At 51.1% G+C, this 114,289-nt stretch overlaps 1 protein-coding gene across 7 annotated transcripts; it reads right to left on the bottom strand.

Moving 5' to 3' along the window:
* Positions 1-5,704: 5,704 nt before the first annotated feature.
* Positions 5,705-101,082, bottom strand: LOC114022142. 7 transcript variants are annotated; one of them, XM_043529902.1, is made up of 9 exons: positions 75,127-75,331; positions 64,252-64,450; positions 55,721-55,814; positions 47,548-47,738; positions 46,653-46,850; positions 38,460-38,624; positions 27,873-28,007; positions 25,049-25,141; positions 5,705-6,342 (listed from the first exon to the last, which is right to left on the bottom strand). In XM_043529902.1, the coding sequence occupies exons 1-9, from the start codon at positions 75,141-75,143 to the stop codon at positions 6,331-6,333; spliced, it is 1,104 nt and encodes a 367-aa protein (XP_043385837.1). In that variant the 5' UTR covers positions 75,144-75,331; the 3' UTR covers positions 5,705-6,330. The 7 variants fall into 7 exon arrangements, with proteins under 7 accessions (XP_043385837.1, XP_043385831.1, XP_037735009.1 ...); XM_043529896.1 differs by lacking the exon at positions 5,705-6,342 and adding an exon at positions 21,736-22,464 and having other exon boundaries at positions 75,127-75,320; XM_037879081.2 differs by lacking the exons at positions 5,705-6,342; positions 55,721-55,814; positions 75,127-75,331 and adding exons at positions 21,736-22,464; positions 100,958-101,082.
* Positions 101,083-114,289: the final 13,207 nt, after the last annotated feature.

The following is a 114,289-nucleotide window of genomic DNA, read 5'->3' as shown; positions in this document are numbered from 1 at the left end:
GAGGGGAACGATCACGTCCCTCGATCTGCTGGCAATGCCCCTACTTATACATCCCAAAATGCCATTGGCCTTCTTGGCAACAAGGGCACACTGTTGACTCCTATCCAGCTTCTCGTCCACTGTCACCCCTAGGTCCTTTTCTGCAGAACTGCTGCCGAGCCATTCGGTCCCTAGTCTGTAGCGGTGCATGGGATTCTTCCGTCCTAAGTGCAGGATTCTGCACTTGTCCTTGTTGAACCTCATCAGATTTCTTTTGATCCAATCCTCCAATTTGTCTAGGTCCCCCTGTATCCTATCCCTACCCTCCAGCGTATCTACCACTCCTCCCAGTTTAGTGTCATCTGCAAACTTGCTGAGGGTGCAATCCACACCATCCTCCAGATCATTTATGAAGATATTGAACAAAACCGGCCCCAGGACCGACCCTTGGGGCACTCCGCTTGATACCGGCTGCCAACTAGACATGGAGCCATTGATCACTACCCGTTGAGCCCAACAATCTAGCCAACTTTCTATTCACCTTATAGTCTATTCATCCAATCCATACTTCTTTAACTTGCTGGCAAGAGTACTGTGGGAGACAGTATCAAAACCTTTGGTAAAGTCAAGATATATCATATCCACAGAGCCAGTTATCTCATCATAGAAAGCAATCAGGGTGGTTAGGCATGACTTGCCCTTGGTGAATCCATGTTGACTGTTCTTGATCACCAGGAGAAGTGGAGGACGGAGGGAATCCAGTGGAGGGGCATGGGGATTTGGGGAGGGAGAGCTAGTTCACCTGAAATTGTTTACTGGCATCACAAACTATCCAAACATGCCAGCAGCTTGGGAAGGTGTTAAAAGAGCAGAAATCTCTGCTCTCGGTCCCAGCATCAGCCCAGGACAGGGTTTGCCTGTGTATCTGGAGATTAACTCCGATGTTCCCAAACTCCTGGGTTCGGTTGTTATTGTCCATTCCTGATCAGTGGCAGCTTGCTCCCTAGCAAGATGCTATCGCTGCCATCACTTTCCTTTCTTCTAGGATTTTCCCCGATAGAAAGTCTTCTCATGAGTGAAAATATGAGGAAGTAGCTTTCTGACACTCTCTTCTACATGGGTAGTCTAGCTCGAGTATCACCATGGTATTGATACTCCTACACTTCATTTTTTCCTCCTTCATGCTGGCTGCACTCTCTCTCACCTTTCTGTTGCACTGTGCTTTGTGTTACTCCTGAGGGCATTCTACGCCAAAAAATTAAAAAATCTTACCACAATATTTTAAGGTTTCAGAGTAACAGCCGTGTTAGTCTGTATTCGCAAAAAGAAAAGGAGGACTTGTGGCACCTTAGAGACTAACCAATTTATTTGAGCATGAGCTTTCGTGAGCTACAGCTGTAGCTCACGAAAGCTCATGCTCAGATAAATTGGTTAGTCTCTAAGGTGCCACAAGTACTCCTTTTCTTTTTACAATATTTTAAAATTCTGCAAGCTTCATTTGTCAGTAAATAAATGCAGAGCCCCAGCATGGCAGTGGGGAGCACAGGCCACTGGTTGTTTGAAGGTGGGAGATCATCCTGCAGCCTCCCCACCCCGAGAATACGGATTCAGTAATGAGGCTGCACCTGACCCTGACACAGCACAAGGCCTGGGCCTGCCCCTGTGCACCAGGTGTGGGGCAGGCAGGCTGAACCAGGCAGGATACAAGTGTGGAGGGGCTCAGAGTGGGAGGATCCAGATGTGGGGTGAGAGGATTCTGTGTGGAACAATCTGGGTGCAGGCAGCTCAGTGAGGGGTCTAGGTGTGGGGGGATCTGGATGCAAGAGGCTCGTTGCGGTGGGGCTGGGGGAGGGTTCCAGGTGCCGGGGCAATGGGTCTCTGCAGGGGCTTCCAGGTGAAAGTGGTTGCGGCTCAGTGGAAGAGTCTGGGTGTGGGGTCTCAGCAGTGGAGTCTGGGTGCTGGGGGAGTGGGGCAGCTAGTTGGTCAGTGCCGTGGGGGTGTGGGTGTGGGGGCTCAGGTTGTGCATGGGGGTGGGGCTTGTCAGGGTGGGGGTTTGAGTTCAGGGAGCTAAGTGGAGGGTGGTCTGGGTGCAGGGAGACTCCAGATGCAAGGGTTCAGGTTCAGTGGGGTGGGGTTTGGGTATGGAGGGCTAGGGAGGTACTGGGTATATGTGATGAGGCTTGGTGGGGATGTCTGGGTATGGGAGGTCCAGATGCATGGGAGTTGGGTGGATGGGGGAGCAGCTCCCCATACAGTGACCCCTTCCCCCGCAGCTGAGGAGTGATGTGGGGAGGATGCTGAGCTTTCTGCAGCTGGGGGAGGTTTCTGGGGGTGGCTTTGACACAGCCCCAGGCGCTTCTTGCAGGGGACGAGGAAGTTCTGTCCTCTCCTGCCTCCAGCCCAGCCGGGACTAGCAACTGATCCCAGTTCAGGGTAGGAGCTTGTCAGGGTTCCTTCCCCACTCTGAACTCTGGGGTACAGATGTGGGGACCCACATGAAAGACCCCCTAAGCTTATTCTTACCAGCTTAGGTTAAAAACTTTCCTAAGGCACAAATTCTGCCTTGTACTTGAACAGTATGCTGCCGCCACCAAGTGATTTAGACAAAGAACCAGGGAAAGGACCACTTGGGAGTCCTATTCCCCCAAAATATTCTCCCAAACCCTACACCCTGGGGAAGGCTTGAGAATAATATCCTCACCAATTGGTACAGGTGAACACAGACCCAAACCCTTGGATCTTAAGAACAATGAAAAATCAATCAGGTTCTTAAAAGAAGAATTTTATTTAAAGAAAAGGTAAAAGAATCACCTCTGTAAAATCAGGATGGTAAATACTTTACAGGGAAATCAGATTCAAAACACAGAGGATTCCCCTCTAGGCAAAACTTTAACGTTACAAAAAACTGGGATAAACCAGGGAAAGGACCACTTGGGAGTCCTATTCCCCCAAAATATTCTTCCAAACCCTTTCCTGGGGAAGGCTTGAGAATAATATCCTCACCAATTGGTACAGGTGAACACAGACCCAAACCCTTGGATCTTAAGAACAATGAAAAATCAATCAGGTTCTTAAAAGAAGAATTTTATTTAAAGAAAAGGTAAAAGAATCACCTCTGTAAAATCAGGATGGTAAATACTTTACAGGGTAATCAGATTCAAAACACAGAGGATTCCCCTCTAGGCAAAACTTTAAAGTTACAAAAAACTGGGATAAACCTCCCTCTAGCAAAGGGAAAATTCACAAGTTGAAAACAAAAGGTAATCTAATGTGCCTTGCCTTATTTACTTACTCTTTTTATAATATCAGAGACTTGTACAGGATGGTTTGTTTATAGGAGAAGGAGTTTTTGACCTGATGCTTTTCTGCTTTCCCCAGAGAACACACCAACAAAGCCTTCCCCCACCCCCGCCCCAAGATTTGAAAGTATCTTCTTTCCCCATTGGTCCTTTTGGTCAGGTGCCAACCAGATTATTTGAGCTTCTTAACCCCTTACAGGTAAGGAGGAATTCTAGGCTACCCTTAGCTGTATGAAGAAAAGGAGTACTTGTGGCTAGGGTGTCCCCAGCCCTACAGTGATTTGCCAGATGCTCTGGGTGCCTGAAGTGATGTACCTGCTCTGCTCGGGAGTGGTGCATAACTGCTCTTGCAGCTTCCCTTTGCTTCCCTGTCAGGAAGTCATTTTTCTGCAGGGAATCAAATCTGTGGGGGACCTGAATTTTGTGCACGCGCAGTGGCACAGAATTCCCCCAAGAGTATTCTGTGACGGGCTGGTCAACACTAACGAGGTAAGTTGATCTAAGTTAGGCCAGTTCAGTTACCTAACGAGTTAGCATGTCTACACCAGACCCGCTAAATTGACACCACTGCATTGATCACAGTGGTGCCGATTTAGTCCATAGTGTAGACATGGCCAATTTCTAAATCTAGTTTATGGTCACTAAGGGCATGGTTCCACTTGCAGGTGTAGAGCGCTTTGAGTTAAACCATCCCTCTGAGACTGCAGCAGGGAAAGCGCTGCCGTGTGTTGGCAATGTCAGCTGCCAGTGCAGTGGCGTGGCCACATTTGCGGCACTTGCAGTGACATTGGGAGCAGTGCATTATGGGCAGCTATCCCACAGAGCACCTCTTCCCATTCTGGTGCTGTTGCTTGTGGGAAAGGGGTGGGAGGGTCCAGGGCATTCTGGGTCCTGTCCCAATGCCCCGTGATGCATTGCTTCGCATCCCAGCAATCCCTGTGCTTCCATCCACATTTGGCGCCATCTTCCAACGTTTTTTGTACTGTGTGCTCTGTCTTCCCTTTCAGTCTGCGGGAATGGAGCCCGAACTGCTGAGGAGTATGCTGATGGGTCTCACCAACACGTCACGAATGGCAGTCGAGTTACTCCTTAAGCTACAAACTGACAGTGAGGAGTCCGATGATGATGTCGACTCGCATAACGCAAACGACACGAGATTGCTTGTGGCATTCATGGACATGCTCACCACAGTGGAACGCCACTTTTGGGCTCAGGAAACAAGCACTGAGTGGTGGGATCACATCGTTATGCAAGTCTGGGATGATGAGCAGTGGCTGCAGGACTTTCGCATGAGGAAAGCCACTTTCATGGGGCGGTGTGCTGAGCTCGCCCCCACCCTGTGGCACAAGAACATGAGATTGAGAGCTGCCCTGCCGGTGGAGAAGCAGGTGGCTACTGCAATCTGGAAGCTGGCAACTCCAGACAGCTACCGATTGGTCACTAACCAGTTTGGAGTGGGAAAGTCAACCGTTGGAATCGTGTTGATGCAAGTTTGCAGGGCCATTAATCGCATCCTGCTCAGAAGAACCGTGACTCCAGGCAACGTGCGTGACATTGTGTCTGGCTTTGCACAAATGGGTTTCCCTAACTGTGGAGGGGCGAGAGATGGGATGCATATTCCAATTCTGGCACCAGACCACCTAGCCTCTGAGTACATAAATCGGAAGGGGTATTTCTCTATGGTTCTCCAAGCACTTGTGGATCACCATGGGCATTTCATGAACATTAACGCAGGCTGGTCTGGAAATGTGCATGATGCATGCATCTTTCGGAACACAGGCCTGTTCAGGAAGCTGCAAGCCGGGACTTTCTTCCCAGGCCAGAAGATCACCATAGGGGAAGTCGAAATGCCCATTGTGATCCTTGGAGACCCTGCTTACCCTTTAATGCTGTGGATCATGGAACCCTACACAGGGAGCCTTGACAGCAACAAGGAGCAGTTCAACAACAGGTTGAGTCGGTGCAGAATGACTGTGGAGTGTGCTTTTGTCCGTTTAAAGGGCCGCTGGCGCTGTCTGTATGGGAAGCTGGACCTGGCCGATAACAACATCCCCACAGTTATAGCCGCGTGCTGTACCCTCCATAATATTTGTGAAGGGAAGGGTGAAAGCTTCACTCAGGCATGGACCACAGAGGTTCAACACCGGTATGGACCACAGAGGTTCAACACCCAGAGGTTGAATTTGAACAGCCAGAGAGCAGGGCTATTAGAGGGGCCCAGCGCGGGGCTGCAAGGATTAGGGATGCCTTGAGGGAGCAATTTGAGGTTGAAAGCCACCAGTAATGTTTGGTGCCCTGCACGGGAGTGAAGTGCAGTGGTTCCAATGCTAGTAGACATCTGTGTTTGCTACGTATGATGCACTGACTTGCAGTGCCTGTTGCTTTCCTGGGTTATGGTATCTTTTACTTAATGCAATAAAAAATGTTTTTAAAGCTAAAAATTCATTTACTGAAAAGAAACACAACTGCTGGGGAAACAGAAAGGGCATGACACATCTGTACTGTGTGGGAGGAGGGAAGGGGGAAGGGTGGGGAACGGGACAATCATAGATTTGCCTATGTCCTGTTATCGTATTCAGCCTTCCTGTCTGAAGTGCCGCACAATGAGTGCTGCACTTCAGGCTGGCTAAAAGGCATGGTGATGGGGGTTGAGTGCAGTGGGTCAGGATCATAGTTTGCAGGGCTGGGTGGTGAAGCTACAGGTGTTGGAGGCAGCTGGTGGTGATAGGAAACTCGATGTTGGGGGAAGTGGATTGGCGGTGACATGGGGACACAAGGGAAAGAGTTTTGGGACAAGGGCTGCATGGGGGAGCGGGGGTGGATCCGCTCTGTCTGCAGTGCTATGAGCGCCTGTATCAAGTCCGCTTGGTGCTCCATGATGCTTAGCAGCTGCTCCGTGCTTTGGTGCCGGCGATCCGCATTCTGCTGGTGGAGCTTCCTTTCCCTCTCCCGGCAGTCCTGTACTTTTTGATTTTCAGTTCTTTGGTTATTCACGGCCGCTTCCTGATTCTTTGCAGTCTTTCGGCTGTTGATAAAAAGGACAGCTGGGATCTCAAAGTTGCATCTGTAAAGCCAAAGTGCAACACTTAACAGAGGCAGCATTGTTCACACCAGACAGAGCAATGATTCGGCCGTACTTAAAGACAAGTACAGTGCCCATCCCAAAGTGAGCGCACATAACCCACAGGAGCCTCAGAATGGTGAGTAAGCACAGGGGCAAGGGGGACTGATTGTTTCAGGGCCGTACTGTCCTCTGGGGTTCTGTGCCTTGGGGAGAGCCAACAGCTGCTGGGGGCCCGTATACTGAACACTGTCCCCCCATTTTCCAAAGGATGAGTTCGTCCTGGAAGATATCTCGCTGCTTAGGGTGACCTGTGAAGCAAGGGAGGGTCTTCTACTACAATGCAGCTTCCACCCTAGCCCATACGCAGCTTGGCTGTGTGCAGCAATTGTTCCCCCGCCCCTCACGGCACAGCGGCGCGGACATGTTAGCCTTACTGGGACACGGAGCACAGTAGCTCTGCCAAGGAACCTGCGCAAGCGGATTGCCCAGCTTCTGCATGAGACCTTTGAAGAGATCACTGAGGCCAATTACCATGATGTGAGAGAGCACATCAATGCCCTATTCCGCGTCTAGGCATGCACACAGTCCTAACCCTTCTTTCTGCAACCCTCCTCGCCCCAGGAGCCTGCACTGAACAATTACCTTCCCAAAATTAAAGCTACTTACTGGGCACCTCCTCTGGTGCTTGTTCTTCCCCAAGCATCATCCACTGCAACTGGCTACCTTCCTCCTGGCTTGAAAACAGCTCCTGGCTGCATGCATCTAGGGATGCCTGGCTGTCCTCTGGCTCTGGGCCCTCCTCCTCCTCAGCACCCTCGCTCCCGCTTTCCTCCTCCTGTCCTGTTGAACTCTGTGCTGCTACGGCCTCTGAAGTGTCCGTGGTGGTCTTCGGAGTGGAGGTGAGGTCGCCCCCAAGTATTGCATCCAGCTCTTTGTAGAAACGGCAGGTCATGGGGGCAGCACCGGAGTGGCTGTTTGCCTCGCGGGCTTTGCGGTAGGCATCCCGCAGCTCCTTCACTTTAACCCTGCACTGCACTGTGTCCTGGTCATGGCTCCTTTATATCATGTCCCTTGATATCTGCCCATAGGTATCATAATTCCTACAGCTAGAGCGCAGCTGGGACTGGACAGCTTCCTCCACCCAGACACTGATGAGGCCAGCACGTTTGCTCCATACTGGGGATCGCCTAGCACATGGAGGCATGGTCACCTGGACAGATTCGCTGAGAGCACTCCACGCCTGGCTGAGCAAACAGGAAGGGGAATTTCAAAATTCCCAGAGAATTTAAAGGGTGGGTCTGATGGGTGGTCACCTGGGGGCAGGGCAGTAGAGCTCAAAGTGATGACCAGAATGGCTAGAACAGGCATTGTGGGACACTTCTGGAGGCCGATCAGAGCGCATTAATAGACCAGGGTGTCCACACTGGCGCCACGGAGCTCCAGCCGGGGAGCTCCAAGCGTTATGCTTCTCATCGAGGTGGATCACCAGGAGCGCTCCAGCTGTGGAGTGCAAGCGCTCTGCGTACCTTGCCAGTGTGGACACCTCAGGAGTTAGGGCACCCGGGACTGCTTTAATGTGCTCTAACTTGCAAGTGTAGCCAAGGCCTTAGTCTGTATTTGGTCAGAGACTGCATATTACAGGGTGCGAGGGTCTGTTAAGGCAAAGGGTTTGGTGGGAGTCTGTTGGTGTGAAGTTCATGGGGGTCTTTGGTCTGAAGTTATATAGGAGTGGGCTCTGCTTCTGCCTGGATTTAGTTTTTGATCCTCTGACATACTGCAGTGGGGGGATTGTTGGCTGCTTTGGTTGGAGTTGCACCAGGTTTGATATTCTTTTCTAGTTTCTGCAGGTGGTGGGGGAATATCCCAGTTCTGCTTTGCAGCCATTGGTGGAGAAACTCCTGGGTCCACATAGTATTTCTTTGCAGAACTATAGGTTGAGGGTTTCTTTTGTGGTTTCATCTCAAACAGTGTGGATAGCAGCTAAGCTACAGATTTGCTTGGAAGAGGCCCAGGTATGTACAATATAGTATGTGTTCAGTTTCTCTGCTTCTTAAATGAATGTTAATTTCTTTCAGACCTTGTCTTAGACATCCATGATTGTGATCTTCTCCAGTTTGACCTATTGAGACCATATCTAGTGTGTTTCTAGTGGGTGAAAATTCCTTTGGAGATACTCTTGTGTGGGTCCCAGTCTGACCAGGTAATATAGTCATAGAGTTTAAGGTCAGAAGGGATCACCAGATCATCCAGTCTGACCAGTCTATCACAAGCCAACATCACCACCCAGCACCCACACACCAAACCCAGCAACCAAATTATCTCAGAGTATTACAGCCCACAGGAGACTAGACTAGTATGTGCCACAGGGAGACAATAGGAGAGACCGAGGTGCATGAGTGCCCGAGGATCCTGCAGTGGCAGAGAAATGATGAAGTGAGATACACCCAGATAATCCTGGCAAGTGACCCCACACTGCAGCGGAATGCAAACATTTCCTGACTCCACATACGGTCAGTTAGACCTTGAACGTGTGGGCAAGAACCAGCCCACCAAGCACCTGAAAGAGAGAATGCTCAGTGCCACCTCACAGCCCTCCCCCACCCTATGCCGTGTCCTATCTCCAGCTGTGCCTGGCCCTGATACTTCAGAGGACGGAGACCAAAAAAACCCTCAAAAACCAAACTGCCTGTGGGGGGGAAACGCTGAAGAATGAGCTTTTAGGAACATGAGACATAAACCAGAAGTGAGCTCCAAGACTACTGGGTCCTGCTCCCCCACCATCACAAGCAACCCTGCCACTCAACCCTACTCACAAATGTGTCCGTCTCTCTCTCGAAACTGATTGTTTGCTCCCACAATTCCTATTGGTCGGCTGTTCCAGACCTTCCTCTGATGGTTAGAAACCTTCTCACTTTCAGCCTCAATTTATTCAAGGCCAGTTTATCCCTGTTTGTTCTTATGCCAACATTGTGCTTTAGCTCCAGGAGCTCTTTCCCCTCCTGGTGTTTACCCCCCAGTGTATTAATAGAGAGCAATCAGACCCCCTCACAGCCTTCATTTTGCTAAACAAACCAAGATCTTCCTGTCTCCTCTCATAAAATAGGCCCTCCATACCCCTGCTCACCTAGTAGTTCTTCTGTGGCCCTGTTCCCGTTTGAATTCATCTTTCTTGAACATGGGTGATGGCACGGAGTAGGTTCAGATATCCTGGTGATGGATGCTGTATAAGGGCTTGTCTACGCTGGCACTTTACAACACTGCAACTTTCTCGCTCAGGGGTGGGAATAAACACCCCCCTGAGAGCAGCAAGTTTCAGTGCTGTAAAGCACCGGTGTAGACAGCTGCGCTCCCAGCGCTGTAGCTATGCCCTTCATGGAGGTGGCTTTTTGGAGAGCTCTCTCCCAGCTCTCTGCCGCGACTACACAAGCCACTGCCGCAGCAGTGCTTTAATGTTGCCAGTGAAGACTAGCCCTAAGAATCTAAACAGATTGATCTCTGAGCTGACTCCAGGGGGAGTGGGAGGAGCAGGAGAGAGGGGTGAGGACTATCAGTAGGAGAAAAGGTATGGAACACGAGGGCATTCAGACACTGAGAGGAGCAGGTGGGTGCTGGCTCATGGGTGGAGGTGGGCATAGAGGCATGCAGACACATGGCATATGCCACAGTGTAAAAATATTACTTTTTGAGCCAGATTTGCCTTCTAATGTATTACGATTGTGACGCTGGCAGACCAGGTGTCTCCCATGTCTCAGCTGAACACTGACAGATACATAGCTGAAATCAGCCTGGCTCACCTGTGTGTTAGTATTGTTAAAATAGGTATTAGGATGATAAAAACGTGCTTAGTGTTTAGAATCATAGAATATCAGGGTTGGAAGGGACCTCAGGAGGTCATCTAGTCCAACCCCCTGCTCAAAGCAGGACCAATCCCAACTAAATCATCCCAGCCAGGGCTTTGTCAAGCCGGGCCTTAAAAACCTCTCAGGATGGAGATTCCACCACCTCCCTAGGTAACCCATTCCAGTGCTTCACCACCCTCCTGATATCCAACCTAGACCTCCCCCTCTGCAACTTGAGACCATTGCTTCTTGGTCTGTCATCTGCCACCACTGAGAATAGCCGAGCTCCATCCTCTTTGGAACCCCCCTTCTGGTAGTTGAAGGCTGCTATCAAATCTCCCCTCACTCTTCTCTTCTGTAGACTAAATCATCCCAGTTCCCTCAGCCTCTCCTCATAAGTCATGTGCCCCAGCCCCCTAATCATTTTTGTTTACTCTCCACTGGACTCTCTCCAATTTGTCCCCATCCCTTCTGTAGACTTTGTTGAATGTTTGTAAACTGCTGCATGCATTAATCTCCCTTTTAACATCTGTAACCCATATTGTAAGGTAATATTTAAACATTTGTATTGCAGTATAAGCCTCCATGACTGTGTAAATCACCAGGCAGGAGAGAGACATTAACCAGTGTGAAATGCTGGTCTCCAACAGAATGTGTTACACTCTGGCCAACAAGAAAGGCCCATTGACACCAGGTGAACTACTGTGGAACATTAAAGAAGACAAAGGACTTTGATTGCTCTCCCCCATCTCCTCCCCATGAAGATGAGTCATGCAAGTGAATTCCTTCCATCAGCTGAGTTTGCAGCTCAGAGTGCAAGGGTGGGGAAGGGAATAAAACCCCCCTAACAAGAAGGAACTGTATCTCTATGCTGCTTGGAATCTGAAGGGCAAGGTTTTCTAGCAATGAGCAAGATGTTCCCAGCTGCTTAGCTTGGATTAGCCCTTAATGACATATAAAGCTTGCTTATTATCGAAGCTTCTGTTACCTTTTGAACCTTAAGATTGTAACTCATTTGTAAGTGTGTGTGTATGTATATCTAATCTAATCAATCTATCTATCTATCTATCCCTGCTTTAACCTTGTAAATAACTCACTTATTTCCTTTTTCCTATTAATAAATCTTTCAATAGTTTATTACAGGATTGGCTACAAGCATGGTCTTTGATGTGAGATCTAAGGTGCAATTGACCTGGGGTAAGGGACTGGTCCTTTGGACTGGAAGTAACTTGAATATTACTGTGATTCCTGCTGTGAGGGACCATCTCTCACAATGGTTGGCTTGCCTAGGTGACAAGATAGATAGCGGGACTGTCTGTGACTCCATGGCCCTGTCTACACTGGCAGGTTTCTGAGCAGTAAAGCAGCGTTCTGCGCTGTAACTCCCCAGGGGTCACGCAGCCAAGCCACTGAGTGCGCAGAAACTGCACAGTTGTAGCGCTGTAAAAACACCACCCTGACGAGAGACGTGCAGCCTTCTGTGCCGGGGGTACAGACACCCTGGTTGATCACAGCCCTGCGATTGGCCTCCGGGAGGTGCCCCACAATGCCTGTTCTTGCCTCTCTGGTCATCGGTTTGAACTCCACTGCCGTGCCCTCAGGTGACCAACCATGAGCCCCACCCAGTAAATTCCTTTTGAAATTTGAAAGTCCCCGTCCCGTTGGCTCGGTGGTGCGTGCAGTGGTCGCAAGGATCTTTCCAGGTGGCCAGGCCCGCTACACCCACCAGGCGATCCCCCACTTGCAGCACTGGATCTGGACCTAGTTGCAGTTGCAGCTAGCAAGAGATGTTCAAAGTAACAAGAAGGGTTTCTTCAGGTATGTTAGCAACAAGAAGAAAGTCAAGGAAAGTGTGGGCCCCTTACTGAATGAGGGAGGCAACCTAGTGACAGAGGATGTGGAAAAAACTAATGTACTCAATGCTTTTTTTGCCTCTGTCTTCACGAACAAGGTCAGCTCCCACACTACTGCACTGGGCATCACAGCATGGGGAGGAGGTGACCAGCCCTCTGTGGAGAAAGAAGTGGTTCGGGACTATTTAGAAAAGCTGGACGAGCACAAGTCCATGGGGCTGGAAGCGCTGCATCCGAGAGTGCTAAAGGAGTTGGCGGATGTGATTGCAGAGCCATTGGACATTATCTTTGAAAACTCATGGCGATCGGGGGAAGTCCCAGACGACTGGAAAAAGGCTAATGTAGTGCCCATCTTTAAAAAAGGGAAGAAGGAGGATCCTGGGAACTACAAGCCAGTCAGCCTCACCTCTGTCCCTGGAAAAATCATGGAGCAGGTCCTCAAGGAATCAATTCTGAAGCACTTAGAGGAGAGGAAAGTGATCAGGAACAGTCAGCATGGATTCAACAAGGGCAAGTCATGCCTGACTAATCTAATTGCCTTCTATGACGAGATAACTGGCTCTGTGGATGAGGGGAAAGCAGTGGACGTGTTATTCCTTGACTTTAGCAAAGCTTTTGACATGGTCTCCCACAGTATTCTTGCCAGCAAGTTAAAGAAGTATGGGCTGGATGAATGGACTATAAGGTGGATAGAAAGTTGGCTAGATTGTTGGGCTCAACGGGTAGTGATCAATGGCTCCATGTCTAGTTGGCAGCCGGTATCAGGCGGAGTGCCCCAAGGGTCGGTCCTGGGGCCGGTTTTGTTCAATATCTTCATAAATGATCTGGAGGATGGTGTGGATTGCACCCTCAGCAAGTTTGCAGATGACACTAAACTGGGAGGAGAGGTAGATACGCTGGAGGGTAGGGATAGGATACAGAGGGCCCTAGACAAATTGGAGGAAAAATTGGGCCAAAAGAAATCTGATGAGGTTCAACAAGGACAAGTGCAGAGTCCTGCACTTAGGACGGAAGAATCCCATGCACCGCTACAGACTAGGGACCGAGTGGCACGGCAGCAGTTCTGCAGAAAAGGACCTAGGGGTTACATTGGACGAGAAGCTGGAGATGAGTCAACAGTGTGCCCTTGTTGCCAAGAAGGCCAATGGCATTTTGGGATGTATAAGTAAGGGCATTGCCAGCAGATTGAGGGACATGATCGTTCCCCTCTATTCGACATTGGTGAGGCCTTCTCTGGAGTACTGTGTCCAGTTTTGGGCCCCACACTACAAGAAGGATGTGGAAAAATTGGAAAACATCCAATGGAGGGCAACAAAAATGATTAGGAGACTGGAAAACATGACTTATGAGGAGAGGCTGAGGGAAGTGGGATTGTTTAGTCTGCGGAAGAGAAAAATGGTCTCAAGTTGCAGTGGGGGAGGTTTAGGTTGGATATTAGGAAAAACTTTTTCACTAGGAGGATGGTGAAACACTGGGATGCATTACCTAGGGAGGTGGTGGAATCTCCTTCCTTGGAAGTTTTTAAGGTCAGGCTTGACAAAGCCCTGTCTGGGATGATTTAGTTGGGGATTGGTCCTGCTTTGAGCAGGGGGTTGGACTAGATGACCTCCTGAGGTTCCTTCCAACCCTGATATTCTATGATTCTATGACCTCATTGGTATTTGGGGAGAGGAGCTGTCCAGTCCCAGCTGCGCTCCAGCCGTAGGAATTATGACACCTACGGACAGATTTCATGATTCATGACAGAAAGGGGCCATAAGTGGGACACACTGCAGTGCAGGGTCAAAGTGAAGGAGCTGTGGAACACCTACCACAAGGCGCAGGAGGCAAACTGCCAGTCCACTGCTGCACCCACGATCTGCCGGTTCTACAAAGAGCTGGACGTGATACTCGGTGGCGACCCGACCTCCACTGCGAAGGCCCCTGTGGATACTTTGTTGGCTCACGTGCCAGTTGAGAGTGGACCAAGCCAAGAGCAGGAAATCTTGGACAAGGATGTGGAGGGGGACCCAGAGGCAGAGGATGACTGGGAAGCCAGAGATGCATGCAGCCAGGAGCTCTTCTCTACCCTGGAGGAAGCTAGCCAGTCACAGCAGTTGGATCTTGGCAAAGCGCAAACAGGAGAGGAGCCCCCTAGTAAGTGGATTTGATTTTGGGAATCGCTGAAGCGAGTTGTTGGGGGTAGGAGGGCAGAAGGGTTGCAGAAAGCAGGTTTGTCTCCCACCGCATGCCTAGTCTGAGAGGTAGAATAGGCTGTTGATTGACTCCCTCACTTCACGGGAATCTCCCTCAGAGATCTCCAGGAAACGCTCGTGCAGATACTGGGCAATCCAGGTTCTTCGGCGGAGCTGCTTTGTTTCTTTCCCCATTAATGGTAACTTTCCCATGCCACTGTGCCGTCACGGGGTGGGACCATTGCTGCACACAGGCAAGTCGCATAGGGGCCAGGGTGGAAGCCGCAGGCTTGGAGAAGACCCTCCCTTGATTCCCTGCTCACCCTCAGCAGCGAAATATCTTCCATAATGATCACCTCCTGTGGAAAGTGTGGGGACAAGAATGATTTTCAGGCCCCCCTCCTGTGCCGGCTCTCCCCAAGAGCCACATGCCCAGTGTACAGCAGGGTCCGGGAAGAGTGATTTACCCTGCCCTGTGGCTACTCACCATTTTGGGGGTCTTGTGGCTCATGTGTGCTTGCCTGGGGTCAGCCAGTTAGTGTCAGGTTTGTGAGTACTAGCTGTATTTTCATAGAATCATAGAATAGCAAGGTTGGAAGGGACCTCAGGAGGTCATCTAGTCCAACCCCTGCTCAAAGCAGGACCAATCCCCAATTTTTGCCCCAGATCCCTAAATGGCCCCCTCAAGGATTCTTGAACTCACAACCCTGGATTTAGCAGGCCAATGCTCAAACCACTGAGCTATCCCACCCCGCAAAGCACTGAATCAGTGTTTTCTGTGTTGCAAACAATGCTGCTTCTGTAAAATGTTGCATTTAAACTTCACAGATATGACCTTGGGAGCCCAGCCTCCCTCTTTGTTATTGGCGGCTGAACGCCTGCGCAGACTTAGAAAGTGACCAAGAAGACCTAAGGAGGACTTTCTGCATAATGTCATAATGCACTCTGCCACCGAGAAACAGGAATTGAAGGAGTGGTGGGACAGCGAGAAGAGGGACCGAAAGGAGAACGTGGCACACCAGAACGAAGCCACGGACTGTCTCTTAAAGGTTATGGAGCGCCAAGCAGACATGCTCCAGGTGATATTAGCTCTTCAAACTGAGCAGCTCTGCACCCACCCTCCCCTGCAGCCGCTGCCACAAAACTCTTTCCCATGTGCCCCCCAGACACCACCAACACACTCTTATCAACCTCCTGGCTCCAGTCTGTACCCGCAGCATTCCACTCCTGCCCCATCACAGTCCAGCCCTGCGGACTCCCACTACCCACTGCACTCAACACCCGTCCCTCTGCAGTTTAGCCCTGCTGAAGTACAGTATCCACTGCACTGTACTCCAAAGGAGAAGGTTGGATATGATCCCTGGATATACACAAATCTGTAGCTGTCCTGGGACTCCTCCTCCCCCTGGGACCTTCCCTTCCCATCCCCCTCCCTCCTGATTTTTTTTTTGTTTGACTCTCTCCTCTGGTTGTTGTCTTTTAATAAAATAATGGTGTTGCTTTGAAAGCAATCTTTATTCCATTAATTGAAAGCAAAAAGAGCACTGCAAGGCAACACACAATTATATTAAACCCCCTTATTGCATCATGTGCACCAATCACCTCCTAGCATTACAAACACTGCAATCCTGAGCATAGCAGCAAATATTAGTGGCTTTCAGCTTCAAATTGCTGCCTCAAGGCATCCCTGATCCTTATGGCCCTGCGCTAATAGCCCTGGTCTCTGGCTGTTCAAACTTATCCTCCAGGTGCTGAGCGTCTGTGGTCCAGCCCTGAGGGAAGTGTACAGCATGCGGCTATAACCATAAGAATATTGTCATTGGCCAGATCCAGCTTCCCATATAGGCATCGCCAGCGGGCCTTTAAATGGCCAAAAGCACACTCAATAGTCATCCTGCACTTGCTCAGCCTGTTGTTGAATTAGTCCTTGCAGCTGTCAAGTTGCCCCGTCTATGGCTTCATAAGCCACGGCATTAAGGGGTAGGTGGGGTCTCCCAGGATCACAGTGGGCATTCGACTTCCCCTTTGGTGATCTTCTGGTCTGGGAAGAAAGTCCCGTCTTGCAGCTTCCTGAACAGGCTAGTGTTCTGAAAGATGCGTACATCATGCACCTTTCCGGGCCAGCCTGCGTTAATGTCAGTGAAACGGCCACAGTGATCCACAAGGGCCTGGAGAACCATTGAGAAATACGCCTTGTGATTAATGTACTCGGTGGCTAGGTGGTCTGGTGCCAGAATTGGAATATGCGTCCCATCTATCACCCCTCTGCAGTTAGGGAAGCCCATTTGTGCCTAGCCATCCATAATGCCATGCACGTTGCCAAGAGTCACGGTTTTTCGGAACAGGATGCGATTAATGGCCCAGAACACTTCCATCAACACGAGTCCAATGGTCGACTTTCCCACTCCGAACTGGTTAGTGACAGATTGGTAGCATTCTGAAATAGCCAGCTTGCACAGTGCAATCGCCACGCGCTTCTCCAGTGACAGGGCAGCTCTCATTCTCATGTTCTTGCACTGCAGGGATGGGGCAAGCACATCACCCACAGTCCCATGAATGTGGCTTTCCTCATGCGAAAGTTCTGCAGCCACTGCTCGTCATCCCAGACGTGCATCACAATGTGATCCCACCACTCCGTGCTTGTTTCCCAAGCCCAAAAGCAGCGTTCCACTGTGGTCAGCATCTCAGTGAATGCCACAAGCAATCTCCTGTCGTAGCTACTACGTGTGGCGAGATCAATGTCACACCCCTCTTGCCTTTGTAGTTTCAGGAGTAACTCCACTGCCACTCGTGACGTGTTAGTCAGAGTGAATAGCATATTGGTCAACAGTGCGGGATCCATTCCTGCAGACTGCAGAGGCAGAGTGTGCAGTACACAAACCATTGAAAGATGGCACCGAATGCAGATGGAAGCACAGGGATTGCTGGATGCATTGGGACAGGACCCAGGATGCCCCATGACCCCTTCTGTCTTCCACAACTCTTAGCGGCAGAAGAGGAAGAGATGCTCTGTGGGATAGCTGACCAGAGTTCACCACTCCAAATACTGCTGCAAGTGACGCAAGTGTGAACACGCTATTGCACAGGCAGCTGACAGCGTGAACACACAACAGCGGTGTCCCTTCAGCGCGCTCTGAGCGGCGCTGGAACTGCCAGCGCTGGAACTCTGACCGTGTAGACATGCCCCATGTTTAGGCTGTTTTGGTGCCTGAGGTGTTTACACTCGGTAACTGGTAGGTGAAATCTAAGTACAGAACTCCGGCCAATGTGGGGTCTGTGCCCTGGTTCTTAGCAGTCTGCCCTGGGGCTAGTTCTCACACTCTGGGGTAACTGCAGGATAACTTGATACTGATATTTTACAGTCCCAAATGGCACCAGGGTTGTGGCTATTACAGCAGAACACTAACATTTCTTTAAGGGAGGCAAAAGGAGGCCTTTCATTTGGGTGACTGGACCTTTTATTAACTAATCCACTGCTAGGTAACAATCCCCACCTCTTTCAGCTGTGATCATAGGGGGGGCGGCATAGTCCTCTTGGGAGAGGACGGGGATTGCAATGGGCAGAATAGCCAGCTTGTGTATCCATTTCCAGCTGGGCCTGAAGCTCTTGCTGCTCCTACAGTTGCTGCAGAATGAGACTGGCAGATTTGATACAGTGTGATGGAAGGAAGCGTTGCTGATGCAGCTTCAAGTGTAATTTTGTTAGTGTGTCTCCCCCCCTTTAAATGTTTTGCTGACCTTGTTGCCCTCCGATAAGGCTGCCAAGGGCCTCAGAAAGACAGTTGTGACTGTCAGAAGGTCTTTCAGAGCCTGTTGTTTTCCTCCATTTTTACAGTGCTAGCCAGAGAGCCAGGACTCTTAAAACAACACACTGACAAATACGAGGGAGGCTTGGGAGCAGGCATTAGGGGATTGCAGATCTTGAGGATACATAGGAAAAGTCAGCCTAGATAGGCAACAGTAGGTTGTCTCCTTATCATCCTGACTGTTTTATGATTGATAATAGTTACAACAGCAATGGGTCCACGCTGCAAAATTCACATCCAGGGGCAGATTTCAACCACCTCAAAATTGAGAGATGTTCAGAGCTAGCCAGTTAGAGAAGAGCTGTTGTTGGATTCCAATGCCAACACCTTCCTGCTCCCTTAAAACTCAGGAGTGTTTTGATCCAGGCTTTAGGTTTGGGTTTCCCTCTAAATAGATTATGCTTCTACCCTAAAGGAGCCCCAGGCACTTTGTTATAGACTGAGCTGGTAGCACTACCGACAGGTAAGGGTTCCCAATGCTTTCCAGGATAAGATCCTCTTTTCAGTCGTTTTCAACTTGACCAAACTTCAACCATTCAGGCTGAAGTTTCCATGCTGGGTGTCTACCTGGAGCTAATTTTTTTCCTCGTTTTTATTTAACGTTTCAGCTAAAACAGTTCAGCCATTTCTGAGAAGAAGGCTAAGCCCATGTTAAAAAAAAATTCTTACATATGTGTTGTTGAGAGGCTGTCACGCCTCCAAGCTGCTTCCCTTGGAATTCCAGCTGTCATCTGGTGTGGAGCATGCATCTCTAACTCGAGTGGTGCTCAAGGATATAGCAGAGACTAAAATCATGTTGCAATGTAAGTGAGAAACTAAAGCATTATCGTCATTAGAATAACATGACTGAGGCCAGGTCTGCACTACAGCCCTACATTGGTACAACTACATCGCTCAAGGGTGTAAAAAACACCCCTGAGTGACATAGTTACATTGACCTAATCACCCCCGCCCCGTTGTGAAGACAGTGCTATGTCAATGGGAGAACTTCTCCCATCCACAGCTCCCGCCTCTCAGGGAGGTGGATTAACTATGCTGCCAGGAAAAGCTCTCCCATCGGCATAGTAGTGTCTTCACCTGAGTGCTCCTGGGGTGCGGTACGTGAAGACAAGCCCTTGTGGGCAGTCCCAGCAGAGAGCTCAAGGCCAGTGTGGCCTTTCGCTGCTAAAGGTTGATCTCTCAAGCTCAGGGCTGAGACTCATTGGCAGGGCAGTGTCTGGGAAGTTTCCCTCCTGCTGACAGTGAAGTATCCGACCTATGGATAAACAGGAGAACTTAAATTTCCAGAATTGTCTCTCCAGCCCTTCACCAGCAGGAAGTGCACAGGAAATCAGAAGAATATTTGACAGCACTTGCCATCCAGAATCACACCTCAACTTGGCCTAACCACACAGCTCTTTCTAGGACCAAGTGTATGCCTGGTGTAAATCTATTAACTCCAATGAACTTTACCCCAGGGAGGAATCAGTCCCATGTGCATCATTCCTACTGCATCCCCAGGTAGCCTGTGGACTTCCTGAAATATATTGCAAAACAGCAAACCTGGGGGGTAGAATTGACAGAGGCAACTGCCATGTATTCAGATGTACCCTGACTGCCACCTCCATCCCTGCAGGGATCAGTTATGGAGATATGGGCCCTTGCTCAGGGTATCAAGACCCATCAAATGCTGTAGCACTTTGTGACTCCAGACCTCAGTGTTGAGCTATCATAGATACTCGTGTCATTCTGACTGGGCAGATCAGCAAAGCAGGCACCTCCAGTGATGGTGTATCTCAAGGATCTGTGCTGGCTCCTCTGCTAGTTAACATCTACATTAGCAATTTACGTGACACAATTTTGTAGAAATTCATTTATGCTGACAACATCAATCTTGCAGTACAGGGCAAAGATCTTACCAAAAGTGATGACACCCTGGCCATCGACCTCAACATAATACTTTTAATACTGGAAGCTCCACCTCAACACTTCCAAAATCTCGGTATTAGCTTTTCAAGTAAACAACAAAACCACAAAGGAACCACTCAGTGTCATGTTTTGAGGTCAATGGGTCAGAAATGAGCCCTGTCCAAAGTACTTGGGTGTAACCTTGACCAGAAGCTTGGCTCCTAAAGCTTGTTTGGAAACAATATGTGAAAAGGTGAACAGCAAGGACTAGCCTCCTCCAAAAACTTGCAGGCACAACATGCAGCGTTGGTGCCCACACGCTTCGAACAGGCCTCTGGCACTGGGTATACTCAACCGCAGAATACTGTGCATGGGCAACTCACATACCAAGTCTTTGGACGTGCAGCTTAATGCTGCAATAGAAATTATAACTGGAACATTAAAATCAATGGTTGCTCACCCTAACACATATACCCACACCCAAAATCCAGAGTACAATTGTGAATACAATCAAACCATGGCCAACTTGAACTTACCAATACATGAGGAGCTCCCGAACCTTCCGATGATACACCTGAACTTTTGCAAGCCTTTTGGCAGTCAGGGTAAACTCTTTCGGCATCCCCATTCAATCCTAGGGCCACTGGAAAGCGTTTTCAGAGAATGCTGATGCCCCAAACACACACCTGCTGGCCGATCCCACAAAAAAACGTTCAGGCTTCAACCTACCCCAGAAACAATGGTCCACATTGAATTATTTCAGAAAATTGCATGGCAGATGCTGTCATCTCTTACACCTCTAGAAGATGAGAGATGATGCACAATGTGACTGTGGATGCCAGTCACAAACTATGAACCATTTTGTAAATCAGTGCCCGTTTCAATCATTTGCTGGCCAATCTCAGATTTACACCAAGCCACTTCTGAAGCTGTTTACTAATCTGGATTTGGTTCTTTGAACACTGCTAATCACCTCCTTTACCATACGAAAGAAGAAGGGCTCAGTTCCAATCCTATGGTTGCTGGAAGCTCAGAGATAAATGGAGATGCTCAGAAAGATTCATCAATCCACTCTTCTCCCCACCAAGGCACCTCTGTGCTGAACTGTCTTTCACATACCTCCTCTACGAGCAGATATTGAGATGTCAGTTGCTCTGCTGGGCTGTTCAGGGGGCAGTGGTGGGAAGAGCCAGGTCCTAGGTGCAACTGCTCTGAGATATTTCTACCTGGCTAAGCAGCCACCACCACGGCTCCCCTGGGCAGGTTCTCGGATCCTCAGCACTATTTCTTGTAACTCCTCAGGTCTAGCTTAGCATTTGAAACAAGCACATGGGGACACTCGGGTAGGGACTCCCATGACAGAGTCTTGCTCCTCAGATTGCTGGAGCAGTGAGAAGGCAGGGGACTGGCAGCATGTGTGTTAACAGTGTTGCTATAAACATGTGACACTGAGGGGACAGATTTCTGTACTGCCTCTGAACACACCTGCCATTTTCTGGCCCAAATATGGGAATGGTGCAGAACATTTGGAACATAAGAACGGCAATACTGAGTCAGACCAAAGGTCCATCCAGCCCAGTCTCCTGTATGTCACAGTGGCCAGTGCCCAGTGCTTCAGAGCGAATGAAGAGAACACGGAATCATCAAGTGATCCATCCCCTGTCGCCCATTCCATGGAATGACATGATCAATTTATTTTGTGTAATTAACAGGCAATTCAGGGGTTAAATCTATTCTGTTGGAGAAAAGTCAACTGGGCCCAGTAGTGTGTGTAACTCTTTTCTGCCCAGTACGTACCAGACATACACCAAGGAAAGAATTTCATACTTAAATATATGGATAAATGTATAACTTAAGGGCAGTTTAATAACTGACAGCACCATGTATAACTATCAATTTAAAGCACTGGGTACAAAACAGGGAACTGGCAAGTTTGTTTGGCTACTGGCTTAGGAAAAGAGAGGTTTGTCAGGGCTTGTGTGTGTAAGTTCCCCACGTGGGATCAGACTGTCCGCTGCTGTTTGGCTTTGGTTTCTCTTGCCAGCGCACGCTGTGCCAGCCGCTTCTCTCCACCCAGTGAAGGCAGCAGTCCCATGGATTCGTTCATTTCACCAATGGGGAGGAGCTGGATGTGAGCTGGTGGGGAGCCAGCTTCCTGGTTCGCTATGGTCGGTTTCGTGTCCAGGTGCAACTCCACGATCTCCAGCTTTTCCAGGCTGTTGCTCCCAGTGCCAGATAAGCTTTCTGGCGGGTCAATGAAGGAGATGACATCGCCAGTGCTAATGTCTAATGGCCTGGGTGTCGCAGTGTTCTGGGGGCCCACCAGACTGTTGGGCAGGGTGAACCGGGCACTGCCGGTGCTGTTTGTGGAGGCCAGGGCAGCGTTGGCCAGAAGAGTGTGCATGGAGGAGGTCACAGCTGGCTCCCTGGTTTCCAGGGCAGCGTCTGCTGGAGGTGTGGATTTGCCGTTTGTCAGCTGACTCTCTTTCTGGGCAAACTCCTTCCGCAGGGCTGCCACCTGCATCTGCAGCAGTTCCCGGTGCTGCCACTCCATCTGCTCAACCTGAGTGCAAAGCAAAGACTTTCAAATTAGGAGGCAAAGCTCATCACCCCCATAGGATACTGCAGTCCCTGCTGGAGTTGGCAGGAGCCATCACTGGCAGATTACATCATGATAAGGATCTTTTAGCAATATAATCCCTTTCATCCTGATGGAGGCCAAAGAGCTTTACAAACTATTTATAGGAGTGGTCCCCAAATTGTGGGGGGTGCCCCTTTAGGGGGTGTAGAGGAACAACCGGGGGGCATGGCAGGGCCAGAGCCAGCCCCTATGGGGGGATGGGGAAGGAACCATCCAGCCCCGCTCTGTCCCCAGCTCTGCTCCAGCCCTGGCCACAGCCGCAGCCCCAGTTCCACTCCCTGGCCACCGGCTCCTGGACATGGCTCAGCCACCAGCCTCTGCTCCCAGCCATGGCTCAGCCGCTGGCCCAGCCGCAACTCCACTCCCAGCCCAGGTGTGTGTGTGGGACCAGGGCGTGGTCCCATTCCATTACTGGCAAGAGGGGGCGCAAGAGGAAAAGTTTGGGCACCACTGGTTTATAAGAATCAATCCATCCATCACAGATATGCAGCCCTCTCTGGTGTGGAACAGGACAGCTGTTTAACAGCCATAGCAATGCTGCACAAAAGCAGAACTGAAAACCTCATCCAATTGAAACAGAAAGGGGAACATAGGGAGGTACTTTAGATTGTAATCACCCGAGTTGGAATTTGAGCAAGATTCTGCTTTAGGCATCTAACTCCTGCTGAAATCACCAAAATATCTTTTAGGATCTGGACCTGGGTTAACATTTCTACTATAGGAAAAATGTCATGGGGCCTTCGGCAGCACACCGCTGGGGTCCCAGGTTTAGTAGTGACTCAAAGAGAAGAGCACCACCTGCTGAGTCACTGACATCTCTTCCTATAGCATCTACATTTTCCTTAAACCTCTTCCAAGTACTGACCCCTCCAGCCTTAGCTTGGCATGTGACATCTCAGCCCTGGCTACAGGTGTCAGGACTAGGGCATAGGCAGTCTGACCTAGTGGTTAGAGCGGGAGTAGGGGCCAGGCCAGGTCAGATAGGAGGAGGTCAGCGTCTGAGGCAAGCCAGAGGGTAAAAGCAGCAGTCACATGTCAGGAAGCAGGCAGGGTCAGGTGAGCAGGTATCTCAGAGGAAGCAGTCCTCAGCAGGGAGAACCAGTTGTGTGGACAACTTCTGGTTCCTGCGCTTGGGTTGAAATAGAAGCTGGGGACCAATTGGGACCGCCAGTGTTCCACCAATCAGATTCCAGGACTGGGGTCCTCTCTCAGAGTTCAGCTGCTATTCCCGCAGCTGTTAGCAGGTTACTGGGTGGCAGGTCAGGACTGCCTAGCCCCTAAGGGCATGTCTCCACGGCAATTAGACTGGCCCAGGGCTGACCCAGGTAAGCTGACTCAGGCTCACGGGGCTCCGGCTAGAGCCTGGGCTCTGGGATCCTCCCCACTCACAGGGTCAGAGCCCAAATGTCTACACCACAGTTAAACAGCCCCTTAGCGCAAGCTGGAGTCATGTGACCAGGGCCAGCCGCAGGTGTCTCACTGCAGTGTAGACATATCATAAGAGCCCTGTGGACCAGGATTCAAGACCTGCGTCCCTGACTTCAGGTGCTGCAGAGCAAAGATGCAGCAGGCACCTTTCCCAGAAAGTTTGGCTTCGCCAAGCAGACATAGACCCTGAGACCCTTTAAAGGTCTAAAGTGTTAGGAATAAATGGCAGAAAGAGAATTTTCAAAGCTGTGAGTATAGGGAGGAAGAGGAGAATCCCAACCAACCCCTTGAAAAATATATATTGTGGCACCACAGTTGCCCTGGAAAGAGTCACACGCTGGCATAGCAGGGTGGTCACATGGTCATGGTTCCTTCTCTCCAGCCAATTCTAATGCATGTCCAGGCTCTACACTGCACGGCAGAACGTGGAGGGCCCTAAAAGCAGCTGCAAATGAGAAAGGGGAGCTAGCCTTGCTGCTTGTGGTCACGGCTGGTGCTACATATGGGTGGAAAAGGAAAATCTTCAGAGCCTGGAGCTGCAAAAGAGAGGACGGTCCAAAAGTACAGGGGAAGAGGAGGATGAGGTGGACTGGCAGCAGATGCTGGGGAAGAGGAGGAGGATGTGCTCATGGGGTTCAGTGGGAGTTAAGTACACTCCAGGAGATGCTCAGTACCTAAATTACTAACATGGGTGCTCTGGGTTTTACACTAAATAGCTTTTAATCACTAATGCTGCTTGTTTCCTTAGTGGGACAGCAAAACCAGGCTGGGCAGTTTCACTTCCTGATTCAGATGCCCTGGCCCCATGATGCTGAGTTCTCTGACTACAATGGTGCTGCGCTGGTTTTAAATCTGGCACAGTGTTTATATTGTTTAACAAACAAACAATGCATGAAATTCTGTCTGTTCACGTTGTTTTGTGAAAGCATTTACACCCTACAACTGGCATGTTGGACTCAAAACTACTTGGCACTGCCCCTTTATCAGCATGCCCCAGGGTTTACCCATGAAGCCAGAGTCAAATGGTAACAGCATAAGGTGATCATTCAAGCCGCGACGGAAAAGGAGGGAGACCTACCATCTTGCTGACTTTCTTCTCCAGGTCATCTGAGGTTTGGTACCGTTTCAGCTCCTCTGCCATGCAGATGTTAGCTTGGACAATGCTGGCAATCTGAAAGAAAGAAAGAAAGAAAGAAAGAAAGAAAGAAAGAAAGAAAGAAAGAAAGAAAGAAAGAACCCGCATGGAGACAGCATGAAAGAGGCACGCTTGATCGTAAATAGGAGCTAGGGTCATATCTGGCCGTGGCCAATTCCTTCATGACAAAACACAAGCAAAGCAGGTCAAACCCAATGCAGCAGCAGCTTGCTGGATACAGAACTCTTTGGTTCCCAACAGCACAAGGCACTATAACAACGGCTACTCTCCCGCACATTCCCATTGCAGCACCATCCTGCTCGGTACTGTGCACTGAGCACAAGCTCCTGCTTTTCATGGAGCTCTAGGGGTTACCTAGACATCAGCGGAGCATGGATCAGGTGGCTACAGTTACCCTCACCGTTCATGTCTGGGGACCTGGGTGCAGTCTTGACTCTGGTAAATGGATTTGAAGACCACCGCTTTGTCCCCACATCCCAAAACGCCACATCGTTTGATGGTGTTTGCTAGTCCATGTTCAGGAGAAACCCAGAATTGCAACAGCAGGGAGGGCTGCTGGTCAGGCCTGAGAGACAGTGGCAGAGTGACTGGAAAGGAAAAAAGCCTGAATACAGTCTACCCTCTCTCTGCCTGGGCTGTAGCCACTGCTAACACCCCATCATCTCCATAAGGGTTATATATGCACCCAGCAAAAATAGTGGGTGAAATCCCAGCGGGACACAACTCCTGCTGATGTCAGCAGGGTCAGGAGTTCACTCAGTACGTTTCCAAAGCCTCTAAGCCAGACGCAAATCAGCACTGAGGCTAAAAGAACAGGAGGACGTGTGGCACCTTAGAGACTAACAGATGTATTAGGGCATAAGCTGTCATGGGCTACAGCTCACTTCATCGGCTGCCTAGAATGGAACACACAGTAAGAAGATATAGATATACATACAGAGAAGGTGGAAGTTGCCATACAACCTGTGAGAGGCTAATTAGTTAAGATGAGCTATTATCAGCAGGAGAAAAAAACTTTTGTAGTGATAATCACGATGGCCCATTTCGACAGTTGACAGGAAGGTGTGAGGATACCTAACATGGGGAAATAGATTCGATATGTGTGACGACATATTGAATGTGAGGCTAAGGCGGTCTCTCTTCATGTCGATAGCAGCAGACTGGGATGGATTACCCCAAGGGCTCTGAGTGCTTTAGCCAGGTGGGAGCTGACTCTGACTCCCAATGCCATTTGGATTCTGATAGTGTCTGGAACTCCCATGTGTCTGCCCCCAAAGTTTCACTGCTGTGGGGACAGTAGTTTGTGGGTGACCTGATATTGGGGGAGAAACAGGACACATCTGTGACCCTGCATGCTAGGCCTGATGCAGTCTCCTCTCTCCCTGCAAGCTCAGGAAGGAGCAAGCTGCCTCTGCTTCACATCCCACCTACCATGGGCTAAGCAGGGAGGCTTTTGGGGAGATAGAGGGGGGTAGAAAGTGACCAGGAGGATGATACAAGAGGAAAAGCGATGTACACAAGTAACTCCTTTAAATCTTCCATCTTCTTTCACATTCAGGTGAGATCCTTTCACATTTGGGTCTGAAATGTTACTGGGCAAGAATGAAAGCATGCATTGAAATCAGTGGCATGGACAGGGCTTCTGTTCATCAGGGGTTATTAATTTCAGTTTTCGATTTTTGAGTTCTATGTAGATCTCTAAAAATCAGGAGGGTTCAGACTTTCTCTTTGCCTACACTATCATGAGTAATGCATACACTGCAATGAGTAATCGCTTTGTAACGTTCCCTAGTACACTTAACAGTAGTAATGTTTCAAAAGCATACCTTAAAGCACACTCAGGAACCTTTAGTGCACACAAGCAGGGTCTTTGCGGACTAATTAATGCATAACACATTAATGCCCTTCAGAAATCACAACCTCAGAGAGCACGTTATTACTCCATGTAGACAAGTCCTTAGATACAAGTAACCATTTCCAGTGTTTTTCTGGTGGTTTACTGGATAAATGCCAATTTCAGTTTGCTAGTATTGGGGGTATTTTGTTGGTCTTTAGCAGTTAAAACCAAAAGTCAGAAGCCTGAGATATGGAAGAGGGTGAAGGACGAGCCACATTGCTTCCAGGTGCCCTTTTCTAGAGTAGTCTAGAGAACTCATGCACCGTGACTGCAGGACTCAGCAAGGCAGACTGGATGTTAAATTAACTGGATGTATTCTCCAGCAGCCTTGCTTTCTGCCTCCTTCCTCTACAAGGTTTCCAAAGCTGAGTTCCCCTCTCCTCTCCCCACCCCATGGCAGGAAATCAAAACCATTTGGGCTGAAGGACAAGCAGTCCCCAGTTACTGTTCTCTCAGCCTTGCTGGGCTGCAGATTTCCAAACCTGATGGGATGTCAGAGGCAGCCTCGGACGTCCAGAGTGGTGCGGTGGGAGCATATAGATTGCCATTCCATAGACCAGCCTGCATGGATCACCCAGAATGTTGCCCCCAGCTCACCCAAGCAGACAGACCTGAAAAGATTGTCCTGGAGTCAGGTCTCCTCCATGAAAGCTCTGCCGAGCTGCTTCTCTCCCAAGTGCAGTTGTTGCTTCCCCAGAGAGATTTCACACCTGAAGAACTGCTCCACAGCCCTTCAGGGTGCCTGTCATGGAGACCCTTTGCCCTGTATAAACTCTCAGGAGGCCCATCCAGCTGTGCTGCAGACCCTGATGCATGCTCCGTGAGGCCACACTCCCACTCTGTACCTACCTGTTCCTTTAGCTGCAGGATCTCTGCCCGAAGCTTCTGTTCCATCTCCTTCTTCTCCTCCAGCAGCTGCTGGTTCTGCTGGTGTAGCTCAATCAGCTGTTTCTCCAGCAAGTTCTGATCCAGCCCCTCACAGGGCTGTGGGGAGAAGGAGAGGGAGAAAGAGGTCCCTTAAGTGTAGCAGTGAAAGGAGAGGGCAAGGGAACATGCAGTGGAGAATCCTGCTCTGGCACCAGATCCTCAAGTCCGACTTCCTGCTCCTGAAGTGGCATTCAGGCCCACACTGATTGCTTTGGGTCCTGTCTATGGCAGGTGCCAAGTCAGCAGGCAGCTTGACTGGGTCTGGGAAGAACAGAAAGGTGGGACTGGGCTAGTGTGGCCAAGCTAAGTTTTAGGAGAAATGTGAATTGGTCATTAACCCCAAGTGCTGCTACTGTGAAGGGATGAGAAAGGAGAAAATCAGAGGGCAACAAAGGGTCATGAAGGGAAGGCAAAACTCTGCTGTTATGTCGTCTCAAAACCACTGTTGCACCACCAGACTAATGTGCAGTGGCCCCGAGCCAGGTCTAAGGCTTGCAAGCATCATGTGTAATACATTTAGATAATTGTATAAGGCACCTTCTCCCCACCGGGCCTTCAGCAGCAGACATAGGGGTGCTGCAGGGAAACAGAGCGACCTCTAGTCAAGTCAAAGCCCTTTAATCTTCACATTTGGCCTCCTTTTATTCTTAGCAAGTCTTGGCAAAACTCACACCCTCCCCGATCAGGATTTATGTCCAGGCCAAGAAGGAAGCCATTTGAGTGGAATTATCTAAGCACTGAGAAGCAATCAGCATGAACTCCTGGCTGCTCAAACACTCCTTCTGACCCTCCGAAGAAAACTTTCCACAGAAATTTGGTACAAATGGATATTACAGGTTTAAAATCCTTCCTTAACATTTCTTCTGGCCACAGTGCCCAGAGCACACCAATGGCCTTGACTGACAGAGGAGGAAGATGGGGAAAGGAAAAACCATCTACTATAGGTCAAAAAGGCTCCTCCCCCAGCCTTGCGGGAGGGACCACTAGATCTGGGATACAAATGAATTCGCGGGACAACTAAAGAATAACAGGGTCTGGAGTGAAGGTCACAGGTTCAGAACTAGGGATCCAGAGAGGGACAAGGAGCAGAGAACCCTGGACAGAGCTCACTGCTCCTTGCAGCTGTCTAGGGAGCCAGCAGACACCACCCATAGGAACTCTGCCCAGGTGCGTGAGACCAGGGAGGAACAGAAATAGGCCCCACAGTCACAGAGCACCTACTTGTCCAGTATCCTCCTCCTAGTATTGCAGATGCTAAACCTCCCACACTGCAACTTGAGACCATTACTCCATTACTCCTTGTTCTGTCATCTGCTACCACTGAGAACAGTCTCCAGCGAACAGCAGAGAGGCTAACAGAGGGAGTTTGACTGGGGTCTGTCAGAGAGGAGCTACGCTAAGTGCTGCATTGGGGGGCTGTTTGGGAGCTGGCGGGGGTGAGTATCTGAGTGTCTGTTGCGGGGACAGTGTGTCAGTTTGACCATGAGCTTGATTGTTTGAAAAGTGTGAACTGGGAGTGCTTTGTTCCAGGTGGGCCTTGAGTGGGCCTGATTGTTATAAAAAGGCAGCCAGTTGCGAATCCGTGGAGCAGCGAACAGCGGAGAGGCTAACAGAGGGAGTTCGCCTGGGGAGAGCCCACTGAGGCTTTCATCTTACAGGCTTCTCTGAGTAGTAACTGCAACAGCTGAGGAAGCTCTTAGAAGGAAGGTAATATGGATGGTGAGCGATCAGCTGTTGTGACCTGCACTGGATGTGCCATGTTTGTCTTTCTTCCACAGGACAGAAGCGACTTTGTCTGTACAAAGTGCAAGCTGGTCTCCATATTGGAAGAGAAAGTTCAATGCTTGGAGAAACAAGTATCAACCCTGCGATGCATAAGAGAAACTGAAGATTTCCTGGACAGACGTCAGGATATGTTTTTGCGGGCACAACATTCTGCAGAATCAGAGCAGGCTGCGCAGCGGGGACAGAAGGACGGTGAAGAAAATTGGCAGCATGTGACCTCCTGAAGAAGAAAGGGGAGCATCCTTGTACCAGCAATGCAGATACAGGTGAGCAACTGTTTTCATGTTCTCTCCACAGGTACTAATGCGAAGAGCGCACTAGATGATACATCTGAGGGAAGGGAATAGGAGACTCCACCGATCGGAAGGCATGAGATGCACTGTCCCTGGAATGGGGTTCCATGACCACCACTCCAAGAAGTGTGCTGCTTGCCAGGAGCTAGGATTCACAATGTGACGGACAGACTGCCGAGACTCATCAAGCCCTCAGATCGCTACCCCTTCCTGCTTCTCCACGTGGGCACCAATGATACTGCCAAGAATGACCTTGAGCAGATCACGACAGACTACGTGGCTCTGGGAAGAAGGATAAAGGAGTTTGAGGCACAAGTGGTGTTCTTATCCATCCTCCCTGTGGAAGGAAAAGGCCTGGGTAGAGACCTTCGAATCGTGGAAGTCAACGAATAGCTACACAGGTGGTGTCAGAGAGAAGGCTTTGGATTCTTTGACCATGGGATGGTGTTCCAAGAAGGAGAAGTGCTAGGCAGAGATGGGCTCCACCTAACGAAGAGAGGGAAGAGCATCTTCGCAAGCAGGCTGGCTAACCTAGTGAGGAGGGCTTTAAACTAGGTTCACCGCGGGAAGGAGACCAAGGCCCTGAAGTAAATGGGGAAATGGGATACCAGGAGGAAGCACAAGCAGGAGAGCGCAAGAAGGGAGGACTCCTGCCTCATACTGAGAAAGCGGGATGATCAGCAAGTTATCTTAAGAGCCTATACACCAGTGGTCCCCAACCTTTCTGTGGCCAAGAGCACATTGATGCCTTCAGAAGAGTGTGGCGGGCGGCAACGTTTCTCGGCGACATTTCGGTGGCGACGCTTCTCCGGTGGCCGCACTCCTCGCGGCATTTCGGTGGCGGCTTCTCCGCCGGAATCGCTCATCGGTGGCATGTCCTCTGGCGGATTCACTCCTCTCCTCTTCATTCCTTGGCACCAGCGGGCACACATAAATGTCCCGGCGGGTGCCATGGCGCCCACAGGCATCACGTTGTGGACCGCTGCTATACACAAATGCAAGAGGCCTGGGAAAAAAGCAGGGAGAACTGGAAGTCCTGGCAAAGTCAAGGAATTATGATGTGATTGGAACAACAGAGACTTGGTGGGATAACTCACATGACTGGAGTACTGTCATGGATGGATATAAACTGTTCAGGAAGGACAGGTAGGGCAGAAAAGGTGGGGGACTTGCACTGTATGTAAGAGAGCAGTATGACTGCTCAGAGCTCCGGTATGAAACTGCAGAAAAACCTGAGAGTCTCTGGATTAAGTTTAGAAGTGTGAGCAGCAAGGGTGATGTTGTGGTGGGAGTCTGCTACAGACCACCAAACCAGGGGGATGAGGTGGATGAGGCTTTCTTCAGACAACTAACAGAAGTTACTAGATGACAGGCCCTGGTTCTCATGGGGGACTAGACTGTTTTCAGTGGTAGCAGATGACAGAACAAGGAGTAATGGTCTCAAGTTGCAGTGGGGGAGGTTTAGGTTGGATATTAGGAAAAACTTTTTCACTAAGAGGGGAGTGAAGCACTGGAATGAGTTACCTAGGGAGATGGTGGAATCTCCTCCCCTAGAGGTTTTTAAGATCAGGCTTGACAAAGCCCTGGCTGGGATGATTTAGTTGGGGATTGGTCCTGCTTTGAGCAGGGAGTTGGACTAGATGACCTCCTGAGGTCCCTTCCAACCCTGATATTCTATGATTCTATGATTCTAGATCCATCCTCTTTGGAACCCCCTTTCAGGTAGTTGAAAGCAGCTATCAAATCCCACCTCGTTCTTCTCTTCTGCAGACTAAATAATCCCAGTTCCCTCAGCCTCTCCTCATAAGTCATGTGCCCCAGCCCCCTAATCATTTTTGTTGCCCTCCGCTGGATGCTTTCCAATTTTTCCACATCCTTGTAGTGTGGGGCCCAAAACTGGACACAGTACTCCAGATGAGGCCTCACCAATGCCAAATAGAGGGGACTGATCACATCCCTCGATCTGCTGGCAATGCCCCTACTTATACAGCCCAAAATGCTGTTAGCCTTCTTGGCAACAAGGGCACACTGTTGACTCATATCCAGCTTCTCATCCACTGTAACCCCTTGGTCCTTTTCTGCAGAACTGCTGCCCTAGCCACTCGGTCCTTAGTCTGTAGCGGTGCATGGGATTCTTCCGTCCTAAGTGCAGGACTCTGCACTTGTCCTTGTTGAAGCTCATCAGATTTCTTTTGGCCCAATCCTCTAATTTGTTTAGGGCCCTCTGTATCCTATCCCTACCCTCCAGCGTATCTACCTCTCCTCCCAGTTTAGTGTCATCTGCAAACTTGCTGAGGATACAATCCACGCCAACCTCCAGATCATTAATGAAGATTTTGAACAAAACCAGTCCCAGGACCGACCCTTGGGGCACTCTGCTTGATACCGACTGCAAACTAGACATGGAGCCATTGATCACTACCCATTGAGCCCGATGATCTAGCCAGCTTTCTATCCACCTTATAGTCCATTCGTCGAGCCCATACTTTAACTGGCTGGCAAGAATACTGTGGGAGACCGTATCAAAAGCTTTGCTAAAGTCAAGGAATAACACATCCACTACTTTCCCCTCATGCACAGAGCCAGTTATCTCATCATAGAAGGCAATTAGATTAGTCAGGCATGACTTTCCCTTGGTGAATCCATGCTGACTGTTCCTGATCACTTTCCTCTCCTCTAAGTGCTTCAGAATTGATTCCTTGAGGACACGCTCCATGATTTTTCCAGGGACTGAGGTGAGGCTGACTGGCCTGTAATTCCCCGGATCCTCCTTCTTCTCTTTTTTAAAGATGGGCACTACATTAGCCTTTTTCCAGTCATCCGGGACCTCCCCAGATCGCCATGAGTTTTCAAAGATTTTGGACAATGGCTCTGCAATCACATCCGCCAACTCATTTTGCACCCTCGGATGCAGCACATCCAGCCCCATGGACTTGTGCTCGTCCAGCTTTTCTAAATAGACCTGAACCACTTCTTTCTCCACAGAGGGCTGGTCACCTCCTCCCCATGCTGTGCTGCCCAGTGCAGTAGTGTGGGAGCTGACCTTGTTCGTGAAGACAGAGGCAAAAAAAGCATGGAGTACATTAGCTTTTCCCACATCCTCTGTCACTAGGTTGCCTCCCTCATTCAGTAAGGGGCCCACACTTTCCTTGACTTTCTTCTTGTTGCTAACATACCTGAAGAAACCCTTCTTGTTACTCTGAACATCTCTTGCTAGCTGCACCTCCAAGTATGATTTGGCCTTCCTGATTTCACTCAGGAAAAAAGAGCTGTAACCTTGGGAGTTTACTACAAGTCTGGAGTGGCCAGTATTAATTGTTAGAATCTTTGCGGGCCCCCACCTTCCGCGGAGTGCCAGAGAGGGGAATCAGCCTTGACAGGGGTGAACCGTGCCAGGTACATGCCCATTCTCATGACTTCATGAAGGAGCTGCCAACCGATATCCCCAGGGGGCTGTGGGACTAGGATGGAATAGAGGTTGACCCACTAGGATTCCTCACCCTCTACAGGTGGTAGATCGTCCTGCCACTTGGTATCAGGGCGGGACACAAGGGTGAGGAAGTGATACATGTGGAGTACAAGCGTGTAAAGTTGGTCCAGTGGCACGGTTCAGAAGCGAACCAGCTGCAAGGCACGCAGCCAGCTTGGGTTATGGAAGGGAGAGGACTGGGCGTGGGGTCTCACGGGACAGGGGCCTGATGAAAATATCCGGAGGGCCGGGGGTGAGGGGTGGGAGGGGAGCACCCTCTCCCAGGACCCACTCAAGGAAAACCCAAGAGGTGAGCGACAAGGCATCCCCCACGTCCTCGTGTACGTGCAGTGGGGTCTGAAGGGTGGAGAGCCTCATGCACCAACCAAGCAGTCGGGGATCCACCCAGTCCCCCCATCATAGTCCAGGAGATCTCAGATTCTGGTGGTTTCTGCCAGGACCAGCCTCCGTCGCACAGAGGGGGACTCTGCCACCTGCACACCTAGGTTGGGATTGTGTAGCGGGGCTCCGTGAGAAGGTCCGCCCCCTCGGTGGCCACAACAGACTTGGTTGCCGAGAACAGCTTCCAGGTCCGGAGTAGGTCCTGGTAGAAGGTCGGCAGCTTGGAGAGGTCTCGGAAGACCCCTCAGGTGGAGAAAAAAGAGCTGCCAGTTGTATCGGAGCCCTCGGAGGCGGCAGAGGAAGGCGTGCACCAATGTGCTCCTCGCCGGAGTACCTGCACCATAAAGGAGTCTCTGCAGGGCCTGGAGGCAGAAGATATGGACCTGGCTGCGGGAGGCAGACCAGGCCCTGTCCTCCCTCTTCCAAGGGAAGACTCAGAACCCTGCAGAGACCCAGTGCAGCCCCGGTCAGAAGAACTCCAGAGTTACCCTCTTCAGCCATGCCAGGATCCCTGGGCTGGGTTCAGGGTGTTGAGCCGGTGCCAGAGCATGGACAGGACTAGTTGGTTCAGCACCAATGCCCTCCCCCGCAGGGAGAGGCACCAGAGGAGTCCTGTCCATCTCCACAGCCACTCACCCACCCTGGCCACCAAATCCTGCAGTTCTCTGGCAGAGAAGGATGCATGGCGGAAAGGTAAACGCCGAGATAGAGCAGCGACCTGCGCTTCACCGAATGGCTTGAAGTGCGGGTGGGAGGGAGCTCATCTGCCACCCTGCCCCGACCATCAGGCCAGAGCTCTTGACCTAGTTGACCCGGGTGGAGGAGACCACCAAGTAGATCGCCTGGCAGACCTCCACCTACATCAGGTTGCCCGGGTCCTGGACCACAGGAAGCACATCATTGGCATACGCTGACAGGACCAGCCGCAACTCTGGCTCTCAAAGCACCAACCCCATCAACCTCCAAAGGAGGAGACAGAGGAAGGGCTTGATTGCCAGAGTATACAGCTGGCCTGACTACAGACACCCCTGACGTAACCCTCAGCCGAAGCTGACCAGCTTGGTCAGGGTCCAGTTGAGCTTGACCAAGGACTCCGCAGAGGCGTACAGCACCTGGAGAAAACCCACGAATTGGGGCCCGAAGCCAAATGCCCGCAGAGTGCACAGAAGATACCCATGGTCCATCCTGTTGAACACCTTCTCCTGGTCCAGGGACAGGAGGGTGAATGACAGACCATCCCTATACACGAGCTCCAAGAGGTCCCGGACCAAGTACAAATTATCGAATATGGTGTGGCCTGGGACGGCGTAGGTCTGGTCAGGATGGACCACATCCACAAGCACGGACCCCAGACGCAGCGAGATGGCCTTCACTACGACTTTGTAGTCTGTGCTGAAAAACGAGATGGGACACCAGTTCCGAAGGTTGCGGTGGTCCCCTTCTTGGGTAGGAAGGTGAGCACAGCTCACCTGCACGACAGAGGGAGGACCACACTCCCCAAGGACTCAGCCCAGACGGTGACAAGGTACGGGCCGAGGACATCCCACAACACATGGTAGAACTCCATGGTCAGCCCGTCCAGGGCCGGAGATTTATTGGTGGGCATGAGACAGAGGGCTTCCAAGAACTCGGCCAGAGTGAGAGGTAGCTCCAGCCGGTCCCAGTCGCCACACTGACCATTGGAAGTTTGTTCCAGAGTACCCTACAAGCGTTGGTGTTGGTCAGATCCTGGGAGAAGAGGTTAGCGTAGAAGGCCCTGGCCCTTCCACGCATCTTCTCGGGTCTGTGAGTGGGGGTACCAACCTCTGCCAAAAGGCAGGTGACCTGCTTTTTAATCTCCCTCTTTTTCTCCAGGGCATAGAAGAAGCGGGAGCTGCGATCCATCTCCTGAAGGATGATGGATGTGTGATCGAACCAACGCGCCCTGGGCCCAATGGTTCTCCAGGGCCCAGGGCTCTTCCCGCTTCTCCCGGCACGCTTCGCAGAGGGATGTATCCCCAGGGCTGGTGGCCAGACACCTCTCCACCTTCAAGACCTCCCGCTCCAACTGCTCTATCACCGCATGTCTCGGCCAGCTGGCACCCCGGGTGTAGTTGTGGCAGAAGAGCTGGGCGCGCACCTTCCCCACATACCACCACTGCTGGGCCGAAAGAAAGGTGCACCGCTGCCCCCGCCAGGCCAGCCAGAACTCCCAGAAGGATGCCACGAAGCCCACATCCTCCAGAAAACTATTGTTGAAATGCCAATAGGCCGGCCCCAGCCTCTCTGGAGTAAGAGGGGCCGTCAGGGACACCAAATGGTGGTCCAAGAACGGATCGGGCCGAACTCTGGAGGAGTGAGCCTGTGCTAAATGGAAACATGATAGATAAATGTGGTCCAGCCGGGAGTGGCACAACCCATTGACCTCCATAGGTAAAGGTGGTATTGTCAGCCAGGTAGTGGTTGCACCAGACGTCCACCAGGGAGTGATGGTCGACGATCTCCCTTAGGATGCCTGCGGCGGCCTGGCTGCTCTCGAGCCCAGAGCAAGCCCGGTCCTCAAGGGTGGTATTAAAATCCCTGCCCAGGACCAGGCACTCACGAGGATCCAAGGTGTTGAGGAAGGCAGACGCCTGCCAATAGAAATGCACCTGCTCCAGGCCTGAGTTTGGGGTGTAGACGTTGAACAAGTTCCACGTCAGCCCCTCCATACAGACCCAGAGGTGCAGCAGCCAACCAGGCATGACTTCAGCGACCTTCAGCACTTCGGGCCGTAGGTCAGGGGAGAACAGGATGGCCACCCCAGCAAATGAGTGCTGAGGGGCTAAAGTACACTCCATCCCCCAACTCCAGCCACCAACTAGCCTCAGTGGCTGGAGCGGTGTGGGTCTCCTACAGGAAAATCACAGAGTATCCTCCCTCCCAAAGAAAGGAGAGCACCTGGCACCTGTGGAGACCCACCCCAAAGCCCCGGGTGTTTAAGGTGGCAAAGATGGTTGGTTTCATAGTGAGGGCTGGGGAGGATCCTTGCAGGCAGGGGTGTCAGCAGGCCTCGCAACAATCCGTGACTGACCCCAAAAGCCAGCAGGGAGTCACAGAAGTTGCGGGCCCGCTGGTAGGCCATGATGTCTTGCCTCTCGGTCCCCCTCCCCTCCCCCAAAATGGCCTTCATGGTCCAGAGGACGAGGTGGAAGTCCCCGCAGCCCTGGAGAGCGAGCTGAACCTTACCCTTGAAACCACGGGTTTCCACCAGGAAGCGGAGCGGCTCAACCCACAGTGCAGCGAGGGACGGAGTCACGGACCTGCGATCGTCCTCTGGCTGGGCCCCTATGACGACCCCGCGGCCCACAGAGATGAGCAAACAGGGGGCAGACCCCCGGCACGGCACCTGTAGCGGTGGGGCCATGCAACCCGTCCCCATCCCCGGCAAGGGAGAGAGTGGTGGAGAGAAGAGAGCAGCCCCTAAAGGGTCAGGGAAGGGAGACACAAAAACCACCCCCTGAGGGTCGTCCGAACAAAGGGGAAATGAGACAACCCTGGGGTGGCAGCAGTATGGGAGGTAGAGGGGAAGAAGGTCGGCAACGTGTCAGAGGCAGGAGCGGGGCTGGGACCAGCAATGGGATCAGGAGCTGGGGAAGAAGTGGGGTAAGGATCCCCAGCAGCTAAGCTACAGGGGTGCGGCAACTCTCGATTGGAGTCAGGGGCTGAGGGGATGGGAAAGGGGCCATCAACGATGCCAGGCCCAGGCACTGCAATAAGCTCAGCACCCGCAACCAGGGCGTTGGGCATGGTGGCATCAGCAGTAGGGCCCCCAACTGGGGGGGGAGGCAACCGCTCCGCCTTAGAGTGGGAGCACCCAAGGGCTCGGACCCCGTCCACTCGGCACCACCCATCACCATCAGGTGTATAAATTATGGGAGTCTTTGAGTTGAGAATCTAACCATAGTTGGAAAATTTCTTATCAAGCAGCAGTCAAGCCCTGCCCCAAGGGCCAGAGCCCCTAGACTGCTGATTGCCCTGCCTTGCCCAGAGGGCTCAGGCCCCGAGACTCCTGCTTATTGCTAGGCCCTGCCCAAGGGGACAGGGCTACAGACTGGTGCTTTGCTAGTTCCGCAGCTAATTAACTTCGACCACTGTGACATAGTGAGACAGAGGGGCCTCCCGCTGAGCCTGAGGGGGGATGAGCACCAACGCATTACACAGCCACAGCAATAAACACAGTCCTATGCATGCTTGCCTCACCCTTTGACTAAAACTACTGCCCTGTATTTCCAAGCTCCCCATGTACAAGGCATGAAATGTGCATCCAGGCAGGCTCTGACTGCGTAGCGGTGGCACTTATATGGCACTGTGACTTCGTATCTGAGCACCAAACAATCCTTACCTCACAACCCTGCTCAGATCCATTTTTACAGATAGGGAATCAAGGCAGAGAGACTACGTGACTTTCCCTAGGTCACACATGGTGTCTGTGGTGGAGCAGAGACTTGAATCCAGGTCTCCCAAGGCCCAGCCTAGTACCCTAACCACTGGGCCATCCTTCCTCTGACTGTCCTGCTACAATTCCAGCTCCCTTCTTACCTGCCCTGCCACAGAATTGTCTCCTTCTTCAAAGATGATGTTGCCACTGTCTCCATCAGGGTCCATCAGCACCAGGGTCTGATGGGTGGGAAGGGATGAGGCGGAGGTGCTGAGCCCCGCCATCTCCTCTACTCCCAGCATGATCCTGCTGTTGAAACTGCTGTCCTTTGAAAAGAGAAGACAGAGTGAGACGCTGCCCTGGGAGTGTGCTAGGGACAGAATACGCACTCTGGGGACTCAGCACAAGGTGTACTGGCTTAAAGAGGATGTTCAAGAAGGAGGCTGATAAACTGGAGAGGGTTCCAAGAAGAGCTACAAGAATAATTAAAGGATTAGAAAACCTTCCTTATAGAGATAGATGCAAAGATCTCCATCTACTTAGTTTAATAAGGAGAAAGTTAAGGCGTGACTTGATCACAGTCTATAAATGCCTACATGGGGAACAAATATTTAATAACGGGCTCTTACTGAGAAAGCTCAAATGTGATCCAGTGGCTAGAAGTTGAAGCTAGACAAATTCAGATTGGAAATAAGGTGTAACTGTTTAACAGTGAGACTAATTAACCACTGGAACAATTTACCAATGATCATGGTGGATTCTCCATCACTGACCATTTTTAAATCAAGATTAGATGTTTTTCTAAACAATCTGCTTGAGGAATTATGTTGGGAGGTTTTGTGGCCTGTGTGATACAGAAGGTCAGACTAGATGATCACAATAGTCCCTTCTAGCTTGGAATCTATGAAGAAATTATGCACTCCAGGGAGATAGATAAATTGCTCCCTCTCATCCTTGCAGCCAGCAGGAACTCGACATTGCTCATATGCACAAAGATAGCTCTAAAGTTGGTTTTGTCTTGTGTTCTGAAGGCTCCGAGAATCATGCCCATTCTGATCTCGGCTGGCAGCGAGTTCCAGATACATGGCCCACCCTCCTGCATTAACTGATCTTGCTCTTGAGACTGACAGTCCCTGCTGTTTCAGCAGCTGTTGTGGGAAGCCATGATCTCACAAGGTGAGGTGAGTTCCCAGGTAACTCAGGCCAATCCCATGACAGGCTTTGAAGGGGTCGACCAAGATCTTGAATGTAATCGGGAGCCAGTGCAGAGCAGGGAGCAGCATCCCGCTGAGCTCTCTGAGGCCTGTGCTGCTGTATTCTGGAACAACTGCAGCTTTTTAAAAGTTGTCCCCTCCACACCTAGGGATAGAAAATTCCAGTAATCAAACTGGGGATTGGGAGCCTCACCGTCGCTATGTCTGAACCTGATGGGAGAGGGGAATGATCATCTTGCCACCCATAGCTGGAAGAGAGCTTTAATTATCTGTGTCTGTTTGGGTATCCAGGTGGCCATTGACTGTCTAGACAAGCAGAGGGCAGTTGGCCTCAAGGGAGGGTGGTGATAGAAAAATGGCAAGTTCTCTGAAATCCTTCCTGTCCCCACCAGCAGCATCTTGGTCTTTCAGGATTCAGTTTGAGACACTTCAGCTAGGTTTGGCTTTGTGTCTGATGGGAAGGTCATGTAGAAGCTGGGTGTTGCCTAGGTGTGGCTGGCACCTTAGTCTATGCCGTTGTAAGATGTACAGAAGTTAAAATATGCCTTGAAAATAGGCTGTTGACAACTTTTTGTCTGCCCTTTTAACTATCAGGTGGCAATCACTCTGTTTCCTTTTGGATCTAAAGGCAATGACAGTCAATAGGCCCATCCCAACAGGTGAGACATCTTGTCTGGGGACATGGGCAGCGGATATAGTAGACCAGGAGACGCTAAGCCTCCCCAAACAGCCAGGCCATGGCCCCACCCACACTGCTCCTCTTCCTGCCCTCACTCAACCTCTCCCTCAAAGCCAGCAGGGGCTAGGGACTTGGGGTGGCTGGGGCGGTGGGCTGGGGCTCAGGCTGGCCGGGGCGGAAATGGGTGGGCTTGGGCTGGCTGGGGAGAGCCGGCCACTGGCCTGGGACTCAGAGCAGCTAGGGTGGGCCAGCCAGGGCAGCTGGGATGGGTTGGCCAGCGTCCTGGGACTTGGGGTGGCTGGGGCAGGCAGGCCAGTGCTTGGGCTGACTGATGGCCTGGTGCTTGGGGTGAAGGGGGCAGGGCGGCTGGTGGTCTGGGGCAGCCAGTGGGCTGGGACTCAGGCCAGCCAGTGGACCAGGACTTGAGGCTCCGGTGGATGAGAGGGGCAGGTAGGGGCAGGGCCTCGGGTGGAAGTGACGGGTCTGGGGGCTAGCCTCCCCAAATGGGGGAGGGGAGAGGGGTTCATGTACCACCCATGTCTGGCCCTGGGGAGCATTAATTAAGCTATAGCAATTCCCAAAAAGGGAAAGCACTGCTGCTTGATAAGAAATTTTTCAACTATGGTTAGGTTCTCAAATCAAAGACTCCCATAATTTATTTATGGAGGAAATCCCCTTCTCTCAGTCTAGCTAAGGAGAGCCCCTGCCAGGTGACAAACAAGAGTAACTGAGCTCTTTTCCTATGCAGAGTGCCCTAAGGCTATTGTCTCCTATATGTTAATTAAGAATCACAGGAGAGAAATACAAAATGTAGGTTTTAAACCAGTTAGAAATAGCTTGGCTGGTGACCCAAAAACCTGAAAATTCCATAGGTCAAACTTCCTGATTTTTATATATATACATAGATATTCACCCCAACTTATAAATTTGCACATTTGTTTGCCTATGAACCAGGTATACATCTCTCTGTGTGTAAGGGGACTGTTGGCCCCTTACTAAAACTCTGTGGGGTTTTTGGTTGCTAGCTCCTGGTACCAAAAGAAAGGGGCAGGGTCGATTGGAAATCAGGACCCTGGGGACTGACAGTCCCAGGGGCAATGGAGAGAGGCCAATGCTCCAGGTCAGCCTGATTGACAGGGTAGGCAGGCTAATGAGGGAGTCAGGAGACCAGGGGGTCCCATCCTCTGTGTGAGCTGGAACTGGGGCCAGAGTGGGGCCGAGATAAGGGAGCAGGGGCCTGAGCTGAGCTGGGGAGCAGAGTCATGCCAGCCAGAGAGAACCAGAGAAGCAGCCCAGGGAGCAGGTCAGTGCTGGGAGCAGAGCTGCAGCAACCAGAGCCAGAGGGGCCAGAGAAGCAGCCCAGGGGGCTGGAGGCAGAGCAGCATCAGTGCTGGGGCTGGAGCCAGGTGCGGTGAGCAGCTGGGGAGAGCGAGGGGGACCCTGGGCAGCGGGCCCAGCGCAGGGAGACACCCCAACCAAGAGGTCCTGCAGGCCAGACTTGGAGGGGGATCATAACCCCAAAGTGGGGGCCGACACTGGGAAGAAGGATCCTGCCACCTTGAGCTTGAGGGCGTGTGGCCACCACCAGAGCAAGTGTCCAACTCAGAGCATCCCTGCAGCACAGCCAGGGCCTGGGAGGGAGGCCTGGGACTTGTGAGAAACAGACTGTGAATTGCCCAGACATTCCAGCTGGTTGTGACGTCCCCGTGCCAAAGAACGGGGTTACATGTTTTCCTTTAACCTTTCCCATTGTTTCCTTATTTTTTAAATTGGTTGCTGTTTCATAAATTGTATTTGCTTGAATTTTATGCAATGATCAGTGGGTCAGGGAAGCATCCAGAGCGGAAAGACCAACCTGGAATGGGGACACCCTAACCCCTGTCCTAAGTGGCCACGACAATGTTGGGGGTCAAGCCCGAAAGGGAATCCTGGGCCCAGCCTTGTCGGGGTTACAAGGGCTCTGCCACACAGAAGAGTGGAAGGGGAGCCCTCAAGGTCAGGAAGGCCTCTGGGTAAAGGAAGTGGGAGCGAGGACTCGGATCCTTTTGCTAGCCCATTCCACCAGGGTAGCGTATAAGCCAGGAAAGTTCCCCACAATAGTGGGATCTGTCCCCCACTTACATATGTAAATAATCTCTCTTGTTCCTAATGTATATGACAAGCTTTGAAAGGCATGAAATGAAGAGTATTACATATAACCAGAGAACGTACAGATCATGTCCACGAGATTTAGAAGACTCTAAGATATTTTGTTTTCCTGGTAAATGATTGCACCCTAGCAGTCATAAGAATTATTGAAAGACATATTCACTTAACCAGGGTAAAACTTTGGAATATTAAAATAAATTGCTTAAAAGGGGGGGATACCAAATCAATACTTGGGGCAAATTATGAAATACAATCCATGAAATGAGCAAACCTTGGACTAAACGAAGCATCAAAGAAATTTCTTATACACTCTCGCTCTCTACTGGATATCAACAGAAGCAGCAGAGAAAGAAACTCAAAGCTGAAAGCTGAGAGCAATATGGCAAATGGCCAACGGAAATCAGAGGGCTGCCCATTCCACCAAGCCCTGAAATCAGGATATAGAAAACTGAGGTCACCATGTGGGACCCCAAAGTTGGTTGAACGCACAAAGAAGCTGCAGGATCCCCAATGCGACGGACATCTGGACCAGCTGCGTGGAAAGGACTCTCCCCCATACTAGGGTTAAGAGAATAAGAAGTGGTGAGATTTCATTTCAAAGACTGTATTTCCCCTTCTGTTCTGTAACATAAATAATTGTAGGTTATCTTGTTTAAGTCTACACTCTCTAGTGAGACACCAGGTAACCATAAGTTTTATTTTAACTATCTGCATTCCCTCATTTATAGGTCCAAACAAATTGGCGTAAGAGAGATTTGAACCATAACTTCAAGCAATTGCTTTTGATAGTCTAAATTTGTTTCTTTTGGACCAGTGTGCTCCCATAGCACGGACTGTACTCTTAAAAGTGTCTTAACGACAAGCATATCATTATTCTTTGGAGAAATACTAGCAGGGTGATAAATGTGTTAGGTACAAAAAAATGTTCATAAGTACCTGTAAGAAGAAATCTTGGTGATTTGCATGTTCCTTAGTGCACCGGCTGAGCCTCAACCCTAGGGTTTGACACCTGCTGGCGAGACTGTATTGGTGTCTGTGCAGTAGGTACCTACATCGCTGTGTCTACACTTGGTTGGTAAACAGCTGATTGTATATTGGGGTTCTGGGTGAAATAATAACTTGTTGATTAGTTAAAAGTAACCAAGTGTCCTGATTTGAGAAATACTGTTTAAGTTAAAAGCTGGCCTGAAAAGAACCTAGCATTAAATTAGAAAGCTAACACTCCTTAGCATCATTGAAAAGAGGCTATCCTATTAGACTTCATTTAACAATAGGTATAACACTTATGCAGTAGGCAAATCTAGGTTGTTAAATTTCAGCTTTAAAATCTAAGTGGCACCTCGGCAAATTTCCAAAATTGACCCCCTTTCACATAGACACTGTTTCACAATCTCCCCCAGTGGTTCCATACAGATATGGACCAGGTTGGGGAAAGGGTTGGATTCCTTCTGGGACACCACAGTCCAGGGCTCTGGAGTTGGAGGAGCAGGTGTCCAGCAAAACACTCCGGGTGCAGCTTGAGAATGATTGAAGCCACCGCAGCATGAATCCACAACTCCCTGCCATGTGTTTGAGGATGGACAGAAGGACTCCATTGTCAGCTGTATCAAACACTTGAGAGAGGCCCAGCAAAGGCAATATGGGTGTACTGTCCCATCCATGGTCAAGAGACGTTACTTAGGCTGAAGTCTGAATGGTTCAGGATATTGGCAGCCTCTAGATGCAGGTGGAGATGACCTGTGGTGTGTTTTTCAGTTAGCTTGCTCAGGAATGGGAGGGGAGTTCACAGAGCTGGAAGAGACCTCAGGAGGTCATCTAGTCCAACCCCTGCTCAAAGCAGGACCAATCGCCAATTTTTGCCCCAGATCCCTAAATGGCCTCCTCAAGGATTGAACTCACAACCCTGGGTTTAGCAGGCCAATGCTCAAACCACTGAGCTATCCCTCCCCCAGGATACCAGGCTATCGTTGGAGAAGTTGGTTTTGCTGCGTGCTGGTTTCTCAAGTGTTGCTGACTTATGGGCCACTTTGGGGTGCGTGGTAGATTTCCCTCCTCAAGGGACGTGTTGACAGTCTCCTTTGTAGGGATCACGATACTCTTGGATCTTTCATTAGCCAAGCAGGGCCTAGGTCAGAGTTGGCGGCTCAGTTTCCGGCAGTGCTTTTAGGACTTCCTGACTCTGATATCTTGTACTAGTCCCAGCTGGACAATTGTCTATGTTACAACCACTGTCACTTCATTTGGCAGAACTGCCTATTGTTCAGGTGTGACCCAGGACTGGAATAGCACGGGTACTGCAGGTGAGGATCGAGGTGCACTGGCAGAACTTTGGGGAGCAGTCTTGCACACCTATTATCTGCATTATACCTGGCTTTAGCTAGAGCCTTTAGTCCTCTCAATTTCTTGGGTACTAAAGCTCCGCAAACTCATCCACATTAACAGGCACATCACTTTTGAGGCCAATTGTAACCAGTCTCCCATATACAAAGGCTCCCCGGGGTGCCTCTGGGGCATTCAGTATCTGTGTTCCTGCACTCTTCACCAAGTGTCCCACACACTTGAGCTGCAGAAGCTACCCCCCCTGCTGGCGTAAGTGAAGCCAGTCTCAAATCCTCAGCTTCTTTGCACAGCCTTGGCAATGCATCGCCCTAACAGGAAGTAAAGCACTGGCAGCTCCTCCCAGCACGGGCAGCTCCTTCTCTGTGGGACTGAGTCTGCTTATGGTGCAATTCATTGCCACACCAACAGAAAAAGAACGGTCTGACATCACAATGCCCTGTCTGTCAAGGGAACTCGGGGACTTAAGCTCCCTGCAGCGGAGCAAAGAGGTTATAAACCAGGTATACGAGCCACATACTCATAGACTCATAGATATTACGGTCAGAAGGGACCATTATGATCATCTAGTCTGACCTCCTGCACAATGCAGGCCACAGAATCTCACCCACCCACTCCTGCAATAAACCTCTCACCTATGTCTGAGCTATTGAAGTCCTCAAATCATGGTTTAAAGACTTCAAGGTGCAGAGAATTCTCCAGCAAGTGACCCGTGCTCCATGCTGCAGAGGAAGGCGAAAAACCCCAGGGTCTCTTCCAATCTGCCCTGGAGGAAAATTCCTTCCAGGCCCCAAATATGGCGATCAGCTGAACCCTGAGCATGTGGGCAAGATTCACCAGCCAGATACCCAGGAAAGAATTCTCAGTAGTAACTCAGATCCCACCGCATCTAACATCCCATCACAGGCCATTGGGCCTATTTATCATGAATAGTTAAAGATCAATTAATTGCCAAAATCATGTTATCCCATCATGCCATCTCCTCCATAAACTTATCAAGTTTAATCCTGAAGCCAGATAGGTCTTTTGCCCCCACTGCTTCCCTTGGAAGGCTGTTCCAGAACTTCACTCCTCTGATGGTTAGAAACCTTCGTCTAATTTCAAGTCTAAACTTCCTGATGGCCAGTTTATACCCATTTGTTCTTGTGTCCACATTGGTACTGAGCTTAAATAATTCCTCTCCCTCTCTGGTATTTATCCCTCTGATATATTTATAGAGAGCAATCATAGCTCCCCTCAGCCTTCTTTTGGTTAGGCTAAACAAGGCAGTACCTGCATTACAGATTACACTGGCTCCCCATTGAGCTTCAGATCCAGTTCCAGGCCCTCGTCCTCATCTACCAAGCCCTTGAAAGGGTCGGACCCAGCTAAACAAGGGACCACCTCTCCCCCCACACTACTTCAAGGATCAGCACAAACCACATAGGCTGGGGCTCGCTGGAGATGGAGGCAGAGCCATCCCTGTGAAGAGGATTTCCCTGCCGCAGGGAATCAGGCTCAGTTCACATCCCTCTTGCAACAGACCTGTGTGTGCACGTTGCCTTTCCTCAGTAGAGGCAGCAGCATTCGGGCCGCGGAGCAGAGCCAGCTGTCCTGCCAGGACAACGCTGAAGCAGAACTGCTTGTATTTGGTGCCTAGATCCCATGGTCACCAGAGCCAGAAAGTTTGAGGAGACACACATGTACGAGACACAGGCAGTGGGAGACACTGTTTGCCTCTGCAGCCGGATGGTAGAAAGTTCTGTGCTCAGCAGCGTGGCTGGGGGAGGAGAAATGGCACGGAACACACATAAGGAGATCAGCATGAAAGCCATCTACCGTCCTCCACCCCAGCCTTGTTTTCACCAGAAGGTGTAGCAGGACTGTGTTCCCAGGCTTGATCAAGTCTCAGTGCCTTGTGCATGGTCTGTTATTGCCCCATGCCTGGCCTGTGACCGTTCGCTCTGAGAGAGTCCCCACCGCGTAACAAAACGTACCTTGGCAGGGTTGCCCGAGAGGCTTTCTGTCCCCTTGTCGGTGGTGAAGACAGGAGATCCTGATGCCAGGACGGTCTGGGCCAGCACCGAGCCTATGGCCATCACATCAATGCTGGCTCCGGTGGACACATGGAGGCTACCATAGGCCTTGGGGTGGGCTTCGGCGCTGTGCTGGTAATACTGGCGGCTATTGACATCCTGCATGGAGGCAGAGGCCGTGACAAACATTCATCGAGGTGAAAGCTGCCTATGCCTCCTGCAGCCACCTGTCAGGGGGAGACGGGGGGAGCTGGGGTGGCTGTCACAGCTGCATTAGCTCAACAGTAGGAGAGTTAAAAAACACACAAGACCCAGTGAAGTCAGGCTTATTAGTTCATTTAGTCCAGTGGCTGTGAAGCTGTGATGACCACCCGGGGGTCTTCAAGAGGCTTGAACCTGAGACCTGCAGTTAAACCATCTTTGATAGCTTCCACTGTTAACAGCCCTTAGCAGCAGCAGATAATGTTACAGTGTAGACAGGGCTTGTTTTCCAGGGAGGTTTGCACACCTATAGCTACTGAGGGGTTTGGATTCTCACTGAGGCTGCTGCCTGCACAGCAATCCCTGCATTCTACCCACACAGATGGCTCTGAGAATATGTTTCCGGCGGGGGTTTCACGTCAGCACTGTGCAGGGGGGAGCAAGGGCCACCAGCCCCTTTCCTTGAGGAGGAAACAGAGACACAGCAAGGGGAAGGGACTTACACAGGCCAGCCGGGGAGTCAGTGGCAGAGCTGGGAAAGAGCCCAGTCTAGTGCCCTATCCACTGAACTATCCCCCTGCAGACCCCCACCCCTCTGTTCCACCCTCAGAGCTCTCCCTGGATCCCTCATGCCATCTCACACACCAGTGCTCACCTGTGTGATCTGGATCTGGAAGGTGGTGTGGGGGTTCCGGAAGTGGGTCTTGTAGTGCTTCACCGCCTCGTCCCGCCGGTTGAAGCCATTGCGGCAGCGGTAGCAGTGCCAGTGCGCCCCTTTGAACTTCTTCTCCCCTTTGATCGTGCCCACAATCTCGCAGTGGTTGCAGCATCGCAGGATCTTCAGTCCTGGCAACGGCAAAGCCCCAGTGGGGATCGAAGGGTTTTCAACAGGCTCTGCTACAAGCATGTCCCACCAGGCAGGTGCTCAGGGCCTGGAGATGGTGGAGAGGCTCCTCTTGCCTTCAGGCCTACATGCTGCATGTCAGGGAGGTTATCACTGAGAAGGGCTGAAGTTGTCACTTCCCGGAGTGGGGAGGAGAGGGAGACATCCCGCACTGGGGAAAGCATCTGCACATTTTCCATCGCAGCTAACACCAGCTCAGCACGGGGAGCCCTGCTATCAATGGGCTGGTGGCAGCACGGGGAGCCCTGCTATCAATGGGCTGGTGGCAGCACGGGGAGCCCTGCTATCAATGGGCTGGTGGCAGCACGGGGAGCCCTGCTATCAATGGGCTGGCGGCAGCACGGGGAGCTCAGCTATCAATGGGCTGGTGGCAGCATGGGGAGCCCTGCTATCAATGGGCTGGCGGCAGCACGGGGAGCCCTGCTATTAACGGGCTGGCGGCAGCACGGGGAACCCTGCTATCAATGGGCTGGTGGCAGCACGGGGAGCCCTGCTATCAATGGGCTGGTGGCAGCATGGGGAGCCCTGCTATCAATGGGCAGGCGGCAGCATAGGGAGCCCTGCTACAAACGGGCTGGTGGCAGCATGGGGAGCCCTGCTATCAATGGGCTGGTGGCAGCACGGGGAGCCCTGCTATCAATGGGCTGGCGACAGCATGGGGAGCCCTGCTACAAACGGGCTGGTGGCAGCATGGGGAGCCCAGCTATCAGTGGGCTGGCGGCAGCATGGGGAGCCCTGCTATCAATGGGCTGGTGGCAGCATGGGGAGCCCTGCTAGAAACGGGCTGGCGGCAGCATGGGGAGCCCTGCTAGAAACGGGCTGGCGGCAGCTCGGGGAGCCCAGCTATCAATGGGCTGGCGGCAGCACGGGGAGCCCAGCTATCAATGGGCTGGCGGCAGCACGGGGAGCCCTGCTATCAATGGGCTGGCGGCAGCATGGGGAGCCCTGCTACAAACGGGCTGGCGGCAGCATGGGGAGCCCTGCTATCAATGGGCTGGTGGCAGCATGGGGAGCCCTGCTATCAGTGGGCTGGCGGCAGCATGGGGAGCCCTGCTATCAATGGGCTGGCGGCAGCATGGGGAGCCCTGCTACAAACGGGCTGGCGGCAGCATGGGGAGCCCTGCTATCAATGGGCTGGTGGCAGCATGGGGAGCCCTGCTATTAGTGGGCTGGCGGCAGCATGGGGAGCCCAGCTATCAATGGGCTGGTGGCAGCACGGGGAGCCCTGCTATCAATGGGCTGGTGGCAGCACGGGGAGCCCAGCTATCAATGGGCTGGTGGCAGCATGGGGAGCCCTGCTATCAATGGGCTGGTGGCAACACGGGGAGCCCTGCTATCAGTGGGCTGGCGGCAGCATGGGGAGCCCTGCTATCAATGGGCTGGTGGCAGCATGGGGAGCCCTGCTAGAAACGGGCTGGCGGCAGCATGGGGAGCCCTGCTATCAATGGGCTGGCGGCAGCACGGGGAGCCCAGCTATCAATGGGCTGGCGGCAGCACGGGGAACCCTGCTACAAACGGGCTGGCGGCAGCACGGGGAGCCCTGCTATCAATGGGCTGGTGGGAGCATGGGGAGCCCTGCTATCAATGGGCTGGTGTTAGCATGGGGAGCCCTGCTACAAACGGGCTGGCGGCAGCATGGGGAGCCCTGCTATCAATGGGCTGGCGGCAGCTGTTAGGATATAGATATTCAGGCCTGTCTGTAAAGGCCTATACTCTAAGAATGTAGGTGTATTCTTATCACTTGGCTAGTTATAGAGGTACAAAAGAGAATCAAAATCACTGTCTGCCGGTGTAAGGGCCTTCTCTTACTGTGACAGTCTGAGGCCATGTTCTTAGGCTAAGGCCTTTGGCTAAGCAACAGAGGCAGCCATAAGCTGGGAAGCGAACGGTCACATCCTCACATTCCAAACTAGTCACATTGAAATAAGGTGCTATTGGGCTGTTAGGAATACAATCCTGTCCTGATAGTGCCTATCACCTCCAGAGAAAGGGAAGTGCCTAGAAAATGTAAAAGGAAACTTAGTTCGATAGCATCCTGTCTGGCAAGAACACACTTATCAATAGCTGGGATGTGAAATCCTCACTTCTGTATTGTTTTGTCATTATAGTTCCCACTTTGCTATTGTTTGTCTGTATAATCTCTGTCTGGTTCTGTGATTGTTTCTGTCTGCTGTATAATTAATTTTGCTGGGTGTAAACTAATTAAGGTGGTGGGATATAATTGGGTACATAATCATGTTACAATATGTTAGGATTGGTTAGTTACATTTCAGTAAAATGATTGGTTAAGGTATAGCTAAGCAGAAGTCAAGTTTTACTATATAGTCTGCAGTCAATCAGGAAGTAGGGCGGTGGGGGTGGGCATGCGGGTGGGAGAAATGGGAACAGGGAATGGGGGTAAGGAAATTGGAATCATGTTTTGCTAAAAGGGGAAATGGGAACAGGGAATGGGGCTGGGGAAATTGGAATCATGTTTGGCTAAGGGCAGGAATGGGAACAGGGACACAGGTGTAAGGCTCTGTGGTGTCAGAGCTGGGAAGGAGGATACTAAGGAAGGAAACTGGAATCATGCTTGCTGGAAGTTCACCCCAATAAACATCGAATTGTTTGCACCTTTGGACTTCGGGTATTGTTGCTCTCTGTTCATGAGAGAAGGACCAGGGAAGTGAGTGGGTGAAGGAATAAGCCCCCTAACAGCAGCACGGGGAGCCCTGCTATCAATGGGCTGGCGGCAGCACGGGGAGCTCAGCTATCAATGGGCTGGCGGCAGCACGGGGAGCCCTGCTATCAATGGGCTGGTGGCAGCACGGGGAGCCCAGCTATCAGTGGGCTGGCGGCAGCATGGGGAGCCCAGCTATCAATGGGCTGGTGGCAGCACAGGGAGCCCTGCTATCAATGGGCTGGCGGCAGCACGGGGAGCTCAGCTATCAATGGGCTGGCGGCAGCATGGGGAGCCCTGCTATCAATGGGCTGGTGGCAGCACGGGGAGCCCAGCTATCAATGGGCTGGCGGCAGCACGGGGAGCTCAGCTATCAATGGGCTGGCGGCAGCATGGGGAGCCCAGCTATCAGTGGGCTGGTGGCAGCACGGGGAGCCCTGCTATTAACGGGCTGGTGGCAGCACGGGGAGCCCTGCTATCAATGGGCTGGTGGCAGCACGGGGAGCCCAGCTATCAATGGGCTGGCGGCAGCACGGGGAGCCCTGCTATTAACGGGCTGGCGGCAGCACGGGGAGCTCAGCTATCAATGGGCTGGTGGCAGCACGGGGAGCCCAGCTATCAGTGGGCTGGCGGCAGCACGGGGAGCCCTGCTATTAACGGGCTGGTGGCAGCACGGGGAGCCCTGCTATCAATGGGCTGGTGGCAGCACGGGGAGCCCAGCTATCAATGGGCTGGCGGCAGCACGGGGAGCCCTGCTAGAAACGGGCTGGCGGCAGCACGGGGAGCCCTGCTATCAATGGGCTGGTGGCAGCATGGGGAGCCCTGCTATCAATGGGCTGGTGGCAGCACGGGGAGCCCAGCTATCAATGGGCTGGTGGCAGCACGGGGAGCCCTGCTATCAATGGGCTGGTGGCAGCACGGGGAGCCCAGCTATCAGTGGGCTGGCGGCAGCACGGGGAGCCCTGCTATTAACGGGCTGGTGGCAGCACGGGGAGCCCTGCTATCAATGGGCTGGTGGCAGCACGGGGAGCCCTGCTATCAATGGGCTGGTGGCAGCACGGGGAGCCCAGCTATCAATGGGCTGGTGGCAGCACGGGGAGCCCAGCTATCAATGGGCTGGTGGCAGCACGGGGAGCCCAGCTATCAGTGGGCTGGCGGCAGCACGGGGAGTCCTGCTATTAACGGGCTGGTGGCAGCACGGGGAGCCCTGCTATCAATGGGCTGGCGGCAGCACGGGGAGCCCAGCTATCAATGGGCTGGTGGCAGCATGGGGAGCCCTGCTATCAATGGGCTGGCGGCAGCACGGGGAGCCCTGCTATTAACGGGCTGGCGGCAGCACGGGGAGCCCTGCTATCAATGGGCTGGTGGCAGCACGGGGAGCCCTGCTATCAATGTGCTGGTGGCAGCATGGGGAGCCCTGCTATTAATGGGCTGGCGGCAGCATGGGGAGCCCTGCTATCAATGGGCTGGCGGCAGCACGGGGAGCCCAGCTATCAATGGGCTGGTGGCAGCACGGGGAGCCCTGCTATCAATGGGCTGGTGGCAGCACGGGGAGCCCAGCTATCAATGGGCTGGTGGCAGCACGGGGAGCCCAGCTATCAATGGGCTGGTGGCAGCACGGGGAGCCCAGCTATCAATGGGCTGGTGGCAGCACGGGGAGCCCTGCTATCAATGGGCAGGCGGCAGCACGGGGTGGTGGTAGCCACCTCTGTATTTTAACACTGTCACATAATCCTCCTTGCAGCAGGTCTAATCAATGTCGTGTTTTGGAGGCCTGTCTACACTGGGGTGACCAGAAGTCCCAATATTAGGTGCTTTGTCTTATATACACAACTATAACCTCTCCCCCCCACACTCCGAAACAAAAGTGTTCTGATTTTTCACACTTGCTATCTGGTCACCTACTCTACCCTTGGGCTCCTCATGGTGCTCACACTATCGGTGCTGCTCAACCGGCATGAGCAATGGTGGGAAATGCTGAGACCATGTGCTTAGCACAGACAGGGCCAGCACTGAATGTAGGGCTCCAAGAGATCCCCGGCCTCTGCAACACAGAAAGAAGGCTCTGCCATTATCATTTGCCAGGTGGGCCCCTCTTTATAGCAAAACCACCCCCCACACTTCCTCAGATCTATTAGTCATAAGAATGCTCAGGCCTGAGAAGCTACAGAATGAGCCAATTTTCAGGCTCTGAAGCTAAACTCTGACATGCTTGGCAATTGCAGGGCTAAGTCTGACCAGTAATATCACTCTTGCAGATGTTTGTATTTGATTATGTTTAGTTTCTGCTCTGCGGAGAATATAGCCTTCTACCTGCTATTGTTTATAATTACTCTGTGCGCTGCCTACACAGTGCTTTAGTCTGTGTGGAACCTCTCTTTAACATGCCATGATATAGACTCCATTTGTATTTCAGCACTAGTCACTTAAACACACGCTGTGGGCTGGGCCTTGTTCTGTCTGCTGGAGCCCGAAATCCGGATGTTTTTGTGTGAAGCAGCAGTGTAGCAGTGTGGGGAACTGGGAGGAGGACTGAGTGTATCACACCAGGAGTCCTGAAGCACAGATCTGTGACTGGGCATCCTCCAGGGTTGCAAACACAAACAAGCAAGCAAAACCCCTGAAATCCAGAATTACAATATAAAGAACAAGAAAAGTTCTGAAACACAAGAGAGCAAGTGAGAAAGTTTGATGTGCGACATCCAAACCGGGAATCCTGGGATTCTGCAATCCAAGAGAGCAGAGAGAAAAAAACATTTGGTGAGTATGAGAAGAAGCTCAGAAGAAGATCAGTATGCAAAATATAAGCCAGGAATCCTGGGAATTTGTAACCCATAGAGAGCCATGTAAGAAGTCCTGAGGCCCCTGAGCTCCAGGGGAAAGAGTGCTCCTGAATTCCCAACCCCCCATCCCTCTGGGCACTACTGCAATAGTGCTAATAAGGAGCTCTGAGAGCCTGAACCCCAACATGGAGCAAGTGCTCTGGATAGCAGGAGACTGCTGAAGGCGGGAAAGAAGCTAAACCTGGCACCCTGAATCCCTGTTGGTGGTTGGGGTGAGAGAGAGCAGCATGAGACATCGCAGGGACCCTGGGGAGGTGAGGGAGACTTCTGGGTGAGCAGCCCCAGTCACCCCAAACCCGGGGAAAGGAAGCTGCACTTGTGAACCCCCAGTGTAGGGAGACCAGGGGCACTCCAGGAGGGGACTCCAAACATCACAGACATTCCAGCAACATTAAAAATAACACCAGTATTTTCTATTAAAAGCTCTCCCTACCCTGCCCCTGCCCCCCCCCTTTGCCCCAATGCAGCTGTGAGCTACCAGCCACCGGCTTGCTCACATGCAAGATGTGCTACGTAATTGCTGCATTGATTGGAATGAGCTCACTGGCTGACAGCAGGTGATGGAAAGCTGCTGATGGCTTCTGGCAGAGCCACCAGTGCTGCAGTGGTTCTGGGACTGCAGCAGGGCACTAGCTGCCTCAAACCAGGCATGAGTTTCTTTGGGGGTGGGATGGAGAAGCAGCAAACTCCTTGGGCCTTTGGAGCAGATGCCCAAGTGGGACCAGACCCCATAAGGTAAGGATGCCTGAGTTGGCTTTAAACCAAACCAGCAGCCAATAGAATTCTTGGGAACCCGGAGCACCACCCCTCCTCCGAGGGCTCCTTTTCAGAGCCATCAAAGCCAGCCAAGCTGCCAGATTTATGGCCTCAATTTCGCTGTGGAAGAGAAAGTGCACTCCCAATGCAACACCAGCCCCATGCCAAGTCCAGGCTGCCTCCACAGAAAGAACGGAGCTGGCTCCCAGCTGTGAGGGCTTTGACAAGGAGCCAGCTCAATGTTTCACAGGCTCTTCCACCCCTAGCCCATTTCTGTGGCCTTTCCTCTTCAGCTCCCAGCTAGGAGTTCAGCTTCTATATCAAGGTAATCTCCGTCTGGGGAGCCAGCTGGGGCATCTCTACAGTCAGAGTCTCTTTGCACCAGGCGATGGGCACAGGGTCCAGGGAGCAGGGTGGTGTCAGCAGGAAGATCTCCTGCCATTTGATCTGAGAAGCAGCGACTCTCTCTCCGGATCCCATCGCTGTCACTCCAACAGCCAGCTGGGGTAGGGTGGGAGTCACTGGGATGAGGAGCAACCATGCCATCCAGGATATTAGAGCCAGATTTTCAGAAGGTCTCAGCTCCCATTTGCTCTCAGGGGAGGGGGGAGGGAATTTGCCACTATTGAACATGCGGAAGGTTATTCTCCATTGTTCTATGGGAATGGGGCAAGATTTTGCCACTGTTCATCATGGGCTGGGGGGAAGGGGCTCCAGGGGGCTGAGCTGAAAATCTGACCCTTCCTTTAGGTGCTAAAATGGGAACAGAGTTCTCTGGGTAATCTGGCCGTTGGCTGTGGTCTCCGCAGGTTCCTAAAATCTGCCAGCCTGGGGCTGGGATCTCCACTCTCTCACTGATTTTAGAATCGTGTCACTCCCTTGACTTTTACGGAGCAATTCACACACGCCCTTAACAGTGCATCAGGGCCCAGAATTCTAAGCAAGATGCACTGGGCCAGGAACACAGCTGCTGCTTCGGCGGATCAGAGCCCTGCCTGGACTGCTGCTCCCAGGGAGGTAGGAGTCAGCTTGCAGGAGTCAGCTTGTGCCCTGAAGCAAGAGTAAACTTAGAACATAGGCTGGGCCAGAAATGGGAGACCCCTTTGGGAGGGGAAAACAACAGACCCTAGAGAGAAGCAGTAGGATCCTCAACACCATCTGATGAGGGTGTAATGAGGGACCCTCCCACAGCCGTAGAGAACAGACCTGCCCAGCAGCACAATGTCCAACAGCAGCCGAAGCAATTATCTGCTGTGGCAGTTCCTGAGCAGCTGGTGGGAATCATGCCATTTATAGGCAGCTTGACAACAGATGGGGACAAAGCCCTTTCCACAGTTCCCATCGTCCTTCAGCTTCTACTCAGAGATCACCACAGTGATCTGAACAGATAGAAACTGATGAGTGTGATGTAGTGGCTAGAGCAGAGGACTGGGAGCCAGGACTCCTGGTTTGTATTCCTAGCTCTGCCACTGGTGGGCAGCATTACCTCGGCCAGAGCAACTCAGCTCCCTCTACCTCTTTCTCTGTCAGTGAACAGGTGGCCGTGATATATACAGCTCACTCCTGCCTGCACCTCTGCTCCACTCCTCCTGCACCCCACTTCCTTCCGCACAAGCCTCCCTCTCAACCTGTCCCTTATACCCTTCTCCTGCTCTCCTCGTCTTACCCGGACAGAAGAGAGGTGGGAGTGGATCTAGGAGGAGGGAAGAGTTGGTGTGAGCTGAGCATCCCTGAGGGAGGAACCCCAGGAGCAGCCAATCCTGCAAGGAAAGTTTGAGCTTCTCGCTATGATAACAGTTTGGTGATTTCTTTGTTCATAAAGCCAAGCCCCAGGAAGGGGCGAATTTGGACTCTGCAGAGAGTGTGGGCTGTGTTGGCAGAGCAGACGGAGACGCTTCACAGTACTGTCCTCCTCCACATGGTTAGAACTGTCCTCGGTCAGCAGTTACTCTGGACCACGTGTTCTGTACATTGATGCTTGATGGCAATGAAGCGGTTGCAGAGGACCTTGACCAAAGGAGCTGTTTATCCAGGACTCCTGGTGTCACACTCACTCCAATAAAGATGAATTAAATCATCTCCCTCTCTCTCTTTTTGTGTGTGTGTCAAGAGAGAAGGACAAATATGCTAAAAATAAACAGTGATCCGCTTTCCCAAAGCTCCCGAATCAGCAGCTGATCAATCACAAGAGCATCACCTACGAAGGACACTTTCCAAGGGGTTGGTTTCTCTGTAATGGATGCCTGCAAAGTCATGTCAGGCCCAATGTGTATCTCATTAACAGCCCAAGCTCTCCACCCCAGTTACACAGCTACACAGAGCCTACAATGGCCAGCGTGCTACCCTTTGAAGGAAATCGCTGCATTCGTAGGGCCACAGGGCTGTGACATAGACCTTTCAAAAGACTCCAGCACTGCACTCCAGTTATTCCCTCTGCTGCAGGAGCCCCTCTGAGTCACTGCTCTTGGTCACAAGCTAGGACAGCCTTCAGGCTGCTCTAGTCTGTGCTGGGGGCCAGCGATGGACAGGGAAGAGGCAAAGATAGCAGGAAGCCCTCAGCTCTATAGCAGGAATGAATTGGGCTTCTGGTGACCTAAACTCTTGGCTTTCCAGGGAGAATGGCACAAAAAAGTCCCAGTTAAATAGCAAAATATATACTCTCTAAACCATCCTCAGCTGGCTGTTCTGTAGCATGAGCAATTAGCAAGTACTGTATACAGGGCAGTGGAGGATTGGTACAGAGATGAGGGTGGTACAAAGGTGGTATTGGTACTCACTCGGGATGGCCTGGGTTACTTATTCTTGGATTCACTCCCCAGGAGTGGATCAGCCATCTCAAATTCATGCTGATGATACCTTCCTACTCCACTTCACCATCATGTATTCCCTATGTGCTGGTACTCGTGTGTTAAAAAATATATACTTAGCATCCCAGCATTGAAATGCAGCAGCTGTTTAAGCAGATGATGCTCTAGATCAGGGGTTCTCACCCCCTTCTGACAACAAAAAAATACTTCACGACTCCAGGAGGGGGGACTGAAGCCTGAGCCCGCCCAAGCTCCACTACCCTAGGTGGGGCAGTCAAAGCCCGAGCCCCACCGCTCCGAGCAGGGGGGCCAAAGCTGAAGCTCAAGGGCTTGAGCCCCAGGCCAGGGGCCTGCAACTTGAGTCCTGCCGCCCAGGGCTGAAGCCCTCGGGCTTTGGCTTTGGCCCTGAGTAGTGGGGCTTGGGCTTCATTCCTGGGCCCCAGCAAGTCTAAGCCAGCCCTGGTGACCCCACAGATTTCTTCTCTGCTGTGTCCTTCCTGATGTGGGCAGTGTGCCTGTGTGAGTGCAGGCGGGCGGGTTGGGGGTTGCCTTGCTTGCTTAAACCTGCTGCTCTTTAAACAGCAAATCTATTTATAAAAGCTAATCAAAGGGTCATGTGACTGGCTAGCAACTGCTTTGTAATGGGATTAGGGCGTGGCCACAGAGCCATGTTGACAAAATCTTTCCTTACAAAATAGTGGGCCACGTACAGTACAATACAATAATTCGATCCAGTGGAAGCAAAAAAGAATCTGCACCTGATCTCATGCATGCAGGTTTACGTTAGGAGTCCCTCAGTCAAAGATGGTGGGGCAGATTCTGGTCTCCAGCACTGCTGGCACCAAGCCACTAGAAAACTGGCGTTATCGGCTACCTGGGAACTCCCCTTTAGTGAGGCGACTCTCTGGGAGGCCAGTGCAGCGACACTACACCCATCCCCAGAGTGCAGGGCTGTAGCCAAATGAAATGGGGCATGATTGCAGTGCCTCTGTGTTTCAAGCTATTGTCAGCTGCCTTGGGGCCATATGTAGCCAGGTGTAAAATCAAGCAGTCATCAAACGGCTCTAAATTATGCTGGGGACTGAAGCAGTCTCCAGCCAGCTGCAGAACCTAGGGGCCCACAGGTGGCAAACATTTGTCCCTCCCCTCTGTGCAGCTCAGAATGTGGATCCAATGGAGTCAAACCAGTCTAAAGTGTTGTCCTTTTTTGCTGAAAAAAGGCAGCTTCTTTCACATTTACAGCAGAAGAGCAGGAACAAAAACAACATCCTGGCTGATCAGTGTTAACGGCCAGCAGACCTCACATGAAGCACCGCCTCTGTCCCCAGCCAAGACTATGGCCATGTCTACACTACAAAGTTAAGTCAATTTCATGTAAGTTGACACTGAGCCTCCGATTTAAGCAAGTCAATCTTGCATGTCCACACTATGTTCATTGGCTCAGGGGTGCAGGCTCCGAGCGGCGCTTACCTCAAGCAGCTCCCAGAAGCAGCAACATGCCCCTTCTCCAGCTCCTACGCTGAGGTACATCCAGGCAGCTCTGCATGCTGCCCCGTCCGCAGACACCGCCCCTGCAGCTCCCATTGGCTGCAGTTCCTGGCCAATGGGAGCTGCAGGGGCAGCGTGCAGAGCAGAGGGTCCTGGCTGCCCCAATGCGTAGGAACCAGATGGGGCGGGGGGGCATGCTGCTGCTTCCAGGAGACGGCCCCGGACCCTGCTCCCCAGCAGGAGCTCGAGGGCCAGATTAAAATGGCTGGCGGGCCGGGTCCAGCCTGTGGGCTGATGTTTGCCCACCCCTGCTATAGCACAATAAGCATGGCCCCACTCAGCTGTACACTGTTGTTGTGAGCATTACAAACTCCTTGCGCCTTATCCTGCGGTATTTAAACAGCCAATACAGGAGCCGCCGCACAGAACAATGTAATGCCATGCAAACAGCTCTGCTGGAAGACAGAGCTGAGCAATTCGCAGTTGCTGGCAACAGTCACGCATCACCTTGGAGTGACTGCTTCTGGGCCTGGAAAACCAGCACTGACTGATGGGACAGCATAATTATGCAGCTATGGGATGACGAGCAGTGGCTGCAGAACTTTCGCATGTGCAAGGCCACTTTCCAGGAACTGCAAAAAGCTTTCCCCAGCCCTGAAGCGCAGAAATACTAAAATGAGAGCTGCTCTGACAGTGGAGAAGCTAGTGGCGATAGCTCTGTGGAAGCTTGCAATGCCAGACTGCTTCCGGTCAGTGGGGCATCAATTTGGAAAGGAAAGAGAAAAGGAGTACTAGTGGCACCTTAGAGACTAACCAATTTATCTGAGCATAAGCTGTAGCTCACGAAAGCTCATGCTCAAATAAATTGGTTAGTCTCTAAGGTGCCACAAGTACTCCTTTTCTTTTTGCGAATACAGACTAACACGGCTGCTACTCTGAAATTTGGAGTGAGTAAATCTACCGTAGGATCTGTTGTGATCCAAGTTTGCAGGGCTATCAACAGACTTTTGCTAAGAAGGGTATTGACTCTGAGCAACATGCAGGACATAGTGGATGGTTTTTCCGTGATGGACGATAGAACGCATATCCCTATCTTGGAACCAGACCACCTTGCCAAAGAGTACATAAACTGAAAGGGGTACTTCTCAATAGCGTTGCAAGCACTGGTGGATCACAGGGTCCGTTTCACCGACATCAACTTGGGATGGTCGGGAAAGATGCATGACATATGTATCTTCAGAAACACCGATCTGTTCAGAAAGCTGCAAGCAGGGACTTTCTTTCCAGACTGCAAAATAACCATTGATGATGTTGAAATGCCAATAGTAATCCAGCCTACCCCTTGCTCCCATGGCTCATGAAACCATATACAGGCAGCCTGGACAGCAGTATGGACAGGTTTCCCCCATAGGCTGAGCAAGTGCAGAATGATGGTGGAATGTGTCTTTGGACATTTAAAAGGTCGCTGGCATTGTTTGCTTACTAGGTTAGACCTCAGTGAAAGCAATATCCCCTTTGTTGTTGCTGCCTGCTGTGTGCTCCATAATATCTGTGAAACAAAGGGAGAAAAGTTTTCGCCACGGTAGGGGGTTGAGGCAGATGGCCTGGCAGCCAATTTTGAGCAACCAGACACCAGCCCAATAAGAGGAGCACACTGAGGTGCTCTGCATCTCCGTGAGGCTTTGAAAACCAGTTTCAACACTTACCTGTGTTGTTCCTTATCAAACTCTCCCCTCCATTGCATTTTCTCCCCCGTAAACTCCACCTCCACCAACCACCATGTGTTGAATGAATAAAGAGTCTTTTCTCCTCAACCCATTAAGTTTTATTATGCTCATAAACACACAGACACAGCGAAGAAAAGTAAGATAACCTGGGGCAAAAGGGCTGATAATGCTGTGGGGGGACAAACAAGGAAAGCTTGCTTACAATCAGCCAAAGGTGTGGGAATGGGTACCTTCTGGTCCCTGTACCCTCTCCTGGTGTTGAGTGCAGGGATACGGAACTTCCCCCCGCCGCCTCATAGGACGTTTGGGGAGGAGGATGGGGAACTGGGCGAGGATGGCAGCAGGCTCAGCAGAGGCTGCAGAGGGACTCTAACATCCAGCTGCCATTCTTGAACCTCAACCAGACACCTCAACATGTCTGACTGCTCCTTCATAATCTGCAGCATCTCTCCCTGTGTGGCCCGCTCTTGTTCCCTGCATGCTCTCCTGTCCTCCCTGTCCATGTTCAGGTTCTCAGAGACTGCAATCCTCCATGCTCTGAGCTCCGTCTTGTCACTCTCGGAGGCACGCATTAACTCATTGAGCATGTCCTCCTGACCCTTCTTTTTCTGCCTTCTAATCTGGGAAAGTCTGTCCTGGTGTGGAGGATGCGCTGACGGACAAGTTTTCAGCTGCAAGGAATGCAAAGCACAAGGGGAGCATTGACAGTGCATACATTGTTTCTGGTGCAAGGTTAATTTTTTTAATTAAAAAAACCACCCCTCAATGCACTTCACTGCAAGCCACAATGTAATCACAACTGCTGGCTATGGCAAGAGTCGGTTTGCTGCTCCAGCCATGGTGAGTAAGGCCACAAGGCATGGGCAAGAGGTCTTGTACTGCTGCTTTTGGGAAGACATCCTTGGGATCCCAGGTGAGAAAAACCCCCTTTGCCGTAGCGACCTGGATGGTGCTTGAGGACAAGCACCAGTGTAAAGCTCCCAAATAGTTTGTTTTTTGCAAAAGCAGCACCGGGTAGGCGGGAAGGGAGACAAACAGGAAGCCGTCATCCCCCTTTTTTTTCAGTGCTGCTTGCAATACATGGTGATCCCTTCCAACCACAATCATGGCACGTTTTGGAAAGTGTGGTTGTGTGACCAAGATTTCACCAAACAGGGGGCAGATAACTTGTTGCATTGTTTGCAGTTTAAGGGCTAGCATTGAAAAATTCCATTTCCCCAAGGTGACCTTATGCGATATCACTCTCCTGAAGGTAACAGAGGTGGCAAGGGAGCAGATGCAGCAGGTGTCTGGGTACAGACCTGGTCCTTATGCTGCAATGCTGTGTGCTCACAATGATGCCAGCAGAGTTAATACTGGAGTGGCACAGGAAAGTGTCCTACCATGGATTGCAGAGAACCTCCATTAAAGCTTCCTAAAGATCTCCCTGGAGGATTCACGGGCCAGCCCTGTGCATATAAACAGTCTTTTTCGGAGAGCACCCTCTGCATAGCTGGAGTGGCCACCAAGACCCACTACACCTACTTGTTTGTTCAGATTCAACATTAAAAATGATAGCATGTAACCCCGACAGTTTGATTTGAAATGTGGACTCACGAGAGGTGCCTTCCCCGGCATCACGCTCTGCTACCAACTGGTTCTGTGAAGGGATGGGCTCCAGGGTTAAGAAAAGTTCTTGACTGTTGGGGAGAATTGATCCTCCTCTTGCCAATCTCACATTCTCCTCTTCCTCGTCAACACTGTCCCCCTTGTTGTTGCTGGAGGTCGCCCGGGGCTCCTGGGAGCTATCCACGGAGTGTTTTGGGGCAGTGGTGGGGTCGCCGCCGAGAATCGCATGTGGCCCTCGTAGAAGTGGCATGTCTGTGGGGCAGAACCAGAACGACTGTTCACCTCCCTTGTCTTCTGGTACGCTTGCCAAAGCGCCTTTATTTTCACGCGGCGCTGCTGCGTGTCCCTGCTGTCGCCCTTCTCCCACATGCCCCGCGCAATCTTGGCCTAGATGTCAGCATTTCTTCTGCTGGATCGGAGCTCCGCCTGCACAGACTTTTCTCCCCACATAGCAATGAGATCCATCACCTCCAGTGTACTCTATGCTGGACCAGGTTTGTGGCCTTGAGTCTCCATGATCAGCTGTGCTGGCAAACTCTCCATGTTGATCAAACAGAAAATGAAAATGCAAAAGTTCCCCAGGCTTTAACAGAGGAGCGGCTGTTTCCTGTGTACCTGGCTGACATGCAGTGGCGTTGAACGTGCTCTCCAGAGCAGTCACAACAGAGTACTGTGGGACACCTCCTGAAGGCCAATTCATTCGAATTACACAGCACAGTGTCTACACTATCCCCATGTTGACCCGTGGATGTCAAATCAAGCGCTACACCTCTCGCGGAGGTGGAGTACAGAAGTCGACGTTACAGACCACTTAGGTTGGCGGAAGGGACTCGGTAGTGTAGACACAGACATTCTTAGATCAACTTAATGCAGCTTATGTCGACCTAAGTTTGTAGTGCAGACCAGGCCTATAAGATGCTGCTCTTTTCTGCTTGAGCCCATTCCTCGGAGATGGAAGATATGCAGCCTTTCACAGACCCGACCACACGTGTATGCACGTAAGTGCATTCAGTATTTGAACCCAACTTTTACACACCTTTCACTTGCATGCGACTTTCACTATGGGCAGCTTGCTTAAAGGGACTCTGTCAAATCTGTCTCCGTAGTTTTTAATACACACACGTGCGCACACACTTTCCATTGTTTGTAAAGCCTCCTGAGAAACTGTAAAATCAAAGGTTTTCCTCAGTCCTTTTTCCATTTAGCAAACATCATCCTCTCATTTTAGTTCCAAAGCTGAGACCTGAATCTGGAGCATATTTCCCTTCAGGTTGGAGCATTTTTAAGGGAGTCTGCAGTAATTCTACCTCCAGGCCATTGATGCATGGCTACTCTTAGGGGAAAACTAGGTGGTGCAGGTAATGCTGTTGCTGAGTCAGTAGGTGGCGCTCTTCCCCCTGCAGGAACACTGTCCCAGCCTGGTGTTTGGAAGAGCAAGGCTGCTGGAAGGCAACAGAGCTATTTACTGACTCCCCCAGTCCATCTCCCTGACAGTGCAGGTGAGAGGTACAGCCACACGCCTTCCCCGTTAGTGGTCAGTAAAAATCCCCAGGCACCCTTTGCAAGGTCCTGGGCGTGAGCCCAAGTGTCCTGACCGGATTCTAACCTAGATAATTATATTCTGCCTCTCTAAAATTCACCCTGCAGTTTCAAATGAATCCGGGGCTCTCCTTCACTTCCTGTCCCAAGCTGTTGCATACTGTGCACTTTGACAAATGAGCGCCAGCTGTGGCAGTGGTTTCTGTGACACAGGCACCTGTCCACTGACCCACTAGCTAATTTCTCATGGGCCACTGAACAGGCATCAGATAGTACCAACCTTTCAGTCTCCGCTGCCCTCAGGGGTGAAAGTAACTCTGGATACTTACGGGTAAGGGGCTGGGGCCGGCTCCAGCCCCCGGAAGGGGCGGGGCCTTGGGCGGAAGGGATGGGGCTGGGTGTCAGCATCCCCCAGCCAGCCCTTCCAGGCCACCTGGCCCGCACCGCCCGGGGCTCCAGTGGCGATTTAAAGGGCCCGGGGCAGCGGCTCCCTTCGCACCCCCCGACCCGTTGGCGGCCGAGGGGGGGCAAAAGGGGCAGGGACGTTAAAGCGCTGCAGGGTCCTTTGCTGCAGCAGCTGTAACATTGCTGCGCCCCCCCATCGGAGGCCCTCCCAGCAGGGCCACTGACGGGGCGTGGGGCACAGCAACGTTACAGCGCTGCCACGCAAAGGACCCTGCAGCGCTTTAACGTGGGCTGCGCACGGGCCGGTGCGGGTTCTTACCAGTACACGGTCCTGGCCCGTACCGGCCCACTTTCACCCCGGCCTGCCCCGAACGTGGGCTGCATCCAAACTGGCAACCTAGGTTTTATATCTCATTATCATTAGCCACTACCTGAGTGTATGCATCCACTGCTGGGGAATCAGCCTGTTCCCCACCATACACAGAGCTATGGGAAGTCTAGGGATATCTGTTGTGAGTTAAGGATCATTGTGGGCTGCAATTTCTGCAGAGAGTACAGGAGCATCTGGAGAAGTTCCAAACCAACCAGACCAGCTGTCCAATCATTTCAAAGTGGCATCTTACCTGCAAAGTCAAGCCCCTTGTCCACGTGTTTGACCCGGTAGTGAGCCTGGAGAATGAACGGGTCCTGATAAGCCTCCGAAATGCTGCAGAATGGACAGTGGGTGTGCCTCCCTTTGACACTGGCAGCGCACTGGTCATCTTGGCACAGGACTGGGCTGTAGCTGTGTTCTGTTCCCTTGATGCGTACGGAAGGATGAGCCTGGAAAGACAAGAAGACATGGCATCATTACAATAACACTGCGCCGGCAGAGTGAAATTAAGAACCATCCTAGGGGGGCATGGAGAGAGAGACTTCACAACTACTACGGCTCCAGATTCTCCTAGCAGAATCACATAGGCGCATTGGCAGCACAAGGACGCATACCATCCCAGACTCAGTCTCAGCCAGCGGGAGGTGCTGAAGGGATGCTGTAGGAGCACTGAATGTGGGAGAACAGTTCCAGCTTGTCCCAGCAGGAGGTGCTATGGGAGCTCCCAGCTAAACCAGTCCTAGCCTTGTCCTAGGTCTACTATTAAACAGAAGCAATGAGTTCAGCAGTCTTGTTTGTGCAGGAGAGGTAGAGTGCAGTGCGAGAGCACCTCCCCTTTGAAACAGAAGCAATCCAGAAACCAAAATGGCAAGCCAAGCCCTGGCATGGTTTATTAAGTGGTTAATAAATCTTTGAGGTCACCTCCTGTCGAGAGCTATCCAGACACTAATGCTATTAAAAGAGATACAGTGTTGCATCCCTAATGAGAGGCAGGAGACGGAAGAGGGCCCTAGAATCATTAGACTGCAAGATATTGGAGACTGCAGCTGAGGAAAATGCTGCATGAGGCTCTTTGTTTCATTTCATAACTTCCGCGCCCCCCCCCAACACACACACACACACCTTGGCAGAAAACTCTTTTGCTGCAAATCTGTTTTTCCCTGAGTCTAGGATTGCAGTGAAAAAAAACCCCTCAGCCAGCATCTTCCAGGGAAGGCATGAGGCAGAGTTAGAGCGAAACTGCAGTGCTGCAATGCCTGTCCCCTCCTCTGGATACCCAGAGAGGCTGCTCAGAGCTGTGTGCCCACAAATCCAGGGCATTACTCCTAGGCAGCTCCGCACAGGCCAGATGCCCCCTGCCCCAGCACAATCAGCCCTAAAGGGTCACAGCAGGCTTGTTGTGTGGAGGGCCAGGCCCTTGGTCCCTCTGAAATAATGGGTCAAATAAGCAACTTAGAGAATTTAAAGCTAGTACATCCCTACATCTCAAAGTTGCACCTTATTGGTCCAGGATATCCTTGGCATGGGGAATCCTGAGCATCCTGCCCCTTTACTTCTCCAAATCTCAAAGGGTTCCTGTAGCATGGCACCCCTCTCTCCTGCCAGACAGCACTGAATACAGTTCCTTGGCACCGTTTTGGCAACAGCAAGAGGATATGGGGACACATTGCATCAACAGATGCCTCCACAGCATGCCACCAGCCCAGTCTGCAAGATACAGGTTCCAGGGTTTAGCAACAAAATGCTGGTGGGGAGGGAATCCTTTCCCCTTTAAAGCTGGAGCGAGAACAGGGACAGCTCAAGTTGTAGAGTCCCATGTGAAATGTATCAGTTTGTTTGTATGAGGGAACCAATACAGTGTTGTAACAAGACTTTGGCCTTCTATAGTACCGTCCATCCAAGAGTCCCAAAGAGCTTTAGAAACATCAATGAATTGTGCCTCCCAGCACCCAATGTTGTTATTGGCAGATGGGAAAACCAAGCAGAGAGAGGTGAAGCGACTTGCTCAAGGTCACATGGCAAGTCAGTGTCGGAGCCGAGAACAGAAGCCAGGAGTCCTGACTTCCAACCCATTGCTCTAGCAAGTGGACAATAATCCTCTCCAATCTATACCATCTTTAACAGCTGTGCAACAGTCTGTATCCTGTGACAGGGTCAGGCCAGATGGCTATAGGAGAGTAATTTTTTTTTTTGAAGCAAAAAAGGTGGGTTTTTTTATTTGCATAACACACTTAGAAAACAAAACAACAGCATATGCAATGTGTAACACAGCAACCAATCACAATTGTTTTCTCATTAGCTTCAGGGGAGGGAAGTGTTCAAGCTTGCCTGGGCCCAGAGCGGGGTCTTCCTTGACTCTCGTGGTCTTCCACCCTTCCGAGTTACCTGGTGGTACAGAGCGAGGGGGCTTCATCGACTCTCAAGGTCTGCCACCCCCTTGAGTTACCTGGCGCCACGCCCAAGTGTCACCAACAATTCCCTCCTCTGAAAGCACCCAACAAAAGGGGCAGGCTGTAGGGTGGACAACCTGGGGGGGGGAGGGGGCACGTGCACCCACGTGTGAAAGGACCCCTCTAAGGTGGTGTTGTCTGCAGCAGCAATGGCTGGGGCTGGGGTCCCTTTCTCTTTCCCCCAATCAAAGGGTCAAAACAAAGGGAGCCAGACGGGGACACCGAGCAGAGAGCCTCGGACACCGCCCACCACTCCTCAAAAGCATCAAGGGAGTCGGTGGACGCCGCCCAGAGGAACTGCGCCCGGATACGTGAACAGACGGAGGATCGGAAAATGGCCCCACAGTCAGAGGAAACTCCGTCGGCCAACCTCCTCTCTCTGGTTTTATAGATGGCTGTTTTAGTCAGGGCCAGGAGGAGGTTAACTAGGAGATCCCGCGACTTTGTGAGGCCACGGATGGGGAGTGCATAAATAAGAAGGTGAGGGGAAATATGCAACCAAAAACGTAATAAAAGATTTGTGAGGAGCCGGAATAGGGGCTGCAGCCTGGCGCACTCCAATTATACGTGCGCCAGGGTTTCCCTCACACCGCAAAAGGGATAAGTATCTGGGATGGGGTTGAACCGTGCCAAGTACGTGCCCGTGCTCACAGCTCCGTGAAGGAGCCGCCAACTGATGTCCCCGATGGGCCTTGGAACCAAGGTGGAATATAGGCTGGCCCACCGGAGCTGCTCACCCTCCAAAGGTGGCAGAAGGTCTCGCCACTTTGTGTTGGGGCGGGACACTAGGGTGAGGGTGTGAAGGGTGTGGAGCACGAGCGTGTATACATGTTTCCTTGGCACGGTTTGGAAGCATACCGGCTCCAGTTCATGCAGCCGGCTCGCCGTAAAGGGGTGAGGGGGTCGATTGTGTCTACGGGGCAGGGATCCAATTAAAAGGTCCGGCGGGCCTGGGGTAGAGGGTGGGCGGGGCGTGCCCTCGAGCAGGACCCAACCGAGGTAAGCTCTAGCAGCGGGCGGCAAAGCGGCCTTTTCCTCCTGAATCACGCGCCGGGGGGTACAAGGTCTGGAGAGCCCCATGCGCCGAGCGAGCGTCAGGGGATCCAGCCAGTCTCCCCGGTCGTAGTCCAGGAGGTCTCCGTCTCTCGAGACTTCTGCCAGGATCAAGCTCTGGCGCACCGAGCGGGACTCCGCCACCTGCACACGGAGCTGGGGGTTGTGTAGCAGGGGCTGCGCAAGGAGATCTGCCCTCTCGGTGGCCGCCATGGACCTGGTCATTAAAAACTGTTCCCAGGTCCGGAGGAGGTCCTGGTAGAAGACCGGCAGCCCGGAGAGGTCTCGCGGAAGACCTCCCGGACAGAGATAAAAGAGCTGCCGGTCATATCGGAGCCCTCGGATGCGGCGCAGGATGGCGTGCACCAGTGTGCTCCACGCCGAACTGCCTGCACTATAAAGGAGCCTCTGCAGGGCCTGGAGGTGGAAGACGCAGACCTGAGTGTGCCCTGTCCTCCTTCCTTCAGGGGTAGATGAAGAACCCCTACAGGGGCCCAGTGCATTCCTGACCAAAAGAACCCCAGAATCGATGTCCGGAGGTTGGTCGGGAAACCCAGGGCCGGAACCAGGGTGTTGAGCCGGTACCAGAGCTTGGACAGGACTAGTTGATTAAGCACCAGGGCTCTCCCACGAAGGGAGAGACATCGGAGTAGTCCCGTCCATTTCCGGAGCCACTCTATCACCCTGCCCTCTAAATTTTCCCAGTTCTCCGGCAGAGAGCGATGCGTGGCAGAAAGGTAAACACCAAGGTAGAGCAGCGGACCCGCGCTCCACCAGAGCCTGTCACCAGTCTCCTACCGCCAGGCCAGAGCTCTTGACCCAGTTGACCCGGGCAGAGGAGGCTGCCAAATAGATGGCCTGGCAAGCCTCCACCAGTGCCAAGTCGCCCGAGTCCTGGACCACGAGGAGCACGTCATCAGCGTACGCTGACAGGACCAGCCGCAGCTCCGGCTCCCACAGCACCAACCCTGTCAACCTCCTGCAGAGGAGGCAGAGAAAGGGCTCGATCGCCAGAGCGTACAGCTGGCCCAAGAGGGGGCACCCCTGCCGCACTCCTCGCCCGAAGCTGACCGGTTCGGTCACGGTCCAGTTGAGCTTAACCAGACACTCTGCAGAGGCGTACAGCACCTGGAGAAAACCCACAAACTGGGGTCCGAAGCCAAATGCTCGCAGAGTGTTCAGGAGGTGCCCGTGGTCCACCCTATCGAACGCCTTCTCCTGATCTAGGGACAGGAGGGCGAATGACAGACCATCTCTACGCCCGAGTTCCAAAAGGTCCCGAACCAGAAATAGGTTATCAAAGATACTGCGGTCCGGGATGGTGTAGGTCTGGTCTGGGTGGATCACGTCCGCCAGCACAGACCCTAGCCACAGCGAGATTGCTTTCGCTCGATTTTGTAGTCCGTACTGAGGAGCGAGATGGGACGCCAATTTCGTAAATCGCGGCGGTCCCCCTTCTTCGGCAGTAAGGCAAGCACAGCTCACCTGCACGAAAGAGGGAGGACCCCGCTCTGCAGAGACTCGGCCCAGACTAGTTCTGGGCCGAGGACGTCCCAAAACTCGCGGTAGAACTCCACGGTCAGCCTGTCCATGCCTGGAGACTTATTAGTGGACATACGACAGAGGGCTTCCGAGAACTTGGCCAGAGTGAGGCAACTCTAGCCGGTCTCAGTCGCTCGCGCTAACCGTAGGGAGCTCCTCCCAGAGCACTCTGCAAGCGCCAGGGTCGGTCGGATCTGGGGAGAAAAGACTTGCGTAGAAGGCTCGGACCCTCCCGCACATCTCCACTGGTTCCGTGAGGGGGGTGCCGTCTTCTGCCAGGAGGCAGGTGACGTGATTCTTGGCCCCCCTCGTTTTCTCCAGGGCATAGAAGAAGCGGGAGCCGCAATCCATCTCCCGAAGGAGGCGGATGCGGGATGGAACAAAGGCGCCCCAGGCCCGATGGTCCTCGAGGGCCCGGAGCTCCTCCCGCTTCTCCCGGCACGCTCCGCAGAAGAGCAGGTCCTCGGGGCTGGCAGCCAGACGCCTCTCCAGCTCTAAGACCTCCCTTTCCAACTGCTCTATCACCGCATTTCTCCGTCGGCTGGTGCCCCGGGTGTAGTCGCAGCAGAAAAGCCTGGCGTGCACCTTCCCCAGGTCCCACCATCGCCGCGCCGAGGGAAAGGCACGCCGCTGCCCTCGCCAGGCCAGCCAAAATTCCTGGAAGAACATCACGAAGCCCTCATCCTCCAACAGGCTGTTGTTAAAATGCCAGCAGGCTGGCCCCGGCCTCTCCGCACAGAGGGAGGCTGTTACGGTGGCTAGATGATGGTCAGAAAATGGGGCCAGCCGAACGCTGGAGGAGTGGGCTTGTGAGAGATGGAAGAGTGATAAATAAATGCGGTCCAACCGGGAGTGGCTTGACCAATGGGCTTCCACCCGGACAAAGGTGAACGTGGAAGTGTCATCCGGGTGGTGGTCATGCCAGATGTCCACTAGGGAGTGATGTTTAACTATCTCCCGGAGGGTGTCCGCGGCAGCCGGGCCCTGCTCAGTTCCCGAGCGGTCCTGTTCCTCGAGGGTGGTATTAAAGTCCCCTCCCAGGACCAGGCACTCGTGAGAATCTAAGGTGCTGAAGAAAGCGGACACCCGCTGGTAGAATTGCAGCTGCTCCGGGCCCGATGTCGGGGCACAGACGTTAACGAGGTTAACCACGAGCCCCTCCATACAGACTCGGAGATGCAGCAGGCGACCCGGCACGGCCTCGGCGACCCCTAGCACCTCGGGCCATAGGTCGGGGGACAACAGGGTCGCCACTCCAGCCTGTCGAACCGTGGCATGGCTAAAGTAGACACTGTCCCCCCACTCCAGCTGTCAACTGTCTTCGGCAGTCGGGTCCGTATGGGTCTCCTGCAGGAAAATCACAGAGTACCCTCCCTCCCGAAGGAAGGAGAGCACCTGGGACCTGCGGAGAGCCATCCTACAACCCGGGTGTTCAACGTTGCGATGGGGAGAGGTGTCATGGGGAGGGTCCTCACTGGCAGGGACGCTCGCATCTCCCAGTGGGCCACGCAGCAGTCCGTGACCCATCCCGTAGGTGAGTAATTGTTCACGGAACACGCAGACCCACCAGTAGGCCGCGGCATCCTGCTTCCCCGTCCCTTTACCTTCCCCCATGAGGGCCCTTGTGGCCCGGAGGATTTGAGAAAAGTCCCCCCATCGCTGGAGAGCAAGTTATACCTTGTTGCTGGAGCCACGGACATCCTCTAAAAACTTCCGCAGCTCTCCTCGCAGCTCATGAGGGGATGGGCTTACGGTTTCCCGGTTGTTCCCCGGCGGGGCCCTTGGTGCAGCCCCGTGGTCCACTAAAACGGACAAGCAGGGTGCAGACCCCCGACGGGGTGCCTGATGGGCTGGAGCTTCTAGACCCGCCTCAAGCTCTGGGGCGATAGGGAGCGGTGGAGGGAAAATAGCAGCTTCTAATCGGTCGGGGCAGTAGAACACAAAGGCCGCTCCCTGGGGGTCATCAGTTGGGAAAAGGAAGGAGACAGCCCCAGGGGCGGCAATGACATTGCAGGAGGTAAACTGGATAGGGGTAGGAGCAGAGGCAGGGGCAGAGGAGAGGTTCTGGGTTTCGGGAGGCAAGCAGCTGGATGGTGGCGCCTCCCGATCAGGCTCAAGGGTTAAGGGGGTGGGGAGGGAGCTCTCAGTGATACCGGGCGCGGGCTCTGTGGTGGATTTAGCTGCCACAGCATCAGGAGGTGGATTATCTTCTGTAGGGCCCCAGCCCGGGAAGGAAGTCGATTGCGCCGCACCAACGGGGGGTGCCCCTGGCGACTCGTGTCCCGGCCGTGTGGCGCCGGCTGTCACCTGAGCAGGCTCGGTGGTCGTCAGCGGGGTGCCATCAGCGGCTGGGTCAGTGGAGGAGTCCAGGAGCTTCTCGGAGGTGGGAGCGGAAGCAGCAGTTAAGGGGAGGGAGCATGGGGAAAAGAGGGGTGGAGTGAGGTCGCCCAGATCGAGATTTGCTGGCAAAAGGTCGTCCTCCCCCTGGGCGACTGGGGTCAGATCTAAGGCCTCGATCTCCTCGAATATGGAGGAGAGGACACTTTCCATCACCCCACGGTTCTCCCCGCTGGCACCCGCCACGACGGTTGCCTCGGGGTTCACGGGGGCTTCGGGTAGCGTCAGGACAGAAGGGGCTTCCTCGCGGGTCTCGGAGGGGTGGGTCTCCCGTGGAGGGGAGACACTACCCTCCGGTGCTGCCACGTCTTTCCCAGCTGACACCGGTGGATGGGACGCACTCGTGGGCAAAGCGGAAGGTGCAGCATCGGTACCCCCCTTCCTGGTCTTCTGGGTGGCCTCCGCCTCAGGTAGATAAGGCTGAGCTCGAGCCTTCCGCTTGCCTCGCTTCCCCTGGACTAGGGCCCAGCCCTCCATGGCATCATCTGGGGGCTCATTAGCAGGGGTCGTGTCAGGGGGTAAAGGCGATGGCTCAGGGACTTGGGGGGGACTGTGGGGCAGCATAAGGGAAGGAGGATTCTCCCTGGGGCAGGCTCTCTCCCATGCCTGGTGGTATCTCTGCCACACCCTCCTCCATAGGCCCCGCTAGATTGTCAGCAGCAAGGGCGGAGTTCTCCCGCTCATCTGGGCGTTGTAGGGGAGGTGCCCCTTGGGCCTGAGCGGCAGTAGTGGTGGTCCGAAGAGGAGGTGGGGCGGGTTTGGGTACCGGGCAGCCAGGGGCGTTGGCAATGATGGGGCCAATGTCCTGCCGGGTCTCGGGGATCCCAGGTGCCCCTCCTTGCCGGGCTAAGGGGCAGTCCCTCCGGACATGCCCTGACGCCCGGCAGAGGTAGCACCGGGCTTCCCCCGTGGAAAACTATACCTGGTAACGGGCCCCCTGGTGGGGGACTAGGAAGGACCCTTCGAGCACCTCTCTGTCCCGTGCCGCCGACAGCAGTAAAAGTTGCACTTGCCAGCGGAAGGAAAAAATGTGACGGAGGGTGGGGTCCTTGCAGCCCAACGGGAGAGGACTGATAACAGAAACAGGTTTCCCCAGAGTGGAAAGGGAGGATAGCAGGGCAGCACTGGGGAGAAAAGGAGGGACAGAGGTCAGGACCAGGAGGACGCCCAGGTCCTCTAGCAGCTCTAGGGGGACAAACACCCCCCCCCACCGCTAGGCCCCTCTCCACCGCTTCCTGGGCGGCAGCCTCCGATGCTAAGAAGAAAACGACCTTCACGTACATTCTGGAGGCCGCCACAATGGCCGAGGGCCCTGCCACCCTCGCCAACGCCCGCACGTAGGTCTCCACGTGGGGGAGGCGGGCACCAGGAGGCATCGGACACTGTGCTTCCTGGTCATGGTGGGAAAGGGGCCCCGGCCACTATTGATGGTGGCGGAGGCGGTGGGCGGGAGAGATGACAAGGCGGCAGGCGGGGGGGCTGCCGCCGCCCGGGCATACGTCCTGGGGGCTGAGGGAGAGACATCCGCAGAGCTGGTGAAGGGGGCAGCGGGGAAGGACGCCGTGGTCAGTGGCGGGGCTGCAGCAGTGGGGCTGGCCCCTGCCATGGAGGGCCCAGTGGTTTTAGCGGGGCCCTTCCCCTTCTTCTTGCCCTGGCCTTTCCCGCCGGCTGGGGGGGCTTCCCTAGAGTCTGGGGAGGCGATGGGCATGACAGCGATGGTTGTCACCCCGGTGGCCTCCATTGCTGATGCCGCAGCGGGGGCGGTGGCAGGTGATTAACAGGAGTTGGGGTCAGGTAGAAAGGGACAAGCTGTGGGGTGGACAATTCGGGGGGGGGGCACCTGAACCACCGTACGCTTGTCCAGAGAGTCCTGTTTGGTTGGCTGGTGCTTCTGGCCCACGCAGTGGAATCAGGGCGAGCAGCTGAGTCCAGAGGCAGATGTTGGACAGCCAGCAAAGATGGTGGAGTGGGGGGGGTGAAGATCGTAGTGTGGGGGTTGGGAGGACACAGATGGATCAGGGGGCAACTCCGTGCCACACCCCCTGTGTCCCTACAAACACAGTTAAGACACAGTCAAGGCCTCCCCCCACGCGAGAGCACAGTTCGGAAGTTACTCAGTCTTAGGCCCCCACCACGGCGATTTGTAGATTCCCCGGGCAGCGTTCTTCCGGTGGACAGCTTTTTCTCTGTCTGTTCTGGGCTTTCTTTTTTGCATTCCAGAAATGCCAGAGCAAGCGGCTGGGTCTGGGGGCTGGGTCCTTGCACTCCCCCCCTCAGGGGAAGCGGGCCGGCAGAATCAATTAAGGCAGGCTAATCAGGGCACTTGGGTTTTAAAAAGGAGCTCACTTCAGTTTGTGGTGTGTGTGTGTGGAGCTGGGAGCAAGAGGCACTAGGAGCTGAGAGTGAGAACGTGGACTGTTGGAGGACTGAGGTGTACAAGCATTATCAGACACCAGGAGGAAGATCCTATGGTGAGAATAAAGAATGGGTTGGGAGGAGGCCATGGGGAAGTAGCCCAGGGAGTTGTAGCTGTCGCACAGCTGTTCCAGGACGCACTCTAGACAGCTGCATTCCACAGGGCCCTGGGCTGGAACCCAGACTAGAGGGCGGGCCCGCGTTCCCTCCAAATCCTCCCAACTCCTGGTCAGACACAGGAGGAGTCGACCTGGACTGTGAATTCAGAAAAACGGCCAAGCTGAGGACTGCCGTGAAGCTCCAAGGCGAGCAAATCCGCCAATAAGCGGAAGACCCACCAAGGCAGAGCACGAGCTTGGTCACAATCCCTATGTTCACCCTTTTTACAAAACTATAATAGATTCTATACAAAGTATGTCTTGTGAGGTATCATTTGAAAACTCATAATTTGTGTTATAATTCTTGATGTCTGATTTGTGTCCATTTATTCTTTTACGTAGAGACTGTCCAGTTTGCCCAATGAACATGGCAGAGGGGCATTGCTGGCACATGATGGCATATATCACATTGGTAGATGTGCAGGTGAACAAGCCTCTGATAGTGTGGCTGATGTGATTAGGCCCTGCGATGGTGTCCCCTGAATAGATATGTGGACACAGTTGGCAACGGGCTTTGTTGCAAGGATAGGTTCCACAGATCAGACACCAAGAATTATAACATTCAAAAACCAGTCGGAGAACACTTCAATCTCTCTGGTCACTCGATTACAGACCTAAAAGTGGCAATTCTTCAGCAAAAAAACTTCAAAAACAGACTCCAACGAGAGACTGCTGAATTGGAATTAATTTGCAAACTGGACACCATTAACTTAGGCTTGAATAAAGACTGGGAGTGGATGTGTCATTACACAAAGGAAAACTATTTCCCCATGTTTATTCCCCCCCCATTGTTCCTCACACGTTCTTGTCAACTGCTGGAAATGGGCCATCTTGATTATCACTACAAAAGGTTTTTTTTCTCTCTCCTGCTGGTAATAGCTCACCTTACCTGATTACTCTCGTTACAGTGTGTATGGTAACACTCATTGTTTCATGTTCTCCGTGTATATAAAATCTCCCCACTGTATTTTCCACTGCATGCATCCAAAGAAGTGAGCTGTAGCTCACGAAAGCTTATGCTCAAATAAATGTGTTAGTTTCTAAGATGCCACAAGTACTCCTTTTCTTTTTGCGGATACAGACTAACACAGCTGCTACTCTGAAACTTACCACGTAGTGTAATTCATGAGTGGCTGGCGATAGCATTCGTACAGTATAACTGGAGTGACTGACGTGCTGGAGGCTGTGTCAACAGACCAACGTGGTGGCTCTCACAGCGAAGCAGTGTAAAAGGCATCTCGGGTTGGGGAATTGAGGGGACCCAGCTGTCCATCAGTCCAGATTGTACCCTGGGGGATGTCACAAGCAGACCTGTGGCCAAATTCTTTGCTGAAAGTGGCTTCAGTGGAGATAAGACCAGGAAAGAATTCCACCTCTTGATTCCACCTCAATCCCATCACACTGGCAATTCAGAATCCACCTGTTTCCAAATGTGGATACATGCAGTATTTACCCCATCAACCCTGAATTCTTTGCAATGGGATGTAAAATGCACCATATATGTGGGGCTCTTCATAGTTAAGATTTGTTTCAGGCAACACCCAAATATAGGAAAGCATTACAGGTGGTTATGTCACACCCCCTCTCACTGCTGCTAAGGAAAGAGAGTAATGAGAGAGTTGGAGTGCACCAACCATTCTTTGGAGGGAGTATATTCCCTACCCATCTCTCCCCTCCCTCCACCTCTCCAGGCTCAAGTCCTGGGATTAGAAAATGCCATGCCGTTACTGGTAGAGAAATGGTTTGCCCGGTGCAGCCCCAAATGCTCTGTCTGTGGAACTATCGATCAAGCCCAGATATGATCACAGCAGATATGGATTGCTTGTGGACTCAAACAAGCAGCAATTTCTGCTCTGCTCTTGAGGGAAGACCCAAGTACTGGCCAGTAGTATGACAGTGTACATTCATTCCTGAATTAGACATTTATGGCTATGTAAATTAGTTGCAGCCCTGGTACATTGCCAAAGAGGCCCCCACTGTCACAGAGGTTGAATATCCTGCGTTACAATAACTGCAGTAGTATTTATTATTAAAGCATCATCATATTGCTTAGAGACCATTTTTCAGCCATTAGTTTTCAGCAAGTCACGAACCCTAAACCCGTTGTGCCAGAACAAAAAGATAGTCCCTGCCTCACAGAGCTTACAATCTAAGTACAAGACAAGAGACAACTGATGGGTACAGACTGACAGATGGGGGAGAGCCACAAAGCTCAAAGCACTTTACAAAAGAGGTAACTATCATGACACTGTTACATCTGGAGGCAAAGAGGGGCAAACTGACTTCGTGAAGGCCACACTGAATCAAGAGCAGAGCAGGATACAGAATCTAGGTCTCCTGTCTCTCAGCCTGCTACACCATCCACTGACAAAGGGGTTAAAAAAATCACAAATATGCAGTGATGTTCCGGTCCCTACTAACATCAATCCACAGCTGCAAATGTGCTGAGGGGGAGCGGCTCTCCAGTAGCTTAGAATAGTGGTCTGTTCTCCATCTGATGGACAAATCCAAGGAATACCAGCTGTACCACGCTTTCCCTTTCCCCTCACCATCATGTCCCTAGTAAAGGATCATGTGTGGAAAATATATTGATTGAGCCTGGAAATAAGAGACAGTCAATGGAGAAGTACTGCAACCTAGTACGCTGGCACTGGAGCTACTGAGTGTGGCTGCAGTGCTAGTGAAAGGGTTTGACTGGCCAGCAGGAGAGGGTGGAGCCTGATTCAGAGGCATGCAGAAGTCAATGTGGCTGCTCATACCTCTCAGGATCAAGGCATATCCACAGAATAAATACAGGTCAGGCATTGTAAGTTTCCTTTGTACTGCTTCTCACCAAGGTGACTCTCCTTCCTCTGAAGATCTGTGTCAGGATGCATCTTATCTCTACAGACCATACATTTCCCTATCATGGTTTGCTAGTCCCTGAAGGAGAAGCATCATTCTGTGCTACGGTGGTTTTTATAGCCCGGATCTAGGATGCTGTACAAATGTAACACATGCATTTAAACATGATTGGCCCAAATAGGTTGCACAGTCGTGTACTCTGGTCAAACCAAATCAACCATATTTTAGGCCTCATATTTAGGCACAGAGCCCTCTGCCCCCCTCCCCCAGGGGCAGCAGGGACTTGGTGCCGGCTGCTTCCAGCAGCAGTGTGGGCCGCCATGGGGGTGACAATCCCGCGGGCCGGGTCCAAAGCCCTGACGGGCCAGATCAAGCCCTCGGGCTGTAGTTTGTCCACCCACCCCAGTCTAGCAAAAGAGTCAAGGCTGCTTCAGGGTGGCTGCTTAGCAATCAACAGCCTGTGAGGTGTGCACTCTACCAAGTAGGAAACCTCCCACTGGAATGGGAAACACTCAGCAGTGTATTTGCAAAGATCATTCTAGGTTCATCGAGGCATATCTCCTTTAATCAATTCCCTGCCATTGCAAGGGCATTGGGCACTGGTACGCCTTGGACCTTCCTGTTCTCTGCTTAGAATCATAGAATCATAGAATATCAGGGTTGGAAGGGACCTCAGGAGGTCATCTAGTCCAACCCCCTGCTCAAAGCAGGACCAATCCTCAACTAAATCATCCCAGCCAGGGCTTTGTCAAGCCTGACCTTAAAAACATCTAAGGAAGAAGATTCCACCACCTCCCTAGGTAACGCACTCCAGTGTTTCACCACCCTCCTAGTGAAAAAGTTTTTGCTAATATCCAACCTAAACCTCCCACACTGCAACTTGAGACCATTACTCCTTGTTCTGTCATCAGCTACCACTGAGAACAGTCTAGAACCATCCTCTTTGGAACCACCTCTCAGGTAGTTGAAAGCAACTATCAAATCCCCCCTCATTCTTCTCTTCTGCAGACTAAACAATCCCAGTTCCCTCAGCCTCTCCTCATAAGTCATGTGTTCCAGTCCCCTAATCATTTTTGTTGCCCTCCGCTGGACTCTTTCCAATTTTTCCACATCCTTCTTGTAGTGTGGGGCCCAAAACTGGACACAGTACTCTAGATGAGGCCTCACCAATGTCGAATAGAGGGGAACGATCACGGCCCTCGATCTGTGGGCAATACCCCTACATATACATCCCAAAATGCCACTGGCCTTCTTGGCAACAAGGGCACACTGTTGACTCATATCCAGCTTCTCCTCCACTGTAACCCCTAGGTCCTTTTCTGCAGAACTGCTGCCGAGCCATTCGGTCCCTAGTCTGTAGCGGTGCATGGGATTCTTCTGTCCTAAGTGCAGGACTCTGCACTTGTCCTTGTTGAACCTCATCAGATTTCTTTTGGCCCAATCCTCTAATTTGTCTAGGGCCCTCTGTATCCTATCCCTACCCTCCAGCGTATCTACCTCTCCTCCCAGTTTAGTGTCATCTGCAAACTTGCTGAGGGTGCAATCCACACCATCCTCCAGATCGTTTATGAAGATATTGAACAAAACCGGCCCCAGGACCGACCCTTGGGGCACTCCACTTGATACCGGCTGCCAACTAGACATGGAGCCATTGATCGCTACCCGTTGAGCCCAATGATCTAGCCAGCTTTCTATCCACCTTATAGTCCATTCATCCAGCCCATACTTCTTTAACTTGCTGGCAAGAATACTGTGGGAGACCGTGTCAAAAGCTTTGCTAAAGTCAAGGAACAACATGTCTACCGCTTTCCCCTCATCCACAGAGCCAGTTATCTCGTCATAGAAGGCAATTAGATTAGTCAGGCATGACTTTCCCTTGGTGAATCCATGCTGACTGTTCCTGATCACTTTCCTCTCGTGTAAATGCTTCAGGATTGATTCCTTGAGGACCTGCTCCATGATTTTTCCAGGGACTGAGGTGAGGCTGACTGGCCTGTAGTTCCCCGGATCCTCCTTCTTCCCTTTTTTAAAGATGGGCACTACATTAGCCTTTTTCCAGTCATCCGGGACCTCCCCCCGATCGCCATGAGTTTTCAAAGATAATGGCCAATGGCTCTGCAATCACAGCCGCCAACTCCTTTAGCACTCTCGGATGCAGCGCATCCGGCTCCATGGACTTGTGCTCGTCCAGATTTTCTAAATAGTCCCAAACCACTTCTTTCTCCACAGAGGGCTGGTTACCTCCTCCCCATGCTGTGCTGCCCAGTGCAGTAGTCTGGGAGCTGACCTTGTTTGTGAAGACAGAGGCAAAAAAAGCATTGAGTACATTAGCTTTTTCCACATCCTCTGTCACTAGGTTGCCTCCCTCATTCAGTAAGGGGCCCACACTTTCCTTGACTTTCTTCTTGTTGCTAACATACCTGAAGAAACCCTTCTTGTTATTCTTAACATCTCTTGCTAGCTGCAACTCCAGGTGTGATTTGGCCTTCCTGATTTCACTCCTGCATGCCCGAGCAATATTTTTATACTCTTCCCTGGTCATTTGTCCAATCTTCCACTTCTTGTAAGCTTCTTTTTTGTGTTTAAGATCAGCAAGGATTTCACTGCTAAGCCAAGCTGGTTGCCTGACATATTTACTATTCTTTCTACACATCAGGATGGTTTGTCCCTGTAACCTCAATAAGGATTCTTTAAAATACAGCCAGCTCTCCTGGACTCCTTTCCCCCTCATGCTTGTGGCACACAATAGTTTAGTCTCCTGACGGCTGTGATACTTTGGTCTAATTCTGATTGTTGGGTTTTGTGTGCAGGTGCTGGGGGGTGTTGGTGTCCTGTGATGTGCAGGAGGTCAAATGAGATGATCTGATGGTCCCTTCCGGACTTAAACTTGACTCTGTCTCTGTAACACAAAGAACAGCTGATGCTGAATGCGCTTAGTCCCAAACTCCAGGCACCTTTGAAAATGGAGACTGCTCTCATCCTTTGAGGAATTTGTGGTAGCCAGAAGTACAACAGGCTGGCAAGGAACCTACCAAGAAATCTTGCCAATGGCACCTTCAAGGCCTTTGGAAAGCATAGTCAATAAGGCCAGTCCAGAGAGGAGGAGACTGTGCAACAGGAAGTCCTGGGTTCAGGAATGCAACCTGGATGCCAGCAGCACCCACTCACAAAGCCTCATCGCAGTGTGGGCCTTTTTATCATCTCCTGCAGAATGGTTAAAAATACCGGTGTGGGATGCAGCAGGCACTGACCCTCTCCCTGCCTTCTACAGGCTCAGTCAGAAAGATGCCTGAACTATCCCAGCTGCGCAGCCTGGGCTCAGTAATAACAGCATAGTCCACAGGATGACCTCAAAACATCGTACAAACATGAATTAATCCTTACCGCACCACTGTCAGGTTGGTAAGTAAGAACCCCATTTTGCAGATGGGGAAACTGAGGCACAGAGCGGCAAAGCTGGGAATGGAAGCCAGTTATTCTAATGGTCCACTGCCTTCCGCAGAGCTGATCAATGCTGCAGGTTTCTCACAGAGCAAAAGAAAAACAGTTTTCTACTACAGAAGGCCAAGTGTTTGCTGGGGCTTATAAAGAACCCTGGCACATACCCGATCAAGAAGAGTTTATAAACTCGATTGGCTGAACAAGTGCAAAGAGGTTAAAAGCATTATAAAATAAAATAATAATAATAGCCTAGCTTTGATATAGGTATGATATAGGTATATCCATCAGTCGATCTCAAAGCACTTGACAAAGAGGTGAAGTGACTTGTCCAAAGCCACTGGCACAGCCAGGAATAGAACTCCAGTCTTTGAGTCCCCGACCCAAGCCCTAACCACTAGGCAATTCTGACTTCACCTTACTACAGTAAGAAATTCAAAGTGCCTGCTTCTGATCTCACTGGAATGGAGTTATTCCTGATTCATCCCAACTTGAATGAGAGGAGAATCAAGCTCTAAGTCTATATTGGCCAGTGTTTCATCAAAGTACATGTATTGTTTACAGCTAATCTGTAACTACAGCAAAATAGCAGCCTCACTATCCGAAGACACAGTAACAATCTACAATACGTTTTCACATCTAGGTTTTTCAATACTTGCTTTGAAAGAAAAATTCATTGACTTAAAGCTTCACTTAGACATTATTAAGTTGCAAAGGCAACTCAGTTACTTCCTCTATAAACCTTATTAGAATATTACAGTTATAAAACTACCATGTCTGAAAAGCAGGAAATTCTGCACCACATTCTCCGCTGGCACTGGCACTGGATTTACGCTAGCCCAGAATCTGGCCTGATAAGACAAGGCTAAGTGTATGAAAAAAAATAAATGTTTGAAAAATCTGGAAATTCAGAGTTAAGATTCCACAAACACCCTTAGCTCTGCCTCTTCCCCATGCCCCAGAACACCCTACTCTGACTCCCAAAGACACTTAGGCCAGATTCTCTAAAATATTTTGGTGCCTAACTCCAGGAGTCAGGCAGCTAAATGCCTTTCTGGATCTAGGCTTTCTACCACCACATTGTACCTTTCCATACATTCCCATCGTGAAACACATATCCCCTAAGTATACAAATGACATTCATTATAAAGGGCCCATCCACCCAGCCACAGATGCTCCTCGAATACACTGTCCCAGAATAAGCCCAGACACAGTGTCTCAAGTCCTACCCCCCAAGTACAGATCAAAGACCTTCCCTCTCACCTCACCTTCCCACTAGAGTCAAAAGACTGCAATATTTTCACATTTTACCATCTACCCACAACCCCCAAACACCTACCACTTTGTACCATTCCATCATCCTCTCTAAGGAGAGTGCAAACAGTGCTATTATACTCATCCGATTCTCCTTCCCGTTGGGGGTCTGAGAAACAACTACCCTCATACAGCCACTATGGCCTCTGTGACTGTACACATCTCTACCTAACATCTCCACAGGGTACCAATCAACTACCACAGACTCACACGTTTCAAGGCCAGAAGAGACCATCATGATCTTTAGTCTGACCTCCTGAATAACACCGTCCAGAGAACCTCACCCAATAATTTCTGCATAAAGCCCATAACGCCTGTTTGAGCGATAACATAGCTTCTAAAAAGTCATCCAGACTTGATTGAAAGACGTCAAGTGATGGAGAATCCAGAACATCCCTATGTAAGTTGTTCCAGTGATTAGCTACTCTCAGTGTTAAACACTTGCACTTTATCTAATATCTAATGCTAGCTGCAGACAACACAGCACTGTACCTTATTCTCCAAAACAGGTTCTTGACCTTGCCTGTTCCACACAAAGAGGAGCTCATGAGAATTTAAACAGTACCTGATATACTTAGCACATCTGACCATCCATGCCAGAAGGCTGCAAGGTCTGGTAAGGAATGGGGAGGAGTTAAGGTGGTTTGTGAAAGCATAATCTAAATTTCCAGGCTTCTAAACAGCTTGGTGCTCTTTTCTTCCCCACAAATGTAATCTTGATTTAAAATTTGTTGTCTTTCGAGTGCTTGTTCCTTTTGAGAGCAATAGCATTCTAATAAGGTCCTCAGGAGAAGTAATTGAGACATCTTTACCACCTTAACTGTGTCTTAATGAAGCTTTTTGTCTGGGAATAATTCCTGCCAAGATTTAAAGACGCTCCTGTTTTCACTGCATGGGAAGAGGAAAAGACTCAGAAATAACCCACTGGTCTTAAATCTACAGTCTCCAAAGAAAGGATAGGAATAACCAAACCAAATACTTCCTCTCATCAAACTGCCCCTGAACACAAGGAAGGAGGAAAAAAGATACTAAGGATCAAAGCCTAATAATGGTGTATTGGTGTATTCTGACCCTCACCACAGCGAGACATCATGGCAAGGGTGCTCAAAGTGCAGCCATTGATGAAAGAAAATATGCCAGTCACGATGCCACAGTAAAGTTATGCTAAGCAGGAAGATATGGGGCAGGAGGAAGGGGAGCTAGTCCCCATTGTTAAAGTACAGGGCTGAAATAACTGTTACAGTCATTTTTATGGGACACCGATCACCTTAGTGTTGCAGCAAATCGAAGTCTGGAATGAGCCTTAAAATGTGGTTCCGCTAGGAAAAGTGACTATATAAAAATAGCCCCTTCTCGATCAACAGATCTACTTTCTGTATCAGTCACATTTGCTGACCATAGTGACTAAAGCTTGTACTTATTTTTACTGCTCTTATCCCTGCAGACCCAGCACAGATAGCTGAGAGGGAGCTGGAGTCTATTCCTTCTTGGACATCATCAACAGAACTGTTTATTAAGTTCCAATCAGTGACACCTGTGCAAATCCAGTGATGGCCATGGAGGTTGCACAGGTGCAAACTGAGGGCAAAATTCTTCCTGCAGAATTATTATTGCTGGTGATTATACATGAGAAGGAAAGAGCCCAGCAGGAGTTTGCAGAGCTGACATTTTAAAATGAGAGGCCTGATTCTCCTCTCACATTGGCTTCAGTCCAGTCACTCCTGACTTACACTGGTGTAAGAACAGAATTTGGCCTGATATTTTTTTACATGTGAACTAAGCAAATCTGATCTGTTTTTTTCTGAATGAAAGAAACCATGCATGTGACCTGGAGATTTTGCAATATTCTCTTGAACCTATGGACAACAAACACATGCTGCAGCATGTTGTGATTTAAACTGGAAGCCTGGACTTCAGCTAATAGTCTTCAGGAACTTTCAGCAAGTAAAGAACTTTAGAATCATTTATATCTGCCTGGTATTGTTCCTGAAAAAGAATGGAAAGCAACAAGCTAATTAGATTTGCCAGTCCTGTCAACACTGATGAGAGCCACCGTTTAGATAGATGCCCAAGGGGAAGAAGAGAAGGACAGAAGATAAAGGAACATGAGACTTGACTATTCATGCTTCCTTCCTGGATTTTGTTTCCTTTTCCTCTCTTGTGTGTCTGTCTTTCACCTCAGATTAACTGCTGTAAGGATGCTAAATGGTTTGAATGAGGAAGGGCTACTCTGCTAAAATAGTAATATACTTGTGTTGTCAATTTCCTTTATCAAAGACTAGGCTTTCACATCCAAACAAGCAGCATTCAGAGAACATCGTGAATAAGGCTAAGATTTTGTCACGGATATCTTTAGTAAAAGTCATGGACAGGTCACGGGCAATAAAGAAAAATTCATGGAAGCCCCTGACCTGTCCGTGACTTTTACTAAAAATATCCATGACAAAATGAGGAGTTCAATGGCAGGGTCCCCCCGCTGCCTGCAGCAGCCAGGAGCTGCATGGGGCCCCACCACCTGCAGCGGCTGGGAGCTTGGAGCTGCGGGGGACCCCTGCTACCTGTGGCAGCCCTGAGCTGTGGGGGACCCACTGCAGTCAGGAGCTGCAGTGGCCGGGAGCTGCGGGGTCCTCCCACCACTTCACGTGGCCGCAGGGGGACCCCGCAGCTCACGGCCGTCGGGGCTGAAGTCCTGGAGGTCGCTGGAAGTCATGGGTTCCATAACCTTAATCATAAACCATTCTATGAGCCAAACTTTAGGCATTATCTATATTAAAACTTGCAGTTTACCTAAAATTGTTTCTTAAATCAATTTAAACTTGTGCTAACCACTACGCTGCTCTTAAATTGATTTAAACCTGGCTTGTATCAATTTAGCTTAATTCTTACCCGGTTTGAATTGATTTAAGAAAGTGTAGGGGATTACACTGGTTTAACTAAATCGATTTTAAAATACCCCTTTAGTTAAGCCTGTACAACTTAGATAAAAGCCTGTTATCATCATGGTGGCCCAAATGTCTGATCTGTGCACAGATTTTATACTGACGTAACCATTTCTGTTAGAGGTGTGTGGGTTTGTTTTTTTAACTGAAATAGTTAAATAATCCCCTAGTGTGGATATAGTTATATCAGTATAGTGTCTTATGTTACCCTGTAGCTTATTCGCCTTCCCATGTGGGAATGAGTTATACCAGTATACGCACCTTAGTGCAGATGTCATAGCATCCACTGGTGGGGTGGGGTGGGGGTGAGTACTGTTTAACTATACCTGTATAAGGTGGTAAAACTTATTGTTTGTGTGTAGACAAGACCTTAAATACAGTCCATGGAGTTCCTGAATATCATAGAATCATAAAATTATAGAATATCAGAGTTGGAAGGGACCTCAGGAGGTCATCTAGTCCAACCCCCTGCTCAAAGCAGGACCAAACCCCAACTACATCATCCCAGCCAGGGCTTTGTCAAGCCTGACCTTAAAAACCTCTAAGGAAGGAGATTCCACCACCTCCCTAGGTAACCCATTCCAGTGCTTCACCACCCTCCTAGTGAAAAAGTTTTTCCTAATATCCAACCTAAACCACCCCCACTGCAACTTGAGACCATTACTCCTCGTTCTGTCATCAGGTACCACTGAGAACAGTCTAGAACCATCCTCTTTGGAACCCCCTTTTAGATAGTTGAAAGCAGTTATCAAATCCCCCCTCATTCTTCTCTTCTGCAGACTAAACAATCCCAGTCCCCTCAGCCTCTCCCCATAAGTCATGTGTTCCAGCCCCCTAATCATTTTTGTTGCCCTCCGCTGGACTCTCCAAATTTTCCACATCCTTCTTGTAGTGTGGAGCCCCAAACTGAACACAATATAGATGCCCCCAACTTACGCAATCATTCCGTTCCGGAAAGCCTTCGTAATTCGAATTTTGTGTAAGTCAGAAACATATACCCGTACGTTAGGCAAAAATTTCCGCAACATGAAAATCCTATTTCTGTCTTATGGAACTTTTTCTGTAAGTGTGAATTTGCGTAAATCGGGTCTTGCGTAACCCAGGGAGCATCTGTACTCCAGATGAGGCCTCACCACTGCCAAATAGAGGGGAACGATCACATCCCTCGATCTGCTGGCAATGCTCCTACTTATACAGCCCAAAATGCCGTTAGCCTTCTTGGCAACAAGGGCACACGGTTGACTCATATCCAGCTTCTCGTCCACTGTAACCCCTACATCCTTTTCTGCAGAGCTGCTGCCCTAGCCACTCGGTCCCTAGTCTGTAGCAGTGCATGGGATTCTTCCGTCCTAAGTGCAGGACTCTGCACTTGTCCTTGTTGAACCTCATCAGATTTCTTTTGGCCCAGTCCTCTAAATTGTCTAGGTCCCTCTGTATCCTAGCCCTACTCTCCAGCACATCTACCACTCCTCCCAGTTTAGTGTCATCTGCAAACTTGCTGAGGGTGCAATCCACACCATCTTCCAGATCATTTATGAAGATATTGAACAAAACCGGCCCCAGGACCGACCCTTGGGGCACTCCACTTGATACCGGCTGCCAACTAGACATGGAGCCATTGATCACTACCCGTTGAGCCCGACAATCTAGCCAGCTTTCTATCTACCTTATAGTCCATTCATCCAACCCATACTTCATTAACTTGCTGGCAAGAATACTGTGGGAGACTGTATCAAAAGCTTTGCTAAAGTCAAGGAATAACACATCCACTGCTTTCCCCTCATCCACAGAGACAGTTATCTCATCATAGAAGGCAATTAGGTTAGTCAGGCATGACTTTCCCTTGGTGAATCCATACTGACTGTTCCTGATCACTTTTCTCTCCTCTAAGTGCTTCAGAATTGATTCCTTGAGGACCTGCTCCATGATTTTTCCAGGGACAGAGGTGAGGCTGACTGGCCTGTGGCTCCCCGTATCCGCCTTCTTCCCTTTTTTAAAGTTTGACACTACATTAGCCTTTTTTCAATCATCCAGGACCTGCCCCGATCGCCATGAGTTTTCAAAGATAATGGCCAATGGCTCTGCAATCACATCCGCCAACTCCTTCAGCACTCTCGGATGTAGCGCATCCAGCCCCATGGACTTGTGCTTGTCCAGCTTTTCTAAATAGTCCTGAACCACTTCTTTCTCCACAGAGGGCTGGTTACCTCCTCCCCATGCTGTGCTGCCCAGTGCAGTAGTCTGGGAGCTGACCTTGTTCGTGAAGACAGGCAAAAAAAGCATTGAGTACATTAGCTTTTTCCACATTCTCTGTCACTAAGTTGCCTCCCCCATTCAGTAAGGGGCCCAGACTTTCCTTGATCTTCTTCTTGTTGCTAACATACCTGAAGAAACCCTTCTTGTTACTCTTAACATCCCTTGCTAGCTGCAACTCCAAGTGTGATTTGGCCTTCCTGATTTCACTCCTGCATATATATATATATATATAGCCCACTGCTTCCTCTTTAAACAGGACACTTTCCTGAAAAAGCATCATCAATTTCTACAGAGTCTACATTTAAAAAAATAGAAGTGTGTGGCCCTTATGGTAGTGAAGAAAATCTTCCAAACATGAACTGACTGTAATCAATACTGTGCTGTCCTGCTGAGTCAGCAGACAGTTAGCTTCAGTGCCTTTGCAGTTGCTCAACTTTGCCAAGCTGCAGCAGAGTGTAAAGAAGGAAAAGAGGTAACCCAACTCGCTGTAAGAGATACGTAAAAGTATTTGGCAAATGTATTGTTTGATTAATTTCACAATATTCATAGAATAACTTATTTGACAATTTTTTCTGCAGTACTTGACTAACTGGTCAAATATTAAGCACATATTTTGTTCAACTAACACTAATGTAATTTTTCAAATAATATATTCTATAAATAGAAAAGGAGTACTTGTGGCACCTTAGAGACTAACAAATTTATTTGAGCATAAGCTTTCGTGAGCTACAGCTCACTTCATCCGATGCATCCGATGAAGTGAGCTGTAGCTCACGAAAGCTTATGCTCAAATAAATTGGTTGCGAATACAGACTAACACGGCTGCTGCTCTGAAACATATTCTATAAATGTTTTCCAGTGATTTGGCCAGCCCTAGTAACAAGTTACATTTTTCAAATGCATTAACTAGAAAGGGTATTGACAATATGCAAGGCACTGTGTGCTCTGCAACAAGCTGAGCCTAAATTTTGCAGCTAGGATCCTGTATTTGTAGCAGTTTCATCTGAATTTAAAATTTGAGGTTTTAAATAAATGAGTTATGACAGTGAATAATCCAGTCAATACACTGGTACCCACATTTTCAGTTTCTGATGAGCTGCAGAAGTCTGTACTGACAACGCATGACTACATCATTGTGATGCTCTGTATCTCGGGGGAATACACAGCACCCCCATGTTCATCCTTGTAAAATGATTGTGTGGTATCCATTGCAAAGTTTGTCATGTTGGGTGTCTTCGGAAGGCTGATGATGCACTGATCATTGTTGTATAGTGATGTTATAGGTTATAATTTCATGTATATAGTTATGAGGCTGAAAATGTATCCTCATGGCTTAAAATAAGCCTACGCAAAAACTCTCCAAGAGCAGAGGGGCAGTTCACACCTCATCAGGGCAGGTATGGGACAAACCCAGCCCAGCCTCACAGGAACAAAGGACGCTGGCCTGGGCAGCAACAATAGGATCTGTTGGACTCTCTGATGAGTCACCCCCCTTCCTTTGGCCAGTTTGGGATTGCGATGAGGTAACGCTCACCTGACTCTGAAAAGGGGGGGGAGGCGCAAAGCCAAGGGGAAAGAAAGAACATGATAAAAGGGAGAGATGTTCGCCATGCTCTTCCTCTCTCTTCCACCTACATCTACAGACACCACACCAAGAGACTGAAGCGCTGATCAAAGGGAAGAGCCTGGCTGAAGGGCAACCAGCCAGCCTGTGGTGAGAAGCATCTAAGTTTGTAAGGACGTTGAAAGTGTTAAGATCAGCATAGAATGCATTTTGTTTTTATTTCATTTGACCAAATCTGACTTATTATGCTTTGACATATAATCACTTAAAATTTATCTTTATAGTTAATAAATCTGTTTGTTTATTCTACCTGAAGCAGTGTGTTTGGTTTGAAGCGTGTCAGAGACTCCCATTGGGATAACAAGGTTAGTGCGTATCAATTTATTTGTTAAATTGACAAACTCATAAGCTTGCAGCATCCAGTGGGCATAACTGGACACTGCAAGACGGAGGTTCCTAGGGTTGTGTCCGGGACCGGAGATATTGGCTAGTGTCATTCAGTTGCACAATCTAAGGAGCAGCTTACATGCCAGAGACTGTGTGTGAACAGCCCAGGAGTGGGGGTTCTCACAGCAAAGCAGAGTAAGGCTGGCTCCCAGAGTCAAGGAGTGGAGTGATCCACTAACACCAGAGGGGAATGTCACAATCATAGAGCTGGCAGAGGTGAGGCTGGAGTACTTTTATGAGACTGTTGGGAATTCTAATACCTGGGGAGGACTGGAAGGCAGCTTGGGACTGTAGGATAAGCACATTAGCTGATGTTTCTGCAAAAATATTAGCAGTGAAATAGTTAACAATTTTGCCGTTTATGTTGCTATTGTTATATTTCAGAATCAATACCACAGTGAGATGAATGGGGGTAGCTCACATCTGTCAAAGCTCTCAGAATCATAAAATCATAAAAGATTAGGATTGGAAGAGACCACAGGAGGTCATCTAGTCCAACCCCCTGCTCAAAACAGGACCAACACTAAATCATCCCAGCAAGGGCTTTGTCAAGCCGGGCCTTAAAAACCTCTGAGGATGGAGATTCCACCACATCTCTAGGTAACCCATTCCAGCGCTGCACCACCTTCCTAGTGAAATAGTGTTTCCTAACATCCAACCTAAACTTCCCCCAATGCACCTTGAGACTATTGCTCCTTGTTCTGTCATCTGCCACCACTGAGAACAGTCTAGATCCATCCTCTTTGGCACCCCCCCCTTCAGGTACAGTAACTCCTCGCTTAACATTGTAGTTATGTTCCTGAAAAATACAACTTTAAGCGAAATGATGTTAAGCGAATCCAATTTCCCCATAAGAATTAATATAAATGGGGAGGTTAGGTTCCAGGGAAATTTTTTTCACCAGACAAAAAACGTTATTTTATATATATTGTGACAGGGTCGGGCTAGATTGCTATAGGAGAGTAATAGAAGGTAGATATATTAGCCCCAGGCTAAATAGGTCCCTTTTCCCTGGGTAAGGTAACAGGGAAGGTTCCACAACAATAAGAAACCTTCTGGAGACAATTAAGACAGGCTGATTAGAACATCTGCAGCCAATCAAGAAGCTGCTAGAATCAATTAAGGAAGGCTAATCAGGGCACTTGGGTTTTAAAAAGGAGCTCACTTCAGTTTGTGGTGCGCGTGTGAGGAGCTGAGAGTGAGAACGTGGACTGTTGGAGGACTGAGGTGTACAAGCATTATCAGACACCAGGAGAAAGGTCCTATGGTGAGGATAAAGAAGGGGTTGGGAGGAGGCCATGGGGAAGTAGCCCAGGGAGTTGTAGCTGTCACACAGCTGTTCCAGGAGGCACTCTAGACAGCTGCATTCCACAGGGCCCTGGGCTGGAACCCGGAGTAGAGGGCGGGCCCGGGTTCCCCCCAAATCCTCCCAACTCCTGGTCAGACACAGGAGAAGTCGACCTGCACTGTGAATTCAGAAAAACGGCCAAGCTGAGGGCTGCCATGAAGCTCCAAGGCGAGCAAATCCACCAATAAGCGCAAGACCCACCAAGGTAGAGCAGGAACTTTGTCACAACTGGTGTCGGAAGTGGGATCTGATGTCCACAGCGTGGCGGAAGAAGGAGGGTGTTTGGAAGGGGAAAAAAAAAAAAAAGGAAGAGAGTCTATTTTTATTTTTTCTCACCACGATGGAGGAGGTAGTGCGGGCACTGATACAAGCCACGGCTGCCCAGCAGGAGACTACCCGTGTCCAGGCAGCTGCCCAACAGGAGGCAGTGCGGCTGCAGCAAGAGACTAATCGCCTGCTGATGGACCAGGCTGCTCAAGACCGGGCTATGTTGCAGGAACTGGTAAACCAGGTAAAGGCCCTTACAGAGCTGAACTGCGGCCATGATGGGACGCAGATCATGCGGGCCAGCAATTGGTTGCAGAAAATGACGCAGGAGGATGATGTAGAGGCATACCTCCTGGCCTTTGAGAGGACAGCCCTGCAGGAGGCTTGGCCCCGAGAACAGTGGTCTGGCATCCTCGCTCCATTCCCGTGTGGGGAGGCCCAGAAGGCCTACTATGATTTGCCTGAAGAGGCTGCGGCAGACTACCCCCAGCTGAAAGCAGAGATCCTGGCCAGATCTGGGGTAACGACCGCAGTGTGGGCCCAGCGATATCATGAGTGGAGGTACCAGGAAAACAAAACCTTGCGGTCCCAATTATATGACCTCATCCATCTCACACGAAAGTGGTTACGAACTGAGTCCCGGAGTCCGGAGGAGATACTAGAGGTTCTGGTCATCGACCGGTACATGAGAGGACTACAGCCAGACCTTTGCACCTGGGTAAGCCAGAACGAACCCTTCCCCTACGACGAGGTTGTCGCGCTGGTAGAAAGGCGAAGGACGGCGAGGGAGCTGACCCGACCAGTTAAGGAAGAAGCACCCCAGGTTAAACTGGCAGCACCAAGCCCTAGAGCTCGGGTGACTGGGCCACCAGGAGAGCCCAGGTGGAAAAAGAGAGGGGCTGAAGGCCCACCAGAAGCCACAAAGAGTCGGAGCACTGAGGGGGAAGAGGATCGTGTTGTTAGACTACCCAAACCAAGAGACCGGGGAAGGCCTAGGGCTCCATACAGATGTTACGCCTGCGGGGAGTGGGGACACATAGCTGCACAGTGTCCCAATGCCGAGGAGCCTATGCAGTGTAACCTGGGGAACTGGGCAGACCATGCTCCCTAATCCACCTTGTGGGGGTCTCACTAACCCCACATATGTACACTAGACCAGTGAAGCTAAATGGGGTAGAGACCACAGCACTGGTTGATTCGGAGAGTGCTACCATGCTTGTCTCGGGGAAGCTTATGAAGCGTAGTCAGCTGCTGTGGGCTAAGCGTACGGGAACACATGCGTCCATGGGACAGTTGGTTATTACCCCACCATCCCAGTAAAAATCGAGATTCAGGGGAACACTACTGAGGTAGCAGCAGGTGTAGTCCCTAAACTCCCATACCCAGTGCTCATAGGGAGGGACTTCCCAGGGTTTGGAGACTTACTCCCGGTAGGGGAATTGGAGAAAGGGGGAAGCCCTGAAAGTAGTGAGGCATCCACAGTAGACTGTCAACCCCAACCTTCTCTGAAATATCCCCAGATTTGTTCTCCACTCCCAAACAGCGTGAAAGACGAAAAGGGAAAGAAGGGCAGCTAAAGCCTTGGGAACCCAAATACTGGCCCAAAGCCAGAGGGTCGCTCTCGTAGGTAGGCAGACCTGAGCAGCTGAAAAGGAGGCCATCCAGGAGGGAGAAGCACCCGAGTCTGACCCTAACGCTTCTGAACCAGTAGAGGCAACAGAGACTGGCCCCCTAGATCTCGGGCAGATTAGCCCCGGGACAGGAAATTTTGGACAGGACCAGGCTGAAGACCCAAGGTACGACAACATTAAGAAGGAGGTGACCGAAATAGATGGGGTCCCCGTGGAAGGGAAAACCCCGGGTCCAGGACCCTACTTCATAACGAAGAAGAATCTCTTATACCAGGTTGCACCAGTACAGGGGCAGAAGGTACAGCAGATCCTAGTACCTCAAAAACACCAGAATGCTGTATTAAGTCTGGCCCATAGTCATCTTTTTGGGTGGCATTTGGGGGTAGAGAAGACCCTGGCACGGGTCCTGCGACGATTCTTCTGGCCCGGAGTACATGAAGTATATATGCGTCCTGCCCAGAGTGTCAGCTGCACAGTCCCCGCCCCCACTTGAGGGCACCTTTAATACCCCTTCCCATCATAGAGGTCCCCTTCGAGCGAATAGCTATGGATCTAGTGGGACTCCTGGAGAGGACAGCCCAGGGCCACCAATATATACTTGTCGTTCTGGATTATGCTACTCGTTACCCAGAAGCCGTCCCCCTGTGGAACACAGCCTCTAAAAAGATAGCTAAAGAGTTGGTGGGGATCTTTGCCCGAGTGGGGCTACCAAAGGAGATATTAACAGACCAAGGTACCCCATTTATGTCGAAGCTAATGAAGGATCTCTGTACGCTGCTCCATATACATCCCTGACAACTTCAGTCTACCATCCGCAGACCGATGGGCTGGTAGAAAGGTCTAACCGAACCCTCAAGGCAATGATAAGGAAAGTGGTAAGTCGAGACAGGAAGGATTGGGACACCCTACTGTCTTGCCTTATATTTGCAATCGGGGAGGTACCTCAGGCCTCAACTGGGTTTTCCCCCTTTGAATTATTATACGGACGCCATCACCGTGGCATACTAGATATTGCAAAAGAAATCTGGGAAGAGGAACCCAATGAGGGGAGAAATATAATTGACCATGTGTTGCAGATGCGAGAATGGATAGCCTGGGTCACTCCTATTGCACGGGAACATTTGGAAAAGGCGCAGGAGGCCCAGCGAACCCATTACAATCGCCAGGCAAAAGTCCGACAGTTCCAACCAGTACCCATGGCAGAAAGCAAGCTTTTGGCCCAATGGCAGGGGCCCTACGAGGTGGTTGAATCCATGGGGGAAGTAACCTACAAGGTGCGGCAGCCAGGACGCCGGAAACAAGAACAAATTTATCACATTAACCTCTTAAAGCCTTGGCACCAACGAGAGACGTGTGTAGTGGCCCAAGAGACCCCGCTCCAGGGAAATAATATGCAGGAGCAGATCAGGATATCCACTGATCTGACACCAAACCAGAAGAAGGAGGTAACTGAGATGATCAACCAATACCAGGATGTGTTTTCAATCAAACCAGGCCGGACCACCGAAGCATATCACCACATTATCACAGACCCTGGGGCAAAGGTAACTTTAAGGCCCTATCGGGTCCCAGCAGCAAAAAGGGAGGAGATCAAGGCAGAGGTAAAAAGGATGTTGGAGCTGGGAGTCATCGAAGAATCCCACAGTCAGTGGTCAAGCCCGATTGTGTTGGTGCCCAAACCTGATGGCACCACTAGGTTTTGTAATGACTTTCGCTGTCTGAATGAGATATTCATATTCAATGCATACCCCATACCCTGTATCGATGAGTTAGTTGACTGCCTGGACAATGCCCGATTTTTGACCACCCTTGATTTAACAAAGGGATACCAGCAGATTCCCCTTGCCAAAGATGGGAAAGAAAAGACGGCATTCTCTACACCAGAGGGTATGTTTCAATATACTGTTCTTCCTTTTGGACTGCATGCCACCTTCCAGCATCTTATGGACAAACTCCTATGGCCCCATACCAGTTATGCAGCGGCATACCTGGATGATGTTATTATTCACATCCCCGACTGGGAAACCCACTTAGGAAAGGTGGAAGCGGTTCTGGACACGCTAAGACAGGCTGGCCTCACAGCCAACCCAGCCAAGTGTGCTATAGGGCTAGCCGAGGCTAAATACCTTGGCTACATTGTAGGAAGGGGCATGGTCAAGGCCCAACTAAACAAACTAGAGGCTATACAAAATTGGCCCCAGCCGAATCGGAAAAAGCAAGTCCGGGCATTCCTGGGTGTGGTGGGGTACACCGACAATTTATTCCCCATTTTGCTACCAGAGCGAGTCCCCTGACAGACCTGAAAAAAGCCCGGGGTCCAGACATGGTGAAGTGGGCAGATGCCGCAGAGAAAGCATTCATGGATCTACAGACAGCCCTCTGCAGTAACCCCGTGCTTATAGCCCCAGACTTCAACAAAGAATTCATTTTACAAACAGATGCATCTGAAGTAGGATTGGGAGCTGTCCTATCGCAGATGGTCGGAGATGAAGAACAACCAATCCTCTACCTCAGCAGGAAACTCCTCCCGAGAGAGCAGAAGTATGCCATGGTTGAAAGAGAGTGCCTAGCTGTGAAATGGGCCATAGAAACACTATGTTATTACCTTCTGGGATGACGGTTTACCCTTGTGACCGACCATGCACCCCTCCAGTGGACGCAGCGAAATAAAGAGAAGAACGCAAGGGTGACCAGATGGTTCGTCTCCCTACAACCTTTCCAATTCACCATACAACACCGGGCTGGAAGCCACCATGGCAATGCAGATGGCTTATCACGAGTACACTGCCTGACATCCCAAGTTGCCCAACCCCGTAGTGTTGAGCAGAGGGGGGGGATATGTGACAGGGTCGGGCCAGATGGCTATAGGAGAGTAATAGAAGGTAGATATATTAGCCCCAGGCTAAGTAGGTCCCTTTTCGCTGGGTAAGGTACAGGGAAGGTTCCACAACAATCAGGAACCTTCTGGAGACAATTAAGACAGGCTGATTAGAACACCTGCAGCCAATCAAGAAGCTGCTAGAATCAATTAAGGCAGGCTAATCCGGGCACTTGGGTTTTAAAAAGGAGCTCACTTCAGTTTGTGGTGTGCATGTGAGGAGCTGGGAGCAAGAGGCACTAGGAGCTGAGAGTGAGAACGTGGACTGTTGGAGGACTGAGGTGTACAAGCATTATCAGACACCAGGAGGAAGGTCCTATGGTGAGGATAAAGAAGGGGTTGGGAGGAGGCCATGGGGAAGTACCCAGGGAGTTGTAGCTGTCGCACAGCTGTTCCAGGAGGCACTATAGACAGCTGCATTCCACAGGGCCCTGGGCTGGAACCCAGAGTGGAGGGCGGACCCGGGTTCCCCCCAAATCCTCCCAACTCCTGGTCAGACACAGGAGTCGTCGACCTGGACTGTGAATTCAGAAAAACGGCCAAGCTGAGGACTGCCGTGAAGCTCCAAGGCGAGCAAATCCGCCAATAAGCGCAAGACCCACCAAGGTAGAGCAGGAACTTTGTCACTATATATATATATATACACACACACATATATATACACACACACACAGGATAAGTTTTAAACAATTTAATACTGTACACAGCAATGATGATTGTGACACTTGGTTGAGGTGGTGAAGTCAGAGGGTGGAAGAGGGTGGGATATGCCTTACTGCTAAATGATGAACTAGCATTCGGTTGAGTCCTCAAGGGTTAACACATTGTTAATGTAGCCTCACACTCTACAAGGGAGCAGGAATGGAGGGAGGGGAGACAGCCTGGCAGAGAGAGACACACACCCTGTGTCTGGGGGGGTGGGGGGGGGGGAAGGGGGGAGGGGGAGAGAGAGAGAGAGAGAGAGAGGGGTGCATTGCCCCTTTTAAGTATGCTGACCCCACTCTAAGCACACTGCCTTTAAAAAAATCAGGAAGTTGAGACAGCAGCTGTGGCCAGCAAGCTCCCTTTGTCCTGAGCCCTGTCCTGTCCCCACCCTGCTCTATATAGAGAACGGGTAAGCGGGGGGCAGGAGTGGGGGGGAAGGGGGACACCCTGAGATTAGCCCCCCTCTTCCTCCCTCCCCTGCACAGCAGGCAGGAGGCTCTTGGGAGCAGCTCCAGGGCAAAGGGCAGGAGCAGCACATGGCAGTGGGGGGAGGGACAGCTGAACTGCTGGGAATTGGTAGCGGCTGCTGCACAGGGAACTTAGGGGAGCAGGGAGCTGATGGGGGGCTGCCAGCCCACCCTGGTTCCAAGCCCCCACCAGCTCACTGCAAAGGGCTGCTCTTCCTGCAAGCAGTGGACAAAGCAGGTGGCTGCCAAACAACCTTATAAGGGAGCATTGCACAACTTTAAACGAGCATGTTCCCTAATTGATCAGCAACGTAACAATGTTAACCAGGACGACTTTAAGTGAGGAGTTACTGTAGTTGAAGGCTGCTATCAAATCCCCCCTCACTCTTCTCTTCTGCAGACTAAATAACCCCAGTTCCCTCAGCCTCTCCTCATAAGTCATGTGCTCCAGCCCCCTAATAATTTTTGTTGCCCTCCGCTGAACTCTTTCCAATTTGTCCACGTCCCTTCTGAAGGGACCCCAAACTGGACGCAATACTCCAGCTGTGGCCTCACCAGTGCCGAAAAGAGGGGAATAATCACTTCCCTCGATCTGCTGGCAATGCTCCTACTAATGCTCTTGTTTCAGGCTCTCTGCAGACTCAACACTGCATCACCAATTCCACTCACTCATATTTTGAAGGTTATCCTTGCAAACATGACAGCTAGAAACACATATATTCAATGAAAGCCGAGATTCTGGGGCAAAGGAGTGAATTTGAAACAAATTCTGCTGTTGTGGAATCGTAGGCCCTTGACAATACGTTACGATTAAACACAATGCACAATCGTTCGATTCCTTGCAACTGAAAGGGTTGAATGGGGGGAGAGCGGCACAGGTATCTGTCATTTGCAAGCCCTATTTTTATAAAGGTGACCAACAAAAGGGGGGAAATGGGGTACGTGCCTCATTTTTTGCTTCTTTAAGATGTTTAAAGAAAGCTTGAAAGGAGTTTCTGTACACGCTTCTTGTGCTGCTTATTTTTTAGAAAATACAAATACCTTATACCTTAAAAATATCAGGAATGTCAAGTTCCATGATCCTTGATTTTGTCTGAATAAAAATCCCTTCCTCTTCCCCTTCCTTGCATATCTTTGGTATCTATGTTGTCATAAATCTGTTAGTCCTCCACTTACCCATAAAGTTCCCTGACAAGGCCTGAATTTCTAAGGTAAAAACAAGCCGCGGGAAAAATAAACTTTTTTTTCTGGGCTGAAAAAAATCTTTCATGTCTTCTTTAACCAAGGGGGGCCCAATATTTTCTTCCTTTACAAATCCCCTTTACTGTGAGCTGTGGCCACAAGAGACTGCATCTCAAAGCACACATTGCCACAAGTGGTCTGTCATCAGGAGACAGGCACTATACAAAACCTGAGATAGACTGATGCTCCCTCTCAATCTGGGCAGCCTCTTCAGAACATAAGAACATAAGACTGGCCAGACTGGGTCAGACCAAAAGTCCATCCAGCCCAGTATCCTGCCTACCGACAGTGGCTAATGCCAGGTGCCCCAGAGGGAGTGAACCGAACAGGTAATGATCAAGTGAGCTCTCTCCTGCCATCTAGCTCCACCCTCTGATAACCAGAGGCTAGGGACACCATTTCTTACCCATCCTGGCTAATAGCCATTAACGGACTTAACCTCCATGAATTTATGCTTATGCTCAAATAAATTGGGTTAGTCGCTAAGGTGCCACAAGTACTCCTTTTCTTTTTGCGAATACAGACTAACACGGCTGCTACTCTGAAACATGAATTTATCCAGTTCTCTTTTAAACCCTGTTATAGTCCTAGACTTCACAACCTCCTCAGGCAAGGAGTTCCACAGGTTGACTGTGCGCTGAGTGAAGAACTTCCTTTTATTTGTTTTAAACCTGCTGCCCATTAATTTCATCTGGTGGTCCCTAGTTCTTATATTATGGGAACAAGTAAATAACTTTTCCTTATTCACTTTCTCCACACAACTCATGATTTTATAGACCTCTATCATATCCCCCCTTAGACTCCTCTTTTCCAAGCTGAAAAGTCCTGGCCTCTTTAATCTCTCCTCATATGGGACCTGTTCCAAACCCCTCATCATTTTAGTTGCCCTTTTCTGAACCTTTTCTAATGCCAGTATATCTTTTTTGAGATGAAGGGACCACATCTGTACGGAGTATTCAAGATGTAGGCATATCATGGATTCATAGAAGGGCAATAAGATATTCTTCATCTTACTCTCTATTCCTTTTTTAATGATTCCTAACATCCCGTTTGCTTTTTTGACTGCCACTGCACACTGCGTGGACATCTTCAGAGAACTATCCATGATGACTCCAAGATCTTTCTCCTGATTACTTGTAGCTAAATTAGCCCCCATCATATTGTATTTTTTCCAATGTGCATTACTTTACATTTCTCCACGTTAAATTTCATTTGCCATTTTGTTGACCAATCGCTTAGTTTTGTGAGATCTTTTTGAAGTTCTTCACAGTCTGTTTTGGTCTTAACTATCTTGAGCAGTTTAGTATCATCTGCGAACTTTGCCACCTCGCTGTTTACCCCTTTCTCCAGATCATTTATGAATAGGTTTAATAGGATTGGTCCTAGGACTGACCCTTGGGGAACACCACTAGTTACCCCTCTCCATTCTGAAAACTGACCATTTATTCCTACCCTTTGTTCCCTGTCTTTTAACCAGTTCTCAATCCATGAAAGGATCTTCCCTCTTATCCCATGACAACTTAATTTACGTAAGAGCCTTTGGTGAGGGACCTTGTCAAAGGCTTTCTAGAAATCTAAGTACACCATGTCCACTGGATCCCCCTTGTCCACGTTTGTTGACCCCCTCAAACATGATCTCCCTTTACAGAAACCATGTTGGCTTTTGCGCAACAATTTATGTTTTTCTATGTATCTGACAATTTTATTCTTTACTATTGTTTCAACTAATTTGCCTGGTACTGACGTTAGACTTACCTGTCTGTAATTGCCAGGATCACCTCTAGAGCCCTTCTTCAATATTGGCATTACTTTAGCTATCTTCCAGTTATTGGGTACAGTAGCTGATTTAAAGGACAGGTTACAAACCAACCATAGTTAATAGTTCCGCAATTTCACATTTGATTTCTTTCAGAGCTCTTGGGTGAATGCCATCTGGTCCCGGTGACTTGTTACTGTTAAGTTTCTCAATTAATTCCAAAACCTCCTCTCGTGTCATAATAAGAGCACTGTACACTGGGACCAGTTGTCTTCATCTCCATATTAGATAAGACAAGCAACTACAATTTGTTTCACTTCATGCACGTTTGTGGTGGCTCTTGGAAAATTGTGGGCACCATTTTTTCTAGTGGAGGGCATGCACATACACTCCTCTGTGTGCATTATCGCATCTCCAGCAAGGCTATTAAAAGACACACACAAAATGAGAACTACTATTGAATAAATGCAAGGAAATAAGCTTCAGCTACTAATTAATACTACAAACATTTCTAAGAAGCTCTGGTGCTGCTGTAGAGTCCCTTTGGCCTGATTACAGCTTAAATTGTTTTGCCAGATCCTCAGGTTGTGACTAAGCGGTATCTGTTTTGCATGCATGCTATTTTCTGAATGCTGCAGTTCATCTGTTGCTTGATTTTCTTTTTGCCATCAGTGGCATTTTGAATATCTCCCTCATTGAAGAACACTCCCATGAAGCCCACATTTTATGTACCCTCTCAAATTTGCGTTCGGCACTCAGATACTGTAGTGAGGAGGGCTGCTCAACTACCAGATAGGCAGGTTCCATTTCCCAGTTTCTCGTTAGGTCCTTAGGCCTTTGCAACATTAGCCTTCCTAAGCAAAGCACGTGAATCTAAAGAGTGATTCTAAGGTTACTCCATGCATGAGACTGTGTGTGTAAGAAAGAGAAACCAGAGGATTGACCATGATTAAGTGACTCAAAGGCTCTTTAAGTGCAGGCATTATTGGATAGGTTGTTGGGGGTGGAAACAGGACTCTGGGGCTGGGCTCCAGAACCGTGGGGGAGCTGGGAGCTCCCCTCTGCCTTTGGGTCCGCCAGTGCCTCACGGTACAGAGAGGTTACAAGACACCGAAGTGCAGGTATTTCTCGCCTCCACAGGCCAGCGAGCAGGAGCCCCACGTGGGACGGCTCTGCAGGACCCCAGGGGCTCTCGGGAGAGTCGGGCGGCAAGAGCTCCGTTGGCTGCAGACACACAAGCTGTGGCGGAGACCCGTGCCCCACCCCCCGGGCGGCTCGCCGGGATCTCCCGCGCGAACCCCCGGGCTCCAGGCGCACCGCGGGCCAGGACCCAGAGAGCAGGGCCGGAAGTAACGCGCTGAACCGGCGGCACGGGAGACCGCGCTTAGCGGTCCGGGAACCCTCCCAGCTGGAGCCGGCTGCGGGGCCCCATCGCGGGGGGTTTGAGAACAGGCGGGTCGGGGCGACTCGACGCCGCCGCAGCGAGGGGCGGGCCCCGCCGGCCTCTCGGGCCCCGCCCTGCCCAGGGCCGGGCCGCACGGGCCGCACCGCGCCCAGCAGGGGCAGGGGCAGGGCCAGGGCCCTGCCAGGCTCCGGGGCCCCGCGAGGGCAGCCAGGGGCCCCGCCCGCACGAGGCCGGAGGGGGAGGAGGGGCGCGACGTCCCAGCATGCACTGCGTGGAAGGGGTCGGCAAGACCGGGAACGGTGCCCCATCATGCAGTGGGGCAAGAGGCCTGACGTCCCGGCATGCACTGTGGCAGGCTTCCCATCATGCATTGGGCGGCAGGGGTCGGGGGCCCGCCTGTCCCGGAGCCTGTCTCCCCGGTCCCGAGCCCCCGTACTCACGATGAAGGAGGCCATGTCCGGGCCGGCCGCGGCGCCGGGCGGCTACTCGCGGAAACCACAGCCCAGGGCCGGACGGTACCGGCCTCCGAGCACGCTCGGGCAGCTTCGGCAACGCTCGGGCCCTTCCGCCTCCCCGTCTTCGGGAAGCTTCGGTGAAACTCGGGCCCTTCCGCCTCGCTCCGCGCGGGGAGCTTCGGTGAGACTCGGAGCATTGGCCGGACTCTGGGGCGTTCGGGAAGTTCCGGCTCCACTCGGGGCAGTCCGGCTGCTGCGGCTGGGACTCGCTCAGGGGGCCTGCCGGGGGCAGGGGGCCGCCCCGGCTGGTCGGGGCCTGTCCGCGCGGGGCCGGGGCCACCTGGCAGCCCCCCACAACTAACCCAACCCCACTCCCAGCCCCCCAAACTCAGCCAGAGCCCCAGCCCCCCACAACTAACCCAACCCCACTCCCAGCCCCCCCAACTCAGCCAGAGCCCCAGCCCCCCACAACTAACCCAACCCCACTCCCAGCCCCCCAAACTCAGCCAGAGCCCCAGCCCCCCACAACTAACCCAACCCCACTCCCAGCCCCCCAAACTCAGCCAGAGCCCCAGCCCCCCACAACTAACCCAACCCCACTCCCAGCCCCCCCAACTCAGCCAGAGCCCCAGCCCCCCACAACTAACCCAACCCCACTCCCAGCCCCCAAACTCAGCCAGAGCCCCAGCCCCCCACACCCCAACTCAGCCAGAGCCCCAGCCCCCCACAACTAACCCAACCCCACTCCCAGCCCCCCCAACTCAGCCAGAGCCCCAGCCCCCCACAACTAACCCAACCCCACTCCCAGCCCCCCAAACTCAGCCAGAGCCCCAGCCCCCCACAACTAACCCAACCCCACTCCCAGCCCCCCCAACTCAGCCAGAGCCCCAGCCCCCCACAACTAACCCAACCCCACTCCCAGCCCCCCCAACTCAGCCAGAGCCCCAGCCCCCCACAACTAACCCAACCCCACTCCCAGCCCCCAAACTCAGCCAGAGCCCCAGCCCCCCACACCCCAACTCAGCCAGAGCCCCAGCCCCCCACAACTAACCCAACCCCACTCCCAGCCCCCCCAACTCAGCCAGAGCCCCAGCCCCCCACAACTAACCCAACCCCACTCCCAGCCCCCCCAACTCAGCCAGAGCCACAGCCCCCCACAACTAACCCAGCCCCACTCCCAGCCCCCCCAACTCAGCCAGAGCCCCAGCCCCCCCACAACTAACCCAGCCCCACTCCCAGCCCCCCCAACTCAGCCAGAGCCCCAGCTCCCCACAACTAACCCAACCCCACTCCCAGCCCCCCAAACTCAGCCAGAGCCCCAGCCCCCCACAACTAACCCAACCCCACTCCCAGCCCCCAAACTCAGCCAGAGCCCCAGCCCCCCACAACTAACCCAACCCCACTCCCAGCCCCCAAACTCAGCCAGAGCCCCAGCCCCCCACACCCCAACTCAGCCAGAGCCCCAGCCCCCCACAACTAACCCAACCCCACTCCCAGCCCCCAAACTCAGCCAGAGCCCCAGCCCCCCACAACTAACCCAACCCCACTCCCAGCCCCCAAACTCAGCCAGAGCCCCAGCCCCCCACACCCCAACTCAGCCAGAGCCCCAGCCCCCCACAACTAACCCAACCCCACTCCTAGCCCCAGCCCTCCTCACCCCAACTCAGCCAGAGACCCAGCCCTCCAAAGCCACAGCTCCCTCACTGTTACCCATCATTAAGGCTCGTTGTAGTCATGGCCAGATATTTTTACAAAAAGAAAAGGAGGACTTGTGGCACCTTAGAGACTAACCAATTTATTTGAGCATAAGCTTTCGTGAGCTACAGCTCACTTCATCGGATGCATACTGTGGAAAGTGTAGAAGATCTTATTATATACACACAAAGCATGAAAAAATACCTCCTCCCACCCCACTCTCCTGCTGGTAATAGCTTATCTAAAGTGATCACTCTCCTTACAATGTGTATGATAATCAAGGTGGGCCATTTCCAGCACAAATCCAGGGTTTAACAAGAATGTCTGGGGGGCGGGTAGGAAAAAACAAGGGGAAATAGGTTACCTTGCATAATGACTAAGCCACTCCCAGTCTCTATTCAAGCCTAAGTTAATTGTATCCAATTTGCAAATGAATTCCAATTCAGCAGTTTCTCACTGGAATCTGGATTTGAAGTTTTTTTTGTTGTAAAATAGCGACTTTCATGTCTGTAATCGTGTGACCAGAGAGATTGAAGTGTTCTCCGACTGGTTTATAAATGTTATAATTCTTGACATCTGATTTGTGTCCATTTACTCTTTTACGTAGAGACTGTCCAGTTTGCCCAATGTACATGGCAGAGGGGCATTGCTGGCACATGATGGCATATCACATTGGTGGATGTGCAGGTGAACGAGCCTCTGATAGTGTGGCTGATGTGATTAGGCCCTGTGATGGTGTCCCCTGAATAGATATGTGGGCACAGTTGGCAACGGGCTTTGTTGCAAGGATAGGTTCCTGGGTTAGTGGTTCTGTTGTGTGGTATGAGGTTGCTGGTGAGTATTTGCTTTAGGTTGTTAGTTAGTCTCTAAGGTGCCACAAGTATTCCTTTTCTTTTTGCGAATACAGACTAACACGGCTGTTACTCTGAAACCAGATATTTTTAGTAAGTCATGGACAGGTCAGGGGCAGTAAACAAACATTCACAGCCTGTGACCTGTCCATGACTTGTACTATATACCCCTGACTAAAACAGGGGCTGTGGGTGCTCGGGGGGCAGTTCGGGGACGCTGCAGGTGCTGGAGGGGGGAGGCAGATGGTGGGGGGCAGTCCGGGATCACCACTGGTGCTGGCAGGGGGATTGGCAGGGGCTGCCAGGCTCCCTACCCGGCTCTGTGTGTCCCTGCAGCTCCTAGCCCTCACAGGAGGGAAGGCCGGGGGGCTCCCTGGAATCCCCACACTGCCCCTGCCATGAGCTGCGGGGGTAGTGCACGGAGCTCCCTGGTCCCTCTATGTAGGAGCTGCAGGGACATGCCGGCTGTCTTTGCTGCCCCGCACCCCAACCCCCTGCCCCAGACCTGAGCCCCCTCCCACACCCAAACTGCCCCAGCAGTGTCCGGTGCTGCTGGCCCAGGGACTGCCCCGATCTGCTCGGGCAGCCTTGGAGCCAGCGGCACTGGCCGCTGTAGAAGTCACAGAGGTCACGGAATCCATGCAGCTTTACCTATAAATGGTGCCGGTAACACTGATGAAGAATGCGGCAACATAGGTTATTTGGACCAAACTGATTAAGCCTTATACAGCAGTTGGACAAAATATTTGTGCCTGTCTGTATAAGGCTTAATCAGTTCAGTCCAAACAACCTAGGTTACTGCATTCTTCACCAGTATTTCCCGCACAATTTAGGGCACCCCACCTTTACCTTAAATTGTGTGGATTACACCAGACCGAATCCCAGAACCCCACACTCCCAGCCCCCCCGCCTAGCCTCAGCTCCGTCCCCCCCCAACCCCAGAACTCCAGCCCCAGTGTCCCACACCTAGCCACAGGCCTCAGCTGCCAGCCCACAATCCCATCCATTCAGCTGCAGAGCATGGGAGCTGGAGGTACTCTACTACAGTCTGGCCTGGCAGCCTTGCTGCGGGCTGTGGAGAGCAGGTGCGGCATGAGCGGCAACGGAGGAAAGCTTCCTGGCCAGTGAGCCTCAGCTTGGCTCAAGGACCTGTCTAGAGCGAGAGAGGTGTTCAGTCCCCTTGGCTCATCCAAGCTCTGACCTCTGTGAGGCTGCCTGCAGGGCCTGCTTGTGAGCTACATGTCTGCCAACCACAGCCTAGACCGAGACCCACCAAACTCATTTCAGAGATTGTTGGAGCTGAGCTGTATTTTGTTCCTTAGCTTTGCTTTTCTAGTAAATACTCCCTCCCCAACTCCCCCACACCCTCTCTTCTCCTGCCCTGTTACATTCCTTCTGCTCTGCACTCATCTGTCTTCCATGGGCCTGGAAAAAATACTGGCTGCTTTAAAACAGTTGCCGTTCAGTTTCACCCCAGGCATGTAGCATGTCAAAAGGAGCCCGCGGTCATTGTTATTGGGCTGCATAGGTGTTTTGTATCTGAATTTCCCCCAGAAACAGTTTTATTCAAAGACACTTGATTATGCTCAGATCATTTCTCCCCCACCCCTTTTTTTTTTTGCATGGTAAAAAGGCAGTAAGAATTCATGCCCAATTGTCATCTTTGCCTTGACTGATGAGATAGTGCAGGGCTGAGTTGTTTTCTTTGAGTTAAAATTTGAATAAAACTTTAAAAAAAGCTGATCCGTGATTTGGGGATGGGGGTTAAAAATGTTAATAAAAATGCAAAGTCATGCCTCTTGCAGTAGAATAGAAACATTTAAATAATGCAGCTGCTGGGCTCTGCTGTCTTTCATGAACAGCTTTGAGAATTTATAGGTGTATAGGAGCCACAGGAGGGCTCCCCTACTGAATTAAAAAACAGAATTTCAAGTTAAAAAAATAAACCATGCAATAAAAGCACTTCAGCCGTCAAACCTAGTTCTTAATAGGAATTTCATAAAGGAAAAAATCTTATGTAGATCAGCTTTATATCTGAGAAAGCAAAACACCGTTTAAAAAATGATGATGCATTTGCCCATGTTTCGGAGGTGGGGCATGTATTAATGATTTTTTTTTTATTATTATTACCCTTTTTGAACCCAACGGCTAGCCAAAAATTCAGGGGCCAGTAGATTTCTCCTCCTAACTGGAACAATCGGTGATAGGTATTTACTGAATGTAGCTTTGCACACTTACAAAGAATGTACACAGTCCTGTGTCCCTGAACACAGAATGAACTGACTAGCAGGAAACAGCACCAAAGCCACTCTGTGCAGCCTGCATCCCAGACCCCAAAACTACTCCTCAGGCTTCTTCCGGGGCATACGCCATGCTGTCAGCTGCTCCTCCAGGCTGGCTGAGTCGCTCTCTGGTTCTCACACACCCCCAGTGCCCCTCTGTCCAGCTAGACCAAAACTCCTAGGTGGGTTCACAGACCCCTTTTATTCAATGAAGGGTGTGTTTACAGTCTCTGAAGTTTGTGATCTGTGCAGTCACGAATCCCTCTCAGCATAACAGGATCAACACAAAATGGATTGTACTATCATCAAGTGCTGCACATGCCAAAACTGAGTAAATGCTTGACTGTGTTATATACAGTATTTCCTCCTTCCTTGTCTCATCCCCTCCCTGCTGTCTGGGCCAACATTTGCCAGCTCTTAGCTATCTGTCTGTAGACTGCCCAGTCTGATTCTGGGTGCTGAGGGGGGGAAATGAAGACGGGGGGATTTTCAAAGGAGTCGAGTACTCAACTCCCTTTCCTTTGAAAATCCCAGTCCAAGATAAGTGCAAAGGAGAGAAAAAGGAGCAGAGGCTAGGAAATCTCCCTGCTCCTGTCTCTCCATGTACTCCTGCTCTTTCCATGTGAGGAAGCCTCAAGATTCACAGGGAGCATCAAACACAGGTGGCTACAGAATACAGTTCCCTAATCCCAGCCCCTGCGGTGGGAGGGAGGATTCCCCCCAGGAATAAATTTCTGCAGGTAGCAACCAGAGGAGATTACGCCAGGGCTGCCCTGCTCAGGGCTCCGTGTGCAGCCTGAGCACCATAACAGAGTATAGGGCAGCCAGCTCCATCTTCAGTCTGGAGATGTGGCCTGCATATTGCAAGACCAGCAGCCAAGTGTTTCAGCTGGATTCGTGTGGCCAGAGCACACTGCACTGTGGGAACTGTAGTCTCTATCTCTGTGACATCTGCAGGCAGCTGAGAGCCTGAAGGCTCCATCCCTTATTGTAATAAAAGGCTACCACTTTCTGCATTACTGATATCAAACCACTGCAGATTCCACCAGCCCTCAGGCAGTGGTTGGGACTGTTGCTGTAGAATACTGTCTCATTGTTGTACAGGGTGAGCTGTACTTTGACACTCTGTGCCTCACAGGCACTAAAATATCATTGTCTCCTCATCAGCTGTTCCTTGGGAAGGTGAACAGAGCTAACTTCAGGTTCCAAGTCACAGGTACCAAGCACATCCATGGAAAAGGCTGCCCGTTTAGTTGCGTTGTCAGTATCATGGAGTTGTTGGGCCCATTGTAGGTAACAGGTATATTCAATACTATTAAAATATAGCCCCACGTAAACCCCTAATAATAATGCCTAGCTCTTATATAGCACTTCATATTAGCAGATCTCAAAGCAGGTCAGTAGCATTAGCCCTGAAACAGGCACAGGGGGAGGGAGTGACTTGCCCAAGGCTATGAGCAGACCAGTGGTAGAGACCAAATTTAAACCCAGGTTTCCCAAGTCCTAGCCCAATGTTTTAGCTTCTAGGCCACAAATGGATTTTCTTAACCTCATGCATACCATAGGAAAGCTGGATGTCCTTTTCTTGTGTTCACTGAGTCCTTAGAATCAGAGAACTGTAGGGCTGGAAGGGACCGCAAGAAGTCATCAAGTGCAGCCCCTGCACGGAGGCAGGACCAAATCAACCTAGACCATCCCTGACAGGTGTTTGTCCAGCCTGTTTTTAAACCTCCAATAGTGGGAATTCCACAACTTCTCTTGGAAGCCTCTTCCCTTAACTACACTTATAGGTAGAAAGTTTTTCTTAATATACCAGAGAGCCGCTGGACACAGTTCATTCTTCCTGGAATGTCATTCATTACCCCCTGCTGTACCTATTCCCAAATCAGACATTAATGGACTCAGAGAAATTAACAACCAGTACCTTTAGCACAAATAAAATACTCAGTCACACGGTGTGCTGTCCACCGACAGCCTTCACTTATGCTAAGGGTCATCAAGTTACACATCTGGGCTGGGTTTGGCTGGCAGATTTACATAGTGCCCATTGCCACCACTGAGGGTTAAATGTAGTTATGCTGGTTTGGGGACTTGCTCAAAACTAGGAAGTTTGCCAGAGTCAATGCTTTGGATAAAATATGGATTGACTGCAATCCTCCTCCTCCATTCAAGCTTTGAGGCAGATCAGACCTGAGCCTTTTAAAGGGAAAGTTCCATTCACTTTTTGTCTAGTTTTGTAAGTTTCTGCACTTCTGGGTTTCTGCAGCACATAAAGAGTCCAATTCCTCAAAGTGTGGTGAGCTCCCCCAGAGGCAGATGGAAGTTGGGTGTACTCAGATCTCAGGTGGTGAAGGTTGATCGCTACTTCCTGTTTGCCCCAAACCAGGAAGTGTTTGCAAGAGAGACAGAATTTCCAGTCCAATTTCCAGGCTGAAGAGGTTCTTCAAAGCATTCAAACCTTTTAAGGCTCACTGTTCCCTAATAATCTGCTACACTATTTGTTACCTTAATAGCCAGGTGTGATTGGTAAAGTCGTGTAAAAAAGCCAAAAAAGGCTGAGAGCTTAAAAACTGGATGGTAACAAACCACCAATCCTCATGATGATTCCACCTGGCAATATTCTAAACAAGGGGAGCTCTCAGCCATGCTTGTAGCTGTTTCCATCAGTTCACGCTGACTTTACAGACATTCTAAGCCTCAGCTTAGACAGTGCACCCTCAGCGTGACAATGCTGGAATCTTATGTAGCTTGACAGACCTGTCGTGCTAGGTCTGTCAATCTCCATAACAAATGGCAAACAAATGACAGGCCTTGCACCAAAGCTTACAATCAAAAAGAGCTTTCCATCATACCCTGACACAGGTCAGAGCTCTGGCCCAAACACTGAACTAACCCTTTACCCACCCACCATCACACGTCCCCCAGGCACATTGCGCTGTTATCCACATTTCCCCAGTGCTGCTGGAAGCTGGCTGCCTCACTGAGAGCTCAAGACATATCTGACATAGATGGTCTTCTGAGGTTTCATATCTCAATGCTCCTCTCACCTCAGAGCTTTCCAGGACTTTGCTGAGTTTAGCTTAGTTGGGCTATTTCTTACAACTTTGTGTTTTAGAAGCAGATATCCACACAGGATCCAAGGGTCCTTGTAAAAAAGGCACCATCCTCAGATGCCCCAGGAACCTCAGAGACTCTGTCTGTTGAATGGCAGCTTTGTGTGATTTATTCACACTCCCATCACCAACACCAGTACCATCCCACTCAGCAATATGCTAGACTGTGCTTCTCTACCTTTATTCCCACTGGGCCAGCATGTTAACAGAGGTCTCCCCTCCTTGAGATCTCCACACCTAAATACTCCCTCTCTCCCCCCTGGTAACCCCATCCTCTGTCCTTCTCATGCCTTACTGCTGATGGACTAATTGGCTCATCCAGCCTGATAAGCCAATTAGTTAGCTTGCACATCCCAATCAGCCTTCTCCAGGTGAGTTGACTGATGCCTAAGTGATCAGAGTCCTGGCTCACCTGCTAGCTCCCAGCACTCTGTCACAGGTCTGAAACCAGACCCTAGATCTGAACCCCACATCTCAGCTGCCTTTCCCAGTTCCATAGCTCTCTGACGGGATGCTCCAACGGCCCAGCTCTGAGCATGTCAATGCGTAAGGATTTAAAATCCCCATGCAAACTGGAACTAACCCAGTTATTGACATGTTTGGATGCAGCCTAGCATGGGGGAGGGTCAAGCTGTGAATTTGGCTGAGCCCAAAGCCAGAGCTGAGGGATTAACTGGGAGATACTTTCTCTCAATTTCTGTACAGGAGGGGGGCTGGGAAATATCTCTGCGTCACACGCTTTAGTAGGAGCAAGCAGAGCTTTCCTGGTGCTGTCCAGATGTGGCATCCTGGGCTTTAAAATGTGCATGACAAGTCAACTTACAGTGAGGGACATAAGAGCAATGAGGTGGGAGGAAGGGATCATTTTTCCTGGTTCTTTTGCTCTAACCTCAGGTTCCCGTGTCAGCATTTCTGAGGATGGTAGGCGATAGCCAAGCAGCCAGATAACACAAGGCTTACATGGGCATGAAAGTCCATTTGACTCTAAAAAATGGAGGTCCCTGGTAATTGTAGGGTGGGGGACACTCAGGAGAAACCAAGACAGTTTGTTTTAAACCATAACAGTAAAAATTGAATAAAATCATTTTTAAAGCAAATGAAACCAAATATAAATCCTTGGAATAGCAGACAGACCCATAGGGACCTTGCAGAAACATCTCCCTCCATGACCTTGAGTCACTGTGGAGGTGGGTTGGGGGGCGGGGGACGGAGTCTCAGGCATGACTGAGTGAGGCAGGAGCCAGACAGCCAATACAGTGTAGCAGCTTTAGGCTTACTGAGTATTGACTCCACGTGCTGGGGAGGGGGGAGGAGAAATGCTACAAAAATTGTCTTTGCTATTCAAAGTCAGGGACACTCCTCTGGGTCTCTAGGGCCTCCTGGAGCCAGCAAAACAGAGGCAGAGCCAGGCACAGAAATTTGAAACACTCCAGTTCTTTTTTTAAAATGCCCAAGACCCTGAATTTATTTATTTATCGTTTTCGTATTTGCTGAGCCAAACAATAGGGGCCTTAGTGACCAAGTGGAGCTCTTGGAGCCTACCGCTGAATTTGGTTGGCAGACACTCCTCCACAGCCAGTATCATGGCTCAGTGTTCTCATCACGTTACCTGCCAGTACCCTGCACAGTCTAGGGAAGCTAATGATCCTCCTACAAAACAAATTCCACAAGCTCCTACTTGAAGAATCCCGGTATCACCGCTTCTGGTAACCCTAAAAATGTGTTTCCATGCCATTGGGCCTGTACTTCAAGCCTTACAACTCAACAGTGAGGGTTTATCGACAGCCAAATGACATTTAATCAGATTAAGCCCCTGAATCAAACTCTGGAGAAGTTTCCAGGAAAGGCTCCAGTATTAAACCCTTGTTTTGATAGGGCAGGTAAGAGAACTCAGCATTAGGTGGATAAAGTATAAAGTGGATAAAAAGCTATAACTAAAACTATAAGATGGATAAAAAGGAGGATAAACTATAAGGTGGATAGAAAGCTGGCTACATCTTCATGCTCAACGGGAAGTGATCAATGGCTCCAAGTCTAGTTGGCAGCCGGTGTCAAGCAGAGTGCCCCAAGGGTCAGTCGTGGGGCCGGTTTTGTTCAATATCTTCATTAATGATCTGGAGGATGGCGTGGATTGCACTCTCAGCAAGTTTGCAGATGACACTAAACTGGGAGGAGTGGTAGATACGCTGGAGGGTAGGGACAGGATACAGAGGGACCTAGACAATTTAGAGGATTGGGCCAAAAGAAATCTGATGAGGTTCAACAGGGACAAGTGCAGAGTCCTGCACTTAGGACGGAAGAATCCCATGCACCGCTACAGACCAGGGACCGAGTGGCTAGGGCAGCAGTTCTGCAGAAAAGGACCTAAGGGTTACAGTGGACAAGAAGCTGGATATAAGTCAGCAGTGTGCCCTTGTTGCCAAGAAGGCTAATGGCATTTTGAGCTGTATAAGCAGGAGCATTGCCAGCAGATCAAGGGATGTGATCATTCCCCTCTATTCGGCACTGGTGAGGCCACATCTGGAGTACTGTGTCCAGTTTTGGGCCCCACACTACAAGAAGGATTTGGAAAAATTGGAGAGAGTCCAGCGGAGAGCAACAAAAATTATTAGGGGTCTGGAGCACATGACTTATAAGGGGAGGCTGAGGGAACTGGGATTATTTAGTCTGCAGAAGAGAATAATGGGGTGGGGGGGGATTTGATAGCTGCTTTCAACTACCTGAAGGGGGGTTCCAAAGAGGATGGATCTAGATTGTTCTCAGTGGTAGCAGATGACAGAACAAGGAGCAATGGTCTCAAGTTGCAGTGGGGGAGGTTTAGGTTGGATATTAGGAAAAACTTTTTCACTAGGAGGGTGGTGAAGCACTGGAATGGGTTCCCTAGGGAGGTGGTGGAATCTCCTTCCTTAGAGGTTTTTAAAATCAGGCTTGACAAAGCCCTGTCTGGGATGATTTAGTTGGGGATTTGTCCTGCTTTGAGCAGGGGGTAGGACTAGTTGACCTCCTGAGGTCCCTTCCAGCCCTGATATTCTATGATTCTATGATTAGTGTACTGATCACTTGAAATATTTCAAGTCCCCAAGTTGTATCCTGAGACGACAGTTGTGACTAAATATTGCTACCATCTGACAACTGTTTTCTGGCTCTGTCCCATGAATCTAGTCCCCACTCAGTCCATACCAAAAACAACACCATCACAACTGAATTAATTGAGCTTCTTGCTCACAGTCTCTACAGGCTGGCCAAGGACAGAATGGAGATTGGTCCAAGAGGGGATTCCCTGCAGGGCAAGTTTGGGGCCCTGTCGCAAAGGTGCTGCCCAGCATACCCCCTCATGGCCAGAAGTGTTATTGTAGCATCTCTGCCCCATTTTCCCAGGATCTTCTCTGACCTACTCTGGTGCCTTGACCCTCTAGCCCGGCCTCTTTTCAGAGTCCCACCCTTCTGAGGCCTCAGAGTCCACTTAAAGTCTGATATAAAATAGCAACACAACCAAGTCTTCAGCCCAGCCAGGCTCTAGTGGTGGCCCTCCCCAGTTGCTATAAAGTGTCCTAATGCCAGCCCCATCCATTGGTATCCATCTCACTGCCCAAGACCTCACGCAGTCTGAAGTGCCTGGTCAATACCCATACTGAGCCAGGCTCCTTGCCACCCTAAAGCAGCTCGTGGCCTGGCCAGGACAGCCTCCAATTTCTGGGTTTCCCCCTTTTAAACTCCCTTCTCAAGCTTCCCAGACAAGCCAGGTGTAGCAGGGCATGATGCATTAGCCTCAAGCCACTGGTTAACCCCTTCCAGACCCAGGTGGGGTTTGTACACCCCATCAGAGGCCCATTGCCTATCCTTGTGACACTGAGCCACTATATGCATGGGAAAAGCAACAGTGACTATCGTGTGGTACCTAGCCCCTCCCACAGTTTGATGTGGGGGTTTATGGGGATAGAGTCTGTGTAGACCTCACCTCTTCCATGGCTTCCCCTAGATCACACCACACAGACCCCCCACCACACCCAATCCAGACCAACCCCTGGCTCCATTTCCTGCACTGTGCTGGGTCTGGTCCCTTTCTTCTGGAGTAAGATGAACCAGGGCTGCTCGTTCTACTTTCCCTCTGGGGCTTGCCCTGATGAGATTGATGGAGTCTCCACCTACTGGAAATTCACATACACCTGGTAATAATGTTTCTGGATCTGATCCCGCCACTGTCCCCTGTCACAGCTCATCCCACTCAGTAACTAGAGCTGAGGCAGCAGAAATCCCAGGGCTGCCTCACATAAATTACGGCTGCGATCACAGGCTTTCCTCTCCCCTCCTACCCCACCAGGGCTCCATGGGAGGCCAGCAGAGCTGGCCATCTCCAGATGACTTCCCCCTTGCAGCCCCAGTTCCTGAGATCTGACAGTGCTTCCTCCCAAGAGCAGGTGGAGGTCTGGTCAATGGATCTGACAGCAGCTCTGCATCTCTCTCTTTGGGTCCCTATCTCAGGCTCTCTGTCAAGGTCACACCTTTCACTTGGCAGGACACAGTAGCCCAGCTTCCTAGCCTCACAATGGCTGAGGCAGCCAAATGACAGGGAATGCAGCCTCTCAACGTGCTGTGTGTTTCAGCACCATCACTTGCAAACTGGAGCAGAAAAGCACTGGAGGATATGCTGTTAGGTGCTATGCCAGAGCCCGATTCTCCCCCCACAGGACACCAGTAACTGCCATTGCCTTCTCTCTTGCTGTGGGGAGGGGGCGAGCGGGGAGATGAACTAGAGAGAATCCAAAAGGTATTTTCCAGCTGTAATTTCTGTGGGCCTGATCCTGCACTGCTTATTCATGCAAAATGTCCATTGCGGTCAGTGAGAGCTTGGCATGAGTAAGGACTACAGGATCAGGCCCTGCGGTTTGTGATCTCAGGGACCATCCTCTTCTCTTTGACGAAGCCCCTTGCCATGCTGTTCTAGGCCTGCAGTCATCACGGCTGGTCATTCAGGCCTAGATCCACAGAGGGACTTTGGCATTGCAGTCCCTAGCTTTTAGGTGTCCTGCTGCCCCATGGAATCCGCAGCTCCAAGATGGGCACCCCAGCTCCCCATTGAGGGGTGGGGGAATAATACAAAAATCCTTCTCTGGCCACCCACCCTGTCTTGTGTGTGTGATACTCCTGCTCAGGGCACATCTCCTGGCTCAATCAGGCCCCACAGGCAAGCTAGGCAGGGGAACGCCTGGTTTGGAAATGCACCAGGGCTCAGGTGTGAGCTGAGGGGCCAAGCTGCTCGAAAGTAGCAGAAACGTAGGCACCTGCAGAGCAAGCCAGCGGCTGACTGGGGATTTTGAGGGTCTCACTGGCACCCAGTGTTGGAATTGGGATCTAGCCCTCGGCAACCGAGCCTCA

The sequence above is a fragment of the Chelonia mydas genome, chromosome 15, assembly GCF_015237465.2.
Source record: "Chelonia mydas isolate rCheMyd1 chromosome 15, rCheMyd1.pri.v2, whole genome shotgun sequence".
NCBI classification, from domain to species: domain Eukaryota; kingdom Metazoa; phylum Chordata; order Testudines; family Cheloniidae; genus Chelonia; species Chelonia mydas.
Note: the sequence above shows the minus strand (reverse complement) of the source record. Positions and strands in the feature narration are given on the sequence as shown.

Excerpts from the sequence above, each read along its gene's own strand:
- LOC114022142 (XM_043529896.1), bottom strand. Across the intron at positions 55,815-64,251 it reads CAAGGGGCTTGACTTTGCAG|GATTGGCTGCTCCTGGGGTT; the intron begins GTAAGATGCCAC and ends CTTTCCTTGCAG. Across the intron at positions 25,142-27,872 it reads TCCTGCAGCTAAAGGAACAG|ATTGCCAGCATTGTCCAAGC; the intron begins GTAGGTACAGAG and ends TCTTTCTTTCAG.